Source organism: Mus musculus (assembly GCF_000001635.26).
Source record: "Mus musculus strain C57BL/6J chromosome 1 unlocalized genomic contig, GRCm38.p6 C57BL/6J MMCHR1_RANDOM_CTG2".
NCBI lineage: Eukaryota > Metazoa > Chordata > Mammalia > Rodentia > Muridae > Mus > Mus musculus.
In genome coordinates, this window is record NT_166281.1 from 115243 (window position 1) to 241735 (window position 126493).

The 126493-nt window shown below is 43.8% G+C and overlaps 2 protein-coding genes and 1 pseudogene across 18 annotated transcripts; 1 reads left to right on the forward strand and 2 right to left on the reverse strand.

Annotated features, from left to right (window-relative positions):
- Positions 1–30104: 30104 nt before the first annotated feature.
- Positions 30105–50683, reverse strand: LOC100041034 (Sp110 nuclear body protein pseudogene; annotated as a pseudogene). Its single transcript, NR_131981.1, has 12 exons — positions 50569–50683; positions 49725–49875; positions 47016–47163; positions 45273–45441; positions 42422–42688; positions 40070–40147; positions 38419–38496; positions 37172–37252; positions 35861–36010; positions 34482–34549; positions 30602–30703; positions 30105–30159 (listed from the first exon to the last, which is right to left on the reverse strand). The product of NR_131981.1 is annotated as a Sp110 nuclear body protein pseudogene (transcript).
- Positions 37372–86686, forward strand: LOC100041057 (nuclear body protein SP140-like). 16 transcript variants are annotated; one of them, XM_011249820.2, is made up of 12 exons: positions 37401–37777; positions 38434–38526; positions 51547–51708; positions 51879–52485; positions 52609–52746; positions 60630–60792; positions 61675–61846; positions 66977–67039; positions 67370–67450; positions 79624–79704; positions 82292–82360; positions 86079–86686. In XM_011249820.2, the coding sequence occupies exons 5-12, from the start codon at positions 52715–52717 to the stop codon at positions 86093–86095; spliced, it is 678 nt and encodes a 225-aa protein (XP_011248122.1). In that variant the 5' UTR covers positions 37401–37777; positions 38434–38526; positions 51547–51708; positions 51879–52485; positions 52609–52714; the 3' UTR covers positions 86096–86686. The 16 variants fall into 16 exon arrangements, with proteins under 16 accessions (XP_011248121.1, XP_011248116.1, XP_030107488.1 ...); XM_011249814.1 differs by lacking the exons at positions 82292–82360; positions 86079–86686 and adding an exon at positions 80855–81663 and having other exon boundaries at positions 37400–37777; XM_030251628.1 differs by lacking the exons at positions 82292–82360; positions 86079–86686 and adding an exon at positions 80864–81663 and having other exon boundaries at positions 37400–37777.
- A 24299-nt stretch (positions 86687–110985) lies between these two features.
- Positions 110986–114147, reverse strand: LOC102636558 (component of Sp100-rs-like). The gene is made up of 2 exons (XM_006535875.4): positions 113942–114147; positions 110986–111336 (listed from the first exon to the last, which is right to left on the reverse strand). Exons 1-2 carry the CDS (start codon positions 114098–114100, stop codon positions 111103–111105), a joined length of 393 nt encoding a protein of 130 aa, XP_006535938.1. The 5' UTR covers positions 114101–114147; the 3' UTR covers positions 110986–111102.
- Between the last annotated feature and the right edge of the window lie 12346 nt (positions 114148–126493).

Consider the following 126493-nt stretch of genomic DNA (forward strand, 5'->3'; position numbering starts at 1 on the left):
CAATGAGACCCTAAAAGCAAAGGCATATGGGAAATGTAGTTCTTAGTGTTACTTATTTGGCAGTGTGGGAAGTTACCTCACACATGGGTTGGAAGGAGCCAACCCATGGGCCACTCTTACTACACATAGTTTTATTTACTATATAATAATGATTCAGCGAGGATATATGATTAATATAATGATATCAGCAATGGCAGGCATTACATTCCCCACACTATGCAAGCCATTTACACTACATCATATCCTCACAACAATTTTGTAATTGTTCTTGATTTACAAATGAGAAAAACTGGGGTTGAGAGAAGACTTACAGGAGCCTGGGAGGCTTTAAATCTTGCAATTCTTATAACTTTTTTTTGCATATTTTTTTAGCACAGAGTAATCACTTATCTTAAAAAATTAAAAAGAATTTATAGTTTTAGATTTTTCAAATCTTACTTTTAATATGGGTTCTTAAATGCTTTAACCTTCCTTCTGAAGAATAAAAATTTTTACTGAACTCTTCTTCACCCCAGAACCCGACCCCTCCCATCTAGAGATTGTTCCCGGAACACTCCTGAACTCTTCACCCCAAAATGCATTCCTGAACTCCTCACCCTAGAGTTCGAACCCTCCCAACTAAAAACTGTTCCAAGAACATTTTTGAGATAAGGGCCTCCTGGAACAACCTCAAAATGAACCAGGTACATTGCCAAATGATAGGACATGACCCCTTAGTTACGTAGATTCCCTTGGCAGAACCCCTTGTCCCTTGGCAGAACCCCCTAGTGATGTAAACTTGTACTTTCCCTGCCCAGCTCTCCCCCCTTGAGTTTTACTATATAAGCCTGTAAAAAAATTGGCTGGTCGTCGATTCTCCTCTACACCACTAGGTGCATGAGTTTCGACCCCAGAGCTCTGGTCTATGTTCCATGTGCTTTCTTACTGTTGTTCTATTAAATCTTACCTTCTACATTTTATGTATGGTCTCAGTGTCTTCTTGGGTCCGCGGCTGTCCCGGGGCTTGAGTGAGGGTCTCCCTTCGGGGGTATTTCACTTCTATCCCACCACCCACCAGAGGTAAAAGAAAAGAAGTAGTTAGGATATGGGGGCAGTGGACCTGTTTAGAAACTGTTCTTTGGAGCAAATCCCATTTGTTTTATCAGGAGAGCAGCAGTTCATTTACAGGAATCATCAGTTGCAGCTTGATCCATTTGCAAACACTTCACAAACTATCAATCGGTAGTGTTGGGATAGCAAACATGAATCAGCAGTGGAATGACCTAGCAGAGACATCCAGGTCTTAGATGAATCAGCATGAATCAACAGGAGGAACCAGGACTACCAGGGACATCAGGAGAAGTTCTTTGCCTTGCCTCTCTCAAAGAAACAATGATCACTGAAGACTGGCGACCAAGAAGCCTTCTTTGCAGAGCTAGCTATGCAAGCACGCCCACCTCACAGTCTGTTGAGTCCTATTTATACTCCCTCCAAACATCACGTGTCCTCCATGGGTCTTACCTCACCACGTGTCTTGCCTCAGCACGTGCGTCTGTATCAACTGCCATCATTCTGCCAATTGGCTCGAGTCTGCAGAAGTGGCAAAAAGCATCAGGCACACCACCTTTGATGTGTCTATCTCTATGGAGTCTCTACAAACAATGACCAATAAACAATGGTAAGGCGTACCAATACCAACCAGCATCATCTATTGTCTGTTGGGTCCTTCTTAACATCATTCATCCTGCATCCTTTCACATGCTTGCTTTAGCAAAACATCCTTCCACCTGTGTCCACTTCAAGAAAATGCTCGTTCATGTGTGTGCCCCAGCAAAACACCATCTGACACAACTGACTTTCCAAAGAAACCAGAAGTTTCCACGTCAAGAATTATTTGTGGGCTCAGTGGCTAAGAGCACAGACTGCTCTTCCAAAGGTCCTGAGTTCAAATCCCAGCAACCACATCATGCCTCACAACCATCTGTAATGGGGTCTGATGCCCTCTTCTAGTGTGTCTGAAGATAGCTACAGTGTACTCTGTGATCAAGTAAGATTTAAGAAGTTTAGCCAGGCATGGTGGTGCACGCCTTTAATCCCAGCACTCGGGAGGCAGAGGCAGGCAGATTTCTGAGTTCGAGGCCAGCCAGGGCTATAAAGAGAAAAACAAAACCCCAAAAACCCCAAAACACAAAACCAAAACCAAACCAAACCAAACCAAAAAAGAAAATTATTTGTGTGTGTGTGTGTAGACCAGAGGACAACTTTTAGGACTTGGTTCTGTCTTCCTTTTATGTAGCTTTCTTTACGTGGTCATCAGGCTTTTAAGGCAAATTCTATACCTGCCGAGCTATCTTGCCAGCTCAACTTTTTCATTTTTAAGAGCCAAACCAATTACTTGAGAAAGCCAGATCTTGACTCTCCACTTTGCTTTGAGTCTGGACACTGGGATATGGAGGAGATCCTCTTTCTTGTCCATCACTCTGACCATATTCTACGGTCCTTGGACCATCCTTCCTATCAGATGCTAGAGTGTCTGTGTCCTGCCTACACTCTTCAATGGTTCCAAGTTCCCCTCCTTCCTCCTCCATCTTCTCTCAGATTGAGAGATAGAGCACTTGTACATGCTAAGCAGGTATTCTGAACTACAGCCCCAGTCCTCAGTTGCTTGTCTCTTCTCTAGGTATTTACACTAAGTTTGCCTCTTCCTGCAACCCCAATCCTAAGAAACAAAGCTTCATCATGTCTTTAAGGGCAGGCTCTAGGTCTTATTTCCTTTGCCTAAGGCAGCAGTGCTTAGTAGCACTTAGCAGTGCTTAGCAGTACTCAGCAATGCTTAGCAGTACTCAGCAGTGCTTAGCAGTACTGAGCAGTGCTTAGCAGTACTCAGCAGTATTTAACTCAGAGTCCCGTAGACTTTAGAGAACCACAGACGGGAAAGAGGCGTCTTTCTGCAAACTCTTGAACCACAAAGCCAGGCTCTTTGCATTGATATAGTAAACACCTAGAGAACAAAGAATCATTCAGGGCTGGAGAAATGGCTCAGCAGTTTAAGAGTACATACAAATCACTCTTGCAGAGGAACCAAGAGTTCAACTCACAACATTCACATTAGGCAGCTCTAGAGGACCCAATGCCATCCCCTGGACACCATACACTCACAGGTGCACATATCCATTTACACACACTTATAATTATTTTAAACATAATTAAAAATTGTTTATGGATTTTCTTTGCAACCATCAACTCCCAAATAATGACATGGAGACTTATATTTATTATGAATGCCTAGGATTTATAGCTAGGCTTGTTCCCAGGTGGCTCATAACTTATTTATTCTATTCTAAGTTCTGCCACATAGTTTGTTAGTTACCCCTCTTTCTTAGTCTCAGCCTGCTTCTTCTTGTGTCTCCCTAGTGAATCCACCCTGATTCTCTCCCAGAGTTCTATTTTTTTTGTGGTCATTTTTTTTTAATTAGGTATTTTCCTCGTTTACATTTTCAATGCTATCCCAAAGGTCCCCCATACCCACCCCCACAATCCCCTACCCACCCACTCCCCCTTTTTGGCCCTGGTGTTCCCCTGTACTGGGGCATATAAAGTTTGCAAGTCCAATGGGCCTCTCTTTGCAGTGATGGCCAACTAGGCCATCTTTTGATACATATGCAGCTAAAGACAAGAGCTCCCGGGTACTGGTTAGTTCATATTGTTGTTCCACCTATAGGGTTGCAGTTCCCTTTAGCTCCTTGGGTAATTTCTCTAGCTCCTCCATTGGGGGCCGTGTGACCCATCCAATAGCTGACTGTGATCATCCACTTCTGTGTTTGCTAGGCCCCGGCATAGTCTCACAAGAGAGAGCTATATCTGCGTCCTTTCAGCAAAATCTTGCTAGTGTATGCAATGGTGTCAGCATTTGGAAGCTGATTATGGGATGGATCCCTGCATATGGCAATCACTAGATGGTCCATCCTTTCATCACAGCTCCAAATTTTGTCTCTGTAACTCGTTCCATAGGTGTTTTGTTCCCATTTCTAAGAAAGGGTAAAGTGTCCACACTTTGGTCTTCGTTCTTCTTGAATTTCATGCATTTGGCAAGTTGTATCTTATATCTTCCGTATCCTAAGTTTCTGGGCTAATATCCACTTATCAGTGAGTACATATTGTGCGAGTTCCTTTGTGATTGGGTTACTTCACTCAGGATGATACCCTCCAGGTCCATCCATTTGCCTAGGAATTTCATAAATTCATTTTTTTAATAGCTGAGTAGTATTCCATTGTGTAAATGTACCACATTTTCTGTATCCATTCCTCTGTTGAGGAGCATCTGTGTTCTTTCCAGCTTCTGGCTATTATAAACAAGGCTGCTATGAACATAGTGGAGCATGTGTTCTTCTTACCGGTTGGGACATCTTCTGGATATATGCCTAGGAGAGGTATTACGGGATCCTCCGGTAGTACTATGTCCAATTTTCTGAGGAACTGCCAGACTGATTTCCAGAGTGGTTGTACAAGCTTGAAATCCCACCAACAATGGAGGAGTGTTCCCCTTTCTCCACATCCTCGCCAGCATCTGCTGTCACCTGAGTTTTTGATCTTAGCCATTCTGACTGGAGTGAAGTGGAATCTCAGTGTTGTTTTGATTTGCATTTCCCTGATGATTAAGGATGTTGAACATTTTTTCAGGTGCTTCTCTGCCATTCGGTATTCCTCAGGTGAGAATTCTTTGTTCAGCTCTGAGCCCCATTTTTTTTTTTTGTTTTCATTTTCATTTATTCTGTGCAGTTTAAAGAGGCAGTTAAAACATACAAACCATGGAAGCTTTAGATATATAAGACAGGAACACCATTCATTTGCATCTCTCTCATTTGTATTTTACATCTTGTCATACACAGGTGCTATTAACACACACAGTTCCAATTCCTCACAAAGGACCTGTCAAGCAGCAAGATGATCATGCATCGTGGCACAGGGCAGAAAGGCTCCTGTAAGAAACCACAGCAGCAGTATCTGGCGAATGGTTATGCATAGAACTGGTGTGGAGCTTAATGGTAGGAATTCCTCAAAAGGTAGCATGTGTGCTAACAAATGGAGATGCAGCTTCTACTGATACAGGATAAAATGGAACTTGTTAGAAGTTTCAAACTCTGGGACACTTTAACAGAAGACAATACAAGGTTCCTTAATTCTATATTCTATAACCCAGTGCCATTCTGCAGTCACCTGAGCATATCTCCATGCTCTGAGGACTGCTTATTGGCTTTATGAAGTCAACTTCAAATATAAAAGCACTTAGTTTACCAGCTGAGATCTGCAGTTATACTGGCTACCAGTCACAGTTAGACACCTTCTGAGAAAAACTGATGGTAAAAAAAGATTGCACTGTGGACTCTGAGCCCCATTTTTTAATGGGGTTACTTGATTTTCTGGAGTCCACCTTCTTGAGTTCTTTATATATATTGGATATTAGTCCCCTATCCGATTTGGGATAGGTAAAGATCTTTCCCAATCTGTTGGTGGCCTTTTTGTCTTATTAACGGTGTCTTTTGCTTTGCAGAAGCTTTGCAATTTTATGAGGTCCCATTTATCGATTCTTGATCTAACAGCAGAAGCCATTGCTGTTCTATTCAGGAATTTTTCCCCTGTACCCATATCTTCGAGGCTTTTCCCTACTTTCTCCTCTATAAGTTTCAGTGTCTCTGGTTTTATGTGGAGTTCCTGAATCCACTTAGATTTGACCTTAGTACAAGGAGATAGAAATGGATCAGTTCGCATTCTTCTACATGATAACCGCCAGTTGTGCCAGCACCATTTGTTGAAAATGCTGTCTTTTTTCCACTGGATGGTTTTAGCTCCTTTGTCAAAGATCAAGTGACCATAGGTGTGTGGATTCATCTCTGGGTCTTCAATTCTGTTCCATTGGTCTACTTGTCTGTCACTATACCAGTACCATGCAGTTTTGATCACAATTGCTCTGTAGTACAGTTTTAGGTCCAGCATGGTGATTCCACCACAGGTTCTTTTATCCTTGAGAAGAGTTTTTGCTATCCTCGGTTTTTTGTTATTCCAGATGAATCTGCCGATTGCCTTTTCTAATTCGTTGAAGAATTGAGTTGGAATTTTGATGGGGATTGCATTGAATCTGTAGATTGCTTTTGGCAAGATGGCCATTTTTACAATGTTGATACTGCCAATCCATGAGCATGGGAGATCTTTCCATCTTCTGAGATCCTCTTTAATTTCTTTCTTTAGAGACTTGAAGTTCTTATCATACAGATCTTTCACTTCCTTAGTTAGAGTCACGCCAAGGTATTTTATATTATTTGTGACTATTGAGAAGGGTATTGTTTCCCTAATTTCTTTCTCAGCCTGTTTATCCTTTGTGTACAGAAAGGCCATTGACTTCTTTGAGTTAATTTTATATCCAGCTACTTTATTGAAGCTGTTTATCAGGCTTAGGAGTTCTCTGGTGGAATTTTTAAGGTCACTTATATATACTATCATATCATCTGCAAAAAGTGAAATTTGACCTCTTCCTTTCCAATTTGTATCCCCTTGATCTCCGTTTGTTGTCTAATTGCTCTGGCTAGGACTTCAAGTACAATGTTGAATAGGTAGGGCGAGAGTGGACAGCCTTGTCTAGTCCCTGATTTTAGTGGGATTGCTTCCAGCTTCTCACCATTTACTTTGATGTTGGCTATTGGTTTGCTGTAGATTGCTTTTATCATGTTTAGGTATGGGCCTTGAATTCCTGATCTTTCCAAGACTTTTATCATGAATGGATGTTGGATTTTGTCAAATGCTTTCTCAGCATCTAACGAGACGATCATGTGGTTTTTGTCTTTGAGTTTGTTTATATACTGGATTACATTGATGGATTTCCGTATATTGAACCATCCCTGCATCCCTGGGATGAAACCTACTTGGTCAGGATGGATGATTGTTTTGATGTGTTCTTGGATTCGGTTAGCAAGAACTTTATTGAGGATTTTTGCATCGATATTCATAAGGGAAATTGGTCTGAAGTTCTCTATCTTTGTTGGGTCTTTTTGTGGTTTAGGTATCAGAGTAATTGTGGCTTCATAGAATGAGTTGGGTAGAGTACCTTCCGTTTCTATTTTGTGGAATAGTTTGTGAAGAACTGGAATTAGGTCTTCTGTGAAGGTCTGATAGAACTCTGCACTAAACCTGTCTGGTCCTGGGCTTTTATTGGCTGGGAGACTATTAATGACTGCTTCTATTTCTTTAGGGGTTATAGGACTGTTGAGATCATTAACCTGATCTTGATTTAGCTTTGTTACACGGTATCTGTCTAGAAACTTGTCCATTTCATCCAGGTTTTCCAGTTTTGTTGAGTATAGCCTTTTGTAGAAGGATCTGGTGGTGTTTTGGATTTCTTCAGGATCTGTTATTATGTCTCCCTTTTCATTTCTGATTTTGTTAATTAGGATGCTTTCCCTGTGCCCTCTCGTGAGACTGGCTAAGGGTTTATCTATCTTGTTGATTTTCTCAAAGAACCAGCTCCTTGATTGGTTGATTCTTTGAATAGTTCTTCTTGTTTCCACTTGGTTGATTTCACCCCTGAGTTTGATTATTTCCTGCCTTCTACTCCTCTTGGGTGAATTTGCTTCCTTTTCTTCTAGACCTTTTAAGTGTGCTGTCAAGCTGCTAATGTATGCTCTCTCTAGTTTCTTTTTGGAGGCACTCAGAGCTATGAGTTTTCCTCTTAGGAATGCTTTCATTGTGTCCCATAGGTTTGGGAATGTTGTGGCTTCATTTTCATTAAACTCCAAAAAGTCCTTAATTTCTTTCTTTATTCCTTCCTTGACCAAGGTATCATTGAGAAGAGTGTTGTTCAGTTTCCATGTGAATGTTGGCTTTCTATTATTTATTTTGTTATTGAAGATCAGCCTTAGTCCATGGTGATCTGATAGGATGCATGGGACAATTTCAATATTTTTGTGTATGTTGAGGCTTGTTTTGTGACCAATTATGTGGTCAATTTTAGAGAAGGTACCATGAGGTGCTGAGAAGAAGGTATATCCTTTTGTTTTAGGATAAAATGTTCTGTAGATTTCTGTTAAGTCCATTTGTTTCATCACTTCTGTTAGTTTCACTGTGTCCCTGTTTAGTTTCTGTTTCCATGATCTGTCCATTGGTGAAAGTGGTGTGTTGAAGTCTCTCACTATTATTGTGTGAGGTGCAATGTGTGCTTTGAGCTTTACTAAAGTTTCTTTAATAAATGTGGCTGCCCTTGTATTTGGAGCATAGATATTCAGAATTGAGAGTTCCTCTTGGAGAATTTTACCTTTGATGAGTATGAAGTGCCCCTCCTTGTCTTTTTTGATGACTTTGGGTTGGAAGTCAATCTTATCAGATATTAGGATGGCTACTCCAGCTTGTTTCTTCATACCATTTGCTTGGAAAATTGTTTTCCAGCCTTTCATTCTGAGGTAGTGTCTATCTTTTTCTCTGAGATGAGTTTCCTGTAAGCAGCAAAATGTTGGGTCTTGTTTGTGTAGCCAGTTTGTTAGTCTATGTCTTTTTATTGGGGAGTTGAGACCATTGATATTAAGAGATATTAAGGAAAAGTAAATGTTGCTTCCTGTTATTTTTGTTGTTAAAGTTGGCATTCTGTTCTTGTGGCTGTCTTCTTTTAGTTTTGTTGAGGGATTATCTTCTTGTTTTTTCTAGGGCGTGGTTCCCGTCCTTGTATTGGATTTTTTCTGTTATTATCCTTTGAAGGGCTGGATTCGTGGAGAAAAAATGGGTGAATTTAGTTTTGTAGTGGAATACTTTGGTTTCTCCATCTATGGTAATTGACAGTTTGGCTGGGTATAGTAGCCTGGGCTGGAATTTGTGTTCTCTTAGTGTCTGTATAAGATCTGTCCAGGCTCTTCTGGCTTTCATAGTCTCTGGTGAAAAATCTGGTGTAATTCTGATAGGCTTGCCTTTATATGTTACTTGACCTTTTTCACTTACTGCTTTTAATATTCTATCTTTATTTAGTGCATTTGATGTTCTGATTATTATGTGTCAGGAGGAATTTCTTTTCTGTTCCAGTCTATTTGGAGTTCTGTAGGCTTCTTGTATGTTCATGGGCATCTCTTTCTTTATATTTGGGAAGTTTTCTTCAATAATTTTGTTGAAGATGTTTGCTGGTCCTTTGAGTTGAAAATCTTCATTCTCATCCACTCCTATTATCCGTAGGTTTGGTCTTCTCATTGTGTCCTGGATTTCCTGGATGTTTTGAGTTAGGATCTTTTTGCATTTTCCATTTTCTTTGATTGTTGTGCTGATGTTCTCTATGGAATCTTCTGCACCTGAGATTCTCTCTTCCGTCTCTTGTATTCTGTTGCTGATGCTGGCATCTATGGTTCCAGATTTCTTTCCTAGGGTTTCTATCTTCAGCGTTGCCTCACTGTGTTTTCTTTATTGTGTCTACTTCCCTTTTTAGGTCTAGTATGGTTTTGTTCATTTCCATCACCTGTTTGGATGTGTTTTCCTGTTTTTCTAAAAAGACTTCTACCTGTTTGGTTGTGTTTTCCTGTTTTTCTTTAAGGACTTGTAACTCCTTAGCAGTGTTCTCCTGTATTTCTTTAAGTGAGTTATTAAATTCCTTCTTTATGTCCTCTACCATCATCATGAGATATGCTCTTAAATCCAGGTCTACCTTTTCAGGTGTGTTAGGGTGCCCTGGACTGGGCGAAGTGGGCGTTCTGGGTTCTGATGATGGTGAGTGGTCCTGGTTTCTGTTAGTAGGATTCTTACATTTACCTTTCGCCATCTGGCAATTTCTGAATTTAGGTGTTATAGTTGTCTTTGTTTAGAGATTGTTCCTCTGGTGATTTTGTTACCCTCTAGCAGCATACGTGGGAGACTATCTCTCTCCTCTGAGTTTCAGTGGTCAGAGCAGTCTCTGCAGGCAAGCTCTCCTCTTTCAGGGAAGGTGCACAGTTATCTGGTGTTTGGACCGCCTCCTGGCTGAAGATGAAGAACCAAAACAGGATCTTTCCCAGAAGCTGTGTTGCTTTGGCCAGGAAGGTGGCCGGTAGTCTGGAGCTGAAGATGGCGCCGCCTCAGAAGCTCTGTGGCTCTCGCCTGCCCCAGAAACTGCTGGCCTCTGTATTCCACACCCTCACCCGTGCAGCCTGCCCTCCTCGGAGTCCCGGAGCCAAGGTGGCTCCCACCGGAGCCTGAGGCAGAAACCTCTTGGGCTGGGCGGACCCCTGTGCTCTCACCAGGAAGGTGGCCGGTTGTCTCTCTCCCAGAGTTCTTATCTCTTCCCAGAAGTTCTTCCTTCTACTTTCTGCCTTTGCTATAGGCCACTAGCTTTTTTTCCTTTTTCTTTTTTTAAAAAGAATTACTTATTTTATGTATATGAGTACACTGTCACTATCTTCAGACACACCAGAAGAGGGCATCAGATCCCATTACAGGTAGTTGGGAGTCACCATGTGGTTGCTGGGAATTGAATTCAGGACTTCTGGAAGAGTAGTCAGTGCTCTTAAACACTGGTCCACCTCTCCAGCTCTTGTTGGTCAGCTTTTTAATAACACAATCAGAAGGTGAGAGAGGGAGTATTTACAAAACACTGAGACAGGAGATGCTTAACAATTTCAAAGTCCCACCTGTAACTGGATCTCTGCCAGATCAGAAATCAGCATTATTATAATACAGAGACAACCTGTATATCTCTGGGTCAACCTGGTCTACAAAGTGAGTTCTAGAACAGCCAGGGCTTTTTACACAGAAAAATCCTGTCTTGAAAAGCTAAATCAATAAAAAATAAAATGAACAAATAAACAAACAAACAAATAGGTCAGTCTTGAAACCATATACACACAAACAATAAAGACTCAGCAAACTGTATTTAAATGTATTTGAACATATACATTCATATATGTATACATGGACATATACATACGTACATGTATGTGAATGTATTAGTCAGTACTATATTGCTATGAGGAGACACTATGACCCTGGCAACTCTTACAAAAGAAAACATTTAATTGGGGCTTGTTTACAGTTTCAAAAAATAGGTTTTCTCCATAGATGGAATAAGCCAACTCAAACCGAATTAAGAGTTGAAAAGGGCAGGTTTACCTTGGCAAGTTCATTGGCCACAAGGAAGGAAGCCAAGGAAATTGCCATGCAAACCGGAAGACAGAGAAGGGGAAAAGAGAAAGAAGGGAGGGAGAGGGGGAGGGGGGAAGGATAGGGAGAGGTGTGAAATCCTTCATACTCCAAATTTAAGCTTGGATAAGATACAGAGGAAGGAGAGGGAGGAAGTGGTGGTTAAAGTCACTTTTAACTAACCGGGGTCCCCATAAAACCTACCCTTCCCACATGATGTGCTGTTAATGAGACAGAAAGCGTGGAAAGTTGGGCAAATAGTCAGAGAAGTTGGACTGCAAATATCCCTAAGAAATTAAGTCACTCAAGAAAGAAAATGCAACTTACCTAAAAATTCCAGACCTCATATGCATGTTCCATTTATCCTAACTGCAGCCATGTCACTAATGTGTGGGACTTTGCTGACTCTGTTTAGCTTGGGAGCAGACACTGGCTGAAGTCAGACCAAACTTGGAAACTCTTTAAAAGCAAGAGGGAAAAAGTTGTCATTTTTATCCTTGTAAGAGAATACTGAGTGAATTCTGGCCATTTAGAAGTTTCAGAAATTAAAACTACAGTTAGAAACCTGAATTATTCTTTTCCTCTGAGAAGGTCAAAGATTATAGCTGAGAATGTCTGCTGGGTAGCTAAGTAATGACATGTACTTACACTGGTGGAGAGAAATTATTTAAAAAATTATTTTTATTATTTAGTGTGTGATTTTGCTGCATGCATATATGCATCATGTGTGTGCAGTAACCTAGGAGACCAGGAGAGGACATTGGATCCCATAGGACTGCAGTTATATATGGTGGTACTGTAGATGCTGGAAATTGAACCTGGGTTCTCTGTAAGAATAGCCAGTGCTCTTAATCACTGAGGTATCTCTCCTGTACCACCAGAGTATTCCTAAGGGATAAGAGGACCATGTGATGACGGGTCTGGCCTTGAGGACATTGGAAAAGACTGAGCCATAAGGCTTCCTGCCTCCAAGTGAGGAGCTCTCTGATAAAAGGTTGGAGGATACTATAGAGGGAGCTGCTGAAGGAGAGGGTGGAGGTGGAGTAAGAACCATCTACCAGAGGCAAGCATCCAAAGAGGTGAACTCTGAGTTCTGTAAGAAAGAATGAGTAAGCACCAATTTTCCTACCCAACACACAAACGTGTAGCTCAGACTTTATTTTTTTAAAACCTTACTTTTAAAATGGGTTCTTAAATACTTTAACTCCCCCTTCTAGCCCTCCACCCACCAGAGGTAGTGGAAAAGAAAGGTTATGAGGATACAGGGTAGTTGGACCTGTTTAGAAATAGTTCTTTGGAGCAAATCCCATCTGCGTTGTCAGGAACTCAGCAGTTCAGTTCACAGGAATCAGCAGAGGCTGCTCCATCCACTTGAAAACACTTCACGAATATAGTAGCAGTCCAGCTCAGTGGTGTCAGGATAGCAAACACAAGTCCTCACACAGATGAGACTCACCATGTGAGTCTGTTTTAGCAAAACTCCATGTGAGTCTGTATCAGATGACATCACTATGCCCATCAGCCTGAGTCCGAGGAAGTGACAAGAAGCAGAATTTTTTTGGTGCATTTCTGTCTATGGAGTCATAACAAACAGAGCTCAGTAACACACTGTAAGATGAGCCAATACATGGTTGTCGTTTAGTAAAGAGTCCTTCATCAAACATCCATTCACGTGCTTGCTTTAGCAAAACATCCTTTCACCCATGTCTGTTTCAGGAAAACATCCTGTGATATAACTGACTTTCCTGAAAAACCGTAAGTCTCCACAAACACTGGCCTTTGCTACGGACAGTCTTTTCTCACCTTCCAACCCTGGAGGACTCACCAGAGAGGTGAATTCTGACTGAGTTCTGTAAGAAAGAATGAGTAAGCACCAATTTTCCTACCCAACACACGAATGTGTAGCTTAGAATTTTTTTCAAAACCTTACTTTTAAAATGAGTTCTTAAATACTTTAACTCCCTCTTCTAGCCCTCCACCCACCAGAGGTAGTGGAAAAGAAAGGCTATGAGGATACAGGGGAGGTGGCATGGAGGGGTGCTGCTTTCTGGCTTGCTCCTCTTGGCTTTGCTCAGTCTGTTTTCTCGTAGAACCCAAAACCACCAGACCAGGGATGGCACCACCTACAATGGGCTGGGCTTTTCAGTTTCAATGACTAATTAAGAAAATACCCTACAGACTTACCTGCAGCCTGATCTTATGGAGGCATTTTCTCAAATGAGGTTTTCTCCTCTCTGAAGATTCGAGCTTGTGTCAAGTTGACATAAAAATGGCCAGTATATGGGGACTTGCTAGGCGGGATAAATAATGACAAGGAGGCTTCTATAATAGTTTAAAGCTCAGTCCTTTGACTTGGGCAGTCTCCTGGCTACTCTAAACTTAACCTAACTAGCCAGTGACCCACCATATGGCTATCTCTATACCTTTCTCTGCTCCCTCCATGTCCTTCTTGAATCTCCCCTTAAATCATTCTCTGCCTGCAAGTTCTGCCCTCCATTTTCTTCTCTGAATATTGGCTGTCAGATCTTTATTGCAACTAATCAGCATCGAGACAATCTCTTGTACATTTCTAGATTGCCTCTAGGCATAGAGAGCTGTCTGAACTTCAGCTATCTGAGCAGGTGTGGAAGGACAAGTATTTACAAACATAAGGCTGGTGATGGGCCATAGAAATGACAAACCCAATATCCTGCCAGCATTTAGTCCTTTGCCCTACAGAATTAACAATTGAAAACACAGAGACACACCATTACACAATGTGAAAAAAATATTATCCCAACAAGCTTGGATAGGAATCAAGATGCTATGATGAAACCAACCTAATATAACGAGAAATAAACCTGCTAGCAAGCTTAATACCATCTGCAATCTTAATAATGTAATTATCCTAACATAGCTGACATAGCCATGTAACATGCTCATGAGCTGAGAACACAGATAGACTTGCCTTGCATGCTTAGGGCCCTAGATTTGACTTCAAGCACTACCAAAGCAAGCAAGCAAACAAACAAACACCTACTAGTTCAAGACTTTTTTTGTAGTAGGAAATCAAAAGAAAGTATTAAGTCCTAAGTTCTGACTGTTATAAAAAGGACATATTTTGGGGAGTGTGGGATATTATCCTATCTCTCATATTTACTAAACTGAGATTCTTCTTCTTCTTTTTTTAAAATTTATTCATTTTACAAACTAATATCACACTTTCTGTCCTCCCAGGACCCCATCACACAAGTCCTCCCTCCCCCATTTCATTCTACCTTCTCCTTATCTTTTGAGAAGAGGAAGGTGTAACACCCCCCCCCCATATCAAGCCACTGAGTGACTAGGTGGATCCTCTCCCACTGAGGCCAGACAAGGCATTCATTTAGGGGCACGGGATCCACAGGCAGGCAGGCAACAGACTCAAGGACAGCCTTTGTTCCAGTTTTGGGAAACCTGTATGAAGATCAAGCTGTTCATCTACTACATATGTGCAGGGGCCAAAGTCCAGCCTGTGCTTGCTCTTTGGTTGGTGGTTCAGTCTCTGGGAGTCCCTGAAGGTACAGGTTAGTTGACTCTGTTGGTCTTCCTGTGGAGTCCCTGTATTCTTTGGGTCCCTCAATCCTTCTTTTAACTCTTCCGTGAGCCTCCCTGAGCTCCATCTCATGTTTGGGTATGAGTCTCTACATCTTTTTCCATTGTCTGCTGTGTGGAGCCTCTCAGAGGACAGTTATACTAACTTCCTGTCTGCAAGCATAACAAAGTATCATTAATAGTGTGAGGGACTGGTTCTTGCTCATGGGATGGGTCTCATGTTGGGCCAGTTATTGTTGGACATTCCTGCAGTCTCTGCTCCATCTTTTTCCCTGCATATTTTGTAGGCAGGACACATTTTGAGTCGAAGGCTTTTGGGTGGGTGGCTATCCTTATCTCTCCAGTGGGAGTCCTGCCTGGCTATAGGAAGTGACCACTTCAGGATCCATATCCCTCACTGCTAGAAATCTCAGCTAGAGTTGCACCCATTAGACCCTCTGGGGCTGCCCCCTATCCCAGGTCTCTGGCATGTTCTAAAGATTGGCCACTCCCATTTCTGATCTCCTTCTCTCTCCCCTGCTCTCCACATGTATGATCTCCACCTACCAGCCCTCTCCCCTTCCCATCCCCTTTTCCAACCAGTTCCCTCCTTCCATTAATGTCCAATAACTATTTTGTTTCCCCTTCTGAGAAAGATTCAACCATCCTTCCTTGGACCCTCCTTGTTATTTGACTTCTTTGGGTCTGTTGGTTATAGATAGCATGGTTATCCTGTACTCTATGTCTAACATCCACTTATGAGTACATATTATGCATGTCCTTTTGTGTCTGGGTTACCTCACTTAGGATGATATTTTAAAGTTCTATCCATTTGTGTGAGAAATTCTTGATATTCTTGTTTTTAATGGGTGAGTAGTAGTCCACGTGTAAATGAGCCACATTTTCTGTCTCCATTCTTTAGTTGAGGGAATCTGGGTTGTTTCCAGTTTCTGTTTATTATGAATAAAACTGCTGAGCATAGTTGAGCAAATGTCCTTGTGGGATGGTGGCACATCTTCTGGGTACATGCTCAGGTGTGGTATAGCTGGGTCTTGAGGTAGAACTATTCCCAATTTTCTGAGCAACTGCCAAGTTGACTTCCAGAGTGGTTGTACAAGTTTGTCCTCCCCCAGCAGTGTAGGAGTATTTCTCTTGCTCCACAACCTTGTCAGCATGTGTTGTTCTTTGAGTTTTTGATCTTAGCCATTCTGATAGGTGTAAGGTGGAATCTCAGAGTTGTTTTGATTTGCATTTCCCTGATGACTAAGGATGTTGAACATTTCTTTAGGTGTTTTTCAGCCATTCAAGATTCTTTTGTTGAAAACTCTCTATTTAGCTCTGTACCTCATTTTTTAATTGGGTTATTTGGATTATTGGTATCTAACTTCTTGAGTTCTGCTAAGGATCAACCTCAGCTTGGAGAGGGTTCTGAGGAAGGAGAGTGTTCACCACCAACCAAAAAAATGACTAAAAGTCAAATCATGGGTACAAGCTGATTAGCCTTGTAATCTGCTCAAGATGGCTCCCTAGCCAGCTCTCTGTAGATAGCTCTTGCATCTGTAGTATGCTCAAGATAGCTTTCTGCTCAAGACAGCTTTCTGCATGAGACAGTTTCCTCTGCCTGAGACAGCTCTCTTTTGCTCTCTTGCAGGAAAAAGATTGTAAAAGACCTGTATTTGCTCTCCAAGCAGTTCTCTCTGGGTAGCTGCTAGAAAAAAATTCTAAAAGAACTCTGTTTTCTCTCCAGACAGCTCATCCAGGTTGCTTAGCTCTTGCAGACCAAAGCCCAGTCTTGCATTTGCATATCAATTCAGTCATTTTCTTGAGGTTCTTTTTGGTTATCCCACGAGTCAGCATTTTATGACTGTAGCAACTTGATTCTAATAAAAGAACAGCAAATTCTTAAAAAACAAAATAAAACAAAACATGGCAAATGAATTCAGATATCTGCTTGCTATAAGTAAAGACAATAAGCTAGCTGGGTGGGATCCCCACCACTCCTGGGCTTCAACTAGCTCTGTCCCAAGCTAACCCTGAATTCAGGAATCTGCCTGAGTAGTCCAAACAATAAACTTAGCTGGTGGGATCTTGCCATGAAATCACCACTCTCTAAATCTTGTTATTTCCTTCCTTAATATCTTTCTGACAAGGTGGCTCACACTGCAGCAGCCTCTTTTTTTTAGGTCCATGAAGCCCCCTTCATGTAATTCATATTGTATCCTTATATTTTGCATAGTTGAGAATATATTGAACTCATGTTGCCAAACTCATTCTATGAGACAGTTTTATTCATATCCTTCACCTGTTTGACTATATTTTCTTGTATTTCTTTATGTTTATTTGCTTCCTCTTTTAATGCTTTTGCTTGCTTGAATGTATTTTCATGTATTTCCTTAAGGAATTTATTCATGTCTTCTTTAAAGGCTTTTATTAGCTTCATTAGATTGAATTTAAAATCCTCTTCTTGTGCTTCAGTTTCATTAGGATATCCAGGGTTTGTTGTAGAAGGATAGCTGCGCACAACTCACCTCTGTAGGCTGTCCCAGATGGATCAATTGGGATAGTGGGCAACTCTTACTGGAATGGGATTGGTTGGGCAGGGTTCCAAGTTTTGGGGTTCTTGAAGGTTTCCACGAGGAAGTAGGATTCTCTTGGTTTCCCACAAGACTCCTCTGGACCGAAGAGTGAGTCCAGAGCTAGACAATGTAGCTCAGGGGACCATGTGCCACCCCCTGAGATTGTTCTTTAGAGGTGAAAACGACCAAAAGACTTTGTGTTATTGGAGAGTGACTAGACACAAAGATATCACATTATACCCATCAGGTTGACTACTACCGAAACCAACCAACCAAATAGAAGACAACATGTTGGCAAAGTTTTAGAGAAAATGGAGCATTGGTCCACTGTTAGTAGCATTGTAAAATGGGTGAGAATATAGAAAGAAGCATGGAGTTTCCTTTAAAAACTTGAGCCGGGCATGGTGGCACATGCCTTTAATCCCAGCACTTGGGAGGCAGAGGCAGGAGGATTTCTGAGTTCAAGGCCAGCCTGGTCTACAGAGTGAGTTCCAGGACAGCCAGGGCTACACAGAGAAACCCTGTCTCGAAAAAACCAAAACCAAAACCAAAACCAAAACAAAAACAAAAATTATCGTGCCCTAGTGGAACCATTGTGGTACGCTAGTTAGTTTTTCGGGCTGGTGAGATGGCTTGCCGGGTAAGAGCACCGACTACTCTTCCAAAGGTCCTGAGTTCAAATCCCAGCAACCACATGGTAGCTCACAGCCATCTGTAACAAAAATCTGATGCCCTCGTCTGGAGTGTCTGAATGCAGCTACAGTGTCTAAATAAATAAATAAATAAATAAATAAATAAATAAATAAATCTTAGAACTGCCAAAATGATTTAGCAACTTCACTTCTGTACATAGATCCAAAAGTGTCAGAAGCAGAACATTAAAGAAATCTCAGCAAACACTCCACTGAAGCATTACTCCCCATAGACAAGAGATTTAGTATTCCCTGCAGGCTCATGTACTGGAATACTTGGATGCTTGTTGGTGGGGTATTGTGTAACCCCTGAGATGTGGATCTGACTGAGGGAAATAGTCACTGGGAGAAGGGTGCTGGTTGCAAAAAGCACACGTTTCATCTCAAGAGGAATATCAGATAGTTTAGTCTGGAGCACAATATGATTGAACAACCTGGGAGCACAGACTTAGGTTACCCCAAAAGCCATGTACCAATGTGGCAACAGTTTCATGATTTCTATGGTAAGAAAATAAAATCATAAATTAAGGCAATTTTCTAATACATTGGTGGGAATGCTGGATAGGTGGCTATAGCAAAGTGGGGGGACCCCTCTATCTGATGATAATCTTACCCTTTGGGTTGGTGGAAGCTAGGGGACTATTAGTATATTCTAAAAGGGTTTTAATCTTATAGTCATGGGCTACTAGGTCAACCACAGAGGTAGGTGATGCGTGGCTCTGAAGAGGGCATAAAATAGTCTAAGTTAAGTTTTCCCTAGACTTGAAACATTCCAGCTCTTCATTCCCATGAAGATTCTACCAGTCATTCACCATTATAGAATCCTTAACACAGGTGCAGCTTTAACTTCAGGTCACAGGACCTTACAGTTTGTAGTTTAATATTACTTCCTGATCCACCGAGATGTAAACAAGTATTTACAGTGATGAGCTGCCCCTGGGCCATGCCCACCCTGCCGTGATGCACTGTACCCTCAAACCAAGAGGCAAAGCAAATGTGTGTCCTTTACATTGCTTCTTGTCAGGTGTGTCACCACAGAAACCAGACACTAGGAAGTGAGTCCCTGATGTCATTACTTGACAGGTGGTTTATAGACATTAGGAAGAGCTCTGTGGGAGAAATAGAAAGAGTTGGCCTTGTAGGCTAGAGCAGCCCTAAAGTTCAATGGGCTGTTCTAGTGGGAGATTTAAGGTTGAGACTGTCAACCAGGTTCATGAAGTTTCAGAAAGACTCTAACAGGAACTGGGGTAGTGGTCAATTATGTTACAGTTGGCATAGAGTCTGCCTGCATTCTAAAAATTTGAGTGAGACTGAATGTTAAAATATTTACATTTAATTTAAATTTAAAATATTTAAAATATAAAAATAAAATAATTTGTTTAGTGAGGAAAATTTCAAGGCAGTGTATCACCTGGGCTATAGAATGGTTACTGCCTACTGTATTTACCCAGATTTACAGTGAGGGAAGGTGAGAAGACAGGCAAAATGTGTAATTTGGAGAGAAGGACTATAAACTGGTTGAAGTTGTGACACTAATATGAAGTTTGATGAGCAAAGGGCCTCGACGCTTGTTAAAGTTGGGGACAGAGCAGGTGTAGGTAAAGTACATGCAATTGTTAAAAAATTAGCAACATTAAAGAGATAACCTCCGACTTTGCACAAGGACAACAGGAAAGGTGCTTTGAGGGCAAGAACCCACTCATGGAAAGCTCCAGAAGATAGCAGTGTAAATTCATTTGCAATGAGAGCGCGTCTAAGAATGACAGAGCCTCAAGGGAGCCCTGTTCAAAAATCGCTGCTTAACTCTTACAAGCGTTCGCGACCGGCCAGGAAGAATGCAGCAAACGGGAATCTTCTGCGGCAAAGCTTTATTGCTTACATCTTCAGGAGTCAGAGAGCAAGATAGCAGGAGAGCAAGAGCAAGAGCAAGAGCAAGAGCAAGAGAGAGCAAGAAAGCAAGAAAAAAGAACAAGAACAAGAAAGCAAGAGAAAGAATGGCAAAACCCCGTCCCTTTTAAGGAGAATTATCCTCCGCCTAGGACGTATTACTCCCTGATTGGCTGCAGCCCATCGGCCCAGTTGTCATCACGGGGAAGGCAGAGCACATGGGGTGGAGAACTACCCTTGGCACATGCGCAGATTATTTGTTTACCACTTAGAACACAGGCTGTCAGCGCCATCTTGTAACGGCGAATGTGAGGGCGTCTCCCCACAGATCCCCCTTTTCTTTTAATAAGAGCAATAGGCCACCCATATTAATGAGAGTGGAGATAGAGGTCAAATCCCCAGTGTGCAGGTAAAGGAGCCGTACACATAACCTCCTCCCAGGTTTATCACCCAGAGGGGTCCTGGTCTGGTCCCATGTCGTTTTACCTGTTTTACCTGGGGAGAATGACACTTGGACACTCAACCTTCTTGAAAGATGACATGTCTCCCTAGAATAGGCTCATATGTGCAGCAAACCCTTCTACTGCAGTGCTTAGCCGTGCAACTCTCTCGGGCTGCTGAAGCGCACTCACTCTATCCCGTGCAATGAGACTAGCCTCGTGGGGTGCAAGAGCTGAATGGCCAGCGACCTATTGCTTAAGCATAGATAACCATATATCAGGGGAAGCACCATGTTCTAGAGCTGCAAGTGCCTGGGCAATAACCACCTTGTCTCTCCTAGTTTGGGCCTTAAGCTTACAGACCAACCAAAGAAGCAACACTAATCCACAGCAAAGTGTATCTCCAAATAATCCCACCCATACCCATTCTTTAAAGAAGGAAAATGCTGAGGAGATCCAATTGGGTAATCCTTTGGTCAGGGACAGGTCCAAGCGCATGGAGTTGACCTGAATGATGGCAATTCTCAATTCCTGAAGGGTCTGTTCAAATTCAGCCGTCCAATTCTGTAACATATACTGAGAAAGACTTTTTGACAAATTAGCTACCCTAGTAAATTTCTCATACTGAATGGAAGTAACGCACAATCCCGGAAACTTTTGTTCACATCCCAGCTGAGCTATTTGCCATAATACATCTAGTTGTTCCTGGACAAGATCTATGTGTTGATTCATTTCTGCCCATGGAGCATTTTTGGGATTGGAGGATGGCGGCCGCTAATCCTGCATTAGTGAGAGGTCCCCCAAGCTCCCGACAAACCCTGAGCCAGTCTTGTAAACCTTTGTTCCTTCTTGGGGCTATGGCCGCTCGGGACTCCTGTGTGGCTTGCTCATAAATGAGCTGTTCTACCAGAGGTGCGGCTTGCTCTGAATCTCCAAAAATACGCTCTGCTGCCTCTGTCATTCTGGCCACAAAATCTGAGAATGACTCCTGAGGTCACTGGACAATCTTTGTTAGTTGTCCAGTGGCTTCACCTGCTCGGGAGAGCGCCTTCCAGGCCATAATAGCCTTTTGATCTGATTCAGAACTACTAAGAACTGGCTCCTTGAGCTCATCTAGTGATGAGTATAGGCTCCTTCTCCTAGAGACCTCCGCTAATTGATCTTTTTTCTTTTCTTTTTTCTTTTCCTTCCTTCCAATCTCTCCCCAGGTATTCTTACCTGACCTAAACTTTTCCTCGGGTTCAAGACCCGTGGAAAGGCCTGTATACTTATTTTGTGAACCATATTTCCTCTTTGCTCCTACTCTCTCTCCCCGCTTTACTTCTGATAGATTGCCCTGAATTTCATCCAGAATTTTCAGCCCTGCCTTAACCATTTGATAACATGTGAAAAGGAACAAAAAGGCTCCTAACACTAGAGAAAGTTCAAGGCCAAACATACCTTGTAAAGCTATTTCCCACTTTACTTCTGATAGACTGTCTTGAATTTCGTTAGAAAGTTCAAGGCCAGACTTACCTTGTAAAGCTATACTTACCGGTACCCTGTTCCCCAGCTGAAGAGTTCTGAATCCACGCAGTTGAATCCTTCTCAACAGTCTGTTTTACGGGAACACTTCATTACCATGACCCGCAGTTCTGGTTCCGGAATGAGGGATCTTCCTTGCGCCGGTGATGGTAACCGTCCCGGGTCTTCTCGTCCCGGTATTTCTCGTCCCAGGATTTCTCGTCCCGGGTCTTCTCGTCCCGGGTCTTCTCGTCCCGGGTCTTCTCGTCCCGGGTCTTCTCGTCCCGGGTTTTCTCGTCCCGGGTTTCGGCACCAACTCTTACACGCGTTCGCGACCGGCCAGGAAGAACGCAGCAAACCGGAATCTTCTGCGGCAAAGCTTTATTGCTTACATCTTCAGGAGCCAGAGAGCAAGAGAGCAAGAGAGCAAGAGAGCAAGAGCAAGAGCAAGAGCAAGAGCAAGAGCAAGAGCAAGAGCAAGAGCAAGAGAGAGCAAGAAAGCAAGAAAAAGAACAAGAACAAGAAAGCAAGAGAAAGAATGGCAAAACCCCGTCCCTTTTAAGGAGAATTATCCTCCGCCTAGGACGTATTACTCCCTGATTGGCTGCAGCCCATCCGCCCAGTTGTCATCACGGGGAAGGCAGAGCACATGGGGTGGAGAACTACCCTTGGCACATGCGCAGATTATTTGTTTACCACTTAGAACACAGGCTGTCAGCGCCATCTTGTAACGGCGAATGTGAGGGCGGCTCCCCACACTTAACTAAGTAAGTGTCTTTTTAGTTCAGTTATGAAGTCACAGAAAGGCTGTGGTAGTTGTTCAAGGGGGACAGGCCGCATCTTGAGCTGAGAGCAGCTGGGTACCATCTGTATGGTACTGATGTTGCAAGGTTCAAAATGCCAGAGTGAGGGAGTCATGAAAGCTTGCAACACAGTTCCAGGAGGCCACTGGAGCCAAGCAATGCGTAGCAGGGTGTCGTGAGCATGCTGTGTCACAAACAGAGGTAAACATATTTATGTCTTTCTAAAACATTTTATTGAATAATAACAAATCCACAAGCAGTGGTTTCACTGGTAGTCATCTGTCAGATAGCTCCGCTTTCCTTAATGACCCTGGCCAAGGCAAACAGGCCATTCCAACATAATTACTAACTCTTAGCTGATACATTAAACATAGGTTTATAACTTACTAACAACATAAGTCATATGTAACATATCTCTATCTACCTCTATCCCTATATCTATATATTACAGGCTAGCTACCAAGAGTTAAGGTGGCAAACACTTGACAAGCCAGAGTTGGGAGACAGCTGGGAAGTCATAGGAGTCTGTAGGGTGAGATAACAAAGGACCCTGAGCCCTCTGGACAGGCACTGAAGTCATGGTTGGATTTGACTGCAGGGTCATGGTTGAGCTGTAGAGTTGAGTTCCACTGCAGAGTCTAAAAGGAAAGACTGGGTCCAGATGAATGGATGAGCAATTTCACTGGATGGCAGCACAAGATGGATCAATAAGAGGATGGTAGATGGCAACTTAAGTAATCTGTGGCAAAGTGGGGACCAGGCTGATTCGAAGGCATTGGGACTTCAGGAATTCTTCACCCATTAGACCCTCGATGCACCTACGGAGTGGTCAGATGATAGGTTGGTGGGGACCATCACCATCACAGTGCCAGTTGTTCTCTTTAAAGGGCATAGATGAGGGAGCCACGTGCTTTCTCAGACTGGTATCTTTGGTTTGGTTTTTCTGATATGATTTTAATTTGCTTATAGGAATCTATATACAGTCCCAGTTCACTCTAACAAGTTTATAGAGAGGACCTTCTCTATACCCAGGAGTAAGTAATTTATCATCTGTGTTGTGTAATCAGGGTTAAGCAGATGGTGCTGTTCATACTTCCAGTCAGTAACAAAGTCATCTTACATCTGCAAACATAATCTAAAGCTTCTTGTAAAAAGAAGTCTCTCAGCCCGGCAGTGAGGTGAACACCTTTAATCCCAGCACAGGGGGGTCTCTGAGTTCGAGGCCAGCCTGGTCTACAGAGCAAGTTCCAGTACAACTAAGGCCACATAAAGAAACCCTGTCTTAAAAAATCCAAACAAACGAAAACCCGAAACCTACCTCTCACCCTCCAGAAGGCAAGACACAATCTGAAAACAACAACAACCATGACAACAGAAACCCCTAACAACATTAGGAACAAACCAGTACCCCGGAGCACTTGACTCTATCTGCATATGTATCAAAAGATGGCCTAGTCGGCCATCAATGGAAAGAGCGGCCCATTGGACTTGCAAACTTTATATGCTGGGGAATGCCAGGGCCAAAAATTGGGAGTGGGTGGGTAGGGGAGTGTGTGTGTGGGGGGGGGCAGGGTATGGGGGACTTTTGGGATAGCATTGGAAATGTACATGAGGAAAATACCTAATAAAAATTATTAAAAAAAAAAGAAACCCCTAACACATTCCTTTACACACTAACACCAGGCCATATTCTCTTCATGGGATATCCGAGTCTGCTGTGCATAAAGCTGTAAAGGTGAAGCCTATATTACAATGGAGATCAGAAATCCAGGAAGTTTGCCAAGGCAAGCTGTAGTTACTGGGTGGAAATGGCCCACGAGAGGAACTATAATGGCTTTGGGCAACAGAGCTGGAGGGCCAGGGCTAATCAAGCCTACGTATGGGAGCACAGATGAGGTCATCAGTTTCAAATGCGGAACGTGGAGCCACAGGGTGTTTTTGCATTTGCCCTGTTAGATTTCAGTCTTAATTTGGTTTGATATTTCCTAACTGTGCTTATTCCTTCCTTTAGTAATGGAACTGTGTGTTCTGTGCCATTGTATGCTGGAAAGAAGTGGATACCCCTTTTGATTTAATAGGGATTAACATAAGAGATTGACTTTAGTCTCTGAAGAGACTTTGGACTATTTGGGTAATGTTTAAACTGTTAGGACACTGGGGATTTTAAAACTTGGGCTGGATGCATTTGCATTATCAGGTGACCATATACCTATGGAAGCCATGACATCATGCTATTATTTGGTTGTAAAATGTCTGCCAGTGGCTCATGCCAAAGGCTTTGAAAACTGGATCTCCAGTTAATTGTGGTGTTTTGGGATGTTATGGAACCTTTGGGAGGTAGAACCTAGCTGGAGGAAGTGAGTCACTGGGGGATGAGCCTTGAGGTTCATAGGCTGACCCCACTTCCTGTGTCTCTGCTTTCTTGGATCAGTAAGATGTGAACAAATGGCCCCATATTCCTACCACCATAGGAATATGGTGTCTTCCACTCTTCCTTTTCTGCCTTGATTACCATTGAACTGTGAGTCAGAATAAATCCTTCCTGTCTTAAGTTGCTTCTTGCCAGGTAGTCTGTCATGTGGAGAGGAAGTAATTCTAAGAGGAAATAACTCAAATATCTACCACAGGGCTGGCAAAAGAGCTCAGTGGGCAAAGGTGTTTGCTGAAAAACCTGACAGCCTGAGTTTAGTCCTCAGAGCCTACATGAAGGTAGATGAGGAGAAATGTCCTCTGATGCCCACACGAACACTGTGGTATGTGTGTGTCCCCCTTTAATCAAAAAATATTATCCATGACAGATGAATGGCTACGCAAAGTGTTGTATAAGCATACAGCACACAGTGGAATATTAAGTAGCCTTAAAAAGCAAGGAACTTCTCAGGCTGGGAATGAATGGTAGCACACACCTTCATTCCCAGCAGTGGAGAGGCAGTGGGAGGTGGATTTCAGGGACCTCCAGGCCAGCCTGGGCTACATAGTGAGAACCTATCTAAAAAAATGTCAGATTCTGTCCTGAAACACTGTACAATCAAAATTTCTCTATCAGTTCCAAAAGGCCCCTGTAATTTGTGGTTCCTCCTGGAATCCTTGTTCTTGAGCTTCTCCAAGTAAACTGAAGCATTTTTGGAGATGGGAAGGTCCAGCAGACATGTCTGAGCCAGCAGTGGGACACTTAACCTGGGCCTGCTACCAGACCCAACCTGGTTAAATAAGAAATGAGGCCACATAGGTCTCTTCCAGCTCACAACACAGAGCACATCTCAGCCACTTCATTACACTGGCTGGGAGGCTTGAAACGTGTGGCCAACAGCTAAAAGAGACCTTTTGCCTGCATAAAGAGCCCTTCAACACACGTGCCTAAGCAAGAGTGTTTGGCTTGTTGTTCTTTGCCACTCTTAGTTCTCTGATAGACTTACTTCTGTTCTTGCTTGACTCTCATGTTACTTGTGTTTGATGACAGCCATCGAGAGGATTCCTGTTCCCTTAAAAGGCCTCACTAGTTCCTTTTAGCTTCCAGTGTCAAGAGGGACCCACAGTGCTCTCTAGTGGTAGGTAAGTGCTCTACAGTCTTGGGCAGCATTCTAGGGCTTTAACTTCTTATATAGACTGGGTATGTTTAGAGAGTTGCACTAGGACACCTGTTCAGAAGGAATTCCTACCTTCGTGTGGCCATCTGAGGGACAGCCATGAGACATGCTTGAGGACTGGGCTGGGTGAGTGTGTTGGAGAAGGGAAGTAGCCAAGGTGACAAGGCCAACCGTTCTGTGCCCAGGGCCATTTCTGCCTTCAGAAGTCGGTCCTTCTGCATCAGTCTTGGTGGTTTGCTGTATCACCTGACTGCTGGACCACTTTCCTTCCCAGGTCCTTCTCCCCCTCCACATGCAACGGATGGAATTCCCCAGGTTTCCATCCTTAGCTACAGTCTGTCCAGATGACTAGAGTCACTCTCCTACTGCAGTTTCCACCTGTGTCCTTAGCTACATGTGCCTCGCCTCTCCTTAGCTCCTCGGGTTCTAATGTTCAGCCACATCTCCTCTGCAACCCACCCTCCAATCGCACTCTGCTCCTTCTTTGGAGCTTCCATTTTATATAACAGGCTCCATACGCCATAGGCCTGGGGCTTCAGCCTGCCTTTGTCTTATCTCTCACCTTCCAAATCCATCCCATCGTCAGTCCTATGGATACTCACTTTAAGTTTATTCAAATTTTTCCTGCTCCAGTAAGGTCCATCAAATATACCTAATAGGGTGTTGGTAATTTTTTTAATGGTCATATACGAGGAAGTATTGAAGGCTGCCACTCAGCTCCATGAAGATCTGTGGGGAGCCGCCCTCACATTCGCCATTGCAAGATGGCGCTGACAGCTGTGTTCTAAGTGGTAAACATAATCTGCACACGTGCAGGGGCAGTTTTCCCGCCATGTGTTCTGCCTTTCCCGTAATGACAACTGAGCCGATGGGCTGCAGCCAATCAGGGAGTAATACGTCCTAGGCGGAGGATAATTCTCCTTAAAAGGGACGGGGTTTTGCCATTCTTTTTCTCTCTCTTGTTCTTGCTTTTTCTCTCTCTTGCTCTTGCTTTCTTGTTCTTGTTCTTTCTCTTGCTTTCTTGTTGTTGTTCTCTCTCTTGCTCTTGCTTTTGCTCTCTTTCTCTCTTGCTCTCTGGCTCCTAAAGATGTAAGCAATAAAGCTTTGCCGCAGAAGATTCCGGTTTGCTGCGTTCTTCCTGGCCGGTCGTGAGAACGCGTGTAAGAAAGATCCTTAAAGCAGAGGGGGAAAGAACAGGAGCTGACCACCACAATGGACTGTTTCTGAAAGTCCCCTCTCCCTAAATCCTGATAGATGGGAAATGTAACTGTCACTTGGCACAGATGTGTGTGAATTTCAAGCTTAAAAGCTCTGTAACATTCTGGCTTGGGGTCACAGGTCAGCTCCCGATCACTGTTCTGTATCCCCGATCAATCAATAGATGCTTGATTACAATAAGTTTTTTGTTGTGGCCATAGACCTGGTATTTGAGTTGTGTTGGATCTAAGCAGACTTTGCCGTAACTCTTCTCTTCAAAGCAGAGGCTAATAAACAGTCAGCATTACTGTCAAGAAAGTGCTGACCCCCCTTCCCCTCCAGGACAAGGGAGCAAAGGAAACAATGTCTGAAAACCTTACATCCTGGTGAGGATTAATGTTGCCAGTTTGACAGGCATTGTAGCCACCTAGGAGATGAGGTACATCTGTGAGGCCTTATGTGCCTCTGGGTGTGTCTGTGAGGGGTTATTTTGATTCGTTTAATTAAAGTGGGAGCCCCAATCTCTAAGTGAGAGCATCATTCTCCGGGCTGGGTGGGTCCTGGATTGAGTAGAGAAGGGCTGAGCTTGAACTGATCCTCCTGTTCCCATCTTCCATATGCTCTTCGTGTCAGGAAATCACCCTTTCCTTTCCTCTCCTCTCCTCTCCTCTCCTCTCCTCTCCTCTCCTCTCCTCTCCTCTCCTCTCCTCTCCTCACCTCTCCTCTCCTCTCCTCTCCTCTCCTCTCCTCTCCTCTCCTCCCCTCCCCTCCCCTCCCCTCCCCTCCCCTCCCCTCCCCAACCCTCCCCCATCCCCTCCCCTCCCCTCCCCCCTCCACTCCCCACTCCCCTCCCCTCCCCTCCCCTCCCCTCCCCTCCTCTTCTTTTTTTTCCTTTTCTTTTGTTTTTGTTTTTTTGAGACAGGTTTTCTCTGTATAGCCCTGGCTGTCCTGGAACTCACTTTGTAGACCAGGTGGCCTCGAACTCAGAAATCCGCCTGCCTCTGTCTCCCAGGTGCTGGGATTAAAGGCGTGTGCCACCACTGCCCAGCGTTTCTTTCTTTCTTTTTTTTTCTATTGATTCTTTGCAGGTTTCTAGTTGTTTGTTCACAGTTACGAATGAGGGTCTGAGTCTGTGACCACAGCTTCGTCAGGGCTGGGATGGTAGGTGTGAGGTGCCAACCTGGCTTCACCCCTTCTTCCTACACAGGCACAGTCCTAATGGACAAGGGCTCTCTCTACCTCTACCTTCATGGCCTCATTATGCTCTGTTACCTCCTGAGTCTCACCTCCAAATACTGTGTAAGTTAGTGGGTCTCAACCTTCCTAATGCCGCAACCCTTCAACACAGTATCTCATGCTGTGGTGACCCCCAACCATAAAATTATTTTTATTGCTACTTCGTAACTATAACTTTGCTGCCTCTATGAATTGTAATGTAAATATCCGATGTGTCCGATGATTTTAGGTGACCCCTGAGAACCAAAGGGGTCTCGACCCACAGGGTGAGAACCACTGCCGTACATGACTTAAGCTTCTCTCCTACTAACTCATGATAGAGATTCAATTTCAACACTGCACGTCCAGGTCCACGTAGCCTTACACTCCCAACCTCTGCCAACACTGAGGTGGCCCTTTAGCCTGGCAGCCAGGTTACAGGTTCAACTTCATCTCTCCTTATAAGGTCACATTTGGCAAGCACCTGGGATTCCTCTTCATGCAAATAAGGCATTCCCAGAACCCTGGCTCTGGTCAATGATGTCTATTCCCCTCAAAAGCCTCTACCCATTCCCCAAAGATATAAATGGTCTTTCTTCTGCTCCAATTAAAGGAGCTGTCTCCTGAGAAGGCTGTTTGTTTCTTGTGCTCTCACCATCAACCAAGATCCTGTATTGCACCCACCTGCCCCCGTTTAGTTGGTGTGTAATGAGCCTGGATACCCAGAGGAGGAAACGAACACTGGACGGCACCTTGTGATAATGGTTTGCATATTATGGGGAGGCTATGTCTAGGAATTGCAATGACTCATGCCTTCTGCAACTATTACAAGTTAGAAAGAGAGTGTCACAAGGTGTAGAAGGGAGATTGCTACAGTTGAAGTGGCTGAAAATATCTCACATGTTCCATATGAACCAGGCTTTCAATAAAGTCTTATCAGACTGAGGACACAAGGAATTCTTTGGCTGCAGCTGGTTTCCTTCCAATCCCTACTCAAACTCACCAGGCTACGCTTCTTAAAGCTTTTTTGTTTGTTTGTTTGTTTGTTTGTTTCGGTTTTTTGAGACAGGGTTTCTCTGTGTAGCCCTGGCTGTCCTGGAACTTACTCTGTAGACCAGGCTGGCTTCAAATTCAGAAATCCGTCTGCCTCTGCCTCCCAAGTGCTGGGATTAAAGGCTTGTGCCACCATGCCCGGCTAAGCTTCTTAAATCTTACTTGATCACAGAAACCTTGGCCTCCATTACTCTCAGCATATTCTGCTTGCACTAGGTCTTCATCATGTGCATCTATCTGTGGTTCTAACTTTGCCATCTACAATGTTTCCTGCTTGAACATCTGGCTCTTTGTAAGTCATGCTGTTGAGTCAAAATGGGAATTTATCTACATTTTTGCTATTGAATTTCCACCCACTCTTCCAGGATATTAATCCATCACCCTTGGTCATTACAATACCTGCTCCAGATGTCTTAATGTCTCCCCGTTACAACGTATAACGCCCTTCCAGTCTTTTGATGTGGCCCTTCCTCCTTCATTTAAAAATTCCTTTACTGTGAGCCAATCTCCTGCCTCATTCTGAATGCACTTTTCTGAGGTTCCTGTAAGAAAAAGACAGGCCATTCCAGGACCCACCTGGATCCTCTGTGACTTTACCACAGACCTTTGAGTCTCCCCGCTATGGGTTTTCACCGTCCCAGAGCAAGAGGGGATTCCTCTGGGGTGAAAGAAGTGGCTCCCTCTCTTAGCTTCAGGGGACCATAATCCCTACAGGCCACCGAGGTAGTTGGGCAGATTCTTGTAGCAAGGACAGTGTCTAGTTCAGAGGGCTCACAGACAGACGGCTCATGTGGTTTCCAGATGCATCTCCACGGAAAAGTCTGGAAACTTCTTGGGAAGTCTTTTTGTTGTAGCTTTTGTTTTTTCCCTCTTACAGCCTGGCTAGCAGGGTCTGTTTCTTGACAAGTTACTCAACAGGCACACTCTTCCCTTCCAGCCTACCCATCATCCCGGGACCAGAGCATCAGAAGAGCAGGCACTCACCTTGCTTCAGTTTCTCTTGGAACAAAGTCCCTTTGGCCTTACCACAGGTCACAGGGAGTGTGGGAGAGAAATCCACAGCGTCATTCTTGGTCTTCTCTGGAACTGGGAGAGCAAACACACTCAGATAAGTGAAGTGACCTGCACTGAGAGATGAGGTCCAACGTCATCACCTGCAGACAGCCCAACTTCAGGACAAGTCTGCCAATTGCACCAGGAAAGATTTGGCAGCTCGGAAGCTCAGAGCAGGGATCTCAAGCTAAGAGTCAATTGAAACATTTGTGAAAGGGTTTTAAAAATAGCTCTTGGTAGTTCCTGCTTCCTTCCCCTCAGTGAGAGTTCATGCAGGGCTGTCTCTTGGAGACAGAGGAAAGTGCTGTAAATGAGTGTTGAGTTTGAGGTTGGTGTAAGAGAAGAACATTAATTAATTAATTACTTTGGGAAGATGGAGCCAGGAGTGTTATGCTGTGGGAGGAGGAGCTTCCAGGACCGAAGGGCGTGGATCTAAAGAGCCCCAAAGGATGCCCAGCTTAGAAGGAGCCAGGCTGGCATTCAGGCTAGCATGTGGACTGGTTTGTCCCATCACCCATCTCCAGCATCCTTTCAAAAACAGTACAGTAGATGAGAATCTGGAGCCAGAGGAAGACTCTTGGCTCTGTGGTTTCCTAGAAGGACCGCTGAGGTTGCAGTGCTGTTACCCGATTTGAGTAGGAGGTTTGCTGCTATCAGATCCTAATTTGAGGGAGAAGCAGAGTCACAGGGAACCCTGAACTACTGTTATACCCTGTGGGGTGGGCAGATTAGCACAGTGTGGGGATCTATGGTTCTCTGTCTCCATGGAAACATCTTTGCTAATTCTCTATAGTAAGTAAAGAAGTCGGATGTCCTGAATATGCTTGCAACAGATAAAGGGGCAGTGGGGGCTTGGGGTGCTGTGAGCAGCAAGTTCACATGCAGGGTCAGGCCACGAGCATCACCCCCTCTTTTGCCTGTTGCAGGTACCCCTTGTATCCCAAATGCAATGGGCCTTTAGTTCTGAGGACTTCTAAAGCCATGAACCTGACCAGAAAGGGCAGTCTGCTGGTGAGTTCTCACTGGTGCTTGGCCTAGCCTCCTTTGCCCATTTCAGTACAAGATGGAGCCTGAGGGGCAGCCTGTGTGTGACTCCTCAGCAGTAGCCAGCCCTAGTCTAAGGAGCTGCAACAGCTGGTGTAGGCCCTCATTAGCGTGAGCAAACAGCCGGGAGCCTGTAAGTAAGCAATTAAAGATAAAAAAGAATTTCCTTATGTGAAGGAGCTTCTATGGAGGAAGCCTGATAAGGAAGGGGAGAGATGGGATGGAAAAAACCTAATTAGCAATCCAAAGAGCAGCTTGTGGATGCTTCCAGAACACAGGGGGAAATGCTAAGGTGATGGCTACACCTGAGAAGGTGGCATGTCCAGGGATGACCCGTGGACCAAGGGCCTGGGTGAGGGGGAAGGGCTGAAGTAGGGTGGCTGGAGACGTCCCAGACAGATCAAGACCATCAAGAATTGCATCATTCATTCCAACAAAAAGAAGGCAAGCATCATCCACTTAATAGATGGGGTGAGTGGCTCAGACATGGGGAGAGTGAGGAACGCTGACAGTGACAGGGAGCTGGCCCTGGGATGCAGACAGATCAGAGCTATCTCTGTATCGTCTCTGCAGGAGGAATTTGCCAGCTGATGGGGTGTGTGGTACCTCCTAGGTTGCCCATGCTCCAGCAGATGGCTCCACAGCCAGAATCAACTGGATTCAGTGAGATATGAATATGGGAGGGGCATGTGCTGGAAGTCAGGGGAAGCTGTAGGAGGACAACAGTCAGCATGGATCTGGGCTCCTGCTTCCTTAAGTGTTTCATAAAAAAAGACTAAAGAGGCATCTGGGAATATTCGCTTTTTCATTGTAAAGGAAAAAAAAGCCTTCAGAAGCACCTAAGTGGATTTTAGCTCCTCTGAGTCTTTTACCTTTTTCTTGAGTTCCATCATGACAATCAAATGACAGCATGATGGGCAAGGGCATGGATTTACCCTGACCAATCAAGCCTCTGCATAAGGTCCCAGAGAAACAATCCACGCAATGCGCAGTACAAGGACCGTCCAGCAGAGGGCAGCATAGGCCCTGGTATGGGCATTCATAGTGTCCTGGCCGCTGTCCTGATTTGTTAGTTGTTTAGGTATAAACAGAGGCACAAGGTAGCCAGACACAAAACAGAAAACAAGACTGATCCACTTCTGACCTCCAGTGCCACCCACAAAGTAAACAGAAGGCACACAGACAATTGACCAAAAGTCTGAAAGAGCCTTGAAGAGAAGTCCCTGGGGCAAGCCACATCCGGAGACCTATCTATGCTCCTGCCCCTGGACTGGGGCGGGTGGGGGTGGGGGTGGAGTGGGAGGGGTGAGAAGGGGGGAGGAGGGTTGGGAGTTGGGGGGGGATTTCCTTGTGAAAGCAATACTTATTTAAGGTGGTACCTATGGGTGTGGAACACAGAGGGAGCAGGAAGATAGGATTTCTTCTGGGTGACTATGAGGAAGAGGTGGTGGTGGTGGTGGGAGCACACAGTGGCAGTTATAGTGCTGACTAAGAGAAACCAACCGGAAAAACTGGAATTTGCAAAGCAGTGAGGTGCTCTCTGCTACTGGGGGCTGGGAGAGTATCCTTGTTCCATGAAGGCATGGAACATAGAAGAGCACCCCCAGTGATTTGCAGAACCTGGGCTGTTTAAATAAAAATAAAAGAATAAAGAAGAAAAGGAGGAAGAGGAGGAGGAAGAGAGAGGAGGAAGAGGGAGGAAGAGGAAAGGGAGGAGGAGGAAGAGGAGAGGGAGGAGGAGGAAGAGGAGAGGGAGGAGGAGGAGAGGGAGGAAGAGGAGGAGGAGGAGAAGAAGAAGAGGAGGAGGAGGAGAAGAAGAGGAAGAGGAAGAGGAAGAAGAAGAAGAAGAAGAAGAAGAAGAAGAAGAAGAAGAAGAAGAAGAAGAAGAAGAAGAAGAAGAAGAAGAAGACGACGACGACAGAGGGAGGGGAAAGGGAGGAGAGAGACTGTGGGGGAGAAACAGAAGATTCCAGAGCTCATTTCTTAAAGCAAGCAGTAGTTTTTGTGCGCCAGAGATGTGTGGTGGGATCAAGAGTTGGCTCCTCGAGTAATGGGGCTTGCTATGTAAGCCTGGCACCCTGAATCTCATTCTAGGAGCCTGAATTCCACAAAACTCATCCTCTGCTCTCCATAATACTCATCCTCTGACCTACATACGCACCCTTTGGCCCATGAGTCCTTTTGTAACAGTGCGGGTTGCCTATGCATCGTTATGTCTGTATATGGGTGTTTTGTTTTGCTTGCATGTATAGCTGTGTACCACGATCATGCCTGGTGCTCCCGGAGGCTAGAAGAAGTCATTGGATCTCCTTGAGCTTGAGTTAAAAGATCATTTTGAGCCACCATGTGGATGCTGGGAATCAAAACCTGGGTCCTCTGGAAGAGCAGCCAGTGCTCCTTAACCTTTGAGCCGTCTGGGAAGAGCCTGGATTTCTAGAAACAACCCTGATTAATAAGCTGGAGATTTTCAGTGTAGGGTGAGCAATATTCTCGAACACAGATTCTCAGCAGTGGCGATACTGTCCTCAGTGGTCAAACATTATATTTTTATAGGAGGGGAAAAAGATGAACAACACCACACACATAGTCCAGTCCATGCATGTCTATATATAAGTAGTCTTAAGCTATCATGAGAAGGTTGTGGTGAGAAAAGAAATATCCAAAGGGCTCTTTAGGGCAGTGGAAGTCTGGCTTAGAGCAGCCTGGCTGCTCTGACTGTGGGTCCCTGCTGGCTGCATCTTGAGACCCACAGTGCCCCATCCTTAACTTGTGTGGTTCTTCGTGCTGTGCTGGGCCTCTTTCTACCACTTGTTTTTGATGCCTCTTTGCTGATCTCTAAAAGAAAGAAGAAGAAAGAAACACTGTTCTTTGTCCGTGGACACTCCGTGAGGAGTCTCCCAACCCTCGAAGGGCCTCACATACTTCAGAGCTGAGGATTGCAGACTCCAAGTTGCCTCCTCTCCCGAGGGTGGGAAAGTGGAAAGTTCAGTATAGAAAGAACACTTCTGTCACGTCTCCAAATTACATAGTTGTCCCAAGAATATGTATGTGCCTGTGTTGCTAGCTCACAATATAGTTCAACACTTTCCAAATGTCTGAGACATTATAAAGTCTTATATGAGTAGAAGACCTGTCCAAGATGGAGAGCCAGATGTGGAGGGTCACACGTTGAATCTGAGTACTTGGTAGGCAGAGGCAAGTGTATATTATCTTTCTGAATTTGAAGCCAGGCTGATTTACATAGTGAGTTTGAAGCCAGCTAGGGGTACATAGCAAACAAACAAACAAACCAAACCACTGTACAAAAAAAAAAAAAACCCAAAAAAGAAAGAAAGAAAGAAAGAAAGAAAGAAAGAAAGAAAGAAAGAAAGAAAGAAAGAAAGAAGATCAAAGAGATTGGACACAAAGAGATCTACCCACCTTTGCCTCCTAAGTGCTGGGATTATAGGCACAGGCTACCACATGCAGCTGGCATAACAGTTTATTTTAGCAGAGAACAACAGTACCAGAAATAAGGATTCAGAGTCTAGCTGACAGATGATGGGGCTGGTTAAGAGCATGCAGTGCCCTTGTAAAGGATTGGAGTTCCATGTGCAGCGAGATCCTCTCCCCATCCTCAGCCACAGCCACAGTCAGGTGCTTGAGTTCAGACGCAGCTCTAAGCATCTACCTGTTTCTCACAGAGCCCGACATCACTGAGAACTGCAGGAGCTTGCATGGACACCCGTCTTCTAAGTTTGTTTTTGCTTCAGAAATAATTTTCTCTCACATGCTTCCTTGACCAAATTATTTCACTTTAAACAAAGATTTTTTTTTAATTATGTTTTTTTTTAAACTATGAATAATGGAGAAACAGGTAGACATAAACAACACAGATGTAGACCTTGGGAAGTTCTTAGTAATCTTTAAGATTGTTAAATCTAAAGGGTTGACACCCTCTTTCTTAGGTCTCAACTGAGGTGACCTGTGGCTGTTTCTTTATCAAAAACTCCTTGTCCATTCGTTGCCTCTCTTTGCCCCTCGCCTGTTCTCTCTGAAAATCTCTCTGCTAACACGGAGGTCATGTATCCCCCGACCCCTGCACCAGCTCTGAGAGATTTGCCCAGGCTGAGCCTTTCCAATGGCAGGTGCCACCCTCAGCCTTACCTTGTGAATTGGATGTCTGGGCACGCCTCATCCTTGCTCTCTGTGTCTTGGTCACCTCCTTCACGTTCGTAGATGAGTCATCTTTCCACAAAGTCCTCCTGCTCACCGCCTTGAGCTTCTCTTGAACTCCATGTCCAGGTGAGGCCACTCCTGCTGAGACGACTCATGTGTGTTTGAAATGGAGGTTCCTGGAACACTCCTTCCTTTCTTCATAGGCTCTCCATCCCAGCCCCCCTTCCAGGTGAATGTACCTCACTTTTGCTGTTTTCTCTTATGTGCACCATGCTTTCTCCCCCCACATCACCATAAGTTCCCACCCCAGGGAGCTCTTATAAGAATTAACCAGGTAGCTGGGCAGTGCTGGTGCACACATTTAATCCTGGCACTTGAGAGGCAGAGGCAGGCAGGTATCCATGAGTTTTGATTTCTTGAGGCCAGCCTGGTTTACAGAGCTAGTTCCAGGACATCCAAGGGCACACAAAGAAAAACCAAACCAAACCAAAACCAAACCAAACAAACAAACAAAGATTTAACCAAATAAATAAATATGGAGGGATTCGGGATCAGGGCAGATTCTGATTCCTGTTTCTAAGACTCGTAAACCATGAGGCACAGGCCTGGGATTCTTCAGGCAGTGAGGAAGGGACTTCCATGTAGCACCCATGTTCAGACAGGCAACACCCGAAGGCCACTGGGCACCTCTAAAGCATTGCAGGGACAGCCCTATGTCTGTTGTGAAGACAGCTTCTGGGCGAGGGGTGGCAGAGGCCCAGAGGCTCTGCAGTGGACAGGACTGGTGGATGGATGAGTGGCCTTCACTGAGGAGGGGAGGACACAGCACTTTTTCCTCTCGGGACTTTGGAAGCTGCCTCCCCAAGGACAGCTGCATCCACTGGCATGAGAACACCTTTCTGAAGCTTTTCTGGGGGCTTTTCCTCTGAACTGCCTCTCAGGGCTAGGACCCAGGCTCTTATGCACCTTATCTCAAAGTAGCAAAGTTTATTTACTCTCCCTTTAGTTAGGAAGGATGGATGCCATCCTAGTGTGCATAAATAAAGAGGAAACCTGACCCTCTGCACCCTTCACCTTGGGCTGTGTAAACTCAGAACAGGATTCCAACATGTTCCAGTTCACCATTTACTCAGTGGCAAAACAGGTCTGGTGAAATTTAAAGCCAGTTCGCTGTGCTGACCAGAATTCCTGTGTGCCTGCCTATCCAGTGAGTTCAGAACGAACTCCATCAGATCTACAGCCTTTGCTGAAGCCTCCTCCTGTACCCCCTTGCTGGAGTCTCCTCCAGCATCCCCTTACCCATCATCTCATCTTGACGGGGCTTTTTTTTCTGCAGTCTTCTTTTGGAATTTGACCAGTTCGGACGTTTTTTTCTTCTTGCTAAGAAGAAAAGAAAACAAAGTCTTTTATAGTCACATAGAGCTGTCATTCTTTTTTATTTAAAGAATTCAACTATGTTTTTGTCTGTTAATTGTGCACTTGCATGTGTGTATATGTGTATGTTTTAACTCCGAGTTATCTCTCTGATCTCAACCCTAACCGTTTTAAATGATCAGCTGGGAAGGAAGAAGAGATCAGAGTTTTGAACTAGAAGGAGCAAGCTTCAAGGACAAGTGTTAAAATGAGAATTCTTTGAATCAGTTCTTGGGAAATTAAGCTAGGGAACAGACAATGGTAGAGCCTAAGGATGACTTCTGGGCATGAGAACCCAAGAATTTGTGAAGGGAAAACAAGAACCAGATGTGAGGAGATAAAGACTTGAGCAGCTGGAGTATTGGATCGTTTGCCTGCTATCCCAGCACTTGAAAGCATCCAGGACCATGGAAAGAACTGAGGTGGGAGAAAACGGACTTGGAAGGCTTCCAGGAAGCAATGGGGAAACCAATGGATGACAGTATCAGAAAGGTCACAGTGTTTTTATCATTATTATCATTATCATAATTATGATATTTATCAGAATGTGGAGGTTGGGCATATGTTCCATGGTACACATGGAGAGGCCAAGAAACAACTTGTGAGTTGGGTCTGTTCTTCCACCATATGGGTTTCAGGGATCAAATTCAGGTCACCAGGCTTGGTGGCAAGGACCTCGAGGTAGTGAGCCATTTGCCAGACCAATGACACATTTTAATTGACTGGTGACATCTCAGAGTAGAAGATGGGAGAGCGCCAAAGGCGAGGTGGGAATAGGTAGTCAGGTGGACATCCAACCTGCTTGCCACCATGAGGTTTAAGTGACAGATAATGGATGTTGCCTGCCTATGATTTACCAGGAAGCATTTTCCTTCTGGGGGAGGCTAGTGTACCAGTCACACCAAGCAGTTGTGGATGGGAGTTCAGTGAATTTGAGCAATGCTTGGTTCAATATGTCTAAGTGCCTTCTTGTTACCTATAATTTTTGCAAAGCCTTTGAGGAAGGCGGAGTGAGAAGAAAATGAGGAGATGCCATGTGATTGCAGACACACAATGGATGCTCGCATCATGGATGCTAGGATGTGCTATAGCTAGAAGAACAGGAAGCGTCACATGGGAAAGGATGTCTGTACCTTTCTTGTTTGCAGGTGTGCAGGGTACTTCCTGTGCCATTTCCAGGTCATTTGCTGCTGGAGAGTCATCTTTTACCACTAGCAAAAGAAACGGAATTCACATCAGAGGTGAGCATGGACCGAAGAGAAAATGCAGAGGAAAGTCAGCTGGAGAAATTGGATAGCAGGGAGAGAAGGCAGGGGTCTGCCAGCCCGTAGGGTTCCACCTCGATCTGACCACCTTGTTATCATTTTTAAAGTGTGTGTTATGCCTGCATGTGTGTCTGTGTACCACATGTATGCTTGGCTCCTGCAAAGGCTAGAAGAGGGTATCAGATACCTTGTGATTAGAGTTACAGATGGTTGCGAGCTACCATATAGGTGGTAGGAATTGAACTCAGATCCTATGGAAGAACAGTCACTGCTCTTAGGCACTGAGCCACCTCTCCAGCCCTGACCATCTTGTTATTGTTACCTATGCACCTGCTAACAGCAGATACATCACGAAATTTGTCTTGCTTTGATGCAATAAGAAAAACAGGGGCTTGAAACCATAACAGATACAAAGGTCCATCTCCTTAAAACTGTCTGTTTTGAAAGTTGTCTTAAATTCTGGCTTCTTTAGGGTTAGGTAACTGAGGTACATTGTAAACTGTCTACAGACTTTTGAAGTCATTCCTTTCTTTTCATATCATTTTATTATTTTTTATTTTTTTGTTTTTTTTTTAAATTTAAATTTTTTTTTTGGTTTTTCAAGACAGGGTTTCTCTGTGTAGCTCTGGCTGTCCTTGAACTCATTTTGTAGACCAGGCTGGCCTCGAACTCAGAAATCCGCCTGCTTCTGCCTCCCGAGTGCTGGGATTAAAGGTGCGTGCCACCACACCTGGCTTTCATATCACTTTAATATCATATATTTTAGTTTTCTGTACAATGTATAACTGACTAGCACTGAAGGACAATTCCCATAGTCAGGGTGAAGTCAAGGAAGGAGAACCAGCCACATCAGCTACATTACCCACCACTGGGGACAGACGGGGCTTCTGTTTGCCTGTCTTGCATTTTATTGGGGCTTTTTGAGCATCACCTATTGCTGTGACTTCATCACAGCTGCAAGGTCACACAGTCCAGGCCTGCCTTGTCCTCTTCTCTCTTGAAGCTCACTACAGTCTCTTGTGGCTGAGGAGTCACCTCTGTTTGTTGACACCGTAATGATTTAGAGTCTAAGTCTAGCAGGTGTGAGGGGACTTTGTGACTTTATGATTGGTGGATCCATAAGTCTATCTTTCCAGTCCTGCTTCCTTGCCCTCTCCATAACTCAACCTCCCAAGCTTGGGTGAGGGGCAGGAAGCTCGGCTGAGATGGGAGCGAGAGCCTCATAGCAAGAGGACTCAAATTCTTTTCTGTTTGGTAGGAAAGTGGAGATGAGCTTAAGCTATCCCAAGCAAGGTTGCTAAGAGCTAAGTCAGCCTTAACTAGCATCACCATGCATGGTGCCAGGGGAACCCAGAGGCCATGCTCCTGAGTCATCTTGCTTGTTAGTCTTGGATGTTAAGTTGTCTTTGACAACTGAAGGAGGAATGAAAGGGTTGGGTTACTGAACTGCCTGTCAGGGAGGAAAGTGGATGGTATACTCACCCAGAAAAGGAGGTCACTAAGGCCAAAGGCAGATTACCTGACTCGGGTCCTGAGGGACTGTGGGGCATCTCTCGAGAGTCTTCCTTATCTTTTCTCTGGTGATCTCTGGAGGACACTGAGAAGAGGAAAGAAAAAGAATTGAGGCTTTCAGTTTGAGCAAGTAGGGGCCAGAGTGGTAAAGAGAACAGTGATTCTAACCAGTAAGGAAGGCAGGTGACCAGGAAAAGGTAGGATAGAGAAGGGACAGAATAATTTAATAACAAGATCTCTTCTTCTTCTTCTTCTTCTTCTTCTTCTTCTTCTTCTTCTTCTTCTTCTTCTTCTTCTTCTTCTTCTCCTTCTTCTTCTTCTCCTTCTTCTTCTTCCTCTCCCCCTCCTCCACCTCCTCCTCTTCACTTGAAAATGTAGATAATGAAATCTCCTATTGACATTAGATTTCTGATTATGTTAAAGTTATTTGAATAGCAAACATCAGAGGAGTGGAGGAAAAGTTACTGAGTCCATACTCTTTTATTCCCAACTCTGGAACGCAATGTCAGTCTTCAGCAATGTCAGTAATACATCCTGCTATAGTTAACGTAACTAAACTTTATTTTTATAATGATGCTTTAGGGAAGGCAAGTGGCATAAGTCTGGAAGCTCAATTAGGTCCAACAGACATAATGTTTTCACAATATTTTCTAATAATGTTAATAGCATATATATGTCTTAGAATCTGAGTCATCTAAAAATAAACAAAGGGGCTAGGGGTGTAGATCAGTGGTGGAGTGCTTATCTGGCAGGCAGTAGGCCTTGGGTTCTACTCTTGACATACTATGAAATAGAAAAGAATGAATAAGGTTGAGACTCAAAGGCTTCTGGAGCTAGGGAAGAATCATCAACTATAAGTTTGTAATAAGCTATGTGTCAACTAAGAACAGGAAAGAGAGAGAGAGAGAGAGAGAGAGAGAGAGAGAGAGAGAGAGAGAGAGAGAGAGAGAGAGAGAGATGCAGAGAGACAGAGACATAGAGAGGAACCTTGCATCTACCAAGGAAGTGGTCTTCCACTGTGCTACACCCCAGACCCACACCAGTATTTTTGACTTTTGGTTTGCTCTGTGAGTCTAAGGACAGCCCTCTCTGCTTTTCTCCCCTTTTTTTCTCCTGAGGTTGCAACTACAGCCTCTCATTTGGCATGTGCATAGTCTCCCTCCACAGCCCAGTCAGTGTTACTATGCACAGGGCCAGCAGAAGGGCTGGGCATCCTTTGCAGGTCTTCTTTCTGACCATATCAGTTCTTAGAAGGGGGAACAAAATACCCAGGGAAGGAGTTACAGAGACAAAGTTCAGAGCAGAGACTGCCATACCTGGGGATCCATTCCATAAACAACCACCAAACCTAGACACTATTGCAGATGCCAACAAGAGCTTGCTGAAGGAGCCTGATATAGCTGTCTCCTGAGAGGCTCTGCCAGTGCCTGACTAATACAGAGGTGGATGTACACAGTCATCTATTAGACGGAGCACAGGGTCCCCAATGAAGAAGCTAGAGAAAGTATCTAAGGAGCTGAAGGGGTTTGCAGCCCCATAGGAGGAACAACAACATAAATTAACCAGTAGCCCCAGAGCTCCCTGGGATTAAACCACCAATCAAAGAGTACACATGGCGGGATTCATGGCTCTAGCTGCATATGTAGCAGAGGATTGCCTAGTGGTCATCAATGGGAGGAGAGGCCCTTGGTCCTGTGAAGGTTCTATGCCCCAGTATAGGGTAATGCCAGGACCAGGAAGCAGGAGTGGGTGGGTTGGGGAGCAGGGGGAGGGGGGAGAGGATAGGGGATTTTCGGAGGGGAAACTAGGAAAGGGGATAACATTTGAAATGTAATAAAGAAAATATCTAATAAAAAAAATCGTTACTGGCAGCTGAAGGAGGAGGGAAAAACCACGGGTTGTAGGAAGAAGAGTAAAATGGCCCAAAGCAGTGGTTCTCAACCTGTGGGTCTCGATTCCTTTGGCAAACCTCTATCTCCCAAACTATTTACATTGTGATACATAACAGCAGCAAAATTACAGTTATGAAGCAGCAACGAAAATAACGTTATGGTTGAGGGTCACTACAATATAAGGAACTGCATTAAAGCGCAGTAGCATTAGGTAGGTTGGGAACCACTGGCCTAAAGGCTCAGGAAAGGTGAAGTACCAAGGGCAGAAGCGGGAGTGTCCAGGAATAGGAAGAAGATGCTCTAGCATCTGGGCCTCCCTGGTCACTGGCAGCGCTTGTGATTTTCTTAGAGAGGGTTGTGTATGGGTGGATGCAGAGAAAGGAACAGGTCAACAAAAGACGGCAATCTGGGGTTCTAATGGACAACAAGCCTCTAGGTAGGACAGACAGGCTGGATCTGCGGCTTGCCTGGAGTGGTTTTTCCTTCCTGAATGCAGCCAGGGAGAGGCACAGCTCGGGGAGAAGGACTGGGCTGCTCATCCAGGATCTCAATGATTGGCTGTGCTGTTGCTCTGGGGTCACAGACTCTCGGTGCTGAGGACAGATGACTTGGCAGCGATATCTGGGGTCGGGGTGGTGGCAGCAGTGTCTGAAGGGAGCACCCTTCTGCTGGGTTGGCCAGGTCTTCAAGCAGGGTCAGTGGGGGTCTGTTTTTCTCTTCGTAGGTATAACCAACTGGAATTAGCAAAGGAACACATGTCAGGACCCCGAAGACTCAGAAGTTATCTGGCAGACAGGATTGCCTAGTTCATCTTTCCGCACGGGACCAGAGGGAGAGTTACTGGTTTCCCCGGGTGCACAGAACAGGCTCATCACCACACGCATCCATTTGTGGCCTCTTCTGACTTTGATTTATTCAGGCACTCAGTGCTATTTAGTCCCCAGTCCATCACCCAAAATGGGTTGACCACATAGAAACCTACTACTGTAGAAGGTCCCTAAAATATATACATATATAAATGTTATTTAAATGGAGTTACCATATAATGAGGGAGACAATGCCCTGATAAGTTACCATATGCTACCAAGTACCAGGAATGGAAAACAGTCCATCTTTTTGGAGTTATTGGCTAAAGGAATCCCAGAGGTTCCTCCTACCCCTAAACATTACAGGCCAATGATATCGATGACCCTCCACAACCTGCTGGTAAGACCCTATTGCTGAGGGAGAAACAGACATGAAGCAATCCAGCTGTTGCTCAGCTAGAAGCTTCATCCCTACTGACGAGTGTTCATAGTGTTGGAAGGTTCTATGGACACTACCAGAGGAGGAGTTGTCATCAATGTCACCCAGGTAGGAATGCTGCGAGCTACAACAGTGACCTGCTTACTCGATGTACTTGCTGATGCAATGCTGGCACAAGTGTTATGGGAGTGACCAATCACCTTTTGATTGGATGTGAGGACTGTTTTATGAAATGGGACCCACACCCAACACTGGTAATGTGGTCAACAGCACATGACTAGATAGACCACGGGCTCTAGAGTAAAACCTACTACAGTTAATCTAAATGAATGCAGCAACAAAACGACTCCTGATGATGTTTTGCTTTTCACTTTGTAGACAGGCTGGCCTCGAACTCAGAAATCCCCCTGCCTCTGCCTCCCGAGTGCTGGGATTAAAAGGGTGTCCCACCACGCCCGGCTTCCTCACCAGGTTCTATTGGGACCTTATTCTTCTGGTTTCTGCTCACTTCTGAAGTTTCACTGCACCCTATGATCTGGCTGCCTCGATCTGAGCACCTCTCATCCCAACACCAGGCCCTTGGCTTTCCACACACTGTCCCCTTGAATAGATTGTGGTTGGTTTCTATTAAGATTGTTCCTCGCCATTTATTTCAGAAGTAAAGATACCTTGACCCCTGAACAGGAACCTTCATAGATAGCAACAAAGGCTCAGAACAAAACCACAGAACTGCACAGCCAGAGCGATGCTTGAGCCCTGGTAGGGCTCAGATGAACTTAGCGTATCCTTAGTCTGTGGTCCACTGGCCCTGCTGCTAGGCCTAGAGGTAAAAGTGTCCCTCAGCTGCTCTCTTATCTTAAAGAATCCTCTCTCCCCTGGGGACGATCCTTTTGATAGTGACACATCAATGTCACCAATGTCACAGTGCAGTGTGCCTGGTGTCTCTTCTTTCACTGTCTGCTGGGTTCATGTTCTCCAATCTCAAGCGGTTTTATTGCCTGGTCCTCTCACTCTCAGTCCAACCCTCAGCCCCGTGGCTGCCCCTCTTTGTGTTTCTTTATCTATCCAGTTCTGTAGTCTAGATGCCGAATGTCTCCTCAAAGCTTAGGTTCCCAGGTGACACTACAGGGAGATGGGCTGATGTGAAGAGCTGGAGCCAAGAGGAGGTGTTAGGTCATTGGGAGCACCTCTAGAGGAGATTGTGGGGTCCAAGTCTCTCCTTTCTCCATTTTCAGAACACACGGTAAACAATTTTATTTTGTCACACATCCTGCGGTGATACAATCTTGCTACAGGCTCAAACTGTATCACAGGTCAGAGACCCCTAACTTCTTCTCATTGTAAGTTCATTATCATAGGCATTTTGTGACAGATAGAAATCTGACAAGTGACTGTGGAGTTACCTCTGAACTTCCCCTTCCTTCTCTGTCAGGAGCAACTTACAATGATGTCACAGGTGGTTTTAAGGTCATGTGAAATGATCATATAAAATGTCTGGGACACCCACAGTCACAAAGAGATAGACGTTGTATCCATTTCACCTCTCTCTTCTCCTCCTCCTTCTCCTCTTCTCCTTCTTCTTCCTCTCCTCCTCCTCCTCCTCCTTCTCTCTCTCTCTCTCTTCCCCACCCCCCATCTTTCTTTCTTTCATAGCAAGTCCCGACATTTCAGTTGCCCTACGTGCTCCCTGGAGATGGTCCCATACTTCATATTTTCAAGATGAGTGTGTGTGATGGCCCACTTCTGTAACACCAGCACTTGGAAAGAAGGCTGAGGCAGAAGGATTACATTTTAGGCCATTCTGTACTACAACGTGAGACTCTGTCACAACTTACACCTGGTTCACTGAATAGCTGTATTAAAAACACCTGTGTCCTATAGAAATTCGAATCGTGGAAGCTGAGGTCAGAGTCAGCCAGGATGATGCTTCCAGCAGCTTTTGTGAGCAAGCGTGGTCTATGCCTTTACACAGGGAAAGCAGGCATTGGAATGCACAATCCACACTGGAAACAAACCCAGGCTTTTACTGTAGCACCACTGCACATGTGACAAGGATCGGAGAAACCACATTACCGTTTCTGAAGCTTCTGAAAATTGCCACCAGGCTGGGGTATTCCCGGAGGTTGACCTTGCTGAACAACGTCAGCAGCACTGACGGGTGGAAAGTCTGCTCCAGACTGGTGAGAATATTGTGCACCACTTTGGACAGAGGGACCAGATTTTGACAGGCTTCCAGAGATTCCTTCAAAGAGTGGAGCAGAGGGTTAGTTTGAATGAGTAGTCACCGAGCGGAGAGCTCTCTATCTGTGGTTTTCTATATTGTAAGAAAGCTACTTTGGGGGCTGCTGAGGATGGCTAAGTGGGTGCAGGCATTGGCTGTCAAGCTTGATCTGAGTCTGATCCCTGTGATCTGGAGGGTGGAAGAAGAGCACAAATTCTACAGGGTGTCCTTCAGCCTCCATCTGCACACCATGGCACATGCGCACCTCGCTCCCAAATAAATAAAGTACTTAAAAAATATATAAAAGTCAGGCTTGGTGACACACGCCTTTAATTCCAGCATTCAGGAGACAGGCAGTCAGATTGCTAATGTTTTCTAGTTGAGGGCATCCTGATCTACAAAGTGAATTCCAGGACAGCCAGGGCTGCACAGAGAAATCTTGTCTCAAACAGAACAGAACAAAACACCCAAATTTAAGAAATCTTCTTTTTTAATTTAAGAGGAATTTTGGTATAAAATATAGAGTTAAATCTTTAGGATAGAAGTTATTGAAAGAGAGAACTGGCTGCAAAATTCTTCCAGTGTCTGCTATTCCTGGTTAGCTAGTCCTTGGGTGCCCAGATGGATCCGGTGATGGGACAGGTGATACCCTCCCCAGGTGGAGTCCTGTTCAGGCGGTGTTGCTGTCCAGGTGGGACCCTGCCCAGGTGGGGCCCTGCCCAGGTGGGAGTACTGCCCAGGTGGGGTCCTGCCCCAGTGGAGGAGGAGGGCATCCATCCCTGAAAAGACAGTCAGTAAATAGCCAGTTGCAACTGAGAACAGTCTCATAAAGGAAAGCACGGTTGTTGGAAGGAAAACGTGAGTCTCAGTGAGTGAGTGGGCTGTGGACTGATGAAGGAGCTGGAGCTGTGTCAGACTTGGAAAAGGCTGCTGCAATTTTCTTTGTAGAGGAATTTTAATCCAGCAACAGGGCTGCTCTGGCAAGTGATCATCATATCCAAAGACCTTCTAGGTCTGTGTGATCTGGCTGGAATACAGACACACCTCTAATCCCAGGAGTCAGAGGCAAGCAGATCTCTGAGTTGAAGGCCAGCTTGGGACAGAGAAAGTTGCTTGTAAAGAAAAGCTTAGGTCCAGGCTTGGTAGTACTTGCTTTTAATCCTAGCACTCAGGAGACAGAGTCATTCAGGTCTCTGAGTTCAGTCAGTCAGTTGAGTGCAGTGCAGTGGAGCTGAGTCAGGGAGTTGGGGTCAGTGCAGTGAGTGCAGTGCAGTGGAGCTGAGTCAGGGAGTTGGGGTCAGTGCAGTGAGTGCAGTGCAGACTATTAATCTAAGAACTCCAAGAGTTTCCAGCCACCAGAAGCTAAACAGAGGCAAGAAACAGATCCATCTTTGAACTTACAGCACCTACAATATACCCTATCACTAATACAGCCTCAAGACACCCTTTCTCCCAACCTCCCTTCCTGCAATAATGATCATGGTCAAGTTGGGCCTTCCATGTTCTAGAAACCCTGATGGGTTGTGGTCAGAGATCTCAATACTGAAACATACTTAAGAGGACTAGACAGCTTTGTGGAGGGTCCACAGCCTCACCTTGTACATTCTCTCAGTGATGAAGGATTTGTCCCGGAGCGCTTCGAAGAAGGGGAATGGCTTGTTGATGGCATAGGCGATGTTCACCTTCATGTATATGAAATGCTGGAGAAGAGCCTTTTCCAAGGCTTTGGTCAGAGTGAACATCCTATGAAAAGAGGCAGGCTGAGAAGACAGGCAAAAGTTCTCAGGAGCATGGGGAGTGGCTCTCTGCATAAAATGGATTCTCAAAGGTAGACACCCTAGTCTTCAAGCATCCCTTAGCTGTCTACAGAGCAAAGTCTTGCTAAAAGATCCATTGGTAGAGGAGATAAAGGCAGTGCCCAGCAACCACAGAGGCTGAGAAGGACAGACAATAGCATATAACCATCCTGAAAGGGATTTTAAAACATAAAGTGGGTTTTTAAAACATCTCTTCTTCACTGAGTATGTCCTATGTCCAGCTTTTGTTCCAAGGATTTCATAGGTAGTAACTTACTGGAGTTCACAAAGCATTGCAAGGTGGTCACTGTCATCACATCTACCTAACTGTGGTGAGCTCTAATGCAGACAGGGGTGAGGTAAGCGATCCTCATGCTAGATTATACAATCTGGAGGGGGCTGAGTACTAATCAAATCTTGACATTCTAGATGCTGGTTTACAGTTGAGAAAGTGCTTGGCCACAGCCAGAGTGTATGTATAGAGAGAGTTGAATATATATGAGCTGGCTTAGAACAGATCACCTGCAGTGTAGCAGAGCACTATCTCATACCAATGCTCATGAGAAAGAGACCACCCAACATGCAGACCTAGAAAGCTGGTAATATTTAGACACTGAAAAATCACTCATAACACTTTGACGCAAGCAGACAACACATGAATAAAATCAGGAAGGATATGAAAAATAGGATTGGTCAAAGTCAGCGCTTGGTTTTATGACCCCATTTCATTCTTCAGGATGGACCTGGGTCTTCTTATGGAATGTTTCTAAAAATCGACTGCTTCCGGATCATGAGAAAATAACCAGCGAGTTATAACAGAAAACTTCCAGGTGGCAAACTGTTGTAAGAAGGCAGGCCCTAGTAAACCTTTTGATCACAGAGGGGGCGCTTTTGTTGTTGATTGGCAGTAGTGGGGATGGAGTCCAGGACCTGTGCATCTTAGGCAAGTGCCCTATCGCTGAGCTGCATCCCAGCAAGCAACACAGTTCTGTTTATTTGTTTATTTGTTTGCTAATCTTAAACACAAAGAAGGCAAGGGTCCCCCTTTCCTCTTTTTTAAAACAGAATATTAAATATTAAAGAGTATTTCCAAAGAGTATTTCCAGGAATTTAATCCCAGCATCACATTGAGTAGACTTGTCCCTCTCTTTCTTCTTCTTTCCCAATCTCTTAAACTTAGCAAAAAAATGTTGAGGAGAAAACAAAAAGAAGCCGACTTCACAGTAGGACTGTAGAGCAGGGAGATGTGTCAAGGATCATCCAGTCCTGAGGGAATCCTGGCAGACTGGGGACAGGTGGGAGGGAAAGCTGTTGAGGCTACTTGTGGGGGAGGGGAGGGGAGGGGAGGCAGCAAGAACATGTGCTCTGGGTTCTGCTTAGGATGGCAGCAGCACTCAGACCTACGCTGCTGTGGCAACTTTGCCATTTGCCGCCTGCCACAGTTTCCGAAGATGGAAGTCAGATCTACAGAGGTTAAGTACCTGTGCCAAGGACACCAATCTACAGTAGAGTGTGTCTGTCTCTGATATTTTGTTTCTCACTGTGCAAGATATGGTATCTCAAGCCTGAGGAAATGGTGCAAGCCTTTAATGCCAGCACTGGAGGCAAAGGCAGTTGGAGGCCATCCTGATATATATAGTTCAGGACACTCAGGGCTACACAGAAATTCTGTCTTGAAGAGGGGAAAACAGATCCTGTGTCTCAGCTGCCTGCATGCAAGTTTTTATTATGTTAAGGGCCTTACAAATAAATTAGGGAAAGACAAACACCCATTAGGAAAGACAAAGCCCCAAACAATCAATAAAATGAGCATCATATACAATGAATGCATAATTAAGCTGGGAAAAGGCAGACAAGTCGAAGGACTTGACAGTGCATAGTACTATCAAAGTGACCAGGAGACGAAACAATAGCCACAGTCCCTGATAGGGTAGAAATGAAAAGCATTTCAAGTGTTCTGTGGCTTATTTGGAATCAGGGTCACCAGCTGTAAAAATTACATTTCCCTTGAATTTTCACGCACAGTAATGTATTTCAGTGAAATGACCATGGACTAAAACCAAAACAAAGCAAACATACAAAAACCATCCATACCCCCGCTAGAGAGAAGTAAGGGCGCCCCTTACTTTCTCTTTCCCAATAGCTCCATAATTAGGCAAGTGTTGGAAGATGATAACGGCACCGCCCACCGTGGACACTTGCAAGGTCCAACCTCAGGAATAGGCACTGGACACTGTCCCCAAAGTCTGTTTCAGAAAAAGAGTTGTGTGTATAAGCCCTCACTGCCCTCCCCTCCCCTCCCCTCCCCTCCCCTCCCCTCCCCTTTCCTCCCCTTCCTCCCTCTTATCCACCTCCACTCCAGGGTCCGAGCCAGGATCCGGAGCCATGCTCGAGTCTCTGGACAAGATTACTTAGCAAAGAGAGAACCTGGGGAGTCTAGGGTACAGCAGACAAAAGCTGACCCCAAGAATCAGGAATCTAGTTGCAGAGCCCAAGAGCAGAACGCACCTGGATGCTGGGGGCTGCCACGGGTTCTCCCGAGTTCTCCCAGGTCACTGCCTGGATTAGTTAAGGGGTTCCTGGATCCTTCCTGGAAAAGCCTGACAGCCCAGTCTGGACCTGAAGTTATGCTGCCTTGGAAGTCCCGCGGGGAGTCAGGCTTCAAGAAAAGAAAAGGGAAAGTGATCTCAGCACACTGAGCACGAAGCCAGCCAGCCACACCAATTCCACCCTCCACTCCTCCACCCCTGCCTTGTGCGGTTCCCCAGTGTGGTTAGCATTATGGTTTTCAGGGGCACTTGCTGGGAATCCAGATCTGCCTGGAGTGGAGTGACAGGCAGGGAGGGAAAGGATTATCACTGGAGAACATGGGAAGGGTGTGTCCACTGTCCCCTTCCTAACCTGGGGATCTATTCCCCCAGTGGTCTCATTTTAACCTTTAGGAAGTGTTCTCAAACTGCATTGGGGTGAAGGTTATCCTGAAAAAAATTGCTAGAAGTTATTAAATTAACAACAACAACCAGAGCTGGCATCTTTGAAATGTCTAGAATTTGTCAGGATCACTATGTGAGAAAATTGAAATAAAACAAAAGGCAACCAAGTGACTCTCGAATGAGTCTGAGCTAGGGTCTCTGAGTGTTCAACTGAGAAGAGTTCTATGTAACCCCGTCTAATATTTCCCAAATATGTTTGATCCACAAGACATCCCAATTCCCCACCCCCAGGATACCCACGAGGCCTCTAGGACTTTAGATTTGAACCAAGGCTAGCCCACTGTATTAGTCAGGGTTCTCTAGAGTCACAGAACTTATGGACAGTCTCTAGATAGTAAAGGAATTCATTGATGACTTACAGTTGGCAGCCCAATTCCCAACAATTGTTCAGTCGCAGCTGTGAATGGAAGTCCAAGGATCTAGCAGTTACTCAGTCTCACGCTGCAAGCAGGCGAAGGAGCAAGAGCAAGAGCTAGACTCCCTTCTTCCAATGTCCTTATATTGTCTCCAGCAGAAGGTGTAGCCCAGATTAAAGGTGTGTTCCACCACACCTTTAATTCCAGATGAAAGTTGAAGCCCAGATTAAAGGTGTGTTCCTTAAACTCGGAGATTCAATCTTCTGGAATCCATAGCCACTATGGCTCAAGATCTTCAAACCAAGATCCAGAAAAGGATCTCCAAGCCTCCAGATAAGGGTCACTGGTGAGCCTTCCAATTCCGGATTGTAGTTCATTCCAAATATTGTCAAGTTGACAACCAGGAATAGCCACTACACCCACACAGGACAGAGCTTCTCTGTACTTCCTATGGAGACACCAACGGTAGAATTTGCAGCCAAGTACAGTTAGAACAGTAGGCTTGGCCCAGAGTGTCCCAGGGATGAGGACTGAGTGTGTGTGTGTGTGTATGTGTGTGTAGAGGCTTGGCCCAGAGTGTCTCAGGGATGGGGACTGAGTGTGCATTAATGCTTGTGTGTGTGTGTGTGTGTGTGTGTGTGTGTGAGTCTGCACAATAATCACAAGCATGCTTATGTGTCAGAAAATTACCCTACCCTGGAGAAACCTCTAAAGCAAGAAAAGTTATTACATCAGACAGATATGAATAAGGGCAAAGATTTCATTTGGAGTCACACATACTAGGACTACAGTAATGATGGTAAAACCTCACCTGGTATTTCACACCACATGAGAGCTCATTAGACTTATACGTTTAACACAGTTTTAAAGATGCATTTACCTAAAGTGATGATTTTGGTGAACTTTACCAAATATAATCATGCCACAGTGATCACACAGGCGAAGTCCTCTGCCCTCCTAAAATCCCCTTGTTCTTGGCAGAAAACCCCCTCTCAGATTCCAGCCCCAGAGAACCACAGATCATCGGTTACACAGCTAAGTTTGACCGGCGCAGAAATGCCATATAAATGAAGACATAAAGTGTACTTTTTTTGGTGTATGGCTTTGTTTGCATCCCTGTACTCTTGGGACCTGTTCCTGCAGGTCAGTAATTTGTACCTCTTCAGCAGAGGTCTGAGCCTGGAGCCCTGGACAGGCCCTCGTCCCTAGCCACCTTGTCTCTGCCTCTGTTTTGCCTGTTATTTCCAGGCTTCTGTTGGTTGCCTTTGTTTTATTTGCATCTTTACGCCTGTTTCTTTACCTTTCCACTTCAGGCTGGTTTTCTAACTTACAGAATGAGAATTAGCATTCCAGATAAGAGCAACAGTTGTGCAGAGTAAATGTAAGGCACCCATTCTTCAAAAATGATACTGTCCCCGACTGGCTATAGCCTCGGCTGTGATCCACTTCCGAATTCTGTGAGATGCCTCTTGTTCTCAAGACCATGGTGAAATTGCTGAAGCCCTGTGTTGCCTCGCTGTCAGTGTCACACCTTAGCAAGCGGCTCTGCCTGGATTCTCTGCACTTGCCTTTGGTTGGTTGGAGGTGTGTGGGCGGGGTTGGGGGCGGTCTCTTGCTCTAGCTACCTTCAGAAGCTTCAAAAACTTTATGAAGCCACACCCAACTTTTCCTACTCTGCTGCTCAATTATCAGGTCCCAGCTTCTCTGGTTCTGACTTACTAGGGTGCCAGGACAGTTCCAAGTCTGAGAGACTGCAGACAATCTAACTCTTCCTGGTCTTTCCAAGGCACCGCCCCCACTTAGGGTTAAGGGACCACTTCCTTCCTATCCTAACCAGCCAGCTGGCCTTAGACAGCTCTGAGCCCTTCACTGAAACAGACCCTTCCACCTTCTTTCCTTAGAAGGCAGCAGGCGTCCCAGGTTTCTGGGGACTTGGGCTGTCTTTGCTCCTCCCTTCTGGGGCAGAGACTGGGGGTGGAGGGCAGTGCTTTAGTGCAGTGTTGTCATAGTTAAGCAATTTCACTTTCCTTTTTCTCCTCTTAGGAGGCCCCTGAAGGAGTTCTCTCTGGGCTTCCCAGAGACTCAGAGGGGGTTCGGTCTACCCTGAACCCTGAACCCAGTTCAGGGTCCCTTGGAGTCTGTGTAGGGGATGGCAGGAGGCGACAATGAACTCAGCAGCAGGTAAGTCCCATTCTCTCTTGTCCCTTGTCTCTGCTAAGAACTACCTTTAAATATGTTACTAGGGCTGCCCAGGCTGGGTCCAAGGCCCACAGATATTTGAGACAGTGATGTCATAAGGAAAAGAAGAACTGGGTTTAGTTGGATTCCGAGGTAACAAGGGCCAGGTGGCAGCATTGAATCGCTGGAGACAAGGTGATTCTAGTTATTATAATGGACAGCGGAGACAAAAGAATGTTTATAATAACATACCCAGTAATGGTCAGCACAGGAGAGGTGAAATTTATAATGGCATGACTCGGTTGGACATTTTCTTTGGCAGAGGCAACTCTAAAGGCTTCCATTTGGCCTTTCCAACCATAATAGCCCTCACTCTACAGTTCAGGGAACCAATATGAGAATTCTGCCAATTTCTGAGTATATCTATCCCAATTATACATTCTGGAACTGGGGAAATCACCACAGGATGTGTCCGGGGACCTACTGAACCTACTGTGAGTCGGACATCAGTCAAAACTCCATTAATCACCTGCCCTCCATAAGCCCCTACTTTAACTGGAGGGCCACAATGTTTCTTGGGATCACCTGGGATCAGTGTCAACTCAGAACCAGTATCCAGCAGACCCCAAAAAGTCTGATTATTTCCTTTTCCCCAGTGTACAGTTACCCTTGTAAAAGGCTGTAGGTCCCTCTGGGGAAGAACTGGAGAAAGGGTAACAACAAAACCTTTGAGTGTCTTATCAAGATCCTTCCTCAGCGGAACCTGGCCACCCCTTCATTCAAGGGGTTCTGGATCTGCAAACTGTCTCAAGTCTGGAAATTGATTCACTGGCCGAGATTGCTGTTTACCACGATCTAATGTAGCCTTTCTTTCATTTGGCTGTTTACCACAATCTAATGTAGCCTTTCTTTCATTTGTTTGAGAATTTTTCTGCTTATACAGATCAAACAAATATGCAGTAGGCTTCCTATGTATTTCATTCCTGGGAACACCATGATTGGTTAGCCAGTACCAAAGGTCCAACCGAGTCATGCCATTATAAATTTCACCTCTCCTGTGGTGACCATTACTGGGTATGTTATTATAAACATTCTTTTGTCTACGCTGTCCATTATAATAACTAGAATCACCTTGTCTCCGGCGATTCAATGCTGCCACCTGGCCCTTGTTACCTCAGAATCCAACTAAACCCAGTGAATTTAATTCATCTAATTGAGCAGAAGCATCTCCAATGCTAAGATCTGGCACAAGGAAAAGGGAAAGAACAAAACCCTTCAAATGTGCTGGTGCCCCTCTCACCAATTTGCGTCTTATAGAGCTGGTGAAAGGCATATCTTCTGGACCTTCCCATTGTGGACAATTATGCTTTACACAATATATCCACTCTAGCATTGCAATTTCCCCAAGTCTTAAAATCCCTTCATCAACACTAAGCCACGGAATATCAGGCATCTCCAAGTCATTTCCAGTAGGCCATCTTTTGATAAACACCTCAGCCAACCATTCAAACAAACTTTTGACACCTTTTTTAACTATGCGAGCTTCCGTATTAAACCTAGAATCTTTACTCAGAGGACCCATGTCAATAAACTCAGCCTGCTCTAGTTTTATGTTCCTTCCACCCTTATCCCACACCCTTAAAATCCATTCCCACACATATTCACCAGGTTTCTGCTTGAATGAATTAGCAAACTCATTAAGCTCCTTAGTAGTGTAGCGAATTTCCTCATGGACTACACTTTCTACCTCCCCTCTAGGAGCCTGTTTTGCTTTTAGTCTCGTTACAGGTCTAGAAGAAACTATTGGTGGGCCTTGAGAAACATCAGTAGTGAAAGTCATTGCTGGTTTATCAGACTCTACAAAATTAATTTCCTCATGTGGGGAAGGCATTATTTCAAGGGGTGGGGCTGAGGGTACTACTTCCTCAGGTGGGGAAAACCCTTGAGAATCTGAAGATTCAAAATTCTCAGCTTCAACGTGGTCTTCCCACACATCCCCGTCCCATGTTGTAGGATCCCATTCTTTGCCAATTAGAGCCCTTACTTTAACTGTCAACACACTCTGAGGCTGAGATGAAAGGCATAGCCCAGATTAAAGGTGTGTTCCACCACACCTTTAATCCCAGATGAAAGGCATAGCCCAGATTAAAGGTGTATTCCACCACACCTTTAATCCCAGATGAAAGGCATAGCCCAGATTAAAGGTGTGTTCCTTAAACTCAGAGATTCTATCTTCTGGAATCCATAGCCACTATGGCTCCAGATCTTCAAACCAAGATCCAGATAAGGATCTCCAAGACTCCAGATAAGGGTCACTGGTGAGCCTTCCAATTCCGGATTGTAGTTCATTCCAAATATTGTCAAGTTGACAACCAGGAATAGCCACTACAGCAGCCTTCTCTGCAGTAGGCTAGCTGTCAGAGAGTTCTATGGTCGCCCTAACTCCACACTCCCCTTCATTTCCTTGCTTCTGTCCCAGAGCTTGTCTGGTGCTGTGTGGACTTCCTGTGAGCTCCTGTAGGAGTGGCTGGTTCATTGTGACTTCTGACCTCTCTTCTCTTTCTAACGCTCACTCTAAAGGACAGCTCTGTCCAAGAAAGATCATTAAGAGTAAGTTCAAACCTGATCCTCTCAATTGCTGATCTCCCAACTCTTGTGGTTGAAGACAGCTCTGGCCTGAGCCCACAAGTCCTACTTAGGTCAGGTCCCCATAGTTTCCTAGCTCAGAGGGAGGAAGTGAAAGATGAGCAGGTGGGGAGTGGGTGATGCTCTTAACCATTTCTGTTCCTGTTGGTTACTGAGCTGGTTAGAAATGGATGCAAATTCTCTCTGTCTCTGTCTCTGTCTCTCTCTCTCTCACTCTCTCTCTCTCTCTCTCTCTCTCTCTCTCTCTCTCTCTCTCTCTCTCTCTCACACACACACACACACGATAGGAGAGATGGCCCAGGTTTAAGCACTCGTATTGCCCTAGTAGTGGGCATGGGTTGGTCCCCAGCACCTATCCTAGGGCTTCCAACTGCCTCTCATGCCAACTCCAGATCAGACAGCCTTTTCTGCCTTCCATGGACACTGTACTTGCGTGCAGGAAGCACACTGAGACAGACTCATACATACATAATTCAAAATAAAAATAGAAAAGATGAGAGGAAGGTGTGATGCCCCCAACAGGGTCTCAGTCAGGGCTACTTCTGCTCCTGCAGATGTCCTAAGAAAGCACCATTTCTCCTGTGACATTTGGTCAAGTCCACTAGTGATACCAACAGTGTGCTGTGTCTTTTGGGAATAAATAGGGTGGTTAATCACTGGCTCAGTGCCTTTCATATAAGCAGGTGGAGGTATCTGTCTCTGAGTGTTTGCAGTTTCTGTCTTTGAAGACATTTTTGTTGTGGTTATCAATCTGACAGGCGTAGGGATGGCTGCATTAATCTTTGCTACCCTTGCACTGTCTGTGGAATTCATAGCTTGTGTCTGTCTTACCTTCGCTAGCCTGAGTAGAGATTTAATAATGTATTGATCTTTCCAAAGGATGTGAGCATAATGCCCACTTCTTTTAATTCTATGGATTTCTACTTTAATTTCATTGAATCTTTGTCTTCATTGGGATGAAATCATTCCTCATAAGATTGTTCATTTATGCCTCTCTTAGCTTCCGACACATACAAAGCTGTATGTTTCCCATTAGCCACTGACTTTGCTGTGTCTCAGATTTAATAATTTTTAGACTTCAGTGCTTTTTTAGTGTAGGAGAAAGGGTCACACTTTTGCTTGTCTTACCCCATTTTAAAAAAATTAAATTCATTTATTTATTGTATGTGTGCAGGTGCCACAATGTGTCTTTTGAGATCAGAGGACAACTTTGGGGAGTTGGTTCTCTCCTACTACCGTGTAGTTAGTTCTTAGGGGAGCAAGCTCATGTCCGCAGACTTGGTGGCAAGGCCTGTATCAGCTGAGCCATCCTCCCAGACCCTCTTTTATTTACATTAGTTACAGTTTTTAAACGTACTCTGTTTTATAATTGTGCTATTATTAAATTATCCACATTTTGACTCTTTATGGACACAGAGAAATACCTACCATGTTTGTAAATATTTTAATTTTACACTTTTTTTTTGGCTTTCCTTTCTTTTTATGCCCTTTTGGTTTTAGTAAAACATTTTATGATTCTTTCTTCCTTCCTTTCTTTCTCTCTCTCTCTCTTTCTTTCTTTTTTTCTTTCTTTCTTTCTTTCTTTCTTTCTTTCTTTCTTTCTTTCTTTCTTTCTTTCTTTCTTGAATTCCTTTACCTATTTTTTTGTTGTCTCATTTTGTTTTTCTTTTTTGCAGTACTGGGGATCAATTCTGGGGATTCTCTTGAGAATGACTTTTGGAGAAACTTTCATATCTTGTCTCTGTTTTTTCTAAACAGTGTGTGAGCATGTTCGCTGCTTATTACTTCGTGGCATTTGTAGTTTAGTTGTGACACCGTGGCACTTTTGTATTTCTGACTAATTTGCTGCATTTTCTAGTTGGATCAGTGCATCATGCATCACATGTGAAACTGCAGTATTTGAATTTACCGTCTGTGAAATAATTTAGTTCCAACTCAGATTTTATGGAGAGTTCATTTCAGATTCCACATGAAACCAGGGTGTAGTGGTGTGTTTTTTTAACTCCAGAATTAGGGAAATATAGACAGTTGGATCCCCGGAGATGACTGGCCAGCTAATCTGGCTGAACTAATGATATCCGGGTTCAGTGAGAGACCCCATCTCAAAACATAAGGTGGAGAGCAACTGGACTCCTTGCCCAGGCATATGCCAGGCACATACACACGAGCAAGCACATATACATAGACAGCCTCCTTAAGTTTAAAATAAAAATTATTGTATATTTTTATATGTTACTACATATAAATTTTAGGTTCTTTAAAAAAAAAAGACCCTCTCAAGATTTTTTTGGTAACAGATAACTTTGATATTCTTTGTGTTTGTTTGTTGTGTAGTCCTGACTAGTCTGGAACTTGCTATATAGACCAGGCTGGCCTTGAATTCATGGAGATCCTCCTGCCTCCTGCCTCTGCCTCCGAAGAGCTGTGATTAAAGGTGTGCATAACCACACCTCTTTTAAAAGAATTATGGAGAACCCCAAAAGCTATCTCTTTGTTCTAAATTTAATGAGATTTACCATTAATTATAAGTTACAGCTTCAGGCATTTAGAATATTTATCCATTAAAAGTAGTACCAAAGAGTTCATCATTATCACAAGTGTGCATCCTAATGAAAAATAACAAGATTTTCTAAAATAAAATTAAAGGGGAAGATACAATCTTGCTTTACCTTCTCACAAATGTCCTTACTTTCCTGCTTGGTCAAAGTCACAGATGCCCTGTTTATCCCTGAGTTCAGTCTGCTGCGATGCCACAGCCAACGGGCACCTGTGAATATCACCCAACATTTTTGGGCAGAGGAAAGAGAAAAGGGGCAGATGGTATTTCAGGATTGTTCTGAGAATAGTTTGTTCTTGTTGGCATCTGAAAGAGTCTTGAGCAGGGGTCGTCAGGCTATACCCTGAGAGGCACCATTCTCAATTGCTTAGCATGTAGGTATTGGCATTTTAAGTGCTTAAAAAAAAAAAAAGACACATCTTCAGTGGCAGCAGGAGGGGATGTGCTGATGTGGATGGGAGAAATCTCACCAGACTCCATTCCTAGATGAAGAGCCATAGCTATTAATGGCTGTTAACAAAGAGAAAATCAACCAGTATTCTCCAGGAATGAACCCTCTGTTAGGTTATCCAGTGCTTAGTGGTCAGCCCTAAACACACATGCATAGGAGTGCAGGTTGTATGTATGTGTGTGTGTGTGTGTGCGCACACGCGCGTGTGTGTGTGTTATGTATATATGTGTGTGTTTATATATAAAACAATAATTAGAGATGGTTTTGAGATTAAGTGAGAAAGGAAGGCATGAGGGAATTGAAAAGAAAAGGGAGCAGGAGAAATGATGTAAACACAGTATTCATGTATGAAAATTTAAAAATATATGTAAACATTTAAAATAAACAAAAGGAAAACATGTGCCCCAATTTATTTGATTTAGTTTTCTTGTTAATTATTTAGGTTAGCGTGAAAATGATGGGTCTCAGCATGGCATCTTCATACTTACATACCCTATTTTTGCTCATTCCCTTCCCCTCTTGCAGGAGTTGGTTCTCTTCTACTGTGTAGGTCCCAGGATTGAACTCAGGGCATTAAACTATAAGGGGAGGACATTTATCCATGGAATCTTCTCACCAGCTCTCCTTCCCCCCTTTTTTGTTTTAGAAATTGATTTATTTCTTTATTATTTGAGACAAGGTTTCACTGTATAGCCCAGGCAAACCTTGAAGTCACTAGATAAGGGCCAACAGGGTGCCTCAGTGGATAAAGGTCCTGACCAAGCACTGAGACCTGAGTTTGATGCCCAGAACCCATACAAGAGTGAAAACAGAGAACCAACTCCTCAAAGTTGTCCTCTGATGTCTAAATATGCAGATATTGTAACAATACTAACACTAGGTAAAGTGAAAAAGAGGAAGACCCTATGTCCGCCATGAAGGTAGGATGCTGTGACGACAGGCATTGGACCATGCCCAGATGATTTCTCACTTCTGTCATATGAACATACGTCATAATTGGATTCCATTTGCCACCCAGAATGGAATCAATTACACAAACACTCCTATGTGTCATTGGGCTTCTTGGGCCTTTCGTTCTCAGAGGATCTTCTCCCTAAACACTGTCTCTGGACAGAGAGAACTGGCCACCTGAGATGTCAGGCATTGTAGCAGCAGTGTAGTTAATAAGTACGAGACTTCATTACTGCAAGAGATAGGGAACCAGGAAGAGAGAAGAAAGCATGTGGAACCATGGATGAACCACACATGAGCCACACATGTCTCAGTCCTGGGTCAACTGCGTTGCCTTTACAAATGAGCTGGAAGAAGAGGTTCTGCTTTTTAATTTTAATGTCATTTCCATTTACCCTGAGGTCTATAGATTGTGTTCCAGTTTCATTTCTTTTTTTTTTTTTTTTTGGTTTTTCGAGACAGGGTTTCTCTGTATAGCCCTGGATGTTCTGAACTCACTTTGTAGACCAGGCTGGCCTCGAAATCAGAAATCTGCCTGCCTCTACCTCCTGAGTGCTGGGATTAAAAGGTGTGTGCCACCACGCCCAGCCCAGTCTCATTTCTGTTGCTATGATAGCATACACTGACACAAAGCAACTTAGGGGAGAAAGAACAGGTCCAGGTTACAGGCCATCATTGCAGGAATGTCTAGGTGGGAACTTGAAGCAGTTGGTCATGTCCACAGTCAAGAGCAGAGAGCAATGAGTACAAGCGTGCCTGTCAGTGTTCAACTTGCTCCCTACACTTAATGCCACCAAGCCATTTCCTTTTACCTAGGGATTGGCGCTACCCACAGTGCACTGGATCTTTCCATATCAACTAGCATAATGCGGACAACCCTGGACAGAAATACCCAGAGATTACCCTAATCTAGACAATCCTTTATTAAGACTCATACAATCCAAGATGATTATAGATTGTGTCAGGTTGACAATTGAAACTAATCCCAGTACTGGACATGATGGAACATAATTTAAATCTGAGCACTCAGGCAGCAGAGGCAGGTGAAATTTATGTGTGAGGATAGCCTTGTCTACATAGTAACTTTTAGGCAAGCCAGACTTACAGATGATAACCCTGTACCGAGCAAATCAAACTCAAAGCACCAGAACTTGATCACTAAATGAGATGTTTAAAATTTTAATTTTATATTAGCAGACCAATCTTCATGTCAGTAATTATCCAGCCATTGGTAGCATCTTGTAAACCAGTATCTACTTCTGCATGGAATCTGTCCCCTAGGACAATCCCAGAGGACCAGAATGAAGAGGAGTCAGATGACTATCAGCTCATGTTCAAGCACTTCAAAGAAAACAAGGTGGAGATTGCAAGTGCCATCACCAAGCCGTTTCCTTTCCTCATGAGCCTTCGAGACCGAGACTTCATCTCGGAGCAGAAGTTTCAGGTGAGTGTGGAGAGTGAACTCAGTCCTGACAGCAAGCCTGCCCTTTGCTGTATCATGCTGTACTTCTGGGTGCAGCCAACAGGCTGAAGCACCTCCAGGGATGAAGGGACATCACCTTTGTAAGTCAGAAGATAACTGGAGGGATAGACATCACAGGAACCATTTACATTCACCTCTGCAGTACCTGAGGCTGAGGCACATGGTGACAGCGACGAATAGCAAGCAGGAATGCTCCGAAGTGCAGAGCATCCCAGGGTCACTTGTGTAATGTAACAACAGATACTAGGATGCAAGTAGACACACCTAAGCTGGGCTGCCTTCCAAAGCCTACTTACTCCAAATCCCAGAGCCAGAGGCAGTTGGGTCATGTGAGGACAGAACTTGGGGAGTCCTGTTTGCTTCTCTATCTTCAAGTTGTTCCTGATTCTTCAGGCAACTCTGAAGCCCTAGAATGAGAGGTACAGGTCAGTGGTGGTATCTGCGGTGATAACAAAGACCTTTTCTTCTTTATGCATTCTCTTTGCCCTGTGGCTAGGATGCTATGCTCACTTGGTTTCCTCAAGCTCTTCAGACCAGCTCAGTCCTTGGGGAGTTAATTGTCTGGACCCCAAGGCTGCCACTCATGGTCTGTTAGGGCCTGGCTTTTACAGACATATCATTTAATTATTCATCAAACCCTCTCTTCCCTGTCTACTATTTGTCAGCATCAGAGCTTCTTTCAGATGAGCTAGGGTCTGTTAGTACAGAGGACATGTAAGATGTCACCTCGGTATTTGCAAAACTCAGACATTTTACAAAAAAGAGAAATGGTGTTTGAACCAATGTAGGCCTCATATAACCCATAAATCCATCATGACACAATTCTGCATTCACTATTTTAAGGAATATCAAGAAACATGTAAGAACCTGGTCCCAGTGGAGAGAGTCGTGTACGACGTCCTCAGCAATGTACAGAAGAAGTTTAGCTGGGATCTTCTGAAAGTGATATTCAGCAAAACACATCTGAAGGCCTACCCCGACTTAAAGGAGACTCTAAAACACTTCTTCCTAAATGGTAACTATAGCTCTCACCTGCTTCAGGGAAGGAAAGACAATTTCATTCTTTTTTTTTTTTTTTTTTTTTCGAGACAGCGTTTCTCTGTGTAGTCCTGGCTGTCCTGGAGCTCACTTTGTAGACCAGGCTGGCCTCAAACTCAGAAATCTGCCTGCCTCTGCCTCCCGAGTGCTGGGATTAAAGGCGTGCGCCACCACGCCCGGCTCATCCATTCATTCATTTTTTCATTGATAGTTGACATATAATTTAATGAGAGACTATGTCATGCCAAGCACAGGGGGAATATAGGAAACACATATGGCTCATGTCGTCAGGAGCTTACACATAGGCCAAGTAACACAGAGATAACTGCTCAGCCGGAACCTGATTTTCATGCTATGAAACACAGTATGAAGGATGAGTTTCTTTAGACAGGAGCCAGCTCTGTCTGAGGCTTGCAGACTTAAGCAATGGTAAAAATGCAGAATTTGTCATTCAGCAGAGTAACTACTCTACTACTTCAGTTTTCTTCTTTGAAGAGTAGAGAAATCACAAGGGGAGCCCAGGTTGGGCCCAGACACTCGAGAGAGAATCATGTGTCAACCGAGAGTGTGAAAACAAAGTGGACTTTTAGAACCAAGGTGCTGGCATGTTGTCGAAAGAACATAAAATCAGCAGGTCTCAGGTAGAGAACAGCCTCTGTTGTTCCCACTGGCTCCCTGTAGCTTCAGCTTTCTGGCTCCCCTACCTCTAGAGGACTCTCCCTTGCAGAAGGCACAGTCCATCAGTTCTGGTGTAGACTGTTGCTGCAGAACTTGGGTGTGGTTCCTGTTCCTTTTGCTTGGGCATTTTGAAATGCAGCTCTGAGGGCCAAGAGCTGGGGTTTCACTCCTCACTTGCCACCTGAGGGTCACTGGCAGCCAAGTCACTTCCTGTGTTGCCAGCAGGATGCACTTTTTCAGTTTCTCCTCACTTGTCCTGCCTGGGGAAGCTTCCTCTTCAGGGCTGTGCTTCTCTGTAACCAGAATAACTTCTCTGACTCAGTTTGAGCAGAGTCTCTCTATTTCTCTCTCCATCCCTCTATTTCTTCTTCTTTCTTTCATCCTTGATTTATAGTAGCTTTCCCCCTTCCCTCTCTATCCCCCTTCCCTCCCCTTCCCTCTCTCTCCCTCCCCTCTTCCTCCTTTTTCTTCTCTTCCCTCCTTCCTTCTCTTTTCTCTCCTTTTCCCTTCCTCCTTCTCTTTCCTCTTCATCCCTCTTTTCCCTCTCTCTCTCCTTTTTCCCTCCCACCTTCCCCTCTCCTTTCCTCCCTTCCCTTTTCCTTCTTCCCTCTCCCCTCCTTCCCTTTCTTCTCTCTCCCTCCCTCCCTAACCTTCCTTCCCTCTCTCTTCCTTCTTCCTCCCTTCCCCCTACCTCCCTCTCCACCTTCCCCTTCCTCTCCCCTCACTCCCTCCCTCCTTCTCCCTTCCTCCCTCCCTCCTTCGCCCCTCCCTCCCTCCTTCTCCCATCCCTCCCTCCCTCCTGTCTCTCTAAGCCTTCTCTTCCCCTTCGGAAGCCCCCTGCCTTTCCTCTCATAGCTGTGTCACTTATAAACATCTGCCTTTACTAATTGGCTTTCACACGCCTCTGATCATTTTGAAGAGCTATAAACCATGATATAAGCATTCCCACTGCCTGTCTGTCTCCAACCTTCCCGGGTACCAGAAGGGTTAGTAGGCTGCACAGAAACACTAGAGTCTGGTGTGCACCTGGATATGTAACTGAGATGCAGTTCGGGTTACAACTGAAATCCCTAATAGCTTTCTTTCCCTTCTCCCTGTTCATGTCTACTTCATGTTACTTGGTCCTCAGAGAAACAGCAGCCAAGAGCTGAGTTTCAGCACCCACTCAAGCCTTGAGAAAGCCAGTTATACCTTCACAAAATCTTGATTTTTACATTGAATGGTTATTCAAAAAGTTTCTGCAAATCATGTCATTTATCTCCACAAGCTTGCCAATTTAGAAGGACAAACTCTGTTGTTCCACAGTGCTTTATGCCGTAGAGGAAGAGCACTGGGGACCAAAGATGAGAAGAAAGTAATAAGGGTGAGCAGAAAGAGACAGAGCAAGGCTCTGGGTGAGGGGGGCGAGCATCTCAGATGAGGTGAAGTAACTCACCTGTGTGCTGGGTGCTAGAACCCAGAGAGAGTGCTTGGAAGTCTCTGCTTCATAACTGTCTGATTTGGTCATTGTCTTGCCTCTCCTCAGTTTCTGACAGTCACAGGACTCATCAGAGGATAAATGGAAGAAATGTTGAAGAGAGGCCCAGACTGCCATCAGTTGTTAGGGAAGCTGATTTTCTTTTTAGAACACAAAATAACTCACTGATACTATTTTCCTGCCTTAATCCTTCTCTAATGACCATTTCTAACACACACACACACACACACACACACACACACGTGTGGGAAAGCATATAGCTATCCATATATCTACCAATCTATCCAACTATATATACCCATCCACTTACTCACCCACATACCAATACAAACATCTAGCTATCCATATACCTGCCAGTCTATGCTATTCATCTATCTATGTATCTATCTATGTGTCTATCTATGTATCTATCTATGTATCTATCTATCTATGTATCTATCTATGTATCTATCTATCTATGTATCTATCTATCTATGTATCTATGTATCTATCTATCTATCTATCTAATCTTTCATCGATCCACGCATTCACCCAACTATCCATCAATCTAAACACCCATTCACTTCACTCCTCCTGATCCTCCCCATAGATGGATAGATGATGTTCAATATTTGAATTTTCTCAGGAGACACAAGCAGTATAGAAGCTTCACGTCAGGGTGTTTGAGATCTGTCTTGAGTGTAGACCATACACCAAGAGAAGGAAGCTGAGAACTCTAGATGCAGCCAAGGATATTGAGTTATGAGTGACAGTGTTTCACCTAACTAGACATGGAGTCCTAATGTCAGCATTTGGGGTACACTACCAAAGAGCACTGGTCCCCTTCAGCCACTTTTCCATGGTTGGGACAGGAGTGTGGACATGATGAATAAAATGGAAGCTGAGCCTGGGAAAGACTTCTGAGGAGAACCTGGGAAGGGGGTGTCCTCTTTATCCACAGTGAACAGAGACATCTATGATAGGAAAGGATGATGAGCAGAACACACAGAAAGGGAGAAGAGGAGACATTTAGATTCAACTTCGTGGGAAAACCAGGAACAGCAAGCTTACCAAAGAGACCGGACTGAGCTGGGGAAATGAGTGCTATGTGGGAAAGGGCTAGGCTCATTTACACCACGAGGTGCAGAGTAGAATATGTGGAGAAGATTACATAAAACAGAGATGCTAATAGACAGTGTAAACACTCATGAGCCCTACACACAGAGAAAAAAAGTGAAGAAGAGGGAATTAAAAATCAGTAGGAAGCCAGTTAAATGACACTTGCTGCCAAGCCTGTTGGCCTAAGTCTGCTCCCTGGGACTCACATTTATACAGGAGAGGGCTGATTCCTGTAAGTTTTCTTCTGACCTCTACATGTGTGTCATGGTATGTGAGAAACTCTCCCACCCCAAAATGAATATATCAACAAGCAGCAGCAACAACAACAGTAAAAATAACAATAAGTTGAGAGCAAATCTTATCTTCTGGGAAGGGAGGAAACAGTTTGAGACTTTGGAGGGAAGGAGCTAGGAGCTGAAAGCAATTACTGGCCCAAGGCGATTACATCAGCTGTGGGTTTTCAGACTGTGGTGCCCCCAACTCTCAAAGTGGCATTGGAAAACATGCAGGGACAATCAGTCTCTCCCAGTCATTCTTATCTGTTCCCATCTGTAAGTTAATGATCCCCAAACATGAACTTCATACCTGTCAGCTTCCTCATCTGCAGGCCTGGCTATCTTCCTTCACCTCCTCCACAGACTTCTCTATCTGGATGCTTCAAAAACTTCATTATGAGGCACTGGCACAATTCCATATTATATCTGAGTTGACAGAGGACCTGTCTCCTCTGCTGGTATCTCTGTTTCAGCCCGGGACACTATTTCTCCATTCTGAAGCAGGGTTGATACCGACTGCTCCTCCCTAATGTAAAACCATCTTCTACTTACTACATCTGTCCATTTTTTTTTCCAACAGAAAAGGCAAATCAGATCTCCCTAATTCCAATTTATTTTATTTTATGTATATGACCATTTTGCTTGCAAGTATAAATATATACACCACATGCTTTCCTGGCATCCAAAGAAGTCCCAGTAGAGTGTCACAGTTTTGGGAACCCAAACTGCAGAGCATTGTGAGCTGCCACGTGGTCCTGGGAATTGACTCTGGATCCCCTGGAAGAGCAAAAAGTGCTCTTAACTGCGGAGCCATCTTTTCAGTCCCACAAATCAGATCTCTTATTTCATCTTAAGACTAAACAAACAGCCCTTGATCTCAAATGCCTTTTCTCATTTCATCTTTCCCCATCAAACGTACTCTCTAGAACTCAACCAGACACTCAGGGAAATGCAGTTGGCATAGTTTCCTCTCTCCATGAGTTCAGCAACTTCCTGGTGTCAGCAGCATTGGCTCCTTTCCTCCCTGAATACTGCAACTTCCTGTCTGCCTCTCTTGTCCTAGAGATCAGTGTATGAAACTTTCTTAGTTATTTTGGTTTCTTGGTTCTTCTTTGATCTATTGCCTGTTGTGGGAAATAGGGAGAAATACTTGTGATTGTTGCTTCGAACAACCTAATGCTTATGGGTAGAATAGGTGGGTCCTTTATTCATGTCAAAGTGTTGGTTACTGGAGAAGTACTGTGTCTTGGTCTTCTGACTATTTGTGATACACAGTCAATGTTGTCATTTGGATTCCTTGTACTCCTGATTTTCTTTATATGAGTACACTGTAGCTGTCTTCAGACACACACCAGTAGAGTGTGCATCAGATCCCATTACAGATGGTTGTGATCCACCATGTGGTTGCTGGGAATTGAACTCAGGACCTATGTGAGAGCAGTCAGTGCTCTTAACCTCTGAGTCATCTCTCCAGTCCCCTGATTTTCTTATATTCCCTGAACTTCCTGGTTCCACTTGAGCACACTGAGGTATTATCTGGTCCCTCTGCAGGGTTGATTGACTTCTTGTTTCTCTTCAGCATCCAAAACTAATGATGAACAAGCAGAGGAGATGCTTAGCCTCCCACAATGCAATGGAGGAGGTGAGTCTTCATTTGTGAGTCTGCTAGAGAGAAAGAACCCACCCCTTTTCCCATTTGACCCTGTTCTTTACATACTCAGGCGAAGTCATAGAGGCAGAACCAAGGATCAAAATAATGGGGAATGAGATGTGTAATGAAGGAACAGATGGGTGGTCAATCCTTTGGTGACAGAGAAGAAGCCTTATCAGGCTCCTCTTCAGAATCTCAAAACATGGCCATTCAATGCAGGAGACACTAAGCCCCCTTATAACTTTCTGTTTGTCAGAGGCCACTCTCCTGCGGCCATTTTCCTTGGCCATTCTGAGTCAACTGAGTAATTGTTTCCTACAGAGGGAAGTAGTTCTTGTGAACAAACGCGTGATGAACAAGAGCCCCAGGATGACCTGCCCTCATCCCTGAGACAAGAAGCAGGTGAGTGAGGGGAGCACGGTGTGGTCTGCAGGGTTGTGGAGGCTGAATTTTGAGCTGGGGTTTCCTGCTGTGTTTGCTCTGTATGCACATCACCATGAAGAGAGGGTCATGCACTGGCTGTTCTTTTATTTGCCTATGGCATTCTGGGTAATTTCAGGGTGGTAAAAAGTCTTGAGAACATCATGAAAGAATATAATTTATTAGGTGCTCACAGGTCACTTTTTTAGGAATCTGCTGGGTGGGAGAACACTCATTGCTTTTGTCTTTTCACAGTCACTAAGGTCGTAATATATTGAAACTATAGGACAATTTCGTGTTCTAATTTCTTGATCTCCATGGAAACCAAGTAATGTTGATTAATCATTTTTTTCTTATCTTTTTTCCAAGAACCTGTCAAAATTCTTAAAGGGAACTATTGTATCATTTGTCTGATACAATTCAATAAAATCCAAAACTATTTGACCCATATACTTCATGTAATCTGGACCATATACTTTCTATGCATTCTTTGACACATATGTCATCCCTTCATTCCTAAAACTCTTAAGACTTAGTCAGGGGAAATTGTTACAAATTTAAGGCTCTAGGTACATAGAAGTGAGTAAGATGCTGGCATGTTTCAGAACTTGAAAAGGACAAGGAGATCAGAGATCAAGTTTCCAGATGATTCAACATGGGCTCCATGTTCTCTGAGACAGATGGTTAGGTTCTTGTGGTCTGAACCCAACATGGACGTTCAAGGGTCTTCTGACACTTAAGGGAGCCTGCAAGGGCCCATTGTAAAGAAGTTTCCTTACCAAATAGGAATGCTTAGGAAGAGAAGAAGAAGAAGAAAAAAAATATCTCAGAGAATTAGAAAGCATGTGAATGTAGAATATAGTATTACATAAGAGTGGGGAGCCCCAGAAGAACAGAGCTAGGAAATATTAACACAGAGGCCATGTAAAATGTAGTATGTACTACAGAGGTAAAGGTGGATGATGAAGAAGACAGCAGATTCCAGGGAGAGAAAATCTAATGCTAGCGAGAGGTGCAAAGACCTTCCCAAGTACCATTTTTAACTGGTACTAACCAAGTTATTTTAAACTAATGAAAAACTATGCTTGTGAGTCCAATTCTCTCAGAATTGTAGAGGATATGTGCAAGAATTGAACTGAGCCAATTGGTGGATCTTCATAAGTGGCTATGTTTGTGTGGGGGGGCTGCTGGTTGATTTCTAGTAGGCAAGTAGAATGTGGCTGTTCCTGATTGGTGACTGTCCAGAAGTATGACTATACAAATCATCAGTTGGCTTGTAGAAGTTCATTGCTGGATGATTAATCATTAAACTTAATGATTAATTAGGATTATTCTGGTTGCTGCTTCTTTATGGAATCATAGAATAATGTATTTCCTTAGTAGTATAGGAACTTTTAAAGATTTGTTTTTAATTCTGTGTATGTATGTGTGTCTAAGTGTGGTTTGTGCATGTGCATATGAGGAAATCCTAGAGGCCAGGAGAGGATGTTGTAACCAGAGTAGAGTTGCAGGTGGTTGTGATCCATCTGATACTGGTGCTGGGAACCAAACTAAGGTCCTCTGGAAGATCAATGGAAGATCTACACTAAGCCATCTCCCCAGCTCCAGTAAAGGAACTTTCCATTTTTGGTTTCTCTTTTGGGAAGTACATCATTTGAAGCTTACAAGAGAGACAATTAAGTAGTGTCTGTATTGAAATGTCTTTTCTGTTAGAGGACACTGAATCCAAACTCCTAATCCTACTTCACTAAGTAAGGGTTATCAATCAATGGTTTGAGAGAATTGTGTCTGTGGATAGGGAGAGAAAAGGGAAGTTATAGTATTTTAATAAATTACTGGTGTAATATAATGCTATACAATGGGTTTTGATAGTATTCTTTTCCCATCACCAACTCATCCCAGATCCTCTCCAAATTCTGTCTCTTGCCTGTATTTGTGTGTCTCTTGCTCTCTCTTAAAAAATCAAAACAAACCGAAAGAACAAAAAAAAAAATACTCAAACAAGAGAAGCCTCCACCCCCCAAAGTTTGTGTGATCAACTACTCCTGAGTGTAGAGCCCACCCTGGATGGGGTTGACATACCCAGTGGTGCTCTAGAGCTTGACACCCTGTATTAGTCAGGGTTCTCTAGAGTCACAGAACTTATGGATAGTCTCTAGATAATAAAGGAATTTATTGATGACTTACAGTCGGCAGCTCAATTCCCAACAATCGTTCAGTCACAGCTGTGAATGGAAGTCCAAGGATCTAGCAGTTACTCAGTCTCACGCAGCAAGCAGGCGAAGGAGCAGGAGCAAGAGCTAGACTCCCTTCTTCCAATGTCCTTATATTGTCTCCAGCAGAAGGTGTAGCCCAGATTAAAGGTGTGTTCCACCACACCTTTAATCCCAGATGAAAGGCGTAGCCCAGATTAAAGGTGTGTTCCTTAAACTCGGAGATTCAATCTTCTGGAATCCATAGCCAATATGGCTCAAGATCTTCAAACCAAGATCCAGATAAGGATCTCCAAGCCTCCAGATAAGGGTCACTGGTGAGCCTTCCAATTCCGGATTGTAGTTCATTCCAAATATTGTCAAGTTGACAACCAGGAATAGCCACTACAATCCACCCCTTGTCAACTTGACACAAATAATATCTCATGTTCACATGAAACAATAACAAGGTTGTAAATACGCCTAACATGATATAACTATCCCTCGTACAATCGCAAACGCATTAGTAAATTTACAATGGGCATTCATATTACTTTATAATCCTCGTTTCTGCAACTGGTTACGTGGCCTTAATTGGTATTTATAACTACCTTCCTCTACTACCCATTCTGTATTTCCTTCTCCTTCAGCCAGCACCTCAGCAGGTCTTGGCTCTTTTCCTGGAGGATTGACCCATACCTTCATTCCTGATGGATCTGCGTTCTTTGTCATCCTGCTTGGATTAGGCTGTTGTAGTTTCCCATTGACCTTAATCACAGGACATGGTAGTACTAAGAGACGCCCTAAGGGATCTCCTACACTCCAGACATAATCTTGCTTACCACCATTGTGAAGAGGTAATCCAATTTCTCCATGGTAATCTGGATCTATCACCCCTCCTAACACTGTTATTCCTTTTTTAGCCTGTTGGTTTAAGGGCATTAGAAGCCCAAAATGACCAGGGGGAAGTCTGTGCTTCCAGTTCAATGGAATGTTTGTTGTAGCTCCTGGTAGGAGGACTCCCCTCTCTGGAGCCAAAACTTCTAGGCCAGCAGAACCTAGAGTTATGGGGACAGGAAGCAAAAATTTTCCTAGAGGGTCACTAGGAGTGATAGTAAGTGGAACTATTCCTTTTTCCACCCCTTGATTCCTGGACCCATGAATCCTGGCTATGGGTGAAACTGTACCATATATCGAGCGCTGATTCAAAGCATATACTGCCTTCTGAAGAACTCTGCCCCAGCCTTCCAAGCTGTTACCACCTAATTGGCGCTGTAACTGCGTCTTCAAAAGGCCATTCCATCTTTCTATCAGCCCAGCTGCTTCAGGATGATGGGGAATGTGGTAAGACCAGTGTATTCCATGATCGTGGGCCCACTGTCGAACTTCTCTGGCTGTGAAATGAGTTCCTTGGTCAGAAGCAATACTGTGTGGAATACCATGACGATAGATGAGGCATTCTGTCAATCCGTGAATGGTGGTTTTAGCAGAGGCATTACGTGCAGGAAAGGCAAATCCATAACCAGAATAAGTATCTACTCCAGTAAGAACAAAACGCTGTCCTTTCCACGAAGGAAGTGGTCCAATGTAGTCAACCTGCCACCAGGTTGCTGGCTGGTCACCTCGAGGAATGGTGCCATATCTGGGGCTCAGTGTTGGTTTCTGCTGTTGGCAGATCTGGCAATCAGCAGCAGCAGTAGCCAGGTCAGCTTTGGTGAGTGGAAGCCCGTGTTGCTGAGCCCAAGCATAACCTCCATCTCGACCACCATGACCACTTTGTTCATGTGCCCATTGAGCAATGACAGGGATGGCTGGGGAGAGAGGCTGACTGTCCACAGAACGGGTCATCTTATACACTTGATTATTGAACTCCTCCTCGGCTGAAGTCAACTTTTGGTGAGCATTTACATGGGACACGAATATCTTCACATCCTTTGCCCATTTGGAGAGATCTATCCACATACTTCTTCCCCAGTTGTCTTTCTCACCAATTTTCCAATTGTGATCTTTCCAAGTCCCTGACCATCCAGCCAATCCATTGGCTACAGCCCATGAGTCAGTGAATAATCGTACATCTGGCCACTTCTTCTTACAAACAAACTGTAATACCATGTGTACTGCCCGAAGTTCTGCCCACTGTGAAGATTTCCCTTCACCTGTGTCTTTCAAGGTTGTCCCAGAAAGGGGTTGTAATGCTGCAGCTGTCCACTTCTGGGTGGTGCCTGCATAACGTGCAGAGCCATCAGTAAACCAGGCTCTAGTCTTCTCCTCTTCGGTCAGTTGATCATAGGGAACACCCCATGAGGCTATAGGTGCATGCTTGGCAGCAGATGGCATTGTAACAGGAGTAGAAACCATAGGCATTTGAGCAACTTCTTCATGTAACTTGCTTGTGCCTTCAGGACCTGCTCTGGCCCGATCACGTATATACCACTTCCATTTGATAATAGACTGCTGCTGTGCGCGTCCCACTTTATGACTTGCAGGGTCTGATAGTACCCAGCTCATGATGGGTAGTTCAGGTCGCATAGTAACTTGGTGTCCTATTGTCAAACGTTCAGTTTCCACTAAGGCCCAATAGCAGGCCAAGAGCTGTTTTTCAAAGGGAGAATAGTTGTCTGCAGATGATGGTAGAGCTTTGCTCCAAAATCCCAAAGGTCTTTTCTGTGATTCACCTACAGGGGCCTGCCAGAGGCTCCAAACAGCATCTCTATCAGCCACAGATACCTCAAGTACCATCGGGTCTGCTGGGTCATATGGTCCAAGTGGTAGAGCAGCCTGCACAGCAGCCTGGACCTGTTTAAGGGCCTTCTCCTGTTCCAGGCCCCACACAAAGCTAGCAGCTTTCCGAGTCACTTGGTAAATAGGCCTAAGTAACACACCCAAGTGAGGGATGTGTTGTCTCCAGAATCCAAATAGACCCACTAAACGTTGTGCTTCTTTCTTGGTTGTAGGAGGGGCCAGGTGCAATAACTTATCTTTCACCTTAGAAGGAATATCTCTGCATGCCCCACACCACTGGACTCCTAAGAATTTCACTGAGGTAGATGGTCCTTGAATTTTGGTTGGATTTATTTCCCATCCTCTGATACACATATGTGTTACCAATGAGTCCAAAGTGGTTGCTACTTCCTGCTCACTTGGTCCAATCAGCATAATGTCATCAATATAGTGCACCAATGTGATATTTTGTGGAAGATCCAAACGATCAAGATCCCTTCTAACTAAATTATGACACAGGGCAGGAGAGTTAATATATCCTTGAGGCAAAACTGTGAAGGTATACTGTTGGCCTTGCCAACTGAAAGCAAATTGCTTCTGGTGGTCCTTATGGACAGGTACTGAGAAGAAGGCATTTGCCAGATCAATAGCCGCATACCAGGTGCCAGGAGATGTGTTAATTTGCTCAAGTAACGAAACTACATCTGGTACAGCAGCTGCAATTGGAGTTACTACCTGATTTAGTTTTCGATAATCAACTGTCATTCTCCATGATCCATCTGTTTTCTGCACTGGCCAGATAGGAGAGTTAAACGGAGATGTGGTGGGAACCACCACCCCTGCGTCTTTCAAGTCCTTGATAGTGGCAGTAATTTCTGCAATGCCTCCAGGAATACGATACTGTTTTTGATTCACTATTTTCTTTGGCAAAGGCAACTCTAAAGGCTTCCATTTGGCCTTTCCAACCATAATAGCCCTCACTCTACAGTTCAGGGAACCAATATGAGAATTCTGCCAATTTCTGAGTATATCTATCCCAATTATACATTCTGGAACTGGGGAAATCACCACAGGATGTGTCCGGGGACCTACTGGACCTACTGTGAGTCGGACATCAGTCAAAACTCCATTAATCACCTGCCCTCCATAAGCCCCTACTTTAACTGCAGGGCCACAGTGTTTCTTGGGATCCCCTGGGATCAGTGTCAACTCAGAACCAGTATCCAGCAGACCCCGAAAAGTCTGATTATTTCCTTTTCCCCAGTGTACAGTTACCCTTGTAAAAGGCCGTAGGTCCCTCTGGGGAAGAACTGGAGAAAGGGTAACAGCAAAACCTTTGGGTGTCTTATCAAGATCCTTCCTCAGCGGAACCTGGCCACCCCTTCATTCAAGGGGTTCTGGATCTGTAAACTGTCTCAAGTCTGGAAATTGATTCACTGGCCGAGATTGCTGTTTACCACGATCTAATGTAGCCTTTCTTTCATTTGGCTGTTTACCACGATCTAATGTAGCCTTTCTTTCATTTGTTTGAGAATTTTTCTGCTTATACAGATCAAACAAATATGCAGTAGGCTTCCTATGTATTTCATTCCTGGAAACACCATGATTGGTTAGCCAGTACCAAAGGTCCAACCGAGTCATGCCATTATAAATTTCACCTTTCCTGTGCTGACCATTACTGGGTATGTTATTATAAACATTCTTTTGTCTACGCTGTCCATTATAATAACTAGAATCACCTTGTCTCCGGCGATTCAATGCTGCCACCTGGCCCTTGTTACCTCGGAATCCAACTAAACCCAGTGAATTTAATTCATCTAATTGAGCGGAAGCATCTCCAATGCTAAGATCTGGCATAAGGAAAAGGGAAAGAACAAAACCCTTCAAATGTGCTGGTGCCCCTCTCACCAATTTGCGTCTTATAGAGCTGGTGAAAGGCATATCTTCTGGACCTTCCCATTGTGGACAATTATGCTTTACACAATATATCCACTCTAGCATTGCAATTTCCCTAAGTCTTAAAATCCCTTCATCAACACTAAGCCACGGAATATCAGGCATTTCCAAGTCATTTCCAGTAGGCCATCTTTTGATAAACACCTCAGCCAACCATTCAAACAAACTTTTGACACCTTTTTTAACTATGCGAGCTTCCGTATTAAACCTAGAATCTCTACTCAGAGGACCCATGTCAATAAACTCAGCCTGCTCTAGTTTTATGTTCCTTCCACCCTTATCCCACACCCTTAAAATCCATTCCCACACATATTCACCAGGTTTCTGCTTGAATGAATTAGCAAACTCATTAAGCTCCTTAGTAGTGTAGCGAATTTCCTCATGGACTACACTTTCTACCTCCCCTCTAGGAGCCTGTTTTGCTTTGAGTCTGGTTACAGGTCTAGAAGAAACTATTGGTGGGCCGTGAGCAGACTCTGCAAAATTAATTTCCTCATGTGGGGAAGGCATTATTTCAAGAGGTGGGGCTGAGGGTACTACTTCCTCAGGTGGGGCAAACCCTTGAGAATCTGAGGATTCAAAATTCTCAGCTTCAACATGGTCTTCCCACACATCCCCATCCCATGTTGTAGGATCCCATTCTTTGCCAATTAGAGCCCTTACTTTAACTGTCGACACACTCTGAGGCTGAGACTTGAATTTTCGCTGTAGTTCAGCCAACCTTACAATGAGAGTTTCTGTTTGATTTTCTGCAACTTGAGCTCTATTGCTACAAGAGAGAAGATTCTCCTCAAGGACACACTTAGCAACTTTTAGATCGTTTACTTCTGTCTGGAGCCTTTCGATTTTATCACACAACTCCTTCCTTTCATTCATCATTTTTTCCACAGATACTAAGAGAAGCCAGCCAGTAAAATCATTTTTCGATTTTTTCCCCATCTTGTAGAAAGCTTTGTGCACTGAATCACCTAATTCATTAAGAAAATCAAGGGCATTAGCTTCTTTAAGTTCGGAATATAGTTTCAACCATGGGTCTTCAAAATTCTCTGAGCTCCCAGGAGGGAGAGAATCTGGAGAGGTTTCAATAGTTGAAAGTGCTGGTGGATCAACAAGCCAATTCCAGAATTTTAAAAGATTCATCCTTGTACTTCTGTTACTCTAGAACCACTCCTGGTACCAACTTCTGTATTAGTCAGGGTTCTCTAGAGTCACAGAACTTATGGATAGTCTCTAGATAATAAAGGAATTTATTGATGACTTACAGTCGGCAGCTCAATTCCCAACAATCGTTCAGTCACAGCTGTGAATGGAAGTCCAAGGATCTAGCAGTTACTCAGTCTCACGCAGCAAGCAGGCGAAGGAGCAGGAGCAAGAGCTAGACTCCCTTCTTCCAATGTCCTTATATTGTCTCCAGCAGAAGGTGTAGCCCAGATTAAAGGTGTGTTCCACCACACCTTTAATCCCAGATGAAAGGCGTAGCCCAGATTAAAGGTGTGTTCCTTAAACTCGGAGATTCAATCTTCTGGAATCCATAGCCAATATGGCTCAAGATCTTCAAACCAAGATCCAGATAAGGATCTCCAAGCCTCCAGATAAGGGTCACTGGTGAGCCTTCCAATTCCGGATTGTAGTTCATTCCAAATATTGTCAAGTTGACAACCAGGAATAGCCACTACACACCCCATAGAAAATAAACGTCTAGATGAGGCACTGATCTTCTCAAGCATATAACATTACATTGCTCATCAAGCAAAAGTAGAAGATGAAAGTACTAAGATAATGAGCTTAGGAGAGATGGGAGAAGCTACTGTGATTAGGCGAGGCATTCCAGGGAAGGGACAAGGGCTTTTATCACATCTAGTCAGGTCCTGGTGGCTTAGAATGATTGATTATAGAGACAAGCATAGATGAGTCTTTCAGGACCTCTGAAATACATCTGTGACCACATAATCTGGAAGTTCCATTTTCAAAAAGATCTCAACTTCACAGTTGAGGGGCTTTGTCAAAGAAAGCAACATTTCCCCGAGAATAGTGTAGAATGACAAGTACTGGTGGGGAAGTGGAGCCACTAGAGAACCTCCTCCCTTGTTATATAGAGCTACTTGACAAACATGTAAAGCCCCCGTCCTGCGCCCCCCACCCCGGAATTCCATTGTGAAGTGGAACCATTAGTTAAGTCCTGCTGATTATTAAGTACAAAACGCAGAGTGGTTGTGAGAACACAAGGAGGAGCCCGGGTTCTGCCGTGGGAGACTGGCTTTGAGACAGCAACCCCATGATGAATGGAAGAAGGATGTGTGGTTCTCAGTGTGAACAGTGTGTTGCCATGGGTGGACTACCAGGCTCTCAAGAGAAGCACGGGCTAAAAGGGGGACATCAATGACCTGATAGTAGTTGACTCAAGCTTACATCCACAGTGAGAAAAATGACTTATTCTCAGACTGGCAAGCCATCATGTGCCTTTGTGAACGTTCCATGGTAGAGTAGGACCAAGGTTCTTTGTACTTTGGCTTCTGTCTGGTGGGTGGGTCCACATTCATTAATTTGTGAGGCTGGTTTGGCTTGGGAACTTGTCAGACCTTCAAGTCCATCTGTCTGTTTTGTTCCGTTATTTTCTGCTATTCAGAAAGATGGGCGAATCAGGGGCAGAAACAAGGGAAATCACTTTTTAAAAGTTCCCGAGATTAAATGTAGCAAGAATAAACATAGAGACAGAATATTTGCTACATACTGTACCTACAAATTAAGACAGAAATTTCTCTATGTTGATTTCTACACGCATCTTTAACTAACCTGACTCAGAAATAAAAGCACAATGAAACAAGTTCCAGTTGAGACTGAGTCACTTGGTGTGGTGGTTCAGGAACACTATCTGAATTGTGCACAAGCAGTCTGGAATTTGCATCTGTAGGACACTCCCAGCAAGCCTTCAGATGATCTTATGGATAACAGCATATATGGAAGCTGGAGACTACCACTCCCATACCTGAAGCTGAAAGCTTGTTGAGTGAAGGCCCTGGTAGGGGTGGGAGGAGACACTGCACTCAAAGCATATGGCTTCTACAGAAAAGGCCACAATTGGTTGTGTCTAGAACTTCGAGAAGCAGGTATTTCAGGGTCTGTAGACTTTGCAAAGCAGAAGTGGTTATGCACAGGCTACCCTGAAACAATCATCCAAGCAGTTGGAAGGTGACTACTGCTGATTGGCTGGATTTAAAATTTGTACCACCGCTTCTGATTGGGTAGATTTCAGATGCATGGTTAGCAAGCAGGTAGTCGATGGCTAAATGGGAAGGGTTGGGAATTGGTAACATCAGCAAAGGTTTCCTTTGACTGTTTTCAAAGCACAGTTTTATTCTTCCTCGTGGAAGGTAAGAACGTTAAATCTTAGTTTATGACTACCTGTAGTAAATTAAAGGTGGGAAATGAGAAGTAATGTAGATGTGGAAAGAGAATGGCTCCATTTGATCTCAGGTGTGATTGCTGGAGCAGGCATTCTGTTCACATCTTTTTCTTTTCTTTTTTTTTTTTTTTTTTTGGTTTTTCCGAGACAGGGTTTCTCTGTGTAGCCCTGGCTATCCTGGAACTCACTTTGTAGACCAGGCTGGCATCAAACTCAGAAATCCGCCTGCCTTTGCCTACCAAGTGCTGGGATTAAAGGTGTGCGCCAACACGCCCAGCTCATCCATTCATTCATTTTTTCATTGATAGTTGACATATAGTTTAATGAGAGACTATTTCATGCCAAGCACAGGGGGGATATAGGAAACACATATGGCTCATGTCGTCAGGAGCTTACACATAGGCCAAGTAACACAGAGATAACTGCTCAGCCGGAACCTGATTTTCATGCTATGAAACACAGTATGAAGGATGAGTTTCTTTAGACAGGAGCCAGCTCTGTCTGAGGCTTGCAGACATATGCAATGGTAAAAATGCAGAATTTGTCATTCAGCAGAGTGACTACTCTACTACTTCAGTTTTCTTCTTTGAAGAGTAGAGAAATCACAAGGGGAGCCCAGGTTGGGCCCAGACACTCGAGAGAGAAGCATGTGTCAACCGAGAGTGTGAAAACAAAGTGGACTTTTAGAACCAAGGTGCTGGCACGTTGTCAAATGAACATAAAATCAGCAGGTCTCAGGTAGAGAACAGCCTCTGTTGTTCCCACTGGCTCCCTGTAGCTTCAGCTTTCTGGCTCCCCTACCTCTAGAGGACTCTCCCTTGCAGCAGGCACAGTCAATCAGTTCTGGTGTAGACTGTTGCTGCAGAACTTGGGAGTGGTTCCTGTTCCTTTTGCTTGGGCATTTTGAAATGCAGCTCTGAGGGCCAAGAGCTGGGGTTTCATTCCTCACTTGCCATCCGAGGGTCACTGGCAGCCAAGTCACTTCCTGTGTTGCCAGCAGGATGCACTTTTTCAGTTTCTCCTCACTTGTCCTGCCTGGGGAAGCTTCCTCTTCAGGGATGTGCTTCTCTAACCTCTTCCCACCTCGCCTTTGGCACTCTCCCATCTTCTACTCTGAGATGTCACCAGTCAATTAAAATGTGTCATTGGTCTGGCAAATGGCTCACTACCTCGAGGTCCTTGCCACCAAGCCTGGTGACCTGAATTTGATCCCTGCAACCCATATGGTGGAAGAACAGACCCAACTCACAAGTTGTTTCTTGGCCTCTCCATGTGTACCATGGAACATATGCCCAACCTCCACATACTGATAAATGTCATAATTATGATAATGATAATAATGATAAAAACACTGTGACCTTTCTGATACTGTCATCCATTGGTTTCCCCATTGCTTCCTGGAAGCCTTCCAAGTCCGTTTTCTCCCACCTCAGTTCTTTCCATGATCCTGGATGCTTTCAAGTGCTGGGATAGCAGGCAAACAATCCAATACTCCAGCTGCTCAAGTCTTTATCTCCTCACGTCTGGTTCTTGTTTTCCCTTCACAAATTCTTGGGTTCTCATGCCCAGAAGTCATCCTTAGGATCTACCATTGTCTGTTCCCTAGCTTAATTTCCCAAGAACTGATTCAAAGAATTCTCATTTTAACACTTGTCCTTGAAGCTTGCACCTTCTAGTTCAAAACTCTGATCTCTTCTTCCTTCCCAGCTGATCATTTAAAAAGGTTAGGGTTGAGATCAGAGAGATAACTCGGAGTTAAAACATACACATATACACACGTGCAAGTGCACAATTAACAGACAAAAACATAGTTGAATTCTTTAAATAAAAAAGAATGACAGCTCTATGTGACTATAAAAGACTTTGTTTTCTTTTCTTCTTAGCAAGAAGAAAAAAACGTCCGAACTGGTCAAATTCCAAAAGAAGACTGCAGAAAAAAAAGCCCCGTCAAGATGAGATGATGGGTAAGGGGATGCTGGAGGAGACTCCAGCAAGGGGGTACAGGAGGAGGCTTCAGCAAAGCCTGTAGATCTGATGGAGTTCGTTCTGAACTCACTGGATAGGCAGGCACACAGGAGTTCTGGTCAGCACAGCGAACTGGCTTTAAATTTCACCAGACCTGTTTTGCCACTGAGTAAATGGTGAACTGGAACATGTTGGAATCCTGTTCTGAGGTTACACAGCCCAAGGTGAAGGGTGCAGAGTGTCAGGTTTCCTCTTTATTTATGCACACTAGGATGGAAACCATCCTTCCTAACTAAAGGGAGAGTAAATAAACTTTGCTACTTTGAGATAAGGTACAGAAGAGCCTGGGTCCTAGCCCTGACAGGCAGTTCAGAGAAAAAGCCCCCAGAAAAGCTTCAGAAAGGTGTTCTCATGTCAGTGGATGCAGCTGTCCTTGGGGAGGCAGCTTCCAAAGTCCCGAGAGGAAAAAGTGCTGTGTCCTCCCCTCCTCAGTGAAGGACACTCATCCATCCACCAGTCCTGTCCACTGCAGAGCCTCTGGGCCTCTGCCACCCCTCACCCAGAAGCTGTCTTCACGACAGACATAGGGCTGTCCCTGCGATGCTTTAGAGGTGCCCAGTGGCCTTCGGGTGTTGCCTGTTTGAACATGGGTGCTACATGGAAGTCCCTTCCTCACTGCCTGAAGAATCCCAGGCCTGTGCCTCATGGTTTATGAGTCTTAGAAACAGGAATCAGAATCTGCCCTGATCCCGAATCCCTCCATATTTATTTATTTGGTTAAATCTTCATTTGTTTGGTTGGTTTGGTTTTTGGTTTGGTTTGGTTTTTCTTTGTGTGCCCTTGGATGTCCTGGAACTAGCTCTGTAAACCAGGCTGGCCTCAAGGAATCAAAACTCACATATACCTGCCTGCCTCTGCCTCTCAAGAGCCAGGATTAAATGTGTGCACCAGCACTGCCCAGCTACCTGGTTAATTCTTATAAGAACTCCCTGGGGTGGGAACTTATAGTGATGTGTGGGGAGAAAGCATGGTGCACATAAGATAAAGCAGCAAAAGTGAGGTACATTCACTTGGAAGGGGGGCTGGGATCGGGAGCCTATGTAGGAAGGAAGGAGTGTTCCAGGAACCTCCATTTCAACCACACATGAGTCGTCTCAGCAGGAGTGGCCTCACCTGGACATGGAGTTCAAGAGAAGCTCAAGGCGGTGAGCAGGAGGACTTTGTGGAAAGATGACTCATCTACGAACGTGAAGGAGGTGACCAAGACACTGAGAGCAAGGATAAGGTGTGGCACCTGCCATTGGAAAGGCTCAGCCTGGGCAAATCTCTCAGAGCTGGTGCAGGGGTCGAGGGATACATGACCTCCGTGTTAGCAGAGAGATTTTCAGAGAGAACAGGCGAGGGGCAAAGAGAGGTAAGGAATGGCCAAGGAGTTTTTGATAAAGAAACAGCCACAGGTCACCTCAGTTGAGACCTAAGAAAGAGGGTGTCAACCCTTTAGATTTAACAATCGTAAAGATTACTAAAAACTTCCCAAGGTCTACGTCTGTGTTGTTTATGTCTACCTGTTTCTCCATTATTCATAATTAAAAAAAAACATAATTTAAAATAAAATCTTTGTTTAAAGTGAAATAATTTGGTCAAGGAAGCATGTGAGAGAAAATTATTTCTGAAGCAAAAACAAACTTAGAAGACGGGTGTCCATGCAAGCTCCTGCAGTTCTCAGTGATGTCGGGCTCTGTGAGAAACAGGTAGATGCTTAGAGCTGCATCTGAACTCACGCACCTGACTGTGGCTGTGGCTGAGGATGGGGAGAGGATCTCGCTGCACATGGAACTCCAGTCCTTTGCAAGGGCACTGCATGCTCTTAACCAGCCCCATCATCTGTCAGCTAGACTCTGAATCCTTATCTCTGGTACTGTTGTTCTCTGCTAAAATAAACTGTTACGCCAGCTGCATGTGGTAGCCTGTGCCTATAATCCCAGCACTTAGGAGGCAAAGGTGGGTAGATCTCTTTGTGTCCAATCTCTTTGATCTTCTTTCTTTCTTTCTTTCTTTCTTTCTTTCTTTCTTTCTTTCTTTCTTTCTTTCTTTCTTTTTTGGTTTTTTTTTTTTTTTGATACAGTGGTTTGGTTTGTTTGTTTTTTTGCTATGTACCCCTAGCTGGCTTCAAACTCACTATGTAAATCAGCCTGGCTTCAAATTCAGAAAGATAAGATACACTTGCCTCTGCCTACCAAGTACTCAGATTCAACGTGTGACCCTCCACACTGGCTCTCCATCTTGGACAGGTCTTCTACTCATATAAGACTTTATAATGTCTCAGACATTTGGAAAGTATTGAACTATATTGTGAGCTAGCAACACAGGCACATACATATTCTTGGGACAACTATGTAATTTGGAGACGTGACAGAAGTGTTCTTTCTATACTGAACTTTCCACTTTCCCACCCTCGGGAGAGGAGGCAACTTGGAGTCTGCAATCCTCAGCTCTGAAGTATGTGAGGCCCTTCGAGGGTTGGGAGACTCCTCACGGAGTGTCCACGGACAAAGAACAGTGTTTCTTTCTTCTTCTTTCTTTTAGAGATCAGCAAAGAGGCATCAAAAACAAGTGGTAGAAAGAGGCCCAGCACAGCACGAAGAACCACACAAGTTAAGGATGGGGCACTGTGGGTCTCAAGATGCAGCCAGCAGGGACCCACAGTCAGAGCAGCCAGGCTGCTCTAAGCCAGACTTCCACTGCCCTAAAGAGCCCTTTGGATATTTCTTTTCTCACCACAACCTTCTCATGATAGCTTAAGACTACTTATACATAGACATGCATGGACTGGACTATGTGTGTGGTGTTATTCATCTTTCCCCCCTCCTATAAAAATATAATGTTTGACCACTGAGGACAGTATCGCCACTGCTGAGAATCTGTGTTCGAGAATATTGCTCACCCTACACTGAAAATCTCCAGCTTATGAATCAGGGTTGTTTCTAGAAATCCAGGCTCTTCCCAGACGGCTCAAAGGTTAAGGAGCACTGGCTGCTCTTCCAGAGGACCCAGGTTTTGATTCCCAGCATCCACATGGTGGCTCAAAATGATCTTTTAACTCAAGCTCAAGGAGATCCAATGACTTCTTCTAGCCTCCGGGAGCACCAGGCATGATCGTGGTACACAGCTATACATGCAAGCAAAACAAAACACCCATATACAGACATAACTATGCATAGGCAACCCGCACTGTTACAAAAGGACTCATGGGCCAAAGGGTCCGTATGTAGGTCAGAGGATGAGTATTATGGAGAGCAGAGGATAAGTTTTGTGGAATTAAGGCTCCTAGAATGAGATTCATGGTGCCAGGCTTACATAGCAAGCCCCATTACTCGAGGAGCCAACTCTTGATCCCACCACACATCTCTGGCGCACAAAAACTACTGCTTGCTTTAAGAAATGAGCTCTGGAATCTTCTGTTTCTCCCCCAAAGTCTCTCTCCTCCCTTTCCCCTCCCTCTGTCGTCGTCGTCTTCTTCTTCTTCTTCTTCTTCTTCTTCTTCTTCTTCTTCTTCTTCTTCTTCTTCTTCTTCTTCTTCTTCTTCTTCTTCTTCTCCTCTTCCTCCTCCTCCTCCTCCTCCTCTTCCTCCCTCTCCTCTTCCTCCTCCTCCCTTTCCTCTTCCTCCCTCTTCCTCCTCTCTCGTCCTCCTCCTCTTCCTCCTTTTCTTCTTTATTCTTTTATTTTTATTTAAACAGCCCAGTTTCTGCAAATCACTGGGGATGCTCTTCTATGTTCCATGCCTTCGTGGAACACAGATACTCTCCCAGCCCCCAGTAGCAGAGAGCACCTCACTGCTTTGCAAATTCCAGTCCTTCAGGTTGGTTCCTCTTAGTCAGCACTATAACTGCCATCCCTGTCGAGAACAGAGCACACTGTGTGCTCCCACCACCACCACCACCTCTTCCTCATAGTCACCCAGAAGAAATCCTATCTTCCTGCTCCCTCTGTGTTCCACACCCATAGGTACCACCTTAAATAAGTATTGCTTTCACAAGGAAATCCCCCCAACTCCCAACCCTTCTCCTCTCCCCCTCCCCCCTTCTCACCCCTCCCACTCCACCCCCACCCCCACCCACCCCAGTCCAGGGGCAGGAGCATAGATAGGTCTCTGGATGTGGCTTGCCCCAGGGACTTCTCTTCAAGGCTCTTTCAGACTTTTGGTCAATTGTCTGTGTGCCTTCTATTTACTTTGTGGGTGGCACTGGAGGTCAGAAGTGGATCAGTCTTGTTTTCTGTTTTGTGTCTGGCTACCTTGTGCCTCTGTTTATACCTAAACAACTAACAAATCAGGACAGTGGCCAGGACACTATGAATGCCCATACCACGGCCTATGCTTCCCTCTGCTGGACGGTCCTTGTACTGCGCATTGCGTGGATTGTTTCTCTGGGACCTTATGCAGAGGCTTGATTGGACGGGGTAAATCCATGCCCTTGCCCATCATGCGGTCATTTGATTGTCATGATCGAACTCAAGAAAAAGGTAAAAGACTCAGAGGAGCTAAAATCCACTTAGGTGCTTCTGAAGGCTTTTTTTTTTTCCTTTACAATGAAAAAGCGAATATTCCCAGATGCTTCTTTAGTCTTTTTTTATGAAACACTTAAGGAAGCAGGAGCCCAGATCCATGCTGACTGTTGTCCTCCTACAGCTTCCCCTGACTTCGAGCACATGCCCCTCCCATATTCATATCTCACTGAATCCAGTTGATTCTGGATATGGAGCCATCTGCTGGAGCACGGGCAACCTAGGAGGTACCACACACCCCATCAGCTGGCAAGTTCCTCCTGCAGAGAAGATACAGAGATAGCTCTGATCTGTCTGCATCCCAGGGCCAGCTCCCTGTCACTGTCAGGGTTCCTCACTCTCCCCATGTCTGAGCCACTCACCCCATCTATTAAGTGGATGATGCTTGCCTTCTTTTTGTTGGAATGAATGATGCAATTCTTGATGGTCTTGATCTGTCTGAGACGTCTCCAGGCACCCTACTTCAGCCCTTCCCCCTCACCCAGGCTCTTGGTCCTCGGGACATCCCTGGACATGCCACCTTCTCAGGTGTAGCCATCACCTTAGCATTTCCCCCTGTGTTCTGGAAGCATCCACAAGCTGCTCTTTGGATTGCTAATTAGGTTTTTTCCATCCCATCTCTCCCCTTCCTTATCAGGCTTCCTCCATAGAAGCTCCTTCACATCAGGAAATTGTTTTTTATCTTTAATTGCTTACTTACAGGCTCCCGGTTGTTTGCTCACACTAATGAGGGGCTACACCAGCTGTTGCAGCTCCTTAACTAGGGCTTGATTAGCCCTGGCCCTCCAGCTCTGTTGCCCGAAGCCATTGTAGTTCCTCTCGTGGGCCATTTCCACCCAGTGACTGCAGCTTGCCTTGGCAAACTTCCTGGATTTCTGATCTCCATTGTAATATAGGCTTCACCTTACAGCTTCATGCACAGCAGACTCGGATATCCCATGAAGAGAATATGGCCTGGTGTTAGTGTGTAAAGGAATGTGCTAGGGGTTTCTTTTTTTTTTTTAATTTTTATTAGGTATTTTCCTCTTTTACATTTCCAATGCTATCCCAAAAGTCCCCCATACCCTCCCCCCCCACACACACTCCCCTACCCACCCACTCGCAATTTTTGGCCCTGGCATTCTCCTGCATATAAAGTTTGCAAGTCCAATGGGCCGCTCTTTCCATTGATGGCGACTAGGCCATCTTTTGATACATATGCAGATAGAGTCAAGTGCTCTGGGGTACTGGTTTGTTCCTAATGTTGTTAGGGGTTTCTGTTGTCATGGTTGTTGTTGTTTTCAGATTGTGTCTTGCCTTCTGGAGGGTGAGAGGTAGGTTTTGGGTTTTGGTTTGTTTGGATTTTTTAAGACAGGGTTTCTTTATGTGGCCTTAGTTGTCCTGGAACTTGCTCTGTAGACCAGGCTGGCCTCGAACTCAGAGACCCACTGGTGCTGGGATGAAAGGTGTTCACCTCACTGCCGGGCTGAGAGTCTTCTTTTTACAAGAGGCTTGAGATTCTGTTTGCAGATGTAGGATGACTCTGCCTGGCTGGAAGTATGAACAGCACCATCTGCTTAACCCTGACTACACAACACAGATGATAAATTACTTACTCCTGGGTATAGAGAAGGTCCTCTCTATAAACTTGTTAGAGTGAACTGGGACTATATGTAGATTCCTATAAGCAAACAAAATCATATCAGAAAAACCAAACCAAAGATACCAGTCTGAGAAAGCACGTGGCTCCCTCATCTATGCCCTTTAAAGAGAACACCTGGCACTGTGATGGTGATGGTCCCCACCAACCTATCATCTGACCACTCCGTAGGTGCATCGAGGGTCTAATGGGTGAAGAATTCCTGAAGTCCCAATGCCTTCGATTCAGCCTGGTCCCCACTTTGCCACAGATTACTCAAGTTGCCATCTACCATCCTCTTATTGATCCATCTTGCGCTGCCATCCAGTGCAATTGCTCATCCATTCATCTGGACCCAGTCTTGCCTTTTAGATTCTGCAGTGGAACTCAACTCTACAGCTCAACCATGACCCTGCAGTCAAATCCAACCATGACTTCAGTGCCTGTCCAGAGGGCTCAGGGTCCTTTGTTATCTCACCCTACAGACTCCTATGACTTTCCAGCTGTCTCCCAACTCTGGCTTGTCAAGTGTTTGCCACCTTAACTCTTGGTAGCTAGCCTGTAATATATAGATATAGGGATAGAGGTGGATAGAGATATGTTACATATGACTTATGTTGTTAGTAAGTTATAAACTTATGTTTAATGTATCAGCTAAGAGTTAGTAATTATGTTGGAATGGCCTGTTTGCCTTGGCCAGGGTCATTAAGGAAAGCGGAGCTATCTGACAGATGACTACCAGTGAAACCACTGCTTGTGGATTTGTTATTATTCAATAAAGTGTTTTAGAAGGACATAAATACGTTTACCTCTGTTTGTGACACAGCACGCTCACGACACCCTGCTACGCATTGCTTGGCTCCAGTGGCCTCCTGTAACCGTGTTGCAAGCTTTCATGACTCCCTCACTCTGGCATTTTGAACCTTGCAACATCAGTACCATGCAGATGGTACCCAGCTGCTGTCAGCTCAAGATGCGGCCTGTCCCCCTCGAACAACTACCACAGCCTTTCTGTGACTTCATAACTGAACTAAAAAGACACTTACTTAGTTAAGCAGCCATTTTTCAACAGGGCTCCCTTGAGGCTCTGTCATTGTTAGACGCGCTCTCATTGCAAATGAATTTACACTGCTATCTTCTGGAGCTTTCCATGAGTGGGTTCTTGCCCTCAAAGCACCTTTCCTGTTGTTCTTGTGCAAAGTCGGAGGTTATCTCTTTAATGTTGCTAATCTTTTAACAATTGCATGTACTTTACCTACACCTGCTCTGTCCCCAACGTTAACAAGCGTCGGGGCCCTTTGCTCATCAAACTTCATATTAGTGTCACAACTTCAACCAGTTTATAGTCCTTCTCTCCAAATTACACATTTTGCCTGTCTTCTCACCTTCCCTCACTGTAAATCTGGGTAAATACAGTAGGCAGTAACCATTCTATAGCCCAGGTGATACACTGCCTTGAAATTTTCCTCACTAAACAAATTATTTTATTTTTATATTTTAAATATTTTAAATTTAAATTAAATGTAAATATTTTAACATTCAGTCTCACTCAAATTTTTAGAATGCAGGCAGACTCTATGCCAACTGTACCATAATTGACCACTACCCCAGTTCCTGTTAGAGTCTTTCTGAAACTTCATGAACCTGGTTGACAGTCTCAACCTTAAATCTCCCACTAGAACAGCCCATTGAACTTTAGGGCTGCTCTAGCCTACAAGGCCAACTCTTTCTATTTCTCCCACAGAGCTCTTCCTAATGTCTATAAACCACCTGTCAAGTAATGACATCAGGGACTCACTTCCTAGTGTCTGGTTTCTGTGGTGACACACCTGACAAGAAGCAGTGTAAAGGACACACATTTGCTTTGCCTCTTGGTTTGAGGGTACAGTGCATCACGGCAGGGTGGGCATGGCCCAGGGGCAGCTCATCACTGTAAATACTTGTTTACATCTCGGTGGATCAGGAAGTAATATTAAACTACAAACTGTAAGGTCCTGTGACCTGAAGTTAAAGCTTCACCTGTGTTAAGGATTCTATAATGGTGACTGACTGGTAGAATCTTCATGGGAATGAAGAGCTGGAATGTTTCAAGTCTAGGAAAAACTTATCTTAGACTATTTTATGCCCTTTTCAGAGCCACACATCACCTACCTCTGTGGTTGACCTAGTAGCCCATGACTATAAGATTAAAACCCTTTCAGAATATACTAATAGTCCCCTAGCTTCCACCAACCCAAAGGGTAAGATTATCATCAGATAGAGGGTTCCCCCCACTTTGCTATAGCCACCTATCCAGCATTCCCACCAATGTATTAGAAAATTGCCTTAATTTATGATTTTATTTTCTTACCATAGAAATCATGAAACTGTTGCCACATTGGTACATGGCTTTTGGGGTAACCTAAGTCTGTGCTCCCAGGTTGTTCAATCATATTTTGCTCCAGACTAAACTATCTGATATTCCTCTTGAGATGAAAGGTGTGCTTTTTGCAACCAGCACCCTTCTCCGAGTGACTATTTCCCTCAGTCAGATCCACATCTCAGGGGTTACACAATACCCCACCAACTAGCATCCAAGTATTCCAGTACATGAGCCTGCAGGGAATACTAAATCTCTTGTCTATGGGGAATAATGCTTCAGTGGAGAGTTTGCTGAGATTTCTTTAACGTTCTGCTTCTGACTCTTTTGGATCTAGGTCCAGAAGTGAAATTGCTAAATCATTTTGGCAGTTCTAAGATTGATTTATTTATTTATTTATTTATTTATTTATTTATTTATTTATACACTGTAGCTGTCTTCAGACACTCCAGACGAGGGCATCAGATTTTTGTTACAGATGGTTGTGAGCTACCATGTGGTTGCTGGGATTTGAACTCGGGACCTTTGGAAGAGTAGTAGGTGCTCTTACCTGGCAAGCCATCTCACCAGCCCGAAAAACTAACTAGCTTACCACAATGGTTCCACTGGGGCAAGATAATTTTTGTTTTTGTTTTGGTTTTGGTTTTGGTTTTGGTTTTGGTTTTGGTTTTGGTTTTGGTTTTGGTTTTGGTTTTTTTGAGACAGGGTTTCTCTGTGTAGCCCTGGCTGTCCTGGAACTCACTCTGTAGACCAGGCTGGCCTTGAACTCAGAAATCTGCCTGCCTCTGCCTCCCAAGTGCTGGGATTAAAGGCATGTGCCACCATGCCCGGCTCAAGTTTTTAAAGGAAACTCCGTGCTTCTTTCTATATTCTCACACATTTTACAATGCTACTAACAATGGACCAATGCTCCATTTTCTCTAAAACTTTGCCAACATGTTATCTTCTATTTGGTTTGTTGGTTTTGGTAGTAGTCAACCTGATGGATATAATGTGATATCTTTGTGTCTAGTCACTCTCCAATAACACAAAGTCTTTTGGTCGTTTTCACCTCTAAAGAACAATCTCAGGGGGTGGCACATGGTCCCCTGAGCTACATTGTCTAGCTCTGGACTCACTCTTTGGTCCAGAGGAGTCTTGTGGGAAACCAAGAGAATCCTACTTCCTCGTGGAAACCTTCAAGAACCCCAAAACTTGGAACCCTGCCCAACCAATCCCATTCCAGTAAGAGTTGCCCACTATCCCAATTGATCCATCTGGGACAGCCTACAGAGGTGAGTTGTGCGCAGCTATCCTTCTACAACAAACCCTGGATATCCTAATGAAACTGAAGCACAAGAAGAGGATTTTAAATTCAATCTAATAAAGCTAATAAGAGCCTTTAAAGAAGAAATGAATAAATTCCTTAAGGAAATACATGAAAATACATTCAAGCAAGCAAAAGCATTAATGAGGAAGCAAATAAACATAAAGAAATACAAGAAAATATAGTCAAACAGGTGAAGGATATGAATAAAATTGTCTCATAGACTGAGTTTGGCAACATGAGTTCAATATATTCTCAACTATGCAAAATATAAGGATGCAGTATGAATTACATGAAGGGGGCTTCATGGACCTAAAAAACAGAGGCTGCTGCAGTGTGAGCCACCTTGTCAGAAAGATATTAAGGAAGGAAATAACAAGATTTAGAGAGTGGTGATTTCATGGCAAGATCCCTCCAGCTAAGTTTGTTGTTTGCACTACTCAGGCAGATTCCTGAATTCAAGGTTATCCTGGGACAGAGCTAGTTGAAGCCCAGGAGTGGTGGAGATCCCACCCAGCTAGCTTATTGTCTTTACGTATAGCAAGCAGATATCTGAATTCATTTGCAATGTTTTGTTTTATTTTGTTTTTTAAGAATTTGCTGTTCTTTTCTTAGAATCAAGTTGCTACAGTCATAAAATGCTGACTCGTGGGATAACCAAAAATGAACCTCAAGAAAATGACTGAATTGATATGCAAATGAAAGACTGGGCTTTGGTCTGCAAGAGCTAAGCAACCTGGATGAGCTGTCTGGAGAGAAAACAGAGTTCTTTTAGAATTTTTTTCTAGCAGCTACCCAGAGAGAACTGCTTGGAGAGCAAATACAGGTCTTTTACAATCTTTTTCCTGCAAGAGAGCAAAAGAGAGCTGTCTGAGGCAGAGGAAACTGTCTCATGCAGAAAGCTGTCTTGAGCAGAAAGCTATCTTGAGCATACTACAGATCCAAGAGCTATCTACAGAGAGTTGTTTAGGGAGCCATCTTGAGCAGATTACAAGGCTAATCAGCTTGTACCCATGATTTGACTTTTAGTCATTTTTTTGGTTGGTGGTGAACACTCTCCTTCCTCAGAACCCTCTCCAAGCTGAGGTTGATCCTTAGCAGAACTCAAGAAGTTAGATACCAATAATCCAAATAACCCAATTAAAAAATGAGGTACAGAGCTAAATAGAGAGTTTTCAACAAAGGAATATTGAATGGCTGAAAAACACCTAAAGAAATGTTCAACATCCTTAGTCATCAGGGAAATGCAAATCAAAACAACTCTGAGATTCCACCTTACACCTATCAGAATGGCTAAGATCAAAAACTCAAAGAACAACACATGCTGACAAGGTTGGGGAGCAAGAGAAATACTCCTACACTGCTGGGGGAGGACAATCTTGTACAACCACTCTGGAAGTCAACTTGGCAGTTGCTCAGAAAATTGGGAATATTTCTACCTCAAGACCCAGCTATACCACACCTGAGCATGTACCCAGAAGATGTGCCACCATCCCACAAGGACATTTGCTCAACTATGCTCAGCAGTTTTATTCATAATAAACAGAAACTGGAAACAACCCAGATTCCCTCAACTAAAGAATGGAGACAGAAAATGTGGCTCATTTACACGCGGACTACTACTCACCCATTAAAAACAAGAATATCAAGAATTTCTCATGCAAATGGATAGAACTTTAAAATATCATCCTAAGTGAGGTAACCCAGACACAAAAGGACATGCGTAATATGTACTCACTTATAAGTGGATGTTAGCCATAGAGTACAAGATAACCATGCTATCTATAACCAACAGACCCAAAGAAGTCAAATAACAAGGAGGGTCCAAGGAAGGATGGTTGAATCTTTCTCAGAAGGGGAAACAAAATAGATATTGGACATTAATGGAAGGAGGGAACTGGTTGGAAAAGGGGATCGGAAGGGGAGAGGGCTGGTAGGTGGAGATCATACATGAGGAGAGCAGGGGAGAGAGAAGGAGATCAGAAATGGGATTGGCCAATCTTTAGAACATGCCAGAGACCTGGGATAGGGGGCAACCCCAGAGGGTCTAATGGATGCAACTCTAGTTGAGAATTCTAGCAGTGAGGGATATGGATCCTGAAGTGGTCACTTCCTATAGCCAGGCAAGACTCCCACTGGAGAGATAAGGATAGCCACCCACCCAAAAGCCTTCGACTCAAAATGTGTCCTGCCTACAAAATATGCAGGGACAAAGATGGAGCAGAGACTGCAGGAATGTCCAACAATAACTGGCCCAACATGAGACCCATCCCATGAGCAAGAACCAGTCCCTCACACTATTAATGATACTTTGTTATGCTTGCAGACAGGAAGCTAGTATAACTGTCCTCTGAGAGGCTCCACACAGCAGACAATGGAAAGAGATGTAGAGACTCATACCCAAACATGAGATGGAGCTCAGGGAGGCTTATGGAAGATTTAAGAGAAGGATTGAGGGATCCAAAGAATACAGGGACTCCACAGGAAGACCAACAGAGTCAACTAACCTGTACCTTCAGGGACTCCCAGAGACTGAACCACCAACCAAAGAGCAAGCACAGGCTGGACTTTGGCCCCTGCACATATATAGTAGATGAACAGCTTGATCTTCATACAGGTCCCCCAAAACTGGAACAAAGGCTGTCCTTGAGTCTGTTGCCTGCCTGCCTGTGGATCCCGTGCCCCTAAATGAATGCCTTGTCTGGCCTCAGTGGGAGAGGATCCACCTAGTCACTCAGTGGCTTGATATGGGTGGGGGGGGTTACACCTTCTTCTTCTCAAAAGATAAGGAGAAGGTAGAATGAAATGGCGGAGGGATTACTTGTGTGATGTGGTCCTGGGAGGACAGAAAGGGCGATATTAGTTTGTAAAATGAATAAATTTTAAAAAAAAGAAGAAGAATCTCAGTTTAGTAAATATGAGAGATAGGATAATATCCCACACTCCCCAAAATATGTCCTTTTTATAACAGTCAGAACTTAGGATTTATGACTTTCTTTTGATTTCTTACTACAAAAAAAGTCTTGAACTAGTAGTTGTTTGTTTGTTTGCTTGCTTGCTTTGGTAGTGCTTGAAGTCAAATCTAGGGCCCTAAGCATGCAAGGCAAGACTATCTGTGTTCTCAGCTCATGAGCATGTTACATGGCTATGTCAGCTATGTTAGGATAATTACATTATTAAGATTGCAGATGGTATTAAGTTTGCTAGCAGGTTTATTTCTCGTTATATTAGGTTGGTTTCATCATAGCAACTTTATACCTATCCTAGCTTATTGGGATAATATTTTTTTCACATTGTGTAATGGTGTGTCTCTGTGTTTTCAATTGTTAATCCTGTAGGGCAAAGGACTAAATGCTGGCAGGATATTGGTTTTGTCATTTCTATGGCCCATCACCAGCCTTATATTTGTAAATACTTGTCCTTCCACACCTGCTCAGATAGCTGAAGTTCAGACAGCTCTCTATGCCTAGAGGCAATCTAGAAATGTACCAGAGATTGTCTCGATGCTGATTAGTCGCAATAAAGATCTGACAGCCAGTAGTCAGAGAAGAAAATGGAGGGCAGAACTTGCAGGCAGAGAATGATTTAAGGGGAGATTCAAGCAGAGGTGGGAGATTCAAGAAGGACATGGAGGGAGCAGAGAAACGTATAGAGCTGGCCATATGGTTTGTCACTGGCTAGTTAGGTTAAGTTTAGAGTAGCCAGGAGACTGTCCAAGTCAAAGGCCTGAGCTTTAAACTATTATAGAAGCCTCCTTGTCATTATTTATCCCCCCTAGCAAGTCCCCATATACTGGCTATTTTTATGTCAACTTGACACAAGCTCGAATCTTCAGAGAGGAGAAAACCTCATTTGAGAAAATGTCTCCATAAGATCAGGCTGCAGGTAAGTCTGTAGGGTATTTTCTTAATTAGTCATTGAAACTGAAAAGCCCAGCCCATTGTAGGTGGTGCCATCCCTGGTCTGGTGGTTTTGGGTTCTACGAGAAAAGACTGAGCAAAGCTAAGAGGAGCAAGCCAGAAAGCAGCACCCCTCCATGCCACCTCCCCTGTATCCTCATAGCCTTTCTTTTCCACTACCTCTGGTGGGTGGAGGGCTAGAAGAGGGAGTTAAAGTATTTAAGAACCCATTTTAAAAGTAAGGTTTTGAAAAAAATTCTAAGCTACACATTTGTGTGTTGGGTAGGAAAATTGGTGCTTACTCATTCTTTCTTACAGAACTCAGTCAGAGTTCACCTCTCTGGTGAGTTCTCCAGGGTTGGAAGGTGAGAAAAGACTGTCCATAGCAAAGGCCAGGGTTTGTGGAGACTTACGGTTTTTCAGGAAATTCAGTTATATCACAGGATGTTTTCCTGAAACAGACATGGGTGAAAGGATGTTTTGCTAAAGCAAGCACGTGAATGGATGTTTGATGAAGGACACTTTACTAAATGACACCCATGTATTGGCTCATCTGACAGTGTGTTACTGAGCTCTGTTTGTTGTGACTCCAATGACAGAAATGCACCAAAAAACTTCTGCTTCTTGTCACTTCCTCGGACTCAGGCTGATGGGCAAAGTGATGTCATCTGATACAGACTCACATGGAGTTTTGCTAAACAGACTCACATGGTGAGTCTCATCTGTGTGAGGACTTGTGTTTGCTATCCTGACACCACTGAGCTGGACTGCTAGTATATTCGTGAAGTGTTTTCAAGTTGATGGAGCAGCCTCTGCTGATTCCTGTGAACTGAACTGCTGAGTTCCTGACAACGCAGATGGGATTTGCTCCAAAGAACTATTTCTAAACAGGTCCAACTCCCCTGGATCCTCATAACCTTTCTTTTCCACTACCTCTGGTGGGTGGAGGGCTAGAAGGGGGAGTTAAAGTATTTAAGAACCCATTTTAAAAGTAAGGTTTTGAAAAAATAAAGTCTGAGCTACACGTTTGTGTGTTGGGTAGGAAAATTGGTGCTTACTCATTCTTTCTTATGGAACTCAATCAGAATTCACCTCTCTGGATGCTTGCCTCTGGTAGATGGTTCTTACTCCACCTCCACCCTCTCCTTCAGCAGCGCCCTCTATAGTATCCTCCAACCTTTTATCAGAGAGCTCCTCACTTGGAGGCAGGAAGCCTTATGGCTCAGTCTTTTCCAATGTCCTCAAGGCCAGACCCGTCATCACATGGTCCTCTTATCCCTTAGAAATACGCTGGTGGTACAGGAGAGATACCTCAGTGATTAAGAGCACTGGCTATTCTTACAGAGAACCCAGGTTCAATTCCCAGCATCTACAGTACAACCATATATAACTGCAGTCCTATGGGATCCAATGTCCTCTCCTGGTCTCCTGGGTTACTGCACACACATGATGCATATATGCATGCAGCAAAATCACACACTAAATAATAAAAATATTTTTTTAAATAATTTCTCTCCACCAGTGTAAGTACATGTCATTACTTAGATACCCAGCAGACATTCCCAGCCATAATCTTTGACCTTCTCAGAGGAAAAGAATAATTCAGGTTTCTAACTGTGGTTTGAATTTCTGAAACTTCTAAATGGCCAGAATTCACTCAGTATTCCCTTACAAGGATAAAAATATCAACTTTTTCCCTCTTGCTTTTAAAGAGTTTCCAAGTTTGGTCTGACTTCAGCCAGTGTCTGTTCCCAAGCTAAACAGAGTCAGCAAAGTCCCACACAATAGTGACATGGCTGCAGTTAGGGTAAATGGAACATGCATATGAGGTCTGGAATTTTTAGGTAAGTTGCATTTTCTTTCTTGAGTGACTTAATTTCTTAGGGATATTTGCAGTCCAACTTCTCTGACTATTTGTCCAACTTCCCACGCTTTCTGTCTCATTAACAGCACATCATGTGGGAAGGGTAGGTTTTACAGGGAACCCGGTTAGTTACAAGTGACTTTAACCACCACTTCCTCCCTCTCCTTCCTCTGTATCTTATCCAAGCTTAAATTTGGAGTATGAAGGATTTCACACCTCTCCCTATTCTTCACCCCTCCCCCTCTCCCTCCCTCCTTTCTCTTTTCCCCTTCTCTGTCTTCCTGTTTACATGGCTATTTCCTTGGCCTCCTTCCTTGGGGCCAATGAACTTGCCAAGGTAAACCTGCCCTTTTCAACTCTTAATTCGGTTTGAATTGGCTTATTCCATCTAAGGAGAAACCTATTTTTTGAAACTGTAAACAAGCCCCAATTAAATGTTTTCTTTTGTAAGAGTTGCCAGGGTCATAGTGTCTCCTCATAGCAATATAGTACTGACTAATACATTCACATACATGTACGTATGTATATGTCCATGTATACATATATGAATGTATATGTTCAAATACATTTAAATACAGTTTGCTGAGTCTTTATTGTTTGTGTGTATATGGTTTCAAGACTGACCTATTTGTTTGTTTGTTTATTTGTTTATTTTATTTTTTATTGATTTAGCTTTTCAAGACAGGATTTTTCTGTGTAAAAAGCCCTGGCTGTTCTAGAACTCACTTTGTAGACCAGGTTGACCCAGAGATATACAGGTTGTCTCTGTATTATAATAATGCTGATTTCTGAACTGGCAGATATCCAGTTACAGGTGGGACTTTGAAATTGTTAAGCATCTCCTGTCTCAGTGTTTTATAAATACTCCCTCTCTCACCTTATGATTGTGTTATTAAAAAGCTGACCAACAAGACCTGGAGAGGTGTACCAGTGTTTAACAGCACTGACTCCTCTTCCAGAAGTCCTGAATTCAATTTCCAGCAACCAAATGGTGACTCCCAACTACCTGTAATGGGATCTGATGCCCTCTTCTGGTGTGTCTGAAGACAGTGTCAGTGTACTCATATACATAAAATAAATAATTCTTTTTAAAAAAATAAAAAGGAAAAAAAGCTTGTGGCCTATAGCAAAGGCAGAAAGTAGAAGGAAGAACTTCTGGGAAGAGATAAGAACTCTGAGAGAGAGACAACCGGCCACCTTCCTGGTGAGAGCACAGGGGTCCGCCCAGCCCGAGAGGTTTCTGCCTCAGGCTCCGGCGGGAGCCACCTTGGCTCCAGGACTCCGAGGAGGGCAGGCTGCACGGGTGAGGGTGTGGTATACAGAGGCCAGCAGTTTCTGGAACAGGCGAGAGCCACAGAGCTTCTGAGGCGGCGCCATCTTCACCTCCAGACAACCGGCCACCTTCCTGGCCAAAGCAACAGAGCTTCTGGGAAAGATCCTGTTTTGGGCCTTCATCTTCAGCCAGGAGGAGGTCCAAACACCAGATAACTGTGCACCTTCCCTGAAAGAGGAGAGCTTGCCTGCAGAGACTGTGCTGACCACTGAAACTCAGAGGAGAGAGATAGTCTCCCACGTCTGCTGATAGAGGGTAACAAAATCACCAGAGGAACAATCCCTAAACAATGACAACTATAACAACTAACTCCAGAAATTGCCAGATGGCGAAAGGTAAACGTAAGAATCCTACTAACAGAAACCAGGACCACTCACCATCATCAGAACCCAGAACGCCCACTTCGCCCAGTCCAGGGCACCCTAACACACCTGAAAAGGTAGACCTGGATTTAAAAGCATATCTCATGATGATGGTAGAGGACATAAAGAAGGAATTTAATAACTCACTTAAAGAAATACAGGAGAACACTGCTAAAGAGTTACAAGTCCTTAAAGAAAAACAGGAAAACAAACCAAACAGGTAGAAGCCCTTATAGATAAACAGGAAAACAAATCCAAACAGGTGATGGAAATGAACAAAATCATACTAGTCCTAAAAAGGGAAGTAGAAACAATAAATAAAACCCAAAGTGAGGCAACGCTGAAGATAGAAACCCTAGGAAAGAAATCTGGAACCATAGATGCCAGCATCAGCAACAGAATACAAGAGATGGAAGAGAGAATCTCAGGTGCAGAAGATTCCATAGAGAACATCGGCACAACAATCAAAGAAAATGGAAAATGCAAAAAGATCCTAACTCAAAACATCCAGGAAATCCAGGACACAATGAGAAGACCAAACCTACGGATAATAGGAGTGGATGAGAATGAAGATTTTCAACTCAAAGGACCAGCAAACATCTTCAACAAAATTATTGAAAAAAACTTCCCAAATCTAAAGAAAGAGATGCCCATGAACATACAAGAAGCCTACAGAACTCCAAATAGACTGGAACAGAAAAGAAATTCCTCCCGACACATAATAATCAGAACATCAAATGCACTAAATAAAGATAGAATACTAAAAGCAGTAAGTGAAAAAGGTCAAGTAACATATAAAGGCAAGCCTATCAGAATTACACCAGATTTTTCACCAGAGACTATGAAAGCCAGAAGAGCCTGGACAGATGTTATACAGACACTAAGAGAACACAAATTCCAGCCCAGGCTACTATACCCAGCCAAACTCTCAATTACAATAGATGGAGAAACCAAAGTATTCCATGACAAAACTAAATTCACCCATTATCTCTCCACGAATCCAGCCCTTCAAAGGATAATAACAGAAAAAAAACCAATACAAGGACGGGAACCACACCCTAGAAAAAACAAGAAGATAATCCCTCAACAAAACTAAAAGAAGACAGCCACAAGAACAGAATGCCAACTTTAACAACAAAAATAACAGGAAGCAACAATTACTTTTCCTTAATATCTCTTAATATCAATGGTCTCAACTCCCCAATAAAAAGACATAGACTAACTGGCTATACAAACAAGACCCAACATTTTGCTGCTTACAGGAAACTCATCTCAGAGAAAAAGACACTACCTCAGAATGAAAGGCTGGAAAACAATTTTCCAAGCAAATGGTATGAAGAAACAAGCTGGTGTAGCCATCCTAATATCTGATAAGATTGACTTCCAACCCAAAGTCATCAAAAAAGACAAGGAGGGGCACTTCATACTCATCAAAGGTAAAATTCTCCAAGAGGAACTCTCAATTCTGAATATCTATGCTTCAAATACAAGGGCAGCCAAATTCATTAAAGAAACTTTAGTAAATCTCAAAGCCCACATTGCACCTCACACAATAATAGTGAGAGACTTCAACACACCACTTTCACCAATGGACAGATCATGGAAACAGAAACTAAACAGGGACACAGTGAAACTAACAGAAGTGATGAAACAAATGGACTTAACAGATATCTACAGAACATTTTATCCTAAAACAAAAGGATATACCTTCTTCTCAGCACCTCATGGTACCTTCTCTAAAATTGACCACATAATTGGTCACAAAACAAGCCTCAACATACACAAAAATATTGAAATTGTCCCATGCATCCTATCAGATCACCATGGACTAAGGCTGATCTTCAATAATAAAATAAATAATAGAAAGCCAACATTCACATGGAAACTGAACAACACTCTTCTTAATGATACCTTGGTCAAGGAAGGAATAAAGAAAGAAATTAAGGACTTTTTGGAGTTTAATGAAAATGAAGCCACAACATTCCCAAACCTATGGGACACAATGAAAGCATTCCTAAGAGGAAAACTCATAGCTCTGAGTGCCTCCAAAAAGAAACTAGAGAGAGCACACATTAGCAGCTTGACAACACACCTAAAAGGTCTAGAAGAAAAGGAAGCAAATTCACCCAAGAGGAGTAGAAGCCAGGAAATAATCAAACTCAGGGGTGAAATCAACCAAGTGGAAACAAGAAGAACTATTCAAAGAATCAACCAATCAAGGAGCTGGTTCTTTGAGAAAATCAACAAGATAGATAAACCCTTAGCCAGACTCACTAGAGGGCACAGGGAAAGCATCCTAATTAACAAAATCAGAAATGAAAAGAGAGACATAACAACAGATCCTGAAGAAATCCAAAACACCATCAGATCCTTCTACAAAAGGCTATACTCAACAAAACTGGAAAACCTGGATGAAATGGACAAGTTTCTAGACAGATGCCAGGTACCAAAGCTAAATCAAGATCGGGTTAATGATCTCAACAGTCCTATAACCCCTAAAGAAATAGAAGCAGTCATTAATAGTCTCCCAGCCAATAAAAGCCCAGGACCAGACAGGTTTAGTGCAGAGTTCTATCAGACCTTCAAAGAAGACCTAATTCCAGTTCTTCACAAACTATTCCACAAAATAGAAACGGAAGGTACTCTACCCAACTCATTCTATGAAGCCACAATTACTCTGATACCTAAACCATAAAAAGACCCAACAAAGATAGAGAACTTCAGACCAATTTCCCTTATGAATATCGATGCAAAAATCCTCAATAAAGTTCTTGCTAACCGAATCCAAGAACACATCAAAACAATCATCCATCCTGACCAAGTAGTTTTCATCCCAGAGATGCAGGGATGGTTCAATATACGGAAATCCATCAATGTAATCCAGTATATAAACAAACTCAAAGACAAAAACCACATGATCGTCTCGTTAGATGCTGAGAAAGCATTTGGCAAAATCCAACATCCATTCATGATATAAGTCTTGGAAAGATCAGGAATTCAAGGCCCATACCTAAACATGATAAAAGCAATCTACAGCAAACCAATAGCCAACATCAAAGTAAATGGTGAGAAGCTGGAAGCAATCCCACTAAAATCAGGGACTAGACAAGGCTGTCCACTCTCGCCCTACCTATTCAACATTGTACTTGAAGTCCTAGCCAGAGCAATTAGACAACAAAAGGAGATCAAGGGGATACAAATTGGAAAGGAAAAAGTCAAAATATCACTTTTTGCAGATGATATGATAGTATATATAAGTGACCCTAAAAATTCCACCAGAGAACTCCTAAGCCTGATAAACAGCTTCAATAAAGTAGCTGGATATAAAATTAACTCAAACAAGTCAATGGCCTTTCTGTACACAAAGGATAAACAGGCTGAGAAAGAAATTAGGGAAACAATACCCTTCTCAATAGTCACAAATAATATAAAATACCTTGGTGTGACTCTAATTAAGGAAGTGAAAGATCTGTATGATAAGAACTTCAAGTCTCTAAAGAAAGAAATTAAAGAGGATCTCAGAAGATGGAAATTTCTCCCATGCTCATGGATTGGCAGGATAAACATTGTAAAAATGGCCATCTTGCCAAAAGCAATCTACAGATTCAAAGCAATCCCCATCAAAATTCCAACTCAATTCTTCAACGAATTAGAAAGGGCAATCGGCAGATTCATCTGGAATAACAAAAAACCGAGGATAGCAAAAACTCTTCTCAAGGATAAAAGAACATCTGGTGGAATCACCATGCCGGACCTAAAACTGTACTACAGAGCAATTGTGATCAAAACTGCATGGTACTGGTATAGTGACAGACAAGTAGACCAATGGAACAGAATTGAAGACCCAGAGATGAATCCACACACCTATGGTCACTTGAACTTTGACAAGGGAGCTAAAACCATCCAGTGGAAAAAAGACAGCATTTTCAACAAATGGTGCTGGCACAACTGGCGGTTATCATGTAGAAGAATGGGAATTGATCCATTTCTATCTCCTTATACTAAGGTCAAATCTAAGTGGATTAAGGAACTCCACATAAAACCAGAGACACTGAAACTTATAGAGGAGAAAGTAGGGAAAAGCCTTGAAGATATGGGTACAGGGGAAAAATTCCTGAATAGAACAGCAATGGCTTGTGCTGTAAGATCAAGAATCGATAAATGGGACCTCATAAAATTGCAAAGCTTCTGCAAAGCGAAAGACACCGTCAATAAGACAAAAAGGCCACCAACAGATTGGGAAAGGATCTTTACCTATCCCAAATCGGATAGGGGACTAATATCCAATATATATAAAGAACTCAAGAAGGTGGACTCCAGAAAATCAAATAACCCCATTAAAAAATGGGGCTCAGAGTCCACAGTGCAATCATTTTTTACCGTCAGTTTTTCTCAGAAGGTGTCTAACTGTGACTGGTAGCCAGTATAACTGCAGATCTCAGCTGGTAAACTAAGTGCTTTTATATTTGAAGTTGACTTCAGAAAGCCAATAATCAGTCCTCCTGTGAGATAGAGGCCTGAGGCTGCAGGTGGACCTCGGTTAACAGAGTGCTCACCTAGTACATACAAAGTCCTAGGTTTGATCCCAGCACGGCACACGCACCGGGGCTCACCATAGCTGGGGATACCCCATTCTCTGTATTTGATCCTACTTGCCACCCTTCATTTTACCTAGAATCCCAGACAGTCCCCCAAATTTCCTCCATCCCTACTCAGCAGACCTCTCTGTCCCAGCCTGGGGTATCCCATAATGGGCACACACCTGCTCCATTCCCTGTGAGCCAAGCAGTCAGTCATGATCAGGGCTCTAGTCAAGTGTGTTCCAAGACTCCAAGCCCAGTCATTGTACACTCCATAGAATGAAATACTAAAGAGCGGTTCTTCCACGCCCTGCCCAAATGAAGGCAGTTGCAGCTGCTGTCAGGACTGAGCTGCCCATCTCCCCACCCCTAATCCAAAATAGCTTCTGGGAAATTGTTGGTGAGACCAAGTGGTGGCAGGTTTCTTCACTTGTCTGATACGTTTAGCGCATGAATCAACACGACGAACTGTTTTGTCATTGTTCCCAACCGGCCTTTACTGAGCACAGACACAAACAATGCCTAATCCTGCACAGTGCAGGGGACAGATGGTAAAACAGTCACTGGGCCAACAGAAACTTATTGTTCAATGGCTGATGCAGATTTCAGTTTAATCAAATAATGAGGCACCAAAGACACCGTGTGTAGCTTTATTTATTTACTCAATCAGAAAGATAATCAGGTGCAGCGTGGGAAATCAAAGCAAGCTGCCCTGATTGGCTGCAGTCAGAGAACACTTCTGGACTTGAAGGGGGGCTTGAATGGAGCCTCTCAAGATGTTGCAAGTGACGCAGGGTAGTAGGGTGGGCAAACCAGGGGAAACAATGCGGTTCCAAGCAACATGGGAACATGGGAACGGCTGTGTGGACCCCACTGCCCGAGCAACTACTTAGCACACTTCAGGCAGAAAGGAAGGAAGGCTTTATTGCTCTTCCTATGAGGGGGGGGGAGATGGGGGACCCCGCCTTGATTTGCATACCTTCTCCGAGGTACATTTGCATATCAAGAGCTCTGGCAACCAGGCCCAAATAAATAATCAGCTTCATCTTTTAACCTACTTAGAGCAGGTCTTAGGGCTTTGTCCTTTTTCTGAAATTTTAAAATAAGGAACACCTGCTGTCTTCCAGCCCAAAGCTTCAGTTTTGAAATAAGCCTTTGGAGCTAAAAGATGAACGAATTCTTATAGCTACAAATTCCCTGACTAAATCAGAACCAGTCACTCTTCTGCAAAAAAACCCACTGAACATCTGGCCACAGATGTCTGTCTGTCCAGACTATAATAAAGAACTGAAAGGGGGGCTGGTGAGATGGCTCAGTGGGTAAGAGCACTGACTGCTCTTCTGAAGGTCCTGAGTTCAAACCCCAGCAAGCACATGGTGGCTCACAACCACCTGTAATGAGATCTGGTGCCCTCTTCTGAAGACAGCTACAGTGTACTTACATATAGTAATAAATAAATCTTTGGGCTGAACCGGAGCAAGTGGGGCCAACTAGAGTGAGCAGAGGACCTAAATTCAATTCCCAACAACCACATGAAGGTCCACAACCATATGAACAGCTACAGTGTACTCATATACATAAAATAAATAAATAAATATTTTTTAAAAAAGAAGAAGAACTGAAAGACTGAGTGTGTAGTTCAGTTAGTAGAGCTGAGTCTGCCGGGTAGGCACAAAATCCTGGGCTCCATCCCTGTGCTATATAAAACCCATTTGACATGTAATTGTAACCCCAGCACCTAGGAGATAAGAGGCAGGAAGTTCTTATGTTCAAGGTTGTCCTCAGCTATACAGTAAGTTGGAAGCCAACCTGGGTTACATAAAATTCTGCCTCAAAAAAAAAAAAAAAAAAAAAAAAAAAAAAAAAAAAAAAAGAAAAGAAAAAGAAAAGAAAACAAGCAAATATAGCTGCAAATGGCCCCTATGTCAGCAGCATATGGCAGAGATGCCTGAGCCCCTGTGTTTATTGCACCATGACTTGAAGCAGCTAAGTTAAGACATTGGATGGAGAGGAGTATGGATTCCCTCTAAGGAGCATCCTAGGAATGTGACTCAGAGCACCTGTCCTGGGACAGAGCAACCAGCACCCTCAACCTTAGGTGCCCATCACCTAAGGAATGGATAAAGAGAGATATGCATAGATGACACAGGTCCTTCCTTCACAGACAGCAGCCACTGCCTTCTTCTTCTCATAGGCCCTGGACATTGAGCTGAGAGGATTCCCCAATTCTCTGACCTCTGAGCAGACAGCTAGTCCCCACCTCAGCCATGCATGACAGTGCACACCTGTAACTCAAGCCATGCATGACAGCACACCTGCAACCTCAGCCATGTATGACAGTGCACACCTGTAACTCAAGCCATGCATGACAGCGCACACCTGTAGCTTCAGCCCTGGGAGGTAGGGGAAGGGAAGAGTGGCCAGATGCAGGTGAGTTCTAGGCTAGCTTGATTTTCACCTTGAGAGTTCCAGGCCAGCATGGGCTACATAGTGAGGTTCTATCTCAAAGCAAATAGAAAATTAATTAATTAATTAATTAATTGCAATTTCCACAACTATACAGTCTTCCAGGGAAGGGGTTGGAGAGAAGAGGGAAAGCATCAATGTAGTGGGTGCCTCTCAAGTGCTTCGAAACCTCAGCAGAGGGACCTAATCTTGTAAGAGAGTCAGAAGAGAATTCCTGCTGGGAAGGCAGCACTAGCTTGGGTGGTACAGTGCTTGCCTACCGTGTGCAAAATTGTGGGGTCAATAACTGGCAGCATATAAAAACAGACAGGGTAGGACAAGTCTGTAATCTCAGCAGGCTGATGATTGGGGGTTCAAGGTCATCCTCAGCTGCACGATAAGTTCAAGGCCAACCTGGGCTACCTGAACCCCTGTCTCAAATAAATAAAATGAAACAACAAAAAAAGGGATGTAGGATGGCTCAGTAGGTGGAGGCACTGGCTGCCATGCCTGACAGCCAGGCCCACTCGGTAAAAGGAAAGGACTGATTCGCAAACACTATAGCACAGACAGATAGATAAATATAAGAATTACTTTCTTAAAAATTTTAAAGAAATCCCAAGAATGTGACCCTAGGAAACGATAAGGATTTATTTATCCAGCTAGCTAGCCTTCTGTTTATCAAGTATATGAATACTTTTGACTATTTTTTTTTTATTTTGATTTAGCTTGGTTCAGTTTTCAAGACAGGGTTTCTCTGTGTAGCCCTGGCTGTCCTGGACCTCACGTGGTAGACCAGGCTGGCCTCGAACTCAGAGACCTGCATGTCTCTGCCTCTGCCAAGTGCTGGGATTAAAAATGTATACTACCAGTGCCCGGCACTTTTGACTATTTTGGATGCTACAAATACAGTATCTAATGAGGCTGGCAAGGTCTTTGCTCTGGTGGGATTTCCACTTGGGGGTGGTGGATACGTTAACAGGAAACATAAAATGATCCTTTGTCTTTTGCCTTATTTCCTCCCCAACATGGATTTCCCCCTGACACCAGTGTGCCTTAACTGTTCAGCTCAGAGTATTCCAATCCTTTTGGTAAGTATGACTTTCAAAATGACAGTAAAATGTCAGTTCATCTCAGCGAGATGACTGCAAAAGGGTCTGGTCAGCTCTGAACATCTTAGAGCTGAGACTCAGAAATCAGACTAAGACATCCAGGACAGGTCAGACAGGAGACACCTTACCTTGCCAACATAGATCCTTTCTGATCCAACCACCAGTGAGTGAGTGTGTTTTCTAGGAAGAGGTATTGGAAATGGTAGCAAGTCCTAGGAAGAGCCCCTGATGGCCAGTGCCTCACAGCTGGAACCAAGTTCCCTGAGCCATCAAACTCAGGAGCTACTTCCACGGGTCTGCAGCCAGTGTCACACAGAGGCATCTGAGAAAGCAAAGAACACTCAGCACCTTCTGCCCAAAGAAGTGGAGGACCAAGCCGCTCCTTCACTTCTGCATTCGTGTCCCTCTGATGATGCGCATGGTCTCAGTCTCCTTTCCAGGCTCCCGACACACTCTGTGGTCTATAAAGAGGACTAAGACAGGTATCTCTGGAGAAAGCAGAAATGACTTCCCCACACTAGTACAGGGGAAATATAACAGAGATGATGTAACAGGGGCACAAGAGAGGCAGTTCTGAGCTTCTGTAAAGCTTGGCCAGTACTTCCCGTTTGCCACCACCTCTACTTGAAACCCACAAGCATTTGTTACCAGCTTTCGCTCAGAGCCATAGCCTTTCTCTTTGAAGTTGTTCAAGTAACAGGCTGTTGTCCAAAAAGAAAATGTAAAATACAGATGATAAGTATTTTTTAAAGAAAAGAATTTCTGGCCGGGCGGTGGTGGCACACGCCTTTAATCCCAGCACTTGGGGGGCAGAGGCAGGTGGATTTCTGAGTTTGAGGCCAGCCTGGTCTACAAAGTGAGTTCCAGGACAGCCAGGGCTACACAGAGAAACCCTGTCTCAAAAAAAAAAAAAAAAAGAAAAAAAAAAAAAAAAAAAAAGGATTTCCCCTTAGAGTCCCCATTTGTCAATGAGCACTGAGGACAAGTGAGATAACATCCTGTGGTACTTGCTTTCTCTCTCTCTCTCTCTCTCTCTCTCTCTCTCTCTCTCTCTCTCTTTCTCTTTCTCTTTCTCTCTCTCTCTCTCTCTCAGATAAGCAAATAAGAGTCTCAGCATCCTTTGCATCCTACCCCATCAGGAATCTTGCTATAATTTTCCCATCCCCATCCCCAGTAAAGGATACAGTAAAGAAATGTTGTTTGTTTGGGGGACCAGAATGAACTAGACCTAAGCCAATCTATAAATGATGTTAAAACACACATGATTAACCAGCTACAGTCATGTAATCGATAATCCTAGGAGTCTGAGCAATAATGTAAGGAATCATGGAACTTGCCTGGTCTAGTCCACTTGAGGTACAAGCGTCATAAGTTGTTCAGGTTGAAGTCTGTACCTCCTGGGGCACTGTGTGGCTTTCAGTTCCTGAAACAGGGGCATTTCCTCAAACAGTGATGTATTCAGGCCACCTCGGTTTCTCTATTGTGCTGGTTTGATCAAGTGGTATGACTAATAGGTTTGAATGCTTGGCCCATAGGAAGTGACATTACTAGGAGGTGTGGCCTGGTTGGAGTATGTGTGGCCTCGTTGGAGGAAGTATGTCACTGTTGGGGGGGTGGTCTTTGAGGTCTCCCATACTCTAGCTATGCCCAGTGTGGCACAAAGACTCTCCTGCAGATTAAGATATAGAACTCTCAGCTCTATCTCCAGCACCATGTCTGCCTGCACATTGCTGTTTCCTGACATGATGAAAATGGACTGAGCCTCTGAAACTGTGAGCCAGCCCCCAATGACTTGCCATAGTCATGGTGTCTCTTCACAGCAACACAACCCAAACTAAGATATTTGTGTTCCTTAGAAGTCAATGAAGCATATAGACCAATTGGCAGGGCAATTTGTCTCAGACACTAATCTCTTGTGCCCTGTATAGTTTGAAAATGTTATTGTTTCTTAGCAACTACCTTTGTATTCTGCCTCTCAGCTGCCATTATATTTTGTTTCTGATAACAGTATAAAGAGTCTGATTACTTGTAATAAACTTGTCACAGCCTCGGTCTTGCTGTGACTCCCCCAACCTGTGCCTAGTCAAGATTCATTTCTCACTGGCCATATCAGGCAACATTGGCCTGGTAAGTAAGCACTGGTGCTCATACAAGAGGATCATAAATTCAAGGTCAGCCTGATCTAAGCTGTACGGTGTGATTCTGACTCAAATAAGAAAGAGGAAGAGCCGGTGGCGGTGGCACAGGCCTTTAATCCCAGTACTCGGGAGGCAAAAGCCAGCCTGGTGGTCTACAGAGAGAGAGAGAGTTCCAGGACAGTCAGGATTACACAAAGAAAATCCTGTCTCAACACACACACACACACATACACAAGGAAAAAGGAAGAAGGAAGGAGAGGCTGGAGAGGGGAGGGACCTGACTCTAAGAATTAGCTTTCATAATGACTGGGTTTGATCCCAAATTCAGTAAAACAAGCAAGCACATGACCAAGGTGGTCATATCAGAGGACTTGCTGGATGAGGACAGCCATCCCTCTAGGTCTGGAAAAGACTGTCCTCAACACTATTGGTCAGCATCTTGCCACCACTGAGGAACTAGCTTTAGGCAGTAAGGGAGAGAGGAAGAGAAGAAGAGAGGGAAGGAAGGAGGGAGGGAGAGAGAGAGAGAGAGAGACAGAGGGAGAGAGAGAGAGAGAGAGAGAGGTTGAGAGAGAGAGAGAAGATGGAATTAAGACCTTAAGAAACATTCTTAAGGGGGCTGGAGAGATGTCTCCATTGATAAGAACACTGGCTGCTGTTCTAGAGGATTCAGGTTTGATTTCCAATGCCTACATGACAGCACGTCTGTTATTCTAGTTCCAGGGCATTCAGCCCTGTCTTCTCCAGTACTGCACATTCAAGAAGCACATACATATATGCAGACAAAACACTCATACACATGAAATAAAAATAAATAAATCTAAAACAAGGGGAAGGGAGTATTTTCTCCAGCTAGGCACAGTGGCACATATCTGAGCATCTCAAGAAGCTGAAGCAGCAGAATCATCCGCTCGAAGCAAGTGTAAGTCAATAAGAAGACTCTGTCTCAGAAGAAACTGAAACGAAGAGAGACAAAAACAACTTCTGGGGCTGAAGAGATGGCTCAGCAATTAAAAGCCCATTCTGCTCACTCAGAGGCCCTCTGTGAGCTGTCTCCAGATGTTTAACAAGCACAGCTAACATTTGGCATGCACACACACACATGCAAGCCTGTATACACACATGTGAACCTTCACACATACTGGGCGGGCAAACGTTATGTTTTAAGTTTACATTACTGTGGTTAAAAGATCTATAAAACAGAAATGCCTCTAACCTGTTAGCCCCACTTGCCTGGGGACAGATAACTCCCTGGAATGCTGGGAGCCATTGTTCGTGTGAGGTAACAAGCCGCATGTTTTCACTTCTGTAAACAAGGTTGGTTGCACAAACTGCACAGGCTGTGCTTGATCACACATAGGCAGGAAATATGTCGGAACATATGCCTGCCCCCTACTGGATGAAGGCAGAAAGTATGGACCCTTGTGGGCTGTGCCTTTATAAGCACCTAACTAATGTAATTCTTGGCCATTCTGTGGGAATCCTGAGTATGGACCTGGCCACTATCCTTCTTCCTAGTCAATATTTAATAACGCTTGCATCGAATTTGGCTAAAAAATGGTGGTAGTCATTTTAGTCTCATTCTGTGGGATTAACAGTATAAGCTATGGCACAAAGAGACTACCAAACTATAATGCTTGTGTGGGGGTGGGGATCAAACTGCCAAGGTCTCCTCAGGGGAGGTGGTGGGTGGGAGTAGGCAGAAAGAAGAGCAAATGAGAGAAAAGCAAGCAGATTTTACATGGCTGTCAGGAGGGTGGGGATCTGAGTGGATGCAGGCTGTCCAGACTGACTGAGAACTCGGTGCCCTGACCTAAGGTAGCTGAGCTTTGAGGGAAGGAGGATTAGGGATGCTTCCTGGCAAACAGAAACCCACTTTAGGAAACTTGCTTTTCTGATAAACAGAAACCAGCCTTTAGGATTATGTACCAATCAAAATCCTTCTGTTTACCTGGCTGAAGTCTTTCTATTTCCCACCAACACTGCCGTGTGGGGCTGGGAGAAGAGCTTTGGAACTAACAGTGTAATTGGCTGATACAAATCAGATTCCATGGGGGTTTTGTGGGGTAGGTATGTTGAGGGGTTAAGATAGAAAAAGAACAATAAGTTGGGTAAGTAGGGAGGCTGGGAAGGAGTTGGGAAATGGGAAAGAATATGATCAAAATAGTATGAAAACATCTTTAAAAAGAAAGAAAGCAGGGAGGGAGGGAGGGAGGGAGGAGAAAGGAGAGAGAAGATAGGCTGATCGGCAGGTAAAGGCACTGGCTGCCAAGCCTGAAGACCTGAGTGCCACATGATAGGAGAGAACCAAGTGTTGGAAATTATCCTCTGACCTCCACATGGATACAGTGACACATGTGTGAACATGAGTTTGGCATACATGCACACACACACACACACACACACATCAGCAAATAATGCAATCTTATAAAGAAAAGAAGATAAAGAGGAAGGGAGGGAGGGAGGGAGGGAGGGAGGGAGGGAGGGAGGGAGGGAGGGAGGGAGGGAGGGAGGGAAGAGAGAGGGGTTGGGAAGCAGGGACTGAGCTCCAGAGCTCTTGGAAACTAAACCCGTCCAGCCTCATTGGCTAGAATGAGCACAGCCTTTTTCTGAGCCAGCCATGGCAGGATATAAAGGAGCTAGCACATTTGACTAAAACCAAAGTGTCAACTATGAGGGGGAAGAAAAAAAAAAAACCTAGGAACTAAGCCAAACAATTGTGTGGGTTTAGTCTTCTACACTGACTTCACAACTGTTACCAGGTTTATAATTATTGATCTACTGATTGCTTTCAAACCAACTACTGAAAGACTGTGAAAAGCCCTGGTAAGCATAGATAGATAGATAGATAGATAGATAGATAGATAGATAGATAGATAGATAGATAGATAGATGATAGATAGATAGATAGATGGATAGAACGAGAGAGAAAGAGAGAGAGATGTATATATACACGTATATATAACCATGATAACTTTGCCTTCACTATGTATGTGACGAAGAGAGTTGATCTATTTTTAGACTTTAAATAAAGAAGTCCAAGATCATTTTTTTAAAAAATTGGAAGCAAGAAATGCTAGGCTCCTGCACAGCTGCAGATCAAACATCAGGAGCTTGCTGCTCATTTTGTCTTGGTGGCAATGAATCAACCTTCAGAAAGGCTGTTGGTCAGCCAGGCAGTCACAGGAAGCTGAGACAGGAGTGGCACGAATTTAAGGCTAGGCTCAGCTATATAGTAACAAGCTAAGTTGGGTTACAGAGTAAGATTCTGTCAATAATAATTATTATTATAATCATAAATGACATGAAGTTCAAGATGAAAAACTGGAATAATGAGAAGTGTGTTTTGAGTTTTAAGTGGATCACCTGAGCATGTGGCTTACGCCTTTAGTCCCAGCACTCAGAAGGCAGAGGCAGGCAGATCTGGAGCTGGAGGCTAGCCTGGTCTATACAATGAGTTCCAGGATAGCCAAAGTCGCATAGAGAAACCCTGTCTCAAAAAAGGGGGGAGGGGGAGTCAGAAGACATCCCTCACCTCCCTAGCTGGGGAGACAAGAGCACTCTCACCATGTAAGAATGCCCACTGAGAGACACAACAGTGCTACCCTACTGACAATCAGCACTTCTAATCCTACCCTCTTCTACATAGCCTGATGATGGTATGCCTCCTATTGTCCTGAGAGCCTAAATGGCCAGCGGCAGAGCTCTGGAGGGTGTCAGCCATTAGTCATAAGTTTTCATATGATTCATGACACAGTAGTCTTGTTAACTGTTATATCCTCAATTGCTCTGCATGATATATGGCACATGATAAAAGCTTAATATACATTTGTTGACAACAAAAAGGACTGTGCTCTCAAGGAGCGATATAAAACCCAATTACCACATTCAAAGCTTCTACGAATGAGATTCAAATTGGGGTACTTCTCCATGTTGACCTCATTGAACAATTCGCACAGTACCGTCATGTCAAATTTCTTCTCCAGTTCCTCCAGGGCTCTGTAGATCACTTTGTCCACAGGGACCAGTGATCTACAGGAATCTAGCAAATCCTTAAATAAAAATATTGAATAGAGAAAATTTCAGTGCAGGCTTCCATGTCACAGAAGAGCCCTAGAAAAATAATTATAGTTAGGGTACCTCAATCCCCTCCAAACATATCTTCTAAGGGGAAGCTTTATATTTGCATGACTACTTCATGAAACAAGTAAATATTGTCTTTTGAAAGTAATCACTGGTGACTTTGGGATACCATACTCATTTATATTACATGTAAGAAGGGCCAACTTTGAAAGGGAAATATGGGCTAAAGGTCAACTATGGGGCTATCTCTCAGTGGGTGGAGGCACTTGCCATTAATCCTGGTAGTCTGAGTTCCATCCCTGGGACTCAGATCATCATCTGAATCTGAAGAAGAAACCAACTAGCCACATTTGGTCTCTTACTTCTCCATATGCACAGCACCTGACTCATACAAATATGCCCACACAATACAAAGATACACACACAGCTCATAAGTAGATAAACAATATATTTAATTGTTTTTAGATGTGTAGAGGGGCTGAAGAGATGGCTCGGTGGGGTGAGAGTGCTTGCTACTCTGGCAGAGGACCCAAGTTCAGTTCCCAGCACCAACGCAAGAGCTCACGAACATCTGTAACTCCAGTTCCATGTGATGATTCAGTGTTCCTTTCTGGCCTCCATGGGCACCAGACACACAAGTGCTATGCACACAGAGATGCAGGCAGAATAGGTGAACACAAAAGAATAAAAATAAATATGTTCTTTTTAAAAGACTTATGTATTTATTTTATGTATGTGAGCACACTGTAGCTGTACAGGTGGCTGTGAGTCTTCATGTGGTTGTTGGGAATTGAATTTAGGACTTCTGCTCGCTACGGTTGGCCCCACTCACTCCAGTCAACCCTGCTCAGTCCCTGCTCGATCTGGCCCAAAGATTTATTTATTATTATAAATAGGTATACTGTAGCTGTCTTCAGACGCTCCAGAAGAGGGTGTCAGATCTCATTATGGGTGGTTGTGAGCCACAGTGCAGTTGCTGGGATTTGAACTCAGGACCTTTGGAAGAACAGTCAGTGCTCTTACCCGCTGAGCCATCTCACCAGTCCACTTTTTTTTAAAGGAAGGTAAACTGATATATATCTCATAGCAAGACTACTTTTGAAATAGACTTGGCAATCTATTTTGTTGTTGTTGTTGTTGTTTGTTTGTTTGTTTTTTGGTTTTCGAGACAAGGTTTCTCTGTATAGCCCTGGCTGTCCTGGAACTCACTTTGTAGACCAGGCTGGCCTCGAACTCAGAAATCTGCCTGCCTCTGCCTCCTGAGTGCTGGGATTAAAGGCGTGCACCACCATGCCCGGCTGGCAGTCTATTTTATTAACAGGACTCGTTCTGGCCTCCTGGTTAACCCTGATTTGTCATGAAGGAAATAAGAGGTCCATTCCCTCTAATTTCGAACCCTACTGGAGAGAGGCATATTCATAAGGCAAAAGAAACACTAGAGGGGCTAGAGAGATGACTTAGTGATTAAGAGCAGTGGCTGCTCTTCCAGAGGTCCTGAGTTCGATTCCCAGTACCCATATGGTGGTTCATAACCATTTGTATAACTATAGTCCAGAGGATCTGGTGCATTCTCTTTTGATTGCCAAAGGCACCAGGGGCACAAGTGGTACACAGATATACATGCAGACAAAACACTTACACCTGTAAAATAAAAACAGTGTTTTTAAAATTTTTGTCTGAATTAAACACTCTGTACGTCTTATTGTTCTCAAAGCTAGGTTTTTAAAATAAACATTTACTAAACTAAAATGTACTAACTGAAATCTCATGAAGTCAGTTTGATAAAATAATTGGACAGTTCATTAAAATCACCTTTGATTTTTAGTTTATTTCTTTAGTTTAGATTGATTTAGTTTTAATTGCATATATTACATGGTATGAAATGCATGAGACATTGCTCATCCATGGAGAACCCCTATTCTGACCTAGCTCATCTTCAGCAATATTCACTGATGGCAGAAGTTGACATGGAACGCCATTCCCTCAGATAGAAGCAGTACCATCTCCTGAGGCCTTGGCTTCTCATCTCCCTTAATCCCTAGAGAGAACACTTCCAGAAATATCTTCATGATAAGTATCAGTTATAGGAAACCCAGATTTTAATTTTAATTCATAGTTGATGAATTTATTATTGTAACTGATACCTCTACAAAATGCTATGAAAATCCATGAGCTTTCTTGGTCAAAATTTAGTCATGGGGCTGGAGAGATGGCTAAGTGTTTCAGAGCATGTGTAGCTCTTGCAGAGGACCTGGATTCCATTCCTAGCACCCACATCAGGTGGCTCACAACTACCTGTAACTCCAGTTCCAGGGAATCTGGAGCCCTTTTCAGGGCTCTGTGGGTATCAGCTCCTATGTAAACATGCACACATGCACACATGCACACACACACACACACACACACAGGAACACATAAACACACACATGCATGTAAGAAACGAAATCTTTTTTAAAAATTAAGTCCAACCTTAAAACGGTGTCAGTCATCTGATTTGAAGTTTGAATTGGGATATCAAAGTGTAACTTAATTTGGAGCTTGTTTACCAGGTTATGATGAAGTAAATTTACTTACTTCATACATTTTACCAGTGATGAATTCACGGTCTCGGAGGCTCTCAAGAAAAGGAAATGTACTTCTTATCGCATTAGAAATGGCCACTTTCTGTGTCTTGAAGTGCTTTAACATACATTCAATGAGATGCATCTCTGTGTTCTCCTGTTCAGTGGACATCCTAGAGGAGAAAATACCATGGGAAAATGGTTGTCAGTACAATAGATGATTGTGGAAACTATAAGGTTTTATATATGAAAGAAAGACTTCAAAGAACAAACATACATAAGATAAATGTCTTGAATTAACCCCAATGCATCAACAGCTGAACTGGAAGCTATGGGTTCAATCGAGGGAGACCCTGCCTCAATGTACAAGATGGAGACCGATGGAAGAGGAAGCTCTGCATGGACCTCTGACTTCCTCACACATGTGTACACACATATATGTGCATCTGCACAGACATGAGCTCTCACACACGTGAATGTTTGTATATACATGCATATATACTGCAGACCACAGACATACAAAAATAAAGTTAAACACAAAGCTAATTATGATTTTAAAATTCTACTACTTGTTGTCCTCATATAGAATTAGTGAAAAGTAATATTCCCACCGAAATATATAGAAATATTTCTGGAGGTATTGTTGATAGCTGAAAAATAGAAGCCATTGAAATGGCCTTTAATTGGTGAGTAGAAAAATAATAGTAGACAATTTATGCAATGAAATATTATGGAATAAAAAGGGACAAAATGCTAATACATTCTACAATGTGGATGAATTTCAAAAACATTTATTCCTTAATGAAAGAAAACAAACACAGAAGGCTAAATAATGTATAATTCCATTTGCAAGAAATGCCAATAAATGAAATCTATGCAGAAAGATGTATTAGTGGTTGCTTGACTTAGGGGAACAAGAATGGACTGCACATAGCTGCAAGGGATTCTTTTAGGGATGGGGGAGGTCTACATCCTAAACTAATACTGTGGTGCTGGGTGTACAGCTCTGTAGAAAGTCATTGCATTTATATTCAAATACATAAAATGAAAGTGGACACTCAAAAGGCTGCACAGAGTGAGAAAGGCTGCACTGTTTTCTCTGGTGTACAAGCAAAAGAGGAAATATGACTAACGAACACACAGTATGTCCTGTTTAGTTTGGATTATTAAATTGCGTTTGTTTGGTTTTTGTCAACTTGACACAAGCTAAAGTTCTTTGAAAAGAGGAACTTCAATTGAAAAAGAATACCTCCATAACGGTTGCCTGTTAGGCATGTCTGTGTGGCATTTTCTTGATTGATGATTGATGTGAGTGGGCACAGCTAACTGTAGGCACCACCACCTCAGGACAGGTTGTTCTGGGATATGTAAGAAAGCAAGTTGACCAAACCAGTAAGCTATGCCACGGTGTCTGCTTCAATTCCTGCCTCCAGGATTCTGCTTGAGTTCCTGCCCTGACTTCCATGATGGACTATGATGTGGAACTATAAGCCAGTTAAACCCTTTCCTTCCCAAATTGTATTTAGTCAGAGTGTTGTATCACTGCCACAGAAACCACGCTAAGAGACTACCTGAGTGATGTTTCCACAGTCTGACTAGGAATGCCAGGAAGTGACAGGCAGCATTAAGTAGAACAAAACAACAACAACAACAACAACAACAACAACAACAAATCTTGATGATGTCAGGATGTCTATGACTAAGTCCCCAATACAGAATGACCAACCAGCAACTACCACCCACCCACAATCAAATACAACAACTGGAAGATGAAACTAACCTTACCCACAGGCCACCAAAGCCATGTGTGAAGGGCAAGAGAAGCATTGGCTTTGGCTGCATTGTCCCTCCTCAGTCTCCTCCTTAGCCTTACCAAGATTGTGACCCTGGACCTAAGGTCTCTCTATACTGGGAACCAGTATAGAAACAAACATAGAGCTCCCCAGAACTCTGTCCCAGTGGATGTCTCCATCTGTCTTGCTCAATGAACACTGAATGGCTCAATAGACCACTGGAAAACAACAAACAGAGCAGAATGATAAGATGGGGGGGGTAGTTTTGCAGCTGTGTCTCCACTATCAGTGGCACTCTTGGTGGGAGAGCCCAGTCAGCTGTTCTGCTCTGCCAAGGCAGCCCATCTGTCCAAGGAACATACTTACCATTCCTGCCTAGCCAGCAGGTCAGTCTGGACACACTGCCTGTCTGCCTGTCTACTCCCCAAGACAGTGTGTTGTCTCTATCTCATAGCAGAGTGTTATTTGGCTCTACCTAACTAAGCAGCAAGTAACCCCATCTGGCTCAGAGCCTACCTATGGCCTCAGCTAGCAAATAGCCAAACAGGCAACCTGGCTAACTTCATAGCATAGCTTCTAGACTTAGTAGACCAAGAATCCCAAGTAATCACCAATTCCAGGCTCAGAAGAAGCCAGCTGGTGTCAGAGATATAATGGGTAACACAACTGACAGCCTTTCCTTCCGGTGAAGGATAGCTTTTGGCACTTGTGTCTAAGGAGCATAAACTATCAACTTGTCTGGCTACTGAGCCTCCTTTATATAATTCATGAACAGAAAACCAAGCCAGAAGACATTCCACAAGTGTCAGGTACTTCCTGTCACTCCATGTCTTAGTCAGGGTTTGTATTCTTGCACAAAACATCATGACCATGTAGCAAGTTGGGGAGGAAAGGGTATATTCAGCTTCTACTTCCACATAGGCCTTAATCACCAAAGGAAGTCAAGACAGGAACTCACACTGGAGGAACTCACACATGGAGGGATGCTGCTTACTGGCTTGTTTCCCCTGGCTTTCTCAGCTTGCTTTCTTATAGAACCCAGTACTACCAGCCCAGGGATGGCACCACTCACAATGGGCCCTTCCCCCTTAATCACTAATTGAGAAAATGCCTTACAGCTGGATCTCATGGAGGTATTTCCTCAAGGGAGGTTCCTTTCTCTGTGATAACTCTAGCTTGTGTTAAGTTGACACACAAAATCAGGCTTTACACCCCCACTTAGGTGAAGCAAAGCAAAAATTTCAACATTTGCAAATGGATAACTGGAGTACATCTCATGAATAGAATACAGGACATATCACCCCCAAAGGACGCAGAAAATGCTTTTGGCAAACTCAGGATGCTTTCATGATAGAAATCAACCTCACAAAAGGTTTTGTTTTAATTCATCCCATTTAGACTTTCCTAAGTTTAGGAGCTGATGTCATTTATCCATTTGAAAAATCCCATTAACTTTTCTTTACAAATTACTCTTCTGTTCCCTCTATTTCTATGTCTTTGTTTCTCCTTTCCTCCATCCTTCTTCCTTCCTTCCTTCCTTCCTTCCTTCCTTCCTTCCTTCCTTCCTTCCTTCCTTCCTTCCTTGTATTGCAGAACATCTGGTTTCTTTTCTTCTAAAAAAGACATTGTTTTTCATTTATGTATATGAATATAATAACTGCATGTATATTAGTGTACTACATGTGTGCTTGGTGTCCATGGATGTCAGATTTTCCTGGAACTTCAGTTATAGGTCTCTGCAAACTACCATGTTGGTGCCTGAAATTCAACCAGCATCCACTTAACCGCTAAACTATCTCTCTAGCCCGGAGAGTAATAGACTTCCTTGGCATAGGCAGACAGATCTCTGGGTTCAAGAGTAGCCTGGTCTATAGAGCAGGTTCCAGTATAGCCAGGGATACACAGAGAAACCCTTTCTTGCCAATTCCTCTACCCCACAAATAAAACAAGAAGAGGAAATAAAAATACAATAGATGACAAAGGGACTGGAGACGGGGTAACATAAGACTTAAGGGTCAAGACATTTGAGTCAGGGGCTGTTGAGATGGCTCCATGCAGAGGGCGTGGGTTGGACTCCCATTACTCACATGGTGGTTCATAACCACACATAACTTCTGTTGCTGGGCATCTGATGCCCTCTTCTGACATCTATGGGCAACAAGCATATATGGTGTACACTGCACATAAGTGATGCACAAATGCAGGCAAAACACTAATACAGAAAACCAAAATTAATAAATCTCATTTTAAAACACACTTTATACTTTTAAAAGAAATAAAAGATGAGCCATTTTCAGGGCCAGAAACTTGAGTCTAACCACTTTTACAGATATTTGGGACAGAAACCAGCAACCACACAGGGTGACAGTCAACAGGAGTCCAGTCCTACCACACTCAGAGACCACATACCATCTTCACAATGAACAAGAGGAAGGGACAGACCCATGCTGGAAATGCTCCAAGCTTAGGTCTGTGCTTTCCTCTATGTTATGTGAGCTCTGCCTGTTTTGAAGTGTTCTGTGCTGCTGTAGCTTGGGAACAGCAAATGAGGTCTCACAAATACAGTGTGTCTCGGTTAGTGTTCTCTTGCTGTGATGACATACCATGACCGTAGCAACTCTTAAAAAAGAACGTATTTAATTGTGGCTTGCTTACAGTTTCAGAGGTTTAATTTGACTTGTCAATTTGAATTGTCATCAGGTCAGAGAGCATGGCCAGATGTAGAAAGATATGGTGATGGAGAAGTAGCTGAGAGTTCTAGATCTGGACCAGCTGGAAGCAGGAAGAGGGAGACTCTGGGATTAGAATGGGCTTTTTGAAACCTCTAAGCCAACTCCCAGTGACACACTTTCTCCAACATGACTATACCTCCTAATCCTTACAAGTAGTACCACTCCCTGGTGACTAAATATTCAAATCTGTGGCCCTATGGGAGCCATTCTCATCCAAACCCATTCACACAGTGCATTCACTGATCAGGACCCACTGTGATGACACCTCAGGCTTTATGGCAGAGGGGCCACCATAGCCAATGGCAGAGAAGAGAGTGCCAAGAAACCAAAGGAATATAGGATCCCTTGGTGATTGATTGATCAATGATGTCCTTAGAAACTGACCTCAGATAGAAAACAAAAACAACACCCAGGTTACACCTTGTGGTAATCTAAGTGTGGTGTGAGCAGCCCAATGTCCAACCATACTGATGGGGTATAACCACAGCAACCATATAATAAACAAAGGACAGTGGAATGGAAGACCCCGTCTAGAAGAATGATCCAGAAGCTATAAGGAAAGTCTTCTCAAAGCACTTAGCAGAGCAGAAGAACCAATGTAGACACATGGTGAAGATGGGCAGGGAGTTAACAAGGTTGCAGAGATGTAGGTTACAGAGGAGCTTACAAAACCATGGAGATGAGCTAGGACCCCTTGTAAAATTTATATTATCCTTCACCACAATGTATTTCTTTAAAAATTAGAAATTAGGAGACGGAGAGATTGCTCAGTGGTTAAGAACACTGGCTGCCTTTCCAGAGGACCCAGATTCAGTTCCCAGCACCCACATGGTAGGTCACACCTGTCTGGAACTCCTGGGAATCTAATACACTCTTCTGACTTCCTGGGACACCAGACATGATATGCTGCACAGACATGCATGCAGGCAAAGCCCTCATACACATAAAACAATGAAATAATATTTAAGATTCATTTAGAAATCAGGACTAGCTAGGTGGCTCAGTGACTTGATCCCCAAGTGTACAGACTTGAGCTCAGCTTCCCAGAATTCACATAAACGCTGGATGCTACAGCAGATGCCTGAAGTTCCAGCACACCTGCAGCTCCATAGGTGATGGAGGCAGGGGACTCCCTGGGAACCTCAACTTCCAACTAACCTAGTGGACACAGGCAAACAGGAGACCCTGCCTCAAACTCAAACAAGGTGCAAGGGGAGCACGATTCCCCACATTGTCCTCTGATCTCCACACATGTGATATATAGATATATATATACACACACATATATAGTGTGTGTATGTATATGTATATATTGTGTTAATACACAGATACACACACATAATATATATATGTATATATATGTGTATATATATATATATATATATATATATATTGGGTTAATACACAGATACACACAGACACACATATCCAGAGCTTATCCCCGTCCCGCGGGAAATAAACACAGGACACACCAGATTCTTCCACGGTTAACTTTTACTTCTATATCATATTGAGGTAGACAAAGAAAGCTCAGAAAGTGTGTGGCTTAAATACTTTTGGTGACGTGTCTAAACTAGGACTGGTAGCAACACCCATGATCCTCATGCACCCTGGGGATAGGTTAAAGCCCCCAGAGGTTGGGCAAAAGCCCCGGAGATGGACTGGTGACTTTGGCTGGCTGTGCTCTCGCAGCTGCGCACAAAGAGGTTTAGCACCATCTAGTGGCGGCACATATATTGCAGCCCTTTACACACACACACTGCATTCACACACACACATACTCACATATACCCAACACCCATACACATACACATAGACTGCATCCACACACGCACATATAAACAACATTCACACACATACACATACAGTGCATTTATATACATATACATACACCCACATACTCACTGTCTTAGTTAGGATTTTACTGCTGTGAACAGACACCATAACCAAGGCAAGTCTTATTAAAAAAACAACATTTACTTGGGGCTGGCTTACAGGTTCAGAGGTTCAGTCCATTATCATCAAGGTGGGAGCATGGCAATATCCAGGAAGGCATGGCGCAGGCAGAGCTGAGAGTTCTATGTCTTCATCCAAAGGCTGCTAGTGGAAGACTGACTTCCAGGCAACTAAGGTGAGGATCTTATGCCCACACCCACAGTGACACACCTACTTCAACAAGGCCACACCTCCAAAGGGTGCTACTCCCTGGTCCAAGAATATACAAACCATCACACTCACACACTGCATTTACACACACATGCTCATGTAAGCACAGTATTCACACACACACACACACACACACACACACATACACAATACTGCATTCGCACACACTCGCTCACACAAACACACACTACATTCACACACAGAGATTTTTTTTAAGCTGTAAAGGAAAGAAACCAAGCTACTAAACATTAAGTCATTGTCATGGGGGAAGACCAGGAGACAGCCTTACACATAAAAAGATTAAAATCCTAACAAAGATAGCACAGGAGCAGTGAGAACTGGGGGGCTAATGTGGCTCCAGGGTAGAATCCTTTTGTCTAAAAAAAGAGACAGACGAAAAGAAACAAACTTTCCCTGAATAAAGATAGATTCCCACATGTTACCTGAAGAACACAGAACTGTGATCCAAACAAAACAAACAAAAACTCATGCCAGGCCAGGTAGGGCAGGCCTTTAAGCCGAAGGACTCAGGAAGCTGAAACAGGAAAATTACAGTTTCAAGGCTATCCTGGGCAACTGAATGAGATTGTGTCTCAAATTAAAAAGTAAAGGGAGGGCTGGAGATATAGTTCAGAGGTAGAGAACTTGCTCGGCAAGCACAAAGCTCTAGGTTCAAAGGCAGCCACGGCAAGCAGAAACACAAAAGCCCCAACACCCCAAGGGTGCTTGATTTTCTCAGTGGCTTCCATTATCACTTTATTTATGGATGTGTCTTTCTTACAAGATCAATACTACAATTCAAATTTAACTTTGTATAAGAGGAAACCCGAACCAGCCACCATCCGGACCAGAGGACAGGTGTCCGCCTGGCCTGGGAGGCGGCCTCAGCCTCAGCAGCAGCGGTCGCCATCTTGGTTCCGGGACTCAGCAGAACTTAGGAAATTAGACTGAACAGGTTAGAGGGTGCGCCAGAGAACCGGACAGCTTCTGGGACGGGCAGAAGCACAGAGCCGCTGAGGCAGCAGCCTGGGCGGGCCGCAGATAACCGGCCACCATCCGGACCAGAGGACAGGTGTCCGCCTGGCTCGGGAGACGGCCTTGGCCTCAGGAGCAGCGGTCACCATCTTGGTTCCAGGACTCCCTGGAACTTAGGATTTTAGTCTGCACAGGTGAGAGTCTGCACCACAGAAGCTGACAGCTTCTGGGAACTGCCAAAGCAACACAGCTTCTGAGAGAGGCCCTGTTTTGGGCCTTCTTCTTCGACCAGGAGGAGGTCCAAAAACAAGATATCTGCGCACCTTCCCTGTAAGAGAGCTTGCCAGCAGAGAGTGCTCTGAGCACTGAAACTCAGAGGAGAGAATCTGTCTCCCAGGTCTGCTGAGAGACGGTAACAGAATCACCAGAAGAACAATCTCTAAACAGAGTCAACTATAACTACTAACTCCAGAGATTACCAGATGGCGAAAGGTAAACGTAGGAATCCTACTAACAGGAACCAAGACCACTCACCATCATCAGAACCCAGTACTCCCACTTCGCCCAGTCCAGGGCACCCCAACACACCCGAAAACCTAGACCTAGATTTAAAAGCATATCTCATGATGATGGTAGAGGACATCAAGAAGGACTTTAATAAATCACTTAAAGAAATACAGGAGAACACTGCCAGAGAGTTACAAGTCCTTAAAGAAAAACAGGAAAACACAATCAAACAGGTAGAAGTCCTTACAGAAAAAGAGGAAAAAACATACAAACAGGTGATGGAAATGAACAAAACCATACTAGACCTAAAAAGGGAAGTAGAAACAATAAAGAAAACTCAAAGTGAGGCAACACTGGAGATAGAAACCCTAGGAAAGAAATCTGGAACCATAGATTTGAGCATCAGCAACAGAATACAAGAGATGGAAGAGAGAATCTCAGGTGCAGAAGATTCCATAGAGAACATCGGCACAACAATCAAAGAAAATGGAAAATGCAAAAAGATCCTAACTCAAAATATCCAGGAAATCCAGGACACAATGAGAAGACCAAACCTACGGATAATAGGAGTGGATGAGAATGAAGATTTTCAACTCAAAGGACCAGCAAACATCTTCAACAAAATTATTGAAGAAAACTTCCCAAATATAAAGAAAGAGATACCTATGAACATACAAGAAGCCTACAGAACTCCAAATAGACTGGACCAGAAAAGAAATTCCTCCCGACACATAATAATCAGAACAACAAATGCACTAAATAAAGATAGAATACTAAAAGCGGTAAGGGAAAAAGGTCAAGTAACATACAAAGGCAAGCCTATCAGAATTACACCAGATTTTTCACCAGAGACTATGAAAGCCAGAAGAGCCTGGACAGATGTTATACAGACACTAAAAGAACACAAATTCCAGCCCAGGCTACTATACCCAGCCAAACTCTCAATTACCATAGATGGAGAAACCAAAGTATTCCACGACAAAACCAAATTCTCACATTATCTCTCCACGAATCCAGCCCTTCAAAGGGTAATAATAGAAAAAAACCAATACAAGAATGGGAACAATGCCCTAGAAAAAACAAGAAGGTAATCCCTCAACAAACCTAAAAGAAGACAGCCACAAGAACAGAATGCCAACTTTAACAACAAAAATAACAGGAAGCAACAATTACTTTTCCTTAATATCTCTTAACATCAATGGTCTCAACTCCCCAATAAAAAGACATAGACTAACAAACTGGCTACACAAACAAGACCCAACATTTTGCTGTTTACAGGAGACACATCTCAGAGAAAAAGATAGACACTACCTCAGAATAAAAGGCTGGAAAACAATTTTCCAAGCAAATGGACTGAAGAAACAAGCTGGAGTAGCCATCCTAATATCTGATAAGATTGACTTCCAACCCAAAGTCATCAAAAAAGACAAGGAGGGGCACTTTGTTCTCATCAAAGGTAAAATCCTCCAAGAGGAACTCTCAATTCTGAATATCTATGCGCCAAATACAAGGGCAGCCACATTCATTAAAGAAACTTTAATAAAGCTCAAAGCACACATTGCACCTCACACAATAATAGTGGGAGACTTCAACACACCACTTTCACCAATGGACAGATCATGGAAACAGAAACTAAACAGGGACACACTGAAACTAACAGAAGTGATGAAACAAATGGATCTGACAGATATCTACAGTACATTTTATCCTAAAACAAAAGGATATACCTTCTTCTCAGCACCTCATGGTACCTTCTCCAAAATTGACCACATAATAGGTCACAAAACAGGCCTCAACAGATTCAAAAATATTGAAATTGTCCCATGTATCCTATCAGATCACCATGCACTAAGGCTGATCTTCAATAACAAAAAAAATAACAGAAAGCCAACACTCACGTGGAAACTGAACAACACTCTTCTCAATGATACCTTGGTCAAGGAAGGAATAAAGAAAGAAATTAAAGACTTTTTAGAGTTTAATGAAAATGAAGCCACAACGTACCCAAACCTTTGGGACACAATGAAAGCATTTCTAAGAGGGAAACGCATAGCTCTGAGTGCCTCCATGAAGAAACGGGAGAGAGCACATACTAGCAGCTTGACAACACATCTAAAAGCTCTAGAAAAAAAGGAAGCAAATTCACCCAAGAGGAGTAGACGGCAGGAAATAATCAAACTCAGGGGTGAAATCAACCAAGTGGAAACAAGAAGAACTATTCAAAGAATTAACCAAACGAGGAGTTGGTTCTTTGAGAAAATCAACAAGATAGATAAACCCTTAGCTAGACTCACTAGAGGGCACAGAGACAAAATCCTAATTAACAAAATCAGAACTGAAAAGGGAGACATAACAACAGATCCTGAAGAAATCCAAAACACCATCAGATCCTTCTACAAAAGGCTATACTCAACAAAACTGGAAAACCTGGACGAAATGGACAAATTTCTGGACAGATACCAGGTACCAAAGTTGAATCAGGATCAAGTTGACCTTCTAAACAGTCCCATATCCCCTAAAGAAATAGAAGCAGTTATAAATAGTCTCCCAGCCAAAAAAAGCCCAGGACCAGACGGGTTTAGTGCAGAGTTCTATCAGACCTTCAAAGAAGATCTAATTCCAGTTCTGCACAAACTTTTTCACAAGATAGAAGTAGAAAGTACTCTACCCAACTCATTTTATGAAGCCACTATTACTCTGATACCTAAACCACAGAAAGATCCAACAAAGATAGAGAACTTCAGACCAATTTCTCTTATGAATATCGATGCAAAAATCCTCAATAAAATTCTCGCTAACCAAATCCAAGAACACATTAAAGCAATCATCCATCCTGACCAAGTAGGTTTTATTCCAGGAATGCAGGGATGGTTTAATATACGAAAATCCATCAATGTAATCCACTATATAAACAAACTCAAAGACAAAAACCACATGATCATCTCGTTGGATGCAGAAAAAGCATTTGACAAGATCCAACACCCATTCATGATAAAAGTTCTGGAAAGATCAGGAATTCAAGGCCCATACCTAAACATGATAAAAGCAATCTACAGCAAACCAGTAGCCAACATCAAAGTAAATGGAGAGAAGCTGGAAGCAATCCCACTAAAATCAGGGACTAGACAAGGCTGCCTACTTTCTCCCTACCTTTTCAACATAGTACTTGAAGTATTAGCCAGAGCAATTCGACAACAAAAGGAGATCAAGGGGATACAAATTGGAAAGGAGGAAGTCAAAATATCACTTTTTGCAGATGATATGATAGTATATATAAGTGACCCTAAAAATTCCACCAGAGAACTCCTAAACCTGATAAACAGCTTCGGTGAAGTAGCTGGATATAAAATTAACTCAAACAAGTCAATGGCCTTTCTGTACACAAAGGATAAACAGGCTGAGAAAGAAATTAGGGAAACAACACCCTTCTCAATAGTCACAAATAATATAAAATATCTCGGCATGACGCTAACCAAGGAAGTGAAAGATCTGTATGATAAAAACTTCAAGTCTCTGAAGAAAGAAATTAAAGAAGATCTCAGAAGATGGAAAGATCTCCCATGCTCATGGATTGGCAGGATCAATATTGTAAAAATGGCTATCTTGCCAAAAGCAATCTACAGATTCAATGCAATCCCCATCAAAATTCCAACTCAATTCTTCAACGAATTAGAAGGAGCAATTTGCAAATTCATCTGGAATAACAAAAAACCTAGGATAGCAAAAACTCTTCTCAAGGATAAAAGAACCTCTGGTGGAATCACCATGCCGGACCTAAAGCTTTACTACAGAGCAATTGTGGTAAAAACTGCATGGTACTGGTATAGAGACAGACAAGTAGACCAATGGAATAGAATTGAAGACCCAGAAATGAACCCACACACCTATGGTCACTTGATCTTCGACAAGGGAGCTAAAACCATCCAGTGGAAGAAAGACAGCATTTTCAACAAATGGTGCTGGCACAACTGGTTGTTATCATGTAGAAGAATGCGAATCGATCCATACTTATCTCCTTGTACTAAGGTCAAATCTAAATGGATCAAAGAACTTCACATAAAACCAGAGACACTGAAACTTATAGAGGAGAAAGTGGGGAAAAGCCTTGAAGATATGGGCACAGGGGAAAAATTCCTGAACAGAACAGCAATGGCTTGTGCTGTAAGATCGAGAATTGACAAATGGGACCTAATGAAACTCCAAAGTTTCTGCAAGGCAAAAGACACCGTCAATAAGACAAAGAGACCACCAACAGATTGGGAAAGGATCTTTACCTATCCTAAATCAGATAGGGGACTAATATCCAACATATATAAAGAACTCAAGAAGGTGGACTTCAGAAAATCAAACAACCCCATTAAAAAATGGGGCTCAGAACTGAACAAAGAATTC

Coding starts and splice junctions, on each gene's coding strand:
- LOC102636558 (XM_006535875.4), bottom strand. CDS start 114,100: ATGTCCACTGAACAGGAGAACACAGAGATGCATCTCATTGAATGTATG. Junction 111,337..113,941: donor TCACTGGTAAAATGTATGAA/GTAAGTAAATTT, acceptor TTTTTATTTAAG/GATTTGCTAGATTCCTGTAG.
- LOC100041057 (XM_006535864.4), top strand. CDS start 60,556: ATGTCAGTAATTATCCAGCCATTGGTAGCATCTTGTAAACCAGTATCT. Junction 60,793..61,674: donor TCTCGGAGCAGAAGTTTCAG/GTGAGTGTGGAG, acceptor CACTATTTTAAG/GAATATCAAGAAACATGTAA. Junction 67,040..67,369: donor CCCACAATGCAATGGAGGAG/GTGAGTCTTCAT, acceptor TGTTTCCTACAG/AGGGAAGTAGTTCTTGTGAA.